Raw genomic sequence first — 144,179 nt, 5'->3', positions numbered from 1 at the left:
CAGCACCATAAACTACAATGGGAAGAAATATCGTCTTGTAGTACAATACCAGAGTTGTTTTGGATAAACCCCATTCCTTGCGGGATATTCTAAAAACTGCAGCTACGAAGTTTTTGATTTTTTCATTGATTTTAGTGACATGTACATGAAACCTAAAGCGATCATCTAAAGTGAAACCCAAATACTTGGTGTTCTGTACATATAGAATTTGAGTACCATATAGAGTTACCTTTGGCCGCCCTCTATAGTCGAAGTGGTGTTTAAACACCATGAAATTGGTCTTGGTGACAATCTTTAGTTTATTTAAACCTGCCCATGCCACTAAATTATTCAAAACAGACTGAATTCTTTGTTCGAGAATGTGATCTATTATTCCACAATCTCCCACACCTAGGTCTGACCACTGAACACCACAGCTTCCCCTCTGATCACTCTCCAATCACGTTTGAGTTCAACGTCACTGTAAACTCAAACGCTGATGAAGCTCTCAGGAACGAGAAGATTACCAAAACAGTATTCTCCATTAAATATTTAAACCCAGAGATCATCCTTGCACGTCTCACAGAAATAAACTGGAAGGATCTACAGCATGAATCAATAGACATTGCTATATCTAACCTGGCTAACCAGCTACTTGAAATTGCCTCCCAAGGAGCTTCCAAACAATTAAAACTCTCTAATGGATTCAATACATGGTTCATGCCGAAGTCCAAGTAGCATTCAAGAGGAAACAAAAAGCATTCAGAATATGGAAAAAGTGCCATAACTCAGCTGACTACCAGATGTACAAGAAAGAGCGCGCAAACTTCCTCAAATGTAAACGAAATGCAATCTGGCAGCTAGCACTCAACAGAATAAACCGCTCGAAACGTATTACATCCAAATGCATCAAAGATTTCCATATCGATGAGAAGGTATTTCAGGTATGGGTATCTTTGACTTTCAACGAGTTGCCATTAGTTCCAAAAACCCCAAACCTAAGTGATTTTATCATGCACTCCAGACAGCCCCTTTCAACTATAACGCTAACAAAACAACACCTTATAAATACCATCAATAGACTTCCTAATAAATCTACAATCGGTCCTGACGGCTTCTCTCTCTTCATGGTTAAAGTGTGTAGTGCCTTCGTTGTGGAGCCCCTTCTTGTAATCTTTAATCGCATATTGAAGTCCAGATAAATCCCGACAATGTGGAATCACTACAGGGTACAACCCATACCCAAAAGAAGAAACCAAAGGAACCTAAGGACTTGAGACCGATCTCAGTGGGTTGCTCTCTATTAAAAGTGTTTGAGAAAGCTATCTTATCAGAACTGATCGACCAATGCTTCTCTTATAGACCGACACATCTGCATACAGTGATCCCCAAAAGATCTACATATACAAACCTACTGGCTACCCTATTTAAAATTCAAACCGCTCTCAACAGTAAATCTCAGCTGGACGTCATCTTCCTGGATATTTCTTCTGCTTATGATAAGCTCTCAATTCCCGCTCTCATCTACATTCTGGAAAAGTAGTTTGGCATTACTGGAAGCCTGCTAAAAACTATCAACCGCATCCTTACACCAAGACAACTCATCATCAGCTATAAATCCTTCCAACAGGAGTGCATTATAACGAGAGGCGTACCACAGGGAGATGTCCTATCCTGTGTACTGTTCGCCGCTGCCCTTGAACCCTTCCTCGCAAGGTATACTGATATCTCATCGTATGCAGACGACCTCAAATTATACATAACGTCTAAAGAAGCTGAACAAACTCACCTGACTAATCAGCGAGTCTCCGACCTGATCGACAGCCTTGTAGCATATCTATATCAAATAGGCCTGGAAATAAATGCATCAAAATCAGCTCAACTTACCTTTACAAAAAAGAGAATAAAAATGACATCACAGCCTATCACAACGGAGTGCAGATAAGGAAAGTGAAGTCTCACACCGACCTCGGCTTGACTTGGGACGAGGGCCTCACTTTTCAAAACCATTTCTCGACCATGAAAACTAAGACTTTCTCGGCGATGTGGGCAATTAGACAAGAGCTGACGGGGTTACTCCACGTCGATGTAGTCGGTGGATACGTCCAGCCGTGCCTACAACCTATCGCACTGTATGCATCACCAATCTGATCTTCTGCCCCGACGTTGTATATAAATAGATTCCTCGCAGTCGAGTACTGGGTAATGCGATGGATGAACAGGGTCACGGGCAATGCTTTCACCATCTCCAGGGCTGTTTTATATACCAATTTAAATATTACTCCCTGGAGACTTCACATTGCATCCAGGAATATTCTTCTTCTTTCTCAGATGCTTACCGGTGTGATTGACGCCCCCAGTCTTCGAGGACTTATCTCTACTCCACGTGCTGGATACAGTAATGACAGTCCCTACCTACCGTTGCATTCTATACTGTGCAACCTGTGCTGTCTGAAGAATTTCTTCCTAAATAACACAGTGCAGCTTTTCAATTCATTGACAATAGACCCTGTGAAATACTCTGAAAGCAAGCAGTACAGAGTGAAGAGCATCTCAGAAGCGCACAGCTTGCTTCACCTATAATCTTGACAATGAGTGAATTTCTAAACAATATTGTAAATATACGCACTTGTGTAAATATTGTAAATAATTGTATTCATGCATTTTTGTACACTCTTCTTATATTGTAAATAATTGTATTCGTGCATTTTTGTACACTCTTCTTGTATTGTAAATAATTGTAATTTTGCTTTTGTACACCCTTCATATTGTATATAATTGCAATTGTTGCATTTTATACACCCTTCTAGCCGGTCGGCTGTGATTCAGGGGTGAAAGCAAACACTTGCTATTTTTAATAAACGGATTTAATAATAATAATAATAATAATAATAATAATGTCTTGATACTCCTGGAACTGGCACCACCAGGTCATCTGCATATGCAACTTTGATGAACTCATCGCTATCCTTCGTGAGCCACTGGTCTAGCACTGCAATCCAGAAGAGAGGTCCCAAGACTGAATCCTGAGGGCATCCTCTTAAACGGTAGTCGTGTATGATAAATGCTTTGCACATACTTTAATTTGTCGGTCCTTAAATTAAGATCTAAGCACTTTAAACAGGTAGTCATCACAATTTTCCAGTTGCAGTGACCTGAGAGCACTCTCCCACCAAAGGGAATTGAAAGCCCCCTCAAAAGCAAGAACATATTTGCTGTTTGCCTCCTGAATGTAAGTCAGCAAGATTGAGATTGCATCCTCAGTGGAAAAAATAGGAAGTACACCAGGAACTATATATATATATATTTTTTTTTTTTTTTGTTTTATTTATTAACACACAACTGATTATACATTCTCAAGGTACATATTAATCAATTTATATACAATATTTATATACAGATTTTATATACCTACTCTTATATATACTGTAGTCTTTCTGTACATTTGCTTGTGTGTGTCCTGATATGAAGGGTGGCTCCTAGACATATTATTATTATTATTATTATTATTATTATTATTATTATTATTATTATTATTATTATTATGTCTAAGGTGGCACCTAGACTTCCGTCTATCTCCACCTGATAAAGTTGACTTTGTGCAGAACCTCTGCAAAATAGACCTGTTATGGAAGGTCTCTTCGTCATCAGGGAGAAGCTGTCATCTGCACAGCCGCTCCCCGTTAGCGAATAGACCCTAATGGCCGCCCATATTCACTTGGTGCTGGGCCTGGTCTTCTATTTTAAATGCCTCATGCACAAAAATCCTGCACCCACCGGAAGTAGTACTATACCGGTGGGTGCCAGCAATCCCACCCCCAAGCCGCCCACACCTGAGAGCCAGCAAAAAAAAAAAAAAGAAAGAAAAATAAATAAATAAAATACATATATATACACACACATAATATAAACAAACTAAACGAAAAAAAAACACACATAAAATGTATATAACCAAATCTTAATTAGTAATCATTAGATTATTCCAATTCCTTCTCCGTTGAAAAACAGTTACAGAAAACTCTTGCAGTGCTTGAAATTTATCCTGATTCGCAACAAGGTCACTTTCACAGCCTCTAACTAAATTACCAATCTTCACTTTTAGCCTTTCTCTATATTCAACTTATATATACACTTAGAAACATTAACAAACTACAATCATATAATAAATGACTCCAAGTCTCAGGTTGACCGCAAGTGCATAAAGGAGAGCTGACTGACTAGACCAAAGTAATGTAGTTTAAAATTTAATGAGCCATGGCCAGTTAAAATAAACGATGTTACCATAGAATACCATGTTACCATGGCTCCTAGACATATTTATTATTTATTTATTTATTAACACACAACTGTATATTTGTACATTCTCAAGATATCTTAATCAATTTATATACAATATTAATCAATTTATATACAGTATGTATATACAGATTTATATACATGCTCTTATATATACTGTAGTCTTTCTGTACATTGATTGTGTGTGTCCTGATATGAAGGGTGGTTCCTAGACACAAGCCCATCTCCACCTTTTACTCCTGAGAAAGCTCAGAACGTCTGCAAAACAGGCCTGAAAAAAAGAGCATTATGTCAGGCATTTCGCCACCAGGGATTAACTAACACCTGGATCCACCATTCTCTATGTGTGCTGTAATGCACAAATCCTGCACCTACCGGAAGTAGTGCTATACTGGTAGGTGCCAGCAATCCCGCCCCCAAGGCTGCCCAAACTTGGAGGCCAGCGAAAAAAAAAAAAAAAAAAAAAAATTTCTAACTAAGAACAATGTACACTTGTTGAACAAAAGCAACATTATACGATTATTTACATGTAAATAGCAAATGCATACACTTAGAATGACATCAACTTAACACTTAGAAACATTAACATTAACATTATCTCCACTTTATAGTCCATCCACAAATGCAAGCCTGCAATTGGGTGTCCAGGAGTAGCAGATCATCTCGCTGTAGACAAGATACATCCTATAAAGATGACATTACACGAAGTGTTCTGTCGTCAAATGTGCAGCACTTCCCTTAATTGGTATCCTGCAATAGATTTCTTAGCTACTGTCTTCTTTTAAAAACTTTGGCCGAGAATTCCTGAAGCAAAGCAAAGATGTCCCACCTCTGAACCATGTGAGGTAAATTATTCTCCGTGAGGTTTGGCAACCTATTTAGTAATTCCTGCCTGTCTGAAGTATACAGTCCGCATTCAAGGATGACATGTCTCCAAGATTCAAACTCACCGCGCGAACAGTAGGGGTCAGGTTCTAATCCTCTTTCAAATATTTTGGCCCTTAAGCCATGTCCAGTGATTAAGTAACTCGTGGTCATGGTGGGAGCAAACCAAGACGACACCCTCCTGTCCATTGCAAAGCTTACGGCTGGAATGAAGCCTCTTGTAATGGTTCCATACTCACTCAAATCCCAACGTTGCTGCCAGCAATTCACAAGCTCGCCCTAAATTCTACGTTATTCCTCCTTTATGTTGTTATTTGGATTAGAGGTGATATTCAATATTTGTAACGCCCTTCCCTTCTTTAAGTTATATACAATACCTCGGCAAATAATGTGTAAATCCAAGGGGATGGTACCTGCAATAACCTGTAAGGCATTTGTCGACACTGTCCTTGGAGCGCGTATAACTGTAAGCAACATTGTACGTTGCAGGGACAGAAGCTTGGCTTTAGTTGTAACCTCGGTAGCAGCCGCAAACCAAATACCAGCACCATAATCTACAATGGGAAGAAATATCGTCTTGTAGTACAATACCAGAGTTTTTTTGGATAAACCCCATTCCTTGCGGGAAATTCTAACAACTGCAGCTACGAACTTTTTGATTTTTTCATTGATTTTAGTGACATGTACATGAAACCTGAGACGATCATCTAAAGTTAAACCCAAATACTTGGTGTTCTGTACATATGGAATTTGAGTAACATATAGTGTTACCTTTGGCGGCCTTCCATAATCGAAGTGGTGTTTAAACACCATTAAATTGGTCTTGGTGACAGAAACCTTTAGTTTATTCAAACCCGCCCATGCCACTAAATTATTCAAAACTGACTGAATTTTTTGTTCGAGAATTTGTCTTGATCCTCCCTGCACGGCCACCACCAAGTCATCTGCATATGCAACTTTGATGAACTCATCGCTATCCTTCGTGAGCCACTGGTCTAGCACTGCATTCCAAAAGAGAGGTCCCAAGACTGAACTCTGAGGGCATCCTCTTGAAACGGTAGTCGTGTATGATAAATGCTTTGCACATACTCTAATTTGTCGATCCTTAAAGTAAGATCTGAGGACTCTGAACAGGTAGTCATCACACTTTGCCAGTTGCAGTGAGCTGAGAACACTCTCCCACCAAAGGGAATCGAAAGCGCCCTCAAAGTCAATAAAAACAGCAAGAACATATTTGCTGTTTGCCTCCTGAATGTAAGTCAGCAGGGTTGAGATTGCATCCTCAGTGGAACGTCCTTTTGTGAATCCAAACTGGCAATCAGAGGAGAGTTTATGTTCTGTAAATAATTTAAAAATCCTTGGGGCAATCATCCTTTCAAATAATTTGCCAAGATTTGCCAATAAAGAGATTGGCCTGTATGCTCTGGGGTTTGTTTTTGGCTTTCCCGGTTTATGCAAGATTTTTGAGAGCGCAAGCTTCCATTCGAGAGGGAAAAGCCCTTCTAGCAGGCATTTATTAAATAAGTTTAATAAAATCTCAGGGAAGAATTCATAAAATTTTTCAATTACTTGATTCTCAATGAGGTCAATGCCAGGACATTTTTTATGGTTCAATTTAGCTACTGCAGCACCTAGCTCAAGCATATTACAAATGGCAGTTTCGGTTGTCCCCTTATATTCACGATTAATGCGTCTAATTTCCGCTTGATCAGGGCTGTCCATAAACGGCAAATCTTCCGGAAATAGGCTACTCACTATCCCTTCGACTGTAGATTCCCAGTCCGAAGTTTCTTGATTCTCTCTAATTATCGTGTTGTAAATTTCGCCACAGAAAAGTTTATTTCTTGAAAGCTTATAAATTATACCCCAAGGGTCAGCATCTCCTGTTTCCTTCACCAGACGTTGCCAACAATTTTGCCTGCTATCAGCAATTGCTTTATGGTACCTCTTCCCCAAGTCTCTGTAATCATTTTTCAAAGCCTGAGTGTCTGCATCCGATAGATGCTTATTCCTTTGGTATGCTTTTCGTGCTTGTTGAGTTTGTTGTCTCAATTCAGCTAGTGCCGAAGACCACCATGGGACAGAAGTTCTTCCTGTCTGTTTTCTTTTCGTCGAGTAGGCCATCGCTTGATATAAATGATATTGAACCAGAAAAACATATTCTTTTGCTGTTAAGGTGTTAATGATTACTTTGTCATCTCCATTAAAAATTGTATTCAGATATTCACGAAACTTGGTCCAGTTCACCCTGTCCATCCGAAAACGCCTTAAATCCCTTATTGTTATATTCACTTGCCTATCCTACGGTAAAATCGAGAAGGTGATTGCTCGATGGTCACTATTAATTAGATACGGATTGACGTCCCAATTTTGCACCCTATCCACCAGATTAATGGAGGTTAAAGTAGCATCTATATTAGATTCACCATTTGTCGTCGAGAATGTATATGGTTTATTTGGCAAGTTCTTTACACAGAGATTGTGATCCAAGATGAGATCAATCAACTGCTCGCCTCGAGCATCAGAAAAGCCGCTGTTCCAAAGTGTAGACTTAGCGTTGAAATCTGCTGTAATTAGTAAGTTTTTTGCTGAAAATCTGCTACATACCCTGTCAAGTCTGTGTAAGGCTGGCTGAATATCTTCTGAGGGAGGAAAATAATGGGAAACCAGATAAAACGACTGGTCCCTGGAGGAAACCAGGATACAAACTGTGGTAGCAGAACATTCACTTGAGATAGTTGTTATTACTAGTTCACTGTTAAAAATAATTATGGCGGCCTTGGGTCGATCGTCACTTGAGGCAATAATCCTTGCCGAAATTGGATATCCTCTAACTTTGTACGCTGAACCCCCTACCTGAGAAGAGTAATACGGTTCTTGCAAGCATACAATATCAAATCCCAGATCATCAGCAGCTTTCCTAATCTCGTCCGCCGCTGCACGAGATCTTTGCCCATTAATTTGAAGAATTTTTATTTCGCCGTATTGCAGGTTAACACTTGTTGAATCAATTACCGTTGTATTATTCATGTCTGGTTCTTCGGTCTGTCAATTCAACAGCTTTAAGATACTCAGGGCATTTATTATCCCTGACCGAGTGATTACAATCCCTACCTCTACGTTTACAATTAACACACTGAGGTGGTTCCTCCTTGTGAATACAGTCAGAAAAAACATGGCCTCCACCCCCGCAGTGGCCACAAGATACAGCTTTATGGGAACAGAACTGCGCACCGTGACCATATCCCAGACATCTGAAGCATTTGCTTACAAGTGTAAACTTACGAAATCTATGTGACGTGAAACCTAGATAGATTTTGTCACTCTGAATAACGTGTCCCATAAGGCGTGGGCTGAAACCAATAACCCAATTGGTCACTCTGGTTCCGGTGCCAGAGTTAAATCTGAATGTAATCTCCTTCTTAACTTCCCCCTGGCTAAAACCAAAGTCTTTTAAATTTTTATTAATTAAATCCTCCAAAATATCCTCCTTAGAATATTCCTTCGGGACACCGTAGATCAAAATTGTAGGATCGGACAATCTGGGTTTTTCTATTGATAATCCTGCTTTTTTTAATGCAGAAGCACTTGAGATCTTCTTGGCATCATCAGGATTTGTTGTCTCTAACAACACACCTTTATTTCTCAAAAGACGCACACCCTTGATTTTCATGTCCTTGTGATCTTTTTTAATCACTTCAGTAACTGCCTTCCTGATATCCTGGCTAGACGCCAGGGAAGGTTCTGCTGAGGGCCTAAGTATTAGTATGTTTTCGGAATCAGAGATCCCACTTCCGGAATCCATCCTATCTTCACCAGCAATTGGTCTGCCCGAAGAAACTGCCACCTCCACTGAAGACGTTAGCAGTGGAATCTCTGTTATTTCAGGAGTCTGTCTATTTCACTTTGTACTACCACGAACAACTTCCGTAAAAGTCTTATGAGGATGTAGATCACGTTGGATCTGTATCATCTTGTCCAAAAGACCTGCTCTGATTTCCAATTCAGTTGCTTTGGTCTTAAGTCGTTCATTGTCAATTAAGATTGCGGTGGTAACTGCCTCTAGATCCGCCCATAGACTATGAATGCGGTTAGAGGCAGACTTAGTTATCTTGCTAGAATCCTTTGATAGAAACTCTCCCAGAGCTCTCCTGATTTTGGCAACCGTCGCATATACAATTGAAGCATTCAAAGACCCACCCAGGTCCAATCCCTCTGTTAGAGAAAGATCAGAAGATTCTGTTGGAATCGAGTTACTATCGACAATGACCATCGGCGGCTCAGAAGCCAACGAAACAGAGGGACTCTCCTCCACCACAATGTTTTTATCTCCTCGAGCTTGAGTAATTCTAGGAGTTTTGGGAGTTTTCTTCCCCCTGCACCCCTTTTTTTCTTAGATGAATCCGTAGACTCTGATCCAGAAGAATTCTCAATGTCAATATCTTGTGTCAGTATCCTAACTTGGTCATGGTCCAAGTCAGTATCCATGTCAGATAAGTGTAGGCAAAAAAAAAAAAAAAAAAACCACACGACTATTGTCTATCCTCTTGTTCTAAACTTGTCTTCTCAATCCTAATAGGATACTCATTAGTACCCTAAAGACAGAGTTATATCAATATGTCTATGTTTAATATGTATTTCACTTATCCAGCTGGATGGAAAGTGGAAGGGAAGTTCTGAAATCTTCGAAAAGCAGTGTCTAGATCTCAGTCCCTAATAGCCTGAGGGCGCCAGAAAAATTCTTGAAATTAAGTATTTTTATAAGATCCTCACCTACCAATAACGGGGTCCCAAGGACCAATAGATGAGGAGAAATATCAACTTTAAGATTGAGAAATGATAGCCCAAACAAGCCCACAATGTTATCCAACAGAAGGCTTAAGTAAACTAATGAATAAACGATATTAAGTCAAAATACTGCGATGGCGCTATGCCTAATGACTAATTTCAAAAAATTAGTTTCAAATGACTAATTTCAAATTTCAAAATGCCATGACTAATTTCAAAAAATGGAATATTTCAAGTCGCCATTATCATCCATACAAAGTCTGTGGGATAATGGTATCTCTATGGGAGATTTCAGTGATATATGTATAAGCATTATGCAATGCAATGTACGACTATGAAATCAATTACTCAGTTTGTAATATAATCTCATGCAAATAATTCCACAACCCCACGGTCCCAACAACCAAAATATCACCTATGAACTCACCACAACTTTAACTTCTAGGAAAACATATTTACACATAAGGGGGTTGTTAATGAACGCATTAATTATCTCAAAAAGCAGGAGCACATTCACTACACATGAGCCACACTGAACGATACAGCGCCCTCCGCTCCTAGACATATATTTTTTTTTATTTATTAACACACAACTGTATATACATTCTCAAGATATCTTAATCAATTTATATACAATATTAATCAATTTATATACAATATTTATATACAGATTTAAATACATGCTCTTATAAATACTGTAGTCTTTCTGTACATTAATTGTGTGTGTCCTGATATGAAGGGTGGCTCCTAGACACAAGCCCATCTCCACCTATTACTCCTGAGAAAGCTCAGAACGTCTGCAAAACAGGCCTGAAAAAAAAAAGCATTATGTCAGGCCATTTCGCCACCAGGGATTAACTAACACCTGGATCCACCATTCTCTATGTGTGCTGTAATGCACAAATCCTGCACCTACCGGAAGTAGACATAAGCCCATCTCCACCTTTTACTCCTATGAAAGCTCAGAACGACTGCAAAACAGGCCTGAAAAAAGAATGTTATGTCAGGCAATTTCGCCACCAGGGATTAACTAACACCTGGATCCACCATTCTCTGTGTGTGCTGTAATGCACAAACCCGCACCTACCGGATGTAGTGCTATACTGGTAAGTGCCAGAAATCCCGCCCCCAAGGCTGCCCAAACTTGGAGGCCAGCTAAAAATAAAAAAAAAAATAATAAAAATATTTAAAAAAATAAATAAATAATAATAAGAAAAAAAAAATTCCAACTAGGAACAATGTATACTTGTTGAAACAAAAGCAACATTATACATTTATTTACATGTAAAAAGTAAATTCATACACTTAGAATGACATTAACTTAACAATAACACATAGAAACATTAACATTAACACTTAGATTAACATTCCATTGTGGACGAACTACATGATGGAATCCAAGTAACACATAAGCTGCATTTTGCCATTCATGATATGCAATAAAACACTTTTTTAGTAAATTGTGAATGTATTTTAATTCATATTTTAATCATTTTTCAGGTATTTATGGGACGAAGGGTGTTACACTCTAAGGGAATACGTCAAGGACCTTTTGTAAGAGGCTGAAAAAAGGGTTAATATATAAAATAAACAAAACTTAACCTTACTGTTGTTTCTTTTTAAATTGTTTTGGTGTTTGGAGAAAATTCTTTAATTTTTTTAACATATCCACTAATAAATTCTTGAATTCAAGAGTTGTTTGTTTGTTTATAGATTTTAACAACGCCAAAATACGCCAAACTATGGTAAGGTTAAATACAGTACATGGTTCAATTTGTATAAATGCTGTTCAAATTTACACTGCGCTGTAGCGATGTATCCGTTTCGTAAAAGTAAAAATTTTGGCCACGTGTGGCTTATCTGCTAGGAGGGCAGCAACATTAAAAGAAGTATTCGTCGTGAGAAACGAGGTATAGGTTGTGGGTCACCGTTGTATTTTGATCAATAAATGAGTACGTATTGGACAGTGAGCAGGGTGTTGCAGTTTGTGCCTTGTAGTGGATCAGTGTCTGCAAGCAGATAATGAATGATCTGTTAGGTTTGTCCGCCATATTCGTAGTCGGGCTAATACAATTTCTTCATGTCTGTTCTCGCATAACCTTCAATTCATTGGTTTGAGATCTTTTTTTGTACGGAGTAGCTAGTTAACACCCTGACTTTGCCAAAGTTAAAGACATCGCTTTTTTATAATTACCTTGTAATTTCAGACCCGTATATTAAAGGACTGATCTATACGCAATCCATAAACGTCATTCAGTAAAGTCCTATGAGGTTACGATATTTCTAGATAATTCTGTCAGGAACCGAGATAGATTCAGTTCTCCTAGCTCGTAGGGCTTGTGGATTTCTTATATTAAACACTGTTTTATCTGAAACACCTTAGACTTTCTCTTCACCGGGCACTTAAATTTACATCGTGATTTACAAATGAACAGTGGTTAATTGTTTATTTTAGTGTTTTCAGGTGACCTGAATTACTTTTCTGTAATGTGATTTAAGCTATTTATTTTTTGTATGTTTATATCATAACCATGATGGCGCATATTGAAAAAGCGTGTATATATATATATATATATATATATATTTGTAATAATTTCTAACTCCAAACTTCACACATTAATAATCGTGAAGCTTTTCTGTAGCTTGAAATTTCTGGTTCGTATGAATGCACTCTAGTATTTGTTCTTCAATTGCAACAAACATGGGCGCCGGCAGCAGGTTCAAGGTGGTACAAGTGCACGAACTTTGGATTTCGAAGTAATACACAATTTTTAACATTTTCATTAATTTATTGAAACATTAAAACAATACGAATTCTACATGAAACGGTTGTACATGTAAATCAGTCAAACTTGACTTAATTAAGATATTGCAGGTATCCGAAAATTTGGTGAACAAAAACTTGATTCCCACATGCAGCATCTTGCAGAATATCCTGCCAGTGTCCATGGCAACAAATACTGTGTTGTCCTCGCGAGTAGCATAAGAGATATAATCGCATTTTCCCAACATCCACTGCAAGATGTATGGATTGAAATAACGTAAATGATACTAAGAATTTTAATAGACTTCTTTTTTAACGTGGTTTTTTTAGTGGGTCTCAGAATAGGTTTATATATACTTTTATATTTTTTCTTCTTGGGTTCTTGGGTTTTGCGTCAGGCAAACACCGAAATTGACTAATTCGACTATAGAATACACCCAATCTACTGACACAACATACCGATTTGTAAGATGTAAAATCTTACATGGTTAATATTTAAAAAAAAAAAAGTGAGATTTATGTAAAATAAAGATTAGGATATGGCAATATGGGGGAGCGAACCTTACAAGTCAATGGATTAAATTAGACAACGTCTGTACAAGGGGAGCGGTAAGTGGAAAGCTATTAGCAACCTGGGTATACTCGATTCCCAGCTCACACAGACAAACCAAAACAATAGAAGCGCGTAACTACTGCTATTAGCAGAAGGTGGCAAATCTGGTAAACAATAGCGCCGTGGAACATGCTACTGTCAGGACATTTCTTTAATCGTGACACCTGGAGAAGAGAAGATAGTATATACGGAACGAAATGCTGGGAATTAGATTTAAGGCTGGCGGCTGGCTGTCGTGATGGCAAAGTTGTTAGATCGTCGGAAATTAGTCTACCACAGTGTAACTATAAGCGGCTGACTTCAAAGGTACTGACAGCCTGAGAAATTTTACAAAGTTCTCAAAATAAGAAGGGATAGGGCACTAAACGGACACCGTGAGAAAGATTAAAATTAGCTCTGAAGATACATACAGCTTGAGAAATTTTAAAGGACGAATAGAACATAGGGAAAGTTGATAAAATGAATAAGATTGGTTAACTGAAAATTAGAGCGGATTTGACATATGAAGGGCGTTACCGAATTGAGATGAACAAGAAGTGAGTGTAGAGGGGGAGAGAGAGGTCAGACCCCGTAGTTGAGCATTAGGTGGATGGTTGTGGAAATGAGTTAGGGGAAGACAAAGTGAGATTCTTGTGGGTGTTTGGGGAAACGAGTTAAGAATGACAAAGTCGAGATTCTTGTCAGAGTTGTAAAAATGAGTTAGAACAGACAGTTGGGTTTTTCGTCGATATAGGTAAAAATGTGTTAGTAACATGTACAGTTGAGAGTTCTGTTGTTGTTGAAAATATGTGTCAGTTAACATTTGAGCATTCGGTCGTGTTGGAAAAATGAGAAGGGTAGCGCCCTGGGAAGTTTTCTTCTGGAAAGAGTTTTAATAGGTGGAGCGGAAAAAGCGAGGGTAGCCCCTATGAGCTTTCTCCTTGTGAAAGGTTTTAATAAGGTGGAGAAAAAAGAGCGAAAACTGCAGAATTAGTAGCTCGATGGAGGAGCGAAACTGCAGAATTAGTAGCTCGATGGAGGAGCGAAATCCGCAGAATCAGTAGCTCGTGAAGGAGCGAAAACTCGGAATTAGTAGCTCAATGAGAAGGAAGGAAGCAGTGAATGGAAGGTAGCCGAATAAAGTGGAGGAAGGACGCCAGATCCATGCAGCAAAGAGTTCCTGATAATTATCTATAGCAGTTCCAGGTGAAAGCAGATGAAGGAGAACCTCAGTGAGCCAAAAGTGGAAGTTTGAAACCTCCCCGGAAAGGAAAGAAAAAGGATAATAGTAAGTAATGTAAGTTAACAAGGACTGTTAGCAAACAGTATAGTGATTAATTAAAATGAAATAGAGTGGTAGCACTAAAAGTAAATTGATAGATAAAGTATCTCTGAAGTAAATTATAGATATACAAACAGAGTTTAATTATTTAAAAAAAGGCTATTGTAGAATGCAAGATAAACGAAAGATAAGTAATAGATTAGATTGTTGTCAAATGATTATATAATGTGTTAGGAGGATAGTAAAGTTAATATGAGAAGGTTTTATATTGTTTCAAGGATAGATAATTGTATATAGTGATTGTATTAATGAAGAATTGTTGGTTCAAAGAGGTTCAAAGATAGATAATTGAATTATAATTGAATTGAATTCAATTAGATAATTGATTGTTTTAAGGATAGATAATTGAATATAGTGTTTGTATTGATGAAGAATTGTTGGTCCAACTGAAGACTAATAACAAATAGAGACTTTAGGAAAGTTATGATTGGTCTTCAGTTATTGTAACAGAATGGTGAGAACACAGAGTATAATGATGAAAATAGCATATTGATTGTTAATATAAGAATAATATATGCAAGGTATCCTATATTTAACTTTGTATGCATATTACATGTTTTTTATTCAATTGCATATTATGTTGTATATATATATATATATATATATATATATATATATATGTAAATAAACTTTGTTGCTTATTAAAATGTGTTGTTTGTTATTCCTGAACACTCAGCCCTTCCGAAGGGAATTATAATTAATTGAGAAGTTCCCTTGAATTTGGAATTCTCCTGTAAAGTAAAGTCAGATGTGTAAGTGGGGAAATTAAAATAAGGTGGACAAACTCACATAAGGGAACTAAATAAAATAAAAATAAACTAATAATAAAAGTAAATATAAAATATATATCATCATTTTCTTTTAAATTCCATCCCCCACAGATTGACACTTTAATTGCCTTCGTTGCTATTGTGCTTAATACACACAAACACAAGCAATGAATAATATTTCTTGATTAATTGTCATATCCGAAAAGTTTTAGACACGATTAACTGAGAACCAAGAGTTGGCACTACTTCTGAAAGATATTCTCAAGGTATTTTTAAATGGTATTTATAAGATAAACAAAACAGAAATATATAAATAATCCACAGTCACTTTAAACTATTTATCGAAATAATACCATGCATAATAACAGGATAAGAGCTTAGTAACGAGCATAGAAACAGGAACAGAACAATATGTACTGTGCTAGTACATATTTCAGAATATTGTGTTTGTTAGGAAGAATCCACTTATGTCCGAATTTTTTTTATCATGATCATCAGGAATTCACGTTCTTTGTGGATAAATAAATTTGAAAATAATTTGATAATAAATTTTATTTCCTATTCCGATATCCACGAAGTCGTGAGCTAACGCGGAACCCAAGGCAAAATGCATGATGGGCCCTTGACTTTGCATATTTGTTAAAATTAAAAAAAAAAAAAAAATCAACTCTAACATATAAGAATCATTGGAATAAAAATTATAATATATAAAAGCATTATTACTATTTTAAATTGGTAGATTTTATCCCAGCAAATCTGCATGCATCTACTACCTTGATTTTTACTATCTCCACTGGACGGGACATCTTGTTCCAAGAATGACAGTTACAGGATTTTATCTTTCACCGAGCTGGACCATAGCCCCCTGATGGATGAACTGCAGCTCGGCTGCCAACGTACACCAAATGGCGATGTATACCACGCTGCCTAGCGCGGTATCCTTTCTTTCCATTTTCCAAACCTTTCTTCACCTGATGGAGCCTTAACTCCATTGAACTTCTGGGTTGGCCTTCCTATCGACCACATTCTTCTACCTTCGCCCACCCATCTTCAATCTAATTTCCGAAACCACTACCTACGTTATGTTTTTTTCTTTTTTTTTTTAATCACCTGGCACTGAAATCTTAAGAAACTAGGTGACAGGCCCAGCCAGAGTGCGACGATCCCTCTCTACTACCTGGCCTGCCTCCTCGTGTCACTGGGTGAGCAACGGGGCGTAACACTAGGGAACCAATGGCTAAACGGCCAGAGAAACATCAGAACGACACACTACTACAACATTACAGCACACAAACACACATATTATACTTTTTAAAAATCCTCTGGCCTTCACAGAGTCCATGATTCCCAAACAGCGACATAAACGCAGAGATGTGGGTAAACTCTGGTGCTGCTAGACCCTGAACACTCTACAGTTTACTTTACACCGGGTGGAAAAGTTCTGAGTTCGACTCCCGTCGATGACGTAAAGAATTTTTATGGGATTTTTTCATAACCTGACTGTATTAATTAGTCTCAAATAAGGGAGCATGGTTTTTTCTCCCGGAAACACGGGTTTTTTTTTTTTCCAGAAAAAAACAAATCGACCACAGGACACATGCACTTTATAAACAGTATATAAGGAGCAATACAGGCATAGTCGCTGATTCTCCTGAAACCCTACTACTCCTACTGCTGTGTAAGGGGAACTCTGATTATGACCAATTATGCTACCGCACGGACACACAAATCTCAAATTTCCCTTCAGGTTAGACATACGAAGGGGTATCAAAAAAGTTCGTACCACTACCTAGAAAACCCCAGGGGCTCACAGCTGGTGAGTATGGGCTTGGCACACCTAGGATCCTGAGCTTGATGTCATCATTCTTCTCTTTCTTGGTGAATCCTCTCTCTCTCTCTCTCTCTCTCTCTCTCTCTCTCTCTCTCTCTCTCTCTCTCTCTCTCTCTCTCTCTCTCTCTCTCTCTCTCTCTCTCGCAGGGTGATTCAGAAATTTTTCTTTGGGTGGTGCAACATAAGCCTCAGGTTTCCTTGCACCATATGGTTGATGATAATAATAATAAGAAGAAATTCTTCTTCTTCAAAGAAACCTGTAAACACGATTCTTCTTCATTGAACTTTCTGAGACAAATCAAAGCGGCGTCCACGCAATGGTTTGTTCATTTCTCAAAAAAAAAAAAAAAGTCTGACGCTGCAAGGTAGCCGCGGTACCTTGCAGCCGCAGTAGGCAACAAAGTTGGTGGTGGCAAAGGCCATGTGAGGCAGTGCATTTCCTGACAGAAGACGTAAAGCTTTGATTAACATTCCACGCCTTTTCACCTACAAAGCATCGCGTAACATTTTAAAAAAGATTTCTGTATATTTTCTGGTAACTGTCACAACGTGCATAATCTGTAAGGACAACCCCTTTTCTCTCTCAAAACACGGACAACATTACCTTCTTCGCAGATGGAGTGGTTTTTGCCTTTTTTTGGACCTTAGACATGGGCAGATGGTGAAGTAAAATAAGTTTGCGCAGGTAGCACAGTGGTTTCGCCACGGTTCTTCCCACGCCGGGTGGAAAAGGCCCGGGTTCGAATCCCGTCGTTTACGAGAGGAATTTTAATGAGCTTTGTTTTCACTGCGTGGCTGAGTTAGTCGGTCTTAGGCGTAGATAGCAAGGTTTTTCCCCCAGAAACAGGGTTTTTTCGTCCAGCAAAATCGACCGTAGAAATTAACAGACAAGATACACAGCACGGCAGTTATTAGTCTTTCGTAATCTGTTGGAGAACTATGGTCCAAGAAAAATAAGTGTCATAGAGTGAAAAACAAAAATTTACAAAGTATTTGTTATCTTACTCTCACCTTTCAATTATAGCTCCTGCCAAGAAAAACGAATGTAAATGTTTTAACTGTTTTTGTCCTTCAAATATAGGGAGAATGGAGAATATTGTTTTAATATAAAGTATTAAGGATTAATTAGTTTGGACTGATTAATAATTGCTTTACAATTGTTGCGAGCTTTGGTGTAGGCAGAAAATTAAGCTGGAGATTTGGACACAAGCCAATTGAGATATGCAACGTTCTTACCTTGAACAGATTTAGCACGTTTATTGGAAAATCAAGGTTTAGATAAAGAAAGAGATTTAAAGGTGGAGTGTTGAATAAAGGTTTTCATTCCTAAAAGAATAATTTCACCTGCACGATCTGAGCGAATATTGACATCAGCCGATTTGAAACTATAATCCCACTAAAGAAAATAAGAAAATAAATTTCGCTCATAGTTTCATTTTACATTCTAGTAATATCAAAAAAAAAAAAAAAAAATACAATGCTGAGAATGGCCCCGAGCGAAAGGCTCCATTGCAGAATTGACCGAAAGCAAGTTGTTATCTGAGGTACCTACAACACCAGTCACCTCAACTGTGTGCTGAGATGTTTGTGAGAAAAAGATCAAGTGTGTTGGCTTCACGATTAGACTTGTTTGGTATTTTGGTAGATAAAGGACACGCTGTGTGAGTTCATTAGTAATTGTAAAAGCCTCAGCATCTAGACCAGCTGAGTCAGTGTGATTAGAAAATGGAAGCCAGCTGGAGTTGTGAATATTAAAATCAACAAGGAAAATTGCCGCACTGTTAGGAAATTTGGATTGGGAAAGGTAAAGTTTCAAAGAGAGGAAAACAAAGAAGATATTCCAAGTGATTAGTGTAATTGGGAGAATGATGAAGAGATTTTGTGGTGAAGAGATTTTGAGCGAGAGTAGATCAAAGAGGAGATTCCAAATGAGCAAATCTCTGACAGGGAATATCAGAGCGAACACACGCACAATTACCAATTACCATCTTTAAATCGAAAGGAATCAAACAGCGAATAATTTGGACAACTGAAATGAGCGGTGGTTGAATGAACTGATAATAAGGATTCTGTCAGAAAAAGTACATGTGTTTAGCAGACTGTAAGTGAAAATGGACATCATTGAGAGTATAACGGAGACCACGTATATCTTTGAAATGAACGAGGAAGTGCGTGGTAGATTTAGATCTTTTTGCAGATAAATTCGTTCTATTAGTTTGATAATTCATGATGTATTCATTATTAAAAAAGGTGTGGAGGACATATGCATGAAGTAAATAAATTCTTAGATATGGATTACACAGGGTTAGAATATATCCATCTCATTGACGTAACGCTGCTTCGACAATGCCCGCTGCTAGGACTCCCTCCAGTCACTATCTGGCAGAATAGAGGCAGCGAGATTGTGCCCTATCTGATCCAGAAGCTCCTAGAGAGTTTCCAATATGTTCTATCCGGTGGACTATCTAGATGCTGACCTGTGAACACCGTTTCAGAGCTGTACCCTCGAAAAATAAGGAAGATTTGATCTTGTCATGACGTTAAGCTCAAAAGTCTTAAGCTCAAAAGACACCAATTATACTGCTCGATGAAAAAAGTGGGATGGAGGTTGCCAGAACTTTGGAGACTAAACATGGCACTTCAATCCCCCAAAAAGCAACGTGGTGGTACTGCATCGGTTGATGAGAGTTATCTACCACTTAGTATTTAATGAAGTTACATTTTAACGCCATGCCAAAGTTTGAAATGCAAAACTGTCTAAGGATTACAGGGTCATTTCTGTCAGTCGTACCCTACAGAAGACCTTTAAAAAAGCAATATTTCCAAATATAAACCGTCAGTGCTGCACCAATATGCATTTGCTCTCAGTCCTTTCAAGCAGACCGACAAGAACAAATACATTTATTTTATATTTCAGGCTGTCCTGAAGTATAAAATATATTTATACTCCAGGACAGCCATGTGTCCAGAGAAGTCCACATTTCGCAATATCGGCGGATTTAACTACTGTAATTTCAAACTAGTGTTCCATCTGTTCTCGTGTTTGAACACTCCACTACGCCATTGAATGATACAAAACAAATAAGTATTATTTTATAGATATTTCTGTTGCATACGACATTCTTCTTCTAATTGATGTTTTTGAAGAACTATTTTAACATAGGTGGAAACTTCCTAAACATAATAAGCAGCATGATATCTCAACCCCATTTCACTATCTTACAATAAGCCTTACTACGAGTGTACTTTTGTCGCCGCTATCCTGCAGGCCTCTCTTACTCGGAAACGTAATTTTATAACGTATGCTGAAATATGAAGTTTTTCATGGCGTCTAAAAACCTCGAATCAGTAGACTATATTGCAAATACAGCCTACTGCTTAGCTAGTGAACAGTGAAATCAGAGAATTTAGTGACTATCTGTTATTGTGTTTTAGCTATAACTAATAAGCAGAGGGAAACAATAACGGAAACTATATGAGCAGAAACAAATTTCTTTTCATTAATAATTTATTGCGAACAGTGTCGCCGAAGGCGAATATTTGATATAATCGAAATTCTGTCATGCAAATTCCATGTAGCCAATAAAAATCGATCGGCAACCTTACAGAGCAGCACGTTATACCAATTATTCATGTTTATAAAAACAAGAGTTACGACCACCCACATCACTTAATTCTCGTTTTTTGGCTTGCTTAGACTGAGGGTCGCAGGCAGAGGTGGCACGTTGGCTTAATGTGTGACGCAGTGTCATCTCACCCTATGGAAGCAGTCTCGGGAAAGAGGAACCTGGCGAAGGGCACCCAATGGCTATGCCAACCAGAACCGACCGCTATCTGGCTCTAACAGCAAGACGGAATCCTACGATGTCCTATGTCATCCGTCTCTTCAGGTTGATGCGGTACCATCTCTCCAACATCAGAAAAAGAGGCACTTGCGATGGAAGTGGTGTTGTCACATGCCCCATTTGTCAGGTCTCCAAGTCATATGAACGTGTGACTTAGAGTCCTGAGAAATAGGGTACAGTTCTGTTCCCTGATGAGGCCCGTTTTAACTTACAGATTCTAACCGTTATTTCATCTAGAAAAACCAGGAATGCGGTACCATCCCTCAACCCGCAGAGAAAAAGACACACAGTGGAGGCGGTGTTCTCGTGTGGAGCGGAATAATGATCAACAGCCACACTATCTTCATGTTTTAGAGAGGGGTACCGTAACTGCGCTGAGGCACCGAGACCAGATTCTCGAACCTTATGTGCGACTTTTTATGTTTGCGGTGGCCCAGATTTCCTCCTCAGGTGTGTAATCTGACAAAAGGAAGATTACACACCTAGTGTAATTGGATTTCTCCAGTGTACTTTAACAAATTCCAATGGCATTTGAGTTGACAAATAAAAATTCTGTAGCAGATACATAATGTGTCTTGTCGCTGGGATATTTAACGTGTTTTACATTGAAGAGTCATCGGCAGGAGTTAAAACCGTTTTAATTTTCCGATATTAATAAAATAATTCAAGGATAATAATTCATGATACCTCTGTAACGAAAATTTGGTTATTCTGAACAAAATTAATGTCCTAATTATGAAAATATCAATATTTTACTTCTGTCACGTCTACATCAAAAGATATACGCATTTTTTAAATTCCTTGTTTTTATACAGTATCAGCATACATGGTTATAATTATTACACACATCATAGGAAACAACAGTATTCATTAAAACACAGGAAACAATAGTATTTAGTGAAATCACCTTGCAACCCAACAAGCAGTCCAATCACTTTGAGATCTCCACAAATATTCCAACCATAGCCATTGTAAGGTATAGCAGAAAGAATCTGGGACATACTATCGTAAGTTTCTTTCAGGCCAACAGCATGAACAACAGGAATTGACGGTAAAGTATTTCCATTATGAAGCAATACTGCTTTCAAACTTAGCTTTGACGCATCAATGAACAAACGCCATTCAGAGGTATTGTGATCAATGTCAGTTCGTGGATAAGATCAACGACCTCTTTGCAGACACACATGTTGTTTTCCATTGCAAAATATCTTGAAAACTCTTCATTTCGCTTACTGTGTATTGTAATGTTTGTACCTTTGGTGAGTAAGTTCCACTGTTGTAGTCTCGATCCGAATAATTCAGCCTTCTCTTTGGGTAAAGCCAAGTCTCTGATCAAGTCGCTTAATTCTTCTTGTTCAATGTAGTGTGGAGCCTTTACTTTTTCTGGCTCGTAGTCCAAATCACGTGAAGTACATGGTTCCGCGACACCTTGTAAAACGATTTTTTCTATACCTTCATCACTACTTCCAATACCTCAAGATTTTGGTGGCACAGGTACTGGCAGCTTTACCGTGTGGCGTTGGCCTAATTGCTGATGGGATATTTGGATATTTGAGCAGTGCTTGCTCTTTTTGGAAATACCTTTTATTTTTATCATGCAATTGAAATAGCAGTCGTCGAAATGATTCTTGGGCTCGCGCCACACCATAGGGACGGCAAAAGGTAATGCTCTCAACTTTCCATATAACCACAGCATTAAGCTCGTTGTACAAGTAATACAACAGATATGTGGAGCCCAATTTTTTTCTTGATCACCGATCTTGCAGCCGAAGTACAATAGACATGCAACTTTTGTGACATTGTATATTTTCTTCCTCTGAATTTTTGGGGTTAAGTGTTCACAAACATAGCAGACGTTGTCTCAATGATTGACGAAGGTTCTGTGCTTTGTCTTCTCCATTTTAACTGTTCAAATTTACCAATTGTAAAAGCAATCGATAAATATGAACAGAAGGGGAATTCTTGTAGCGTAGTTTATCATACACTATGTATGGAACAGTTGAATGGTGTAATAAAATTAATAAAAATACTGACTTGTCTGGAAAAGTGCATCAAAATCAAAATATACTATATTGCAATACAGTAATGATGTACTTGCTTAACTTTTATACCAATAAACAAAAACAACCAAAATTAATAAGTTTAAAAAATTGTATTTCAAACAGTAATAATATCTTTGCACAAAATCCAGTTATCTATCCATATCTTAAAACTGAGAAATGATAGGAAATTTTTATGATTGATTTTAAATTATGTACATAAAACTTGACCACAAACAACCATTGATTTGCTGGAGGTTTTGGTTTGGTTTGGTTTTTTAATGGCGCATTGGCAGCTAAGGCCATAATGCTCCAAGTCAAATTTGCTGGAGGTAAAAATGATGTTGGGCAGTGTAATATAACAATGTTTTTATTTTATTAATAATAATTACATATCGGTTACTGAAAGTATTGTTCTGTGGTGACTAAAGTAGGATATTTAATTTTTACATTGAAGAGTTCACAACTAAATACACCATCTACAGTTGTTTCATTACGTGTAGCATTTAACGAAAGATCTGATAACATAAGAAAAATGTTTTCATAAATGTGCAGAACTTTTTCCCAGGCTCACAGTTTAATTGTAAAGAGAAAAAAAAGTTACATTCAATCTGAAAACACCAGGTGACTTGAAACAAGATGCGTCTTCGAATTAACGCATTTCTCAGTTTCTGAAAGGTTTTTTTTTTTTTTTTTTTTTTTTGTATCTTAAAACCTTAATATTTCAGTTTCTGAATTCCATAGCTTTCCAACGACGTGATATACGTCCACATTATCCTGATTATTACTTGAGAAAATTTCTTTGATCACATGTTCATATTTTACACTACCCGGGAAAAACTACTGTACTGCAATTTTCAGAGGTTTAAAAGTTTTTTTTTTTTCCTCTAGTATACAGTTAATACAATGCTCCATGCAAAATTTCATTAAATTTGGTCCAGTAGAACAGAGCCGTGCCGTGGGTGAGGCGAACGAGGCTCTTGCCTCAGGTTAAAAGCTGAAAGCGGTGCCAAAAGAAAGATAAACTAATTGCCAACGTTTTCGACTTTATGTTTTGATTATTCCAAACCGTTTGTCATCTCGGTTTTGCAAAACGAAAATCTTTTTGCGCCACAGTACCGAGCTCTGCGCGCCAGCGCTATCTGGGGTTGGCATCATCATGGTTGTCGCCCCACTGGTTATCATTTTTATAACCTTAATTTTAATTTTTTATATTAAACGTGTACTAGAAATGTTTTTTTAATAAGTCCTATTTTTTTATTATTATATTTTTTAAATATTTTAGGGGATGGCGCAATTTTTGATCCTTGCCTCCACCTCCAGTCCTAAAGTGGTTCGGCATAGCCATGCAGTAGAAGATAAATTATTGTTGCCATCACACAAGTATGATTCGAACAATACAAGTTACAATAATTCGCTTCTGGCGGAAGCTGAAGATGACGTCACTTCCGTAATGCTTTTCTCATGACGGTTTTTCGTTACAAAATTTTTGGAATCATGCCAGTAAAAACATTTTTAACGTCAAAACTAAACGTATTTATTACAATTATTTCTTAAGAAGAATAGTTTTTTTTTTTCTAATTCTCCGATTCCAAGGTATTATTTTATTCTTTTCATTGCTGTTCTTTCTTAGACTGTAACAGGAATACAATTAAAATTGACATTGCAGTATATAACAATATTGGCTGTGACTGTAATGACACAGCCGAGTGATTGAACAATGTTTACTTTTTAGAGCTTAATATTCATTAAATTGTGCTTTATCAACACTGTTCAATCACTAGATGTGCTTCTCAATCCACAAAATTCGCCGGATTTTAAAGCGATTATGTATTTATAGTCTTACTATCTTCTTTAAATTCAGCATGTCCTTGTGGATCTTATTGACAAAAATCATGTGCTTGGAGGGAAGAATTCGCGCCTCGTACATTGAAATTAAATATATAAATGGTTTATCTACAATTTTAATTTTTACAATTCAAATTTATACCTTTCATATTTATTTAAATATATTCACAGAAATGCGGATTTGACTTTAACCCAACTGAATGTGCATTGGAAGACGCTTATCAGGAATAAACAGATGTAAGTGTTGACATTTTAAAGAAGTATATTGTGGTGATAATTCTCACTTTAAATCTTATTTGCTGCTGAGCAAACGTCTTTCAAACCCCTTTCAAAGAAATTCGTGAAATTACAGCTAATAAGAAATGCCTGTATGATTACAGTTTTAATTATGCTAATGATATTAATGACAAATGTTACGCAGCTGCCAAAATACTGTACATTACTTTGAATTTTCATATTCCGAAAGTATTCTTATCTCAATGTTTTTATCTTTAGCATTCAATGTTGTACCTGTAATTATGGCTCAAATACCCTATACAAATACCAAAATTCGACTTGAAAAATTACCAATTAAATGCAGTATAATAAAGTAAAAATAATTGTGTCATTTTTATTTGCCGATTGTACTTTAAAACTGTTTGTTTTTTGTAACAGAAAACATGATCTTCAAATTGAGAGGGGTATCTGTCGTTAATATTTTTGTTACTTTTTATATTCTTTCTATACAAGATTAATCTAATAAAGTAAGTATTACTTAATAAAATCTAATAAATATATACAATTATATTCATATATTTTTACAATATAGTGGATACTGTCGGGATTTTGGCATGTCGGGTTTTGGCCGTGGGGATTCTGGCTGTCGGGAATTTGGGACAGAGCCGCCAATGCAGCTGCATTTCGGCCCGAGCTTGAAAGGGGCCTGTGAAATTTGGAAGACAGATTCATTTCTCAAGACAATTAACGAATTTCATTAATAAACGGGCATTTTTTAATTAAATGCAACACATTCTTATCAGCACAGCGACTGGCCGTCCTAGTATTGTTTTGACTGTGCCGTGCTTATAGAAATGGGCGTGGCCCAAAACCCCGACACTGAACAAAATTGGTTTTTCTGGAAATTTTGTCTTTCAGTTAGCTCTTCGTACACTGAACACAGCTTGAGAGAATAGGTAAGAAGCGAAACGCCTCCTGCGTTCGTTTTCTTTAATTTCGAATTTTTAGTTAAGGGAGGGCATATTCCCCCTCTGCCCCCCCCTGAATACTCCCCTGATGTGATCAAAAGCCTAAATCCCGTCTGACGGACTGGATTTAGGCTTTTATTTTGCGTCAAGAATAGGGTGAAAGGGCGTGAAACCATTCATGCAGACTGTCTCTTGTTCACCACTCATTCTGCTGGAGCTATTTTGGTATTATGGTATGAGATATGTTCTGTTGGCATGATCTGGGTCTGATCATACTGTTATAAGGCCATGTTACCTCCAATGATTATCTTTCCACCAAACAATATTCATTCCACACGGAAAGGCTTCATTTTTACCCGGGTTGCAATGGATTCCTTCAAGACTGTAACCAAACTGCCCGCCTGCAAATTTTTTTCTGAATGGTTCGAGCAACATTGCCAAGATTTCCGAGAGCTACTCTCGCCACCTAATTCTCCAGAACTGAATCCAACTGAGAATGCCTCAGATATATTGGAAAAGAGAATTCGGTTTCTCACTTCTCTACTGATCATCATACAACAACTGACAAATATCCTGATGAAAGAATGGTTAAATCTGAAGCTAGACTCCTTCCGACTCCCAGTGGAAACCATGACCTTGAAAACACAAATATTTTAATAATATTTGGTTTTTCAAGTCTTTCAAAAACGTCAAGGTATTCACCTCAAAAAAATCCGGAGGATATACGGCGTATACCTGCGTATATCCTCCCTTACAGCCCTGGAAAATTCTGCTATTATGCTGCATGTAATTTTTAAACATTTACATTCTTTTTGTGAATCCCCACTGTTGACTCCATAGTCATTATGCAAAAGAACAAATAAAAAAAAAAGGGGTAAATCATCCTCGTATTTTATTTTGTAGGGAAATTCCCGTGTAAATAGGCTCTATGCCTTTGAGCTTGTGCTTGTTTAAGACCATAAAATTTTGTGATTTCGAAGAGTACAGTTCGTGACTTTTAAGGTTTTTGTAAAATTATTTTGGTTTTTATTTGATAGCTTATAATTTTACCGGGTATGTATTTACTAAACGTTGTTCTTAAGAACCGTATTAGAATAATTTATTTTTTTGTGAATTAAATTCCACACCTAAACTATGCCTAAGGAAAATAAAAAAGCACCGCTCAAAAGAAACTTCATTTCTCTAGAATCAAAGATACCAATTTTGGAACGTTTAAAAAAGGGGAAAGGAATCAAACATTGCAAAACGCTTAAATTTAAATGAAGCAACAATCCAGACCATAAAGAAAAATGAACAGAAAATTAGAACTGCTGTTGCTGTAGGATCTTTCATTTCCTCAAATATTACAGTTGGTTCCCGAGCACTAATAATTGAGAAAAGGGAAAAAGCACTCTACAGTACTTAATATTTTTTGAAAGGTACACGGGATAGTGGAAAACAAGTAACTGTGCTCGTGTCGAGGAAATTGTATGAACAATGGTTTACCAGTTTTTGCCCTTCAAATATAGTGAGATAACTTTAACATAAAGTATATGGAAATAAATATATACTCGTACCATTTTGTATTATTTTAAGCGAGAGAATTAAATAAATGAAATTATGGATTTATTTAATTAATAAATAAAGAAATGAAATTATTGTATCATATTAGTCAATAATTTTAATAAACTAATTCATATTAATCGTAATTAAATGATAAAAATGAAATAAATCAATAAAATAAACAGATCATAAAATTTTAAAATTTTCTTAAATCATGAAGTTATGAAGAATATCCTGTCCTCTTGTTTATTTTATTTTATTATAATTTGGGTGTGGGGTGGGGGTTAATTAAGATTTTAAACTGCTTAGTTAAAGCAATAGTGTTAATGTTGACAAAAAACAAACTCTGCTTCCACAACGTGTTGTATTGGTATTGAATAAATGATGCCGACCCGGCTAGCCAGGTGGGTAAAGTGCTTGCCTGGCAACCCAAAGTTCGCGGTTTCGAATCCCGACTTGGATCAGAGTAAAATGCAAAAACTTCGGGAGGTGCATTATGGCCACAGAAGCCGACGCGCCAACAACTAACAAAAAATGAGTTTTCTTCTTGCTACTACGTTTTAATTTTACTTTCGTTTATTTCTTTGCTTACGAGCTATTTTAAACTAACCCATTTGATTGCAGCAAATTTCAGAATAAGTAGTAATTCTTTAAGAGTTCCCCAGTTTTCTTTGTTGTCTTTATTTTAATTTATCCATTTCGTATGAATTTAATAATAATTCATTTTATAAAAATACAGAAAATGAAACGATTACTTATTCAATCTGTATATATATATTTTTATTTTTTTAGTATTGAATTTATTTCGGAGTTGGTCAGTGATTGTAAGAGCTTATTCAAGTTGTAACGGGACGGTGCCAATCATTTGAATAACTGATCCAGTTTTCTATGGCTAATCAAAAGACAAACATTTCACCGAAATGAAATTTAATTAAAGTTCCTTATAGGCACAGTTAATTTGCTTTGGATGGAACTGTAAACGGAAAATGTTATTGAGGACACTCGCTCACACGTTGTGCTCTCATAAACCCAAGTTGGGTTCGGAAAGTAGGCTAACAAAAATGCTACGGCAGATGTGTACAAGTTGTGCAAATAAAGGCTAGATCTCATGGCTATTATACTTCGAGCTGGCATAGCTACAAGAGTAGGAATGTGCGCTTTATTTATTTTAAGAGGCAAGGGTCGTACAACTGCTGTAGACCTGTTTTTAACATGAAATATTTGTCCCATTTACTGTGAGCAGATGTGACAATATACAGTATATTACCATATAATACAGATAATCTTTATAAAGAGTTCTTCTTCTAAATAGCTGAAAGAACATAAATAATTAATAACAATACACATATGAAGCTATTGCTTGTATAAAATTTTACTTTTATGGCTTATGGGTAAATATGCAATGAAGTAAGTACTTTCTCCAAAATAACAGCATCTTATTTGTGGTTCATATAATAAAATTCTACGAAAGCAGTGATTTTTTTTTTCAATACTTTGCTCCTACTACGACAAAAAAGCAGCTATATGACCAAAAACGCAACAAAATGAACACTAATATTTCGTTGGCTCACCCCTTGCTTTGATGACATTTACATATCGTTATGGCATCGACTGAATAAGGTTCTGAATGTATTCCTGGGAAATCTTATGGTGCCTGTTCTCAAATGGCACCCATTAACATCTTCGGTAGCTCTGTAAGTGTTTCGGTTTCTTTTGCATTACTGAAACATCCATTTTGTTCCGACAATTTCAACTGCATTTTCAACTGCATTCGCACAATACCATGGACTGTTCCTAGTCCATGGTATTGTGCGAATTGATTTATCCTTTAACCATTATTTCATCTGTGGGCAGTAAAGATTGCGAAATAAATTACATTTGTTTAAGCAAAGAGTGCGACGTTTCAATTTGAACCTTTTGCTCATTTTATGAAGTAGTACTTATGATTTTGGCTCAATAACATAGAGCAAATCCGTCTTAAAATTGCAACTGCATAAGTATCATATTGAACTTCGATTGAAGGAAGAAATTTTGCCTCAAGAATATCCTTGTACAGTGTATGCACTGTAACTAACAAAAATTCAAAACGGCCAACTCCTCTATATGAAATATAGCCCCATGTCATTAGAGATGCAGAATGTTTCATTGTGGATATGATACAGTGTAAGACATAGATCTTACAAATATAATGGTAATTATTAAGGTTGAATTTGTTTAGTTTGAATATGATAAATGTTAACCTTTGAAAATTCTGGATTTAGAAATAAGAGGTTATAGATGTTTAAATTGAATAGCAGTCAAATGGAAGAGAAGTAACAAGTACTGTAAATGCAGATGTGTGGAAAAGGGGTGAACTGAGAGTAAACAAAGACAATGGCCCTCCTAGGGAAGGAGTGGTCATTTGCGAATAAATGAGAAAAGTTCTAGAAGCAGAACAATGGAACAGTGAAATGTGGGCGATTAAGAAACTTTTGATGTATGCAGCATCTGTACATAAGTCTCCATGGGCTGGCATTTGTGTCGGAAAGAACCGAGCCATTGTGGCAGACATTTTGGTAAGTTGACGACATTTCGCAAATGTGAAATCGCGAAATAGCTATATTTGGAGGCGATTGGCAGACATAAAAATTTATGCTGCCCTGCGAAATAAACAAGAAAATTACAGGAAAAAGGCTTGAGTTGCACAGGAGTGAAAAGGGTTATGGTATTATGAAAGAGGGGAAGGTTAGGAGAATTCTTATGATTGCTAGAGAGTCCTGTGGGAGGAGCTTCAAAAGGACAGAGAAAACGTTGAGGGTGGTCGTCATTGTGGAATGGGACGGAGATGTGGCTGAAAAAGGGATCGTGGACAGAGAGTGGAAAAAAAGTAAGTCAGAAAGGGGAGAAAAGTAGGGAGTGCAAAAGGGCCGGGGATAGTAAGGGGGAAAATAGTTAAAAGTAGCAAAGGAAAGGGGAAGGCAAAGTATGAGAAGTAAAAAGTTATAAAAGAAGGCTAAGTGAACTAGGAAAGGTAACTACGTCTTTGAGAAAAATACATCTGAGGGAAACGTAGTAAAGGAGGAATTGAGTCAAAGCAGGTGGTCCAGGAGATCAAGGATGCCAGACCTAAGCAGCCAAGAGTTCCGGAAAATTATCTGAAGCAGAGTCGGGAGAAATCAAATGAAGGAAAGCCTTAGACGACAGCCTGAAGATATTCGTGGTCGTCCACTTTCTTTTCTTTTTTTCTATTTAGATTGCCAGTAACTGATAATTTTCGTATTGAACAATCTACTATCCTGGCAAACCAGGAGAGCGACAATAAAATAAACAATACATAACAAAATGAAACAAGAGGGGAGGGGAGGATCAAGTAAAGGGTATTGAAGATAGAAATGTTCCTAAAATAATTTTGAAAGAGCCAAAATACACAACATTATATAACGAGAAATATTTTAGAAATTGCCAATTAAATGAAATTTAGCGGCACCCCTTGACTAGCACCAGGTCCAAATTATGCGAAATATCACTTAGGACGGAAACGAAAACCAACTACGATTCTGGATCAACAAAATTATAAATAAAGTAAAACCGCATCCGGGGATCAAATCAGTGTTTTGGTTCGTGTATGCATGGATTTGTCTAATGTTCGAAATGCAGTCATTCCTTGACCATTATTGGCCTTGTGGTCCTCTGTTGAGATGGGGCATAATGGTCAGTCTCTTGTACTTTATTGATTCAGCATTGTAGTTGTCAGTATTGTAAAGATTAATGTGAGAAGAAAGAACACGAAAAAGGAATTATGGACATAGACAACTGCTAGTCAGAAAGGACTTAACAACGGTAGTAATATAATAAGTAAGTAAATAAAGTTGTAAAGATAAGAGAAATAAGTAAATAAGGGTTATGGAGATAAGAGAACTGAAGTAAGTAAAAACTGAGAAAGAAGATAGAAAAGAAGGGGAAAATAATAATAAAACATATATAAGGAAATAATTGAATATTATATTACACAAAAAATATATATAATTATATAGTGATATATCACCCAATTCTGAAGTTGTTTTCAAGTGTCAACCACCAGAATTGACCAAAAAGACGACAATATCGTGTCCTCTGTTTCTAACATTAAGCACATGCGAGGGCGATATATAATAATATCAAAATTAGTATTCAAATGTGAAATAAAGTATAATTAAAGTTATAAGGAGGGGAAGATTATAATTTCACTTTCCTGTGATCATGACTCTAGTCGAAAAGCCCCATCCTCTTCAGAAAGTAACAAAATTCTTTTAATTCCTTAACGTTTCAGAGGATTCTTAATGTTTTTTTTTTTAATGTTTTAATGTTTGTTTTTAAAGTGCTTAAATAATGGACTCATTGTTTAAACGTTTCAAGGCATTTAAATTGTTTTAAAAGTATAGACTTATTGTCTTCTCTTACTCAAAGATTTGGATTGGTGATTCGAAGTGTTTTCGGGTCCGCGGGCCGCCAATTCCGTAGTGAATTGGATCAATGATTTTGTCTACTAGTGTGAGGAATCCTTTTAAATTATTTGCATAGTTAATTCAACAAAGGAGAGTATCAGCACAGAAGTGTTCTACAAGGCATAAAGGTAATCCTCCTTTTCTTAACTAATAGACAGTTGGAATGCTATAATGAACAAAAATCTAAAACTACAGAGCGATTCAAAAGTCTCCATACATAGGGAATATATAGTATGCACTCATGAGCCAAAACATTATGACCACCTACCTAATATGATGTTGGACCTCCTCGTGCAGCCTCAACAGCTCATACCCGGCAAGGCATGGACGCTACAAGGTTTCTAAATGTGTTTTGTGGTATCTGGAACCAACTCGTAACCAGTAGATCCTTTAACTTCTGTAAGGTCCATGGTTGAGACGCCGCAGATTGGAGTTGCTGTTCCAACCCAAACCACAGATGCTCGATCGGATTGATGTCTGAGGAATTTGGAGGCCAGGGCAATACCTGGAAATCTTTCTCATGTTCTGCGAACCAGTCTGTTTAGAGTTTCTTTGCGAATTGCTCTCACCATCCATTAGAACTAGGAACATGCTCGTGTTTGGAAGGGGGGGAGTGTATATACTGTTATCGCGTTACCCTCTGTCTTTTATTGGAATACGCCAGTTCCAACAGTTCAGTTTGGGTGTTCTACTCTTTCCTCTTTCTGCTATTTCGCGAATCTATAAGCACGCTAAGGGACAACCTATTATTGTGTTTCATCTAGTATCATACATCTTGTAAAAGGACCTAAGTATTTTTCTCCTCCCATTCTGTTCTTCCATTTACCTCACTGAGTGCACACGTTTATAAGCTACTTTAACTGATACCAGTGGCGTATCCAGGTATTATCGTAAGGGGGAGGGAGCATGGCGACCAGAGTTTTGAGTTGTTTTTTTTTTTTTTTTTTAGAACGCCTCCTGCGTGCTTTTTCCTTAATTTAGAATGTTTGGTTAAGGGAGGCGTATGCTCCCTCTGCTCACCCCTGAATACGCTCCTAACTGATATTGCCATTTTTATCAACAAATCCAGGAGAGAAATTTAATGTGACACAATTGATTCCAATCTGCTCGACTCTTTCAAATACTCTACGCGTTTTAACCTTACAACAACGACAAAATATAAATCATCATTCCAGGTAGGTATGTATGCACATAAAGTAAATTCGATTGCCTGTTTAAAAAAGGCACATTAACTTCAAATCATTAATGTTACTTATATTATCCTACCTGTTGCAATTAGATCTACATTTGTTGAATTATAAGAATACATCGCTCCATTAAAGTACTGAAAATACAGATGTATTCTAGTTTTTCAATTAATACGAATATCAGAGGAAAATGTAAAAGACCAGGTGGGCAATTAAAAATAGATTTTAATTTAATTGAGAATCGCGAAATTTAAATGGAGAGTTTGTTAAGAAATCTAAAATTTAGAACAGTTTAGAGAGCTGGTTGGCCGGTTGTTATGAGCTGTGTGCAGCATCGATAATTACACTCATATATCCTTCATATGATCTCACTTTTTGTCGTGAATTATGTTTGTACAAATATACATTCAAGTCTGATTTGTATATTGTATGGAATCGAAAACCTTGGCATAATTTAGAAAAAAGCCTATTCTGTCCTCTTGAAGTCGGCTAACGACAGTCTCGAATGAAGACAATACTAATCAACCAACATTCCCTTCATTCGATCTTGAATCTTGGCGTTATTCCTATTTTCGGTTACAGAATAGATTTTTCAGACCGAAATGAGAATTTCCATCTCGTATGACTCACGAAACACCAAATAATGCAATCAATCTGTGGAAAACACGAAGCAATTCTGGACAATCGAAAAAAATTCAAAATGCTTACACCATTCTGAATATGACTGAAAAGAAATCTTAGATTAAATGAAAACAAAGAACTCTCAGAAAACTGGCCAGAACTTGTAACAATTTAATGAGATATTACAAATGAGAGAGAGAGAGAGAATAACTTTAAAAAAGTTTATTTTAAAAAAGAAACTTTTTAAAATTTATTATTATAAAAATAACACTACAGCCATGAACAAACAGAGCAAGTTTGGAATTTCGTTGTTAAGGCAGCTTATAGAAAAGCATTAATTTTTTATGGCGAGGTACGAATTCAAATACGCAAAGTACACACGATTGAGTACGTATACACTACTTCAGATCAAAACCCATACAGTAATCAGAGCAAACAGACACAAGACAAGACGCAGAAATATTGGTGATTATGGCACAGAACAAGTTTATCACACCCTACTAACGAGCTTTGTTTCCTAAGACAAGTCTAGTGCTTTGTACCAGACCCATCCAGCAAACGGTATACAAAATAATGGTGTGGTTTCTTGTTGCTTCTGGGTTTACGTACATGTTTCTTCTATAGCTGCATATATTCTACGCTGGTTTGGCTATTTAAGGGAAAGAAAAATTGCACATCCCATATAAGATTAGCAGCTCAAACCCAAGTCAAAAAGACTTTAGAAATTCTTTCGGTCAACGACGGGACTCGAATTCAATATTTTCCAAAAAGGTGATGGTACTGTGCTGTTAAGCAGGTCAGATAAAGCATAGAGCAACAACAGGTTTTACAACGCTGATAAGATACCAAAAATGAATACCCTTGACTTATTCTATATTTACATATGTTTCTACTTTAATACACCTGATGCATAAATTAGAGAACGCACACACAAAACAAAAACATTTCTAAATGTAGGTTATTAAGAAAGAGTGTTTCAAAAGTGTCTCCTTCAGCAGCATCCATCTGGTATATAAACATGAACAGTAGGCACTGGTGAAAATCACATTATTCCCAAAAATCCTCAAGCTTAAATGAATTCGAAGATGACTTCGTTATCTTTTCTCTTTTTGTCTGTCATGGGTGGCCTTCGTTTATTCGTGCTGGGCGACGTGTTCGAATTTACTCGTCAGATTTGGTGTACGGAGTGTCGTAAGTATAGTTTAAAATTGCCTTGTTTTAAAATGATAATTTCATTAAATTACAGGAAGAAATACTTCTGATGGTAATTTCAACCACATATCTAGGCATCGTCATTAATGATCGACTTTTTTTTTTCAACCTTCTTATTCAACAATCAGCCCAAAAAGTGAAGAAATTTACACACATATTTATTTGTATTACTCGACAGGACAGGACAGGACGGGACTGCGACCTGAACATAAGATCTTTACTTCTGTTTTACATATCTGAAATATCTTCCAGTCGTCACTTTTATAGTCACCTTTTGGTTTTAAACTTCTCACCATTCAAGCAAAACTTGCATTCACATAGAGTTTTTTTGCTTTCCCTCCTGCACATCTCAAGAACAGTTTCTACCCCTCACACTTTCTTTCTCTACAGATATTGGTAGGAACTCTTCCCTTAGATATCTTATTTGTTTTCCGCGGACTCTTCTATATCTTTAGACACGGCAATGCCATTAAATTTTATAATTTTGAGACTGATACTTCTGCTGACCCTGAGAAGAAAAGGAAGAGGTGTTATAATTATCTCTTTGATTTGCGCCGAAAGAGATGGACTGCCTCTTCGGAAGGAGTAATTACCAAAAATCGTGTTCCTACCGTAAATGATGTTACTAGACAACTAACGGTAGGAACAATACACCAAATCTTTACACTTCCTTTCTACTCTCTGGTCATGGACTCTAAGTTAAACTCAAAACTATTTTACTTCAACCTCTTCGATACTGCCTTAAGTGCATGTTGCGCTGAAGTGGATTACAGTCATCTGTTGTTTAGTTGTCTACTTTACAAAGACTTCAGAAAACCACTCAACACTATGAACCCAAATTTTGCTCCTGTAATCTAAAGGTAACTGTATTCTTCTAAAGAGACTTTTGTTACCTTGCAAAATTTTCCTAAACTCGCTTTAGTAAGAGGCAGCAATTTGCAAACCCAAGCTGGTCTGCAGCGAAATCTTTCTTAGGACTAGATTCAATGGGTGAAAACGAAAACATTCTACAATCTACAATGTCTACTGTCTCTGATTCTGATGCCTCAAGTTCCACTATCTTGTATGATCATGTCATATTCATCTCAGGGATTTCTTGATTTCGGATTTTTTTTCTTAGTTCCTATTACCCTGGTCCAGTTCTTTGACAATTGATTCCTAATGTTGCTCTGAGCTATTGTCTTCCGGATGTCAAGTGCAGTCTCTGCCGAGACAGTGTTTGATCAAAGAGGGATTCGCTGCACCCGGATCTCCCAATGCAGTATAAAATTGTTATTTTTATGTAAATTATTTTATTTTTTTATTATTAATTTTTTAAATAAAATTTCTGGTACTGAGTTTAGCTCAGTGCAGAATATTTCATCGTCCTGTATCAAGAGTTCATGATTTTGATTTGTTTTATCTTAAATCTCTTCACTCTTCCTTTTATAATGATCTAGATTGCGGTGCGTGTTTGATGCTGACCTCGATTGATTAGAGTCTGTTGGTGGCAGCGCAAAGCTGGGAAATTCTTCGCCCTTCTTGGTGTTTCAGTTTTATTTTATTATCATTTGTGTTAATTTTTTATTCTGCTCACTCTATTTTTGAGGTGTAATTATGCAAGTAATGTTGGAACTCCAGATGCAAGATAATAGTTGGCATGAAAATTTAATATCATTTCGATATCCTACGAGCCACCAATAAAACCCATGTTTCAACTTACCAATGCAACTAAAAAACTTTTCGAATTACTCTTGCAAATTAAATTAGATTAATCCTTTCTTTCTTCTGGTGTATTTTTCCTTTTAAGGCAGTTTGTAATGTGGTAAATAACATAAGCTCACCCTATATATTTTTTATCATATCTTTATTTTTAACAGTAATTTCATATTCTGTTTTGCATGCAGTTCACGTAATAATCTTCGATATGATGGGCAACGTTACTTTGCAAAAAAAGATTTGTTTAAAATTTTCATTGAAATTCATATTTTATTGGAATTCTACAGGTACAGGTATTTCATTGCCGAGAACAGAAATTCATTTATTTGTTCTTAGTTCAATAATAAAAAAAAAGAATGAAAGAAATTAAATTTTATTTGAATTTATTCAAAGTGGTTATTATCAATTTTTCTGAACCGCTCTGAAAAATAGTTTTAATAATGATATTGTAATTACGTTATTAAATTTTCATAACGCAATAAAATAAGTAATGAGATTTCAGTATTTTTTTTTTTTTCTGATTTGTGTTCTAGTATTGACTGAAGAACGTTTCAAAGAATTTTTGTTGTGTATAGACAAGGAGGATTACCATGTAAGTATATTGTTAACAACAATTTATTCAAATGTTTTTATGGCTAAAATAATATTCCTTGTTATTTTGGAAGCAGTCTGAAATACTATTTATTACTATTTGTTTTTTTTTTTTCAAAATCAGATACGAAATGTCGTGATTATAGATACTATTTAATACGTGTGCGATAGCGGCTGTAAACAGGATGAATAAAAGATTAATAGTTTTCAAGTAATTGGAAGTGAGAAGAAGGAAGGAAGGAAAGAGCTTGACTGGTCATAGTCTCAGAAGAAGAAGAAGAAGAAGAAGAAGAAGCTACTTAAACCTTTATACTGTATATTGTTAAAGCTTAAAATGCAGTGAAGTAGGGTAGAGAGAAGAGCCATCTCCATTTCCAGCCTGTAGATTAAACTCCAAAAAGAACGCTTATTAAAAAGAAACGGACGATCCTTTAGATAACCGGTTGGTTGGTTGGTTGGGACATTGCTAATGCGTAAGACTCGTGGACTTAATTCAACTGATTGTCGTTGTGCAACTAAGTCATATAGTAATTGGAATGTCATTTGTTTAAATGGGAAAGTCACGTAACTACTGGAAGAAACAAAAATAAAAAGAGAAATTCAGTGGGATATTTAGCGGGTTTAGAGACTAATAAACCAAGAGACTAAAAACCCGAATTTGTTGAAAAAATTGCTTAGAATACTCTCAGGAGACCGATTAACTCAGCGAAAATGCAAAAAGGTCCATAAAGGCTCCTCTCAACGTATGTGCTGGTCCGCTCTACTTTACTGGATAGGCAAATTCTAATTGGAAAAAAAAGCAAAAAAAAGCGAATCTTTGTAATAATAAAGGGATTACTTGTTTTATCTCCTGAAAACAGATTCTTTTGGAGAACCATTGAGTAGAGCATAAAGTAAACATGTAATTCGAAAGTTTAGTTTCCAAATTCACTCCTGAAACAATCTAGCCAATATATCGTGGAATCACATTTGGATATAACAGAGGGGAAATTATTTCAATCGTCATTGTCCGTAGACAAAATGAGGATTACAATGCACAAAACTAAGAATACTAATTATTACGAATTATTAAAGAAAATAAGTAGAGAAAGTAATTGGAAGTTATTGAGAAATGATCGGAGCAGGAAAGCTGAATGTGATTTTTATAAATAATTCACGACATCGAGAGAATAGAATCTTCCCCTCCCAACAGTGCTCCAAGTTTTATAATCAGCACAACTTAGAAATGTGCTATAAACAACATTTCTAAGAGGCAAATAAAATAAAATAGACGTAAAACGCAGTAAGTCACATGGTATGGAAAACGCAAAAATTTGGCATACTTGTACAAATATGTACAAATCAGTATATCATAAAGAGAATATTGTACAAATTTACACCTATAAAAAAAATAATAATCACTAGTCGTTTATTCGTCATTGCAGCATTCCCTGCGTTATTTTTTTTCCCAGTCACGAAAATTTCAGAAATAGAAAAGCAGTGAGAACTGCCACTAATAGATCTAACACAGAAAATGTTAAGTACACAACTTTTCTCTCTTTTTTTTTTTTTGCTATAATAGCTGATTGAAATTAATTTTTTTTTTTTATATTTTTATACTTCTTTTATATTTATATCATACGAAATTAGATTTAGGAAGACGTTACTCGTTTTCATAATAACTAATTTAGGACAAACGTTATTTTCTATGTTTTCTGATGTTAATGATTTTACATTTAAAGACAGACTTCAGAATGTGCTTGCAAGAGATTGTAACTGGCGATTTCCCGACCACAGATGAAGCAATAGAATTCATATGTAATGAAAGATGGGAAGGCTGCGAATGCAATGCGCTCTCTGAGGTAATGTTATGAATTTCACCTTAAAGCAAAACGTACTTTATACTATTTTAGAAAGCGAAAATAATGTGTACTATTCTAAAATTACTGTGGAGAATAATCTGAACGTTTCAGCCTCACACTAAGGAAGAATATGCATTGTTAGCTTTGCGAGTTATCCATTATTCTCGGCCATAAATTTAGAATAAACTAAGTTATTTCATTACACTATGGTATTTCGTAACGGTTTTTATTTATCCGTTTTATTATTATTGTTTTAAGTGATCGTCCACATTTGAAGTTTTAACGGAAGTTTCCTAAGAAATACAGAGTATTTCATAAATAATCACTCTGTAATTGTAAGAAAGTACAATTAAAACAGGCAAAAAAAAAACTTACAAATTCTTTGAGAATGTAATATTTCCCTAATGGGATTTTTTTGAAATTGAATTCTTGTATAAATACTTGTCTAGCTGCGGAACGTTCGCCTTCAATTAAAAGAGTCGCATGCAGATCATGTACTATACAACTGATTGCAGTGCTGCTGGGTGAATACTTGCAAGTAGCGCAGTAGTTGCAATCACCGTGTGAAAGGTTGGATTCGTATCTAGACAATACGAGATAAATTTTCGTCTGGGTTTTTCATCAACGAAAACTGACAAACGTAGCATAGAAGCACATGCATTATAAATACTGCATAATGCAATGCCATCAAAATCTTAGGTATCTTGAGAAAAACGAATAAATTATATGCCATTTCGATTCGAATTTTAATACGTTAATATTAGCCTATATGAAGATAACTATTAAGAATTCATAAAACGAGAAGGCATATATATTTTTAATCCCAACAAGTTGCACAATTATAATAGTTGTGTCCAGGACGCCGGAAAAAGGCCTGAATTTGAATGTCAGTGATGAAGCTTTCATGGGCTTTTTCACGTGGTTGGTAAGTTAATTGGTCTGGTAGAGAAGGCTTGCCCTGCTTTTCTTCCGGAAGATCTGCTTTTTTTTCAATCAGCAAAACTGGAAAACTCATCACAGGGAAAATGGAATTGATACATAGAATACATTCATGTCACATAGCCTTGCAGTGGGAAAACAAAAATTAAATTAACAAACAAAAGAAAGGTTTTTCGCATATACGACTGTCGAACCATTCATTACGCTACTTAGAAATGTGGGAAAGGAATTTATTTACAGTTGAATAATTTTTGTGCCTGTCCAGTGGCATTAAAATGAATAACCAACAAGATGCCTTTGTTAATTCAAATTTCTTTATTTAATAGACACAGAAGGAAGTGTGGAATTGCTTATGGATGAAACGAGGATTAGATGATCCCGAAAACCGGGAGCAGTTAGCTGCAGTACAGAGGGTAATTTTTTTCAATATTTATTTTAAATAAAATTACGAATTAATTTTCATCTTAACTGTATTTTAACATCATCTTCGTGAAACCGTATTAACTGTGTTATTTTTCTTGACTACAACAAAATATTTTATAACAATATATTTAAATATGTTTAACGTGACTGATTTTCAAGAATTAACTTAGAAAATTGGTGCCATTAATATTTAAAAAAAATTCATAATTTTAATATTTCCAATGCATTCTTCTATCAGCCACCATTTCGATTATGACAATTAGTTAGCCTTTATGAGAGCCTCTAACCTCCCTCTTTTTAATAAATATACTCTGATATTATTCGCCCCTCGGCCTTTAAAGCGGCGACCAGTTCAGCACAGCTTTTTGGGTAGTCTCTCTTCACGCTCCCAAAGATTCACTTCCTCCATGAGTTTCTGCCAATAGGATTGAATTCAAAGCTCTGAGCCGGCCAGTCCAATTTTTGACACTCATTTCATCAAATTAGTTCGCCACAGCGCGAGCAGTGTGTCATGTCGCACTGTTCTGCTGATATAGATTTTGATCTTCCCCGACGTGTCACTGTGTAATGAACTACAATGTGTAGTTCATTATCGTCCATGAAATCTGGATAGACCTCAGAATTGAGTTTTGTCCAAAATAACCTTTAGTCTCAGATTAAATCCTGGAAAACAACCCCAGAGCATCACCCTGCATTCACCACATTTCATTGTCAGGACGACAGAGTCCGGTAGATAGCTTTCTCGACGCATCCATTACATTTATGCAAGACCGTCAGACTGGGTTATCATGTTCTCTGACTCGTCATTCCAATGGGGAGTTTTCCATTTCTCCACTGTCCAAAAACGGTTGGTCTTAAACGGTTAGACGGCGTCTGGCATTAGCTGAAGTGATTAGTGCCATGTGAACAGCTGTACGACCATGGCAACTCTTAGATTGCAGTATCTTGCGCATTGAACTGTATTGGCGTTGACACGTGTAACAATCGTCTCACTGAGGGCTTGTGTGCGCTGCCAAAACGTCGATCTGCGTTCCCGCTAGCAGGGCTCTCCTGTTATGTTCCTTAAGCTTCTAACTGCGAGCAAATGCGGTATTCTGCATTCATAATGGTTCAGTTCCTTGGGTTACTAGGCTTACGGATGACTATCTATTCGGGCAACTCTAGTATAAGTGGCAACACGGTTATTAGAAAAAAATGAGGACTCTGTTCCATGATTGTTTTGTATTTATCACTTGCAATGAACTAAACAAATGTAACCATGGAAGAATTCTCAAGTAAAAAAGTAGAACTTGTATCTGTGACTGAGAGCATGAAAATGATTTCAGGTTTCTATATGCAAGGCCTATGACACTGACATCGATTTCAACGCATTATGACGTAAGCTGTTAGGTCCTCAAAATATTCACTTTAGTCCATAACTCCTCTTGCATCCATTATTTATTATCTCCTTTTTCGTTATCCGTTCCCACACATTTTATGCCAAAATATTTACAACCTGTTCGTCACATTCTCACTTTCCAGCTTAAACTCCTAAATTTAACTTGGTTACTGATATCCATAGACCTAATGTAAATTTTTCTCTACTAGCGACACAATTTAAGCTTTCTAATTAAAATTCGTTACTTCGTAATGCAGCCATTTTAAAAATACTTCCGTTTCTGCTGCGTGCTTTTTCTATAGATAATTCAATGTACTCTTTTCTTCTGAATTAGTATTTCTGTTTCCAACCCTCTCTTTCAAACCAGTTCACACACGTGCCTCAACTAGTCAACATCCATTCTCTCTCTCTAGCTCCATACTCGAAGAATTTCATTTCTGGAGCATCCTTCTTTCACTTGTATCTCAGGAAAATTAAATTACAATATCTAAAAATTCAAGTATTAATATCAATAAGTATACACTGTCTTCTCAGCCACGCACGGTAACCATGAGACCATAAAACATTAATCAACCCATATTGGTTGACTAATACTAATTTAGGCCATATGCCTTTTGTATGGTCAATGTGGTCGTTTATATCTAAATTAGCGTGTTATGAGTGCGCAAAACCTAGAAACAATTTAGGGTCAAAAGCCTAAAACTCCGATCGAAGATCTCAAATACAGTAATTCCTCCAGTCACAGAAGATAATCTAACGGAGATCTCTCCATACGGTGATTTAACAGCAGTGATTTAACGTGCAGAAAAGATTGCAACAGAAAGCATTTGTTTAATTAAAGAAGAAATTTCTGCATCATTATTTTATTAACGAAAACTATTAATTTCCTAGATTAGCTGAAAAATATTGTGGTAATCTCGGTTTCTTTTTTTTTTCTTTTGCTGTATTTCTTATAGGAAAGTTAAAGTCCTCCTTTATAAAACAATTTGATTTACTGGCCCAATCTATATTATATCTGTGAAATTCTCGTAAAGTTATGGCCCATTAATCCTAGAAACTCTGGTATCGCAAAGTCTTTAGACATGTCAACAACTTTCCCTTATTTAAAACCTCTATCAGCCTTTCGATACAGGACATTAGAACTTCTCATCTGTCGAAGGGATCACATAAATATATTTTTAGGATAATTTAAATATCGCTGATTAAAATCAATGAAAAGTCAGTTAGTTTCAACTTTTGGATGTCAAATCACAATTTCGTATTTCTTTCTGTATATTCACAGGAATGTGGACTTGACTTCAGTCCCATAACATGTTTCCTTGAAGGGACTTGCAAGTAAGAGGAGTTCACTTCAGGAATTAACTGAAGTAAGTGTACTTATGAAGTAGCGATGATTTACTGAAACTCATTTTATGTTAACTCTGTTTATTTCCTATTCATTAATAAATGAAAGACGGCATGCTGACTTTTTGAATAAAAGATATTACACCTAAGATTAAAATAGATGAAAGTTTGAGAGAAAGCAGTTCATCTTCTTGATAGCATTAAAGTCCTGCTTAAATCCGTTTTGGAAGAATTAAATGATATAAGGCAATGGTCAGGCCACACCTAGAGAACTGTATATAGGCCAGGAGGCCTCTTTTAAGAAGGATGTAGAGCTGCTGAAACGAGTACAAGAGGAGCAACGAGATTGGTGAGGAAAACAAATGGGTGCTCTTACCAAGAAGGCGTAAATTCTGCCAACTATAGGGTCTGGAGAACTACGAGGTGATCTCATTGTGGTACATAATATTTTTAAATGGTTTGAGCAAGATCAACGTTGATGGAATTCTTCTTTATGCTGAGATTACGCACTTCAGGAGGCTTAAGGCATCCTCAAGACTTAAGCCAAAAAAAAGGCACCTTGCTTCTTTCATCATATGCCACTACTAATGCTAATGATGAAATTCAAGTAAAACGTAAGCTGCCTTTCTACAATTTTACTTCATAACATGCATTAAAATACTTTTTTTTAATAAATAATGAACGTACTTTAAGTAATATATTTTTTTGTTGTTGTTTTCAGGTATTTATTAGAAGACGAGTGCGCCGATAATGAAATATTTCATGATTTTTTTGGGAGATGACGGAAAAGGTTTAATGTATAAAATAATAATGAAATAAACAGATATTATTCACTGAATCTTGTTGTTGTTTTCTTTGTTCATTTTCCAGATGTTTGGAGAAAAATTCTTAACGGTTTTTTAACATATTGAGTAAAAATAATCCTTTAGCTGGTTCCAGGATAATATTAGTGTTATCATATTAGTAAGGCCAAATGATTAAAAATATATTTTTTTGACATTAGCCAAAATTAAATAAATAAATAGCATATAAAAATCTTTCAAGTTATATTTTAATACTTAAAACAGCTTAAAATTATTACGTTCATTACATCTCTCCAGAAATGGAATATGCGTACATAACCAATAGGGGAAGACAGCACGAAATAATTGGTATTATAGTATATGGTTATTACCTGTCTTTGATTTTCCCACTGTCAATTTTTTGACCAAGTAAGGCGCCCTTATTGAGACACAGATCTGGAATTTTAGCCACTCTTCCTTGTATAATCTCGAACAGGCGGAATGAGTAGCTATCATACACTTTGTTCACAAACCTCTCCATATAGCTTATTTCAATCATTGCAGTCTGTAAGAAGTTGGTTGAATTCGCCTTGTCAGTCAATTACGCCCTGGAGAGAATGTGCAAGGCTCAAGGGGTAGAATTATTCCCAGCGTGGTCTGTGCTTGTTACCAGGAAAAACTGTTTTTACAGGGGTGGAATACACTTAAATAGAGGGGGTGCAAGAATATTTGCTGATGCTATCCAGGCAGTGGCAGGTGGGTCAGAATACTGCTAGCTTGGGGGGGGGGGGCGTATGCTCAGAATAATACTTCAAAATAGAGCCACAACTAAAACTGAAAGTGATCCTTACATTGCTACTCAAACTATTATATTAAGACTACCCGTAATTTCATACATATACCCATCTATGCATTAAGACTGTAAATTGCTTGTGTTCTCCGGTCGATTTGCCTGTTTTGCTGGAAGAAAAACCACGGGTTCTGGTGAAAAAAAACTTTCTATATACGCCATAGATCAACGTGTCAGGAGGTCGGTGACGATACCACTGTGCTACAAATGCAGACCTTGCATTGCTACAATTCGTACATGCAGCAGCCGGGAAAGCAAGGTGTCCAGGAATTCAGGCCCTTCCGTGGATCATTATGGAAAACAATTAATACGTGGACAGTGTTAAGATAACTAAGAGTAAGAGTAAGAACTTTGCATGTACACTAAGGCTAGGTGCATTTTAAATAAATTTGATAAATTTGAAGTACTGATTAAGTCATCGAATGCAGAGATTGTAAGAATAGCAGAGACGTGGTGTCACTCAGACATAAGTGATGCTGAATTTGAATATGGGGAGCACAATGTATAGAGGAAGTACAAGCAGGACAGGAGAAGTGGAAAGGTTATGCATATTTTTTAAGAAGAATATTAAATCTAAGGCAGTCCATGCAGTTTACTTGGGTGACCAGTGCAATGTTGAGTCAAATTACTGCGATATAAAAAGAAAACAAAATTGAGAGTAGGAGTGTGTGATAGGCCTAATGACTGAGATGAGTATATTAAACAGATATACAGGGAAATAGAGTGAGCCAGTAAATCAAAATGTCTTATAATGGGGGATTTTAGTTTTCCAGATGGTGACCGGGATTTATGGGTTATGCCCTCTCACACTAGCAAGAATTCTGGATTCCTTGGGTTTACTGTTTTCTACATCATCATCATGGTAGAGAGGCAACAAGAGGAAGCAATAATCAGGATCTGGTTATCAGCAGTTACTATACAGTACATGAATTACGAATCTGCAGGTAAAGGCCCACTAGTCGGCATCAATCTCAGTGTAATGATGTGAATTTAATAAAATATTATTATTGCCAATATTAAAGGGAAAGAATTTCGTAAGGGTGACCACAGAGGTCTCAGGCAGTGTTTAAATTGTGTGCAGTGGGACCAACTGATGTTATCAACAGCAAATTCTAAATGGAAAGTATTCTGTGAAGTAATCAAAGAAGCTTCTAGGCTTTTCATACCAATAAAGAAATACTGTTCAAAGCTTAGAACTAAATGACTGTCAGATGATATCTTGAGACACAAGGCAGATAAGAAAAGTGCATGAAACGCATATAAATTATCAGGTGATACAGAACCTATTGTAGCTATAAACAGTCTGTAATTCAGTCACAAGGGAGGTAAGGCAAGCTAAGGCAGATTATGAGAAGTTTCTGGGAAAGGATGCAACGAAAAACAGCAAATACACTATGCTTAACTTAACAGGAGAAAGAAGGCGATTGGGCCACTTGATCATTGAGACCCTGCTCAGGTAGCGAACGAATTGAATAGGTATTTTTCCACTACATTCTACATGAGGAATTCTTTAGGATAGGGAATGGCAAAAATTTATCAAACTCTAACGAGGACTTAAGTGACTTTGTAATAACTGAAAGGTGGAGGAGAAATTGTTGAGGACTGGCATAAAAAAGGCACCTGGGGGAGAATGGAATCGATATAATTATATCAAGAGAGGCAGCAAAGGAAGTAACCATACCCTTAGCCATAATTATGAGAGAATCATTGGATTCAGGATAGGTGCCGATTGACTGGAGGAGTGCGAATATTTCCCTTATTCAAAAAGGAGAAACAAAAGAAGACGAGTAATTACAGAAATGCTAGCTTAACGTCTGTTCCAGAAAAAATATGGAATCACTGTTTGAACAAGTAATACAGGACCGATTGGACAAGCATACAATTATACTGCAATCACAGTGTAGTTTTTCCAAGGGGCAGTGTTGTCTACTATCTAATCTATAGGTTTCTATGATGCAGTGTCCGAGCAACTGGAAGCAAAAAAGTATTTTGATATCGTGTACTTAGATTTCAAGAACACTTTTGATACTGTTCCACATAAAAAAACTGCTGTACAAACTGAAGCTATGTGGTATTAAGGGCAAGTTACTGCTATGGATAAAGGGATGGTTAAGTGCAAAAAAACAGAGTGATTATCAATGGGTACTCCTCTTTAAGGACTAATATTATTAATCGAGTTCCTCAGGGTTCAGTTCTCGGTCCATTGTTCTTTTCAATAATTATCAGTGATATTAATGAAGGTATATGGGGCTTAATGTCAACGTTTGTAGGCGATACAAAGGTTAGCAGTGCGGTTAACGACAGTGCAAAAAAATAGAGAGTGATTATCAATGGGTACTCCTCTTTAAGGACTAATATTATTAATCGAGTTCCTCAGGGTTCAGTTCTCGGTCCATTGTTGTTTTCAATATTTATCAGTGATATTAATGAAGGTATATCGGGCTTAATGTCGTTTGTAGGCGATACAAAGGTTAGCAGTGCGATTAACGACAATCAACAGGACGAGCGACTGAAATAAGAGCTAGGAAAATTTGGTCGAATCGGCTGAGAAATGGCTATTGAAGTTTAACATTGACACATGCAAGGTATTGCACATGGGTAGCAGTAACCCCAGAATAACTTATAAACCGTGGGGTACTACACTCAGGGTGGTAGCAAATTAAAAAGAGCTGGGGAGAGCGCGGGGGTAATTTAGCAGTGAAACATAAAATTCTCTGAGCATTGCATATATGCTACCAGAACAGCAAAACAGGCAAATCGACCAGAAAACATACGCAATTTACAGACACAAATACCGGTATATGTAAGAAATTACCGGGTGACCCTTATATAATAGTTTCTCAATGATATACAGAAACTTTGCTAGCAGAGAGGAGATGATTATCCCTTTGTATAAGGCCATGGTTAGGCAGCATCTTGAGTTCTGTATACAGGTTTGGAATATGGAAGGAAGCCTCACTTTAGGAAGGATGTAGATCTACTGGAATGAGCGCAGAGAAGGGCAACCAGACTAGACTAGTAAAAGAAACAACATGGTGCTCTTAATTAGAAAGGCATGATTTCTGGCAATTGCAGCGTCTTGAGATGTTTAAACCCTTGACAGGATTGAGTAAATCATGCGTTAATGATATTCTTCCACGTACTGTGACTACACACATGAGGGAGCATAAATTCCAGTTAAGGAAATATGATTTCCTGATAGATGTGCGGAAGTTTGCCTTCAGCCATCGGATGGTTGATTGTTTGAACAGGCTTCCATCTGTTGTTGTGGAAGTGGATGTATTAAATAAATTCAAAGGAGACCTAGACAAATTCTGGAGGATACAGATGGGTGAACTGTTTTTTTTTTTTTTTTTTTTGGATCATTTGTCATTACGACTACAAACACTGTGATTTAATTGCAACTGAATAGAAATAATTGTTCTTTTTATATATTTTACCGAAAATAATGGTTTAAACTTTAATTTTATTTTAAATTTAACCTTGATAAATACACCATTCTTTCTGCTTTTTTATTAAAAAAATAAAAGTTTTCTCCTTTTTTTTTCGTGACGAATACTGGTTCCTAGTGCATGGGGTTGTTGGTTGTGTCCGTATAATATTATTATTGTTATTATTACTCTCTTACTACCCTACAAGTGTTCCAGTTCTCGGCTTTCTGGAGCTCCACGTAAATTTTCTCTGGTAGGCCAATTGCTGCTACGTTCATATGGAGATCTTCTGGTACCATGCCAGTGGTTGACACGGTGACTGTGATGATAATTTCTTGTTCTTTAATTCATATGTCTTTGACTTGCCGTCTTAGGTTTGAGTACTTCCTGATCTTCTCTTCGTATGTTATATGGAGGTTGCTGGTGTTGGGCAGCGTTGTGTCGATCAGGTATGTAGCCATTTCAGGGAAACTTGAATTCAAGAAAATTGTCAGGTGTTATTTTATTTTATTATTTTAATTTGATGTATTATTGTTATTGTATTTTATTTAAACTAAATTCCATCTGCTGTATGTTGTTATTTATTTATCCTATTATTTATTTATTACATTTCCGGCGAGATGATATCTCTGCCGCTTGTTAACCCCTGGCTTAGTGCCGTGAAGGGTTTGTAAAGGTAGGGTACCTGCGTGTATCTAGGAACCTTACAAAAAAGATCATATTTATTTATTTCCTTGTAGTCGATGAGAGTTATGTACGGTGTTTTTTGTGCGGGATCGTGTTGTTCGTCATTATCGCACGGTCCCATTACAGTCTGTAAGTAGAGGTCTCTAGTATGGCCTGAGGTTCGTACTAGTCATATGATAAACTTTCTTTGATGAGCAGATATTTTTGCGTTAGCTTCTGACGTATTAGCATGGCCGCTTGGACGTGTCGGTGAGTATACTCCGTCTGTGTGATCACCCTGCATCCTGTGGTGATGTGCGGGATCGTTTCTGGGGTCAGGTATCATCCATAACATCTGTTACTACTGGTTCCTTTCCGAAGTATTTACTATAGTTCCTGATGTTTATTAATGGATCTTGGGTAGCGAACAGGAATCCTTCGGTCTCCGAGAAGAGCTTTGCTTTCGTTGGAAACACTTTATTATTATTATTATTAATATTATTATTTTTTTTTTTTTTTGCTGACTCCTTATATGCACAAACCCATAAGGAATATGGTCAGTCTTACGATGGCGGAATTTGGGTGGTGCTGACGGCTATTGGTAATCATAATTTTACTGGTTTATCTCATAATCTCCTTCAAATCAGTGTTCATCCGATCTCATATCCCGAGGTATGTTAGTACGCGCACTGTAAGTGTTTATAGCTCTGTCCATGCTCCCGCCTTTCAGGTGGTAGTTTTGTGCGACTAGATGTCTTTGATGTAATCTATTGGTCTTGCATTTTCCTTTGCCAAATTACTTGCTGATATCAGTGCTGAACTCTTCGGTGATCCGGAATAGCTGTTGAAGTTGATTCTCAGTTGAGGTATAGGTTTTGAGTTCATCCATGTACAACAGATGAGCGATAGGGCGTACAGGTTCTTCATCCCCTCTTTTCGGGCATATCCCTACTTTCTGTATATTGAGCATTGTAGACAGTGGGTTGATGCTGGGTAGATCCATAGGGGGCTGAGGCATCTCCCTGGAAGAGTCCTCATCTGACGAATATCAGTCTGGTCGTGATGTTCTCAATCTTGATCGTAGTCCTCCATTTTGCCACGGTTACTTCTAAAACGTTGTCAGTATTTGGTTGATTTTGTAAATCTTCACTGCCTCTATCAGCCAGCTATGAGGCAGGGTGTCGAAGGCCTTGCGGTAGTCCATGCAGGTCGTGTACAGGTTACGGCCTTTGGAAGGCTTGCTCCATAAATGCAGCTTCAATAGTCAATTGTACCTTGCATTCTTGCTTATTTGCTTACATCCCTATCGCTGCTCAGCCATGAAGTTCTGTCTTTCCAATTGGTCTGATACCCTCTTAGTTATGCAACTGGTCAGGATCTTGTACATTGTTTGGACAGAGGTTAGGACAGAGTAGACAAAAGCTAATGGCGAAAATGTATAAAAGCCTATTTATATTAAAGTATTTATATGCAACGGTATCGACTTTAGCTAACCGGAGACGAAAAATAACTGCCATATTAATTTATATCATCTTACAATATACTATAATAATTATCCTCTCTTGGATACTGATTCAGCTTCACCACCTTGTTTTTGTTTTTTTTCTTTATTTTCAAGTTGTGATGTACAACAATAAATATATATATATATATATATATATATATATATATATATATGTGTGTGTGTGTGTGTGTGTGTGTGTTTGACATATGGTTTTACTTTTATTAATTAATTTATCCAATTAATAATTAATTTATTAAATTAATTTGTCACTCTCTTATTTTAAAGATTTTATGAAACTGTAAATATTACTGCCTTTGACTTATTTTCATAGACTTGGCCAATATCACTGACACAATTTTTTTCCGATTATAATAACCATGTGAATATTGTTTTATTTGTGCTTTATTCTGTAGATAAGTACGCATTATTAATCAGTTATCATGTATTTATTGCATGATAATTCTGCAATCTACTGACTGCATAATTCTGTAAATCTGCAACGTTGGCTGTTCTATGCATAGTAACAATAAAGATAATTCTTTTATTAGCATTACTGTGAGTTATTTTTGGTTTACGAGGGGATCTGGGACTATAGTTACGCATCTGTTAAGTGTTTTCCTTATGGATGACCTTTCACTGGTTCTAGTTCTATCGATCTCTTGAATTCGCCTATTTAGAGTGTCATTGTAAATTTCTATTTCATCTATTTGTACTAGGGACATGCTCGTGTTGGGTAGGGGTGTATATATTGTAATCGCGTCACCCTCTGTCTTTAATTAGACTTTTCCAGATGTTCAGTTTTGGTGTCCTACCCTTTCTGCTATTTTACCGCAAGTATTAACACCTATAGAACAACCTATTATCATGGTTCGTTTAGTATTATACCTCTGGCAAAGGGACCTAAGTATTTTTCTCGTCCCATTCTGTTCTTCCACCTAACTCACTGAGGGTGCATACATTTATAAGCTACTTTAACTGATACTGACATTTTTATCAACAAATGCAGAAAATAAATTTAATGTGACACAGTTGATTCCAATCTGCTGTACTCTTTCAAATACGTGTTTTACCTTACAACAAAGACAAAATATAAACCATCATTTCAGGTAGTTATATATGCACAAAGAGGAAGTTCCGTTGCATGTTTAAAAAGGCACATTGACTTAAAATCATTTATATTACTTATATTATCCTACCTATTGCAATTAGATTTGTATTCGTTGAATTATAAGAATACAACGCTCCATTAAAATACTGAGAATTCTAGTTTTTCAATTAATACAGATATCAGAGAAAATGTAAACCACCAGATGGGAAATTAAAAAATAAATTAATTTAATTGAGAATCGAGAAATATAATTGGGTAGTTTGTTAAGAAATCTAAAATCTTTTAGCAGTTGCCTGTATTCAGAGAGCCGGTTGGGTGATTGTTCTGTCCTATTTAGTGCATCAATAAGTACAGTTTTTATCGTGAATTTGTAGAAATGTGCATTAAAGTCTAATAACTCAGTGAGTGAAAGAAATTGTTTTCTACTGGAAAGGCTGCAAAATCGAAAGTTTTCCCTCCCAGCCTTCACTATACAGTAACCAGAGCAGATGCACACGAGACTAGATGTAGAAATATTGGTGATTATGACACAGAACAAGTTTATCATACCCTACAACGAGCTTGTTTCCTAAGACAAGTCTGTTGCTTTGTACCAGATCCATCTAGCAAACGGTATATTTTGTATACCGTTTGCTGGAAGCAACAAGAAACGATTCCAAAATGGAATCGTTTCTTGTTGCTTCTGAGTTAACATACATGTTTCTTTTGTAACTAAATGTGTTCTATGCTGGTTTGGCTATTTGCGGGAAAGAAAATTCTGCATCCCAAGTCAAAAAGACTTTAGAAATTGTTTCGGTCAACGACCGGACTCGAATTCAATATTTTCCAAAACGGTGATGATACTGTGCTGTTAAGCAGGTCAGTGCTGTTAAGTAGGTTTTACAACAGATGTTTCTACTATAATACACCTAATGCATAAATTAGAGAACACAAAACATACAAATGTAGGTCGTTAAGAACAACATTTAAAGTGTCGCTTTCAGCAGCATGCATTTGGTATATAAATAAAGAAGAGTAGGCACTTGAGAAAAAAAGTAATTACGTAAAACATCAAGTTAAGATGAATTCGAAGATGATTCGTTATCTTTTCTCTTTCTGTCTCTCATGGGTGACCCTCGTTTATTCCTACTCTGCGACGTGTACGAATATACTCGTCAGATTTATTGTACAGGGTGTCGTAAGTATACCTTAAAATTGTCTTGTTTTAATTTGATAATTTCATTAAATTTCAGGAAGAAATCCTTCTGATCGTAATCTCAACTACATACCTAAGCGTGGTCATTGATGATCAGCTTTTTTTAATCGTTGATATTCAACAATCAGCTCAAAAACTGAAGACATTTACACACATTTGTAGCCGTATTACTCGGCAGGACAGGACTGCAACCTGATTATAAAAGGTTCTAGGTATTTTCGCTGTAAGGCGATTTTGCCGTAAATATAAAATAACGGAAAATAAAAGAGGGACATTAAAAAGGACATAACGAAACATGAAAAATTGATAACAAAATTAAATATAATTTATTGCGAAAAATGAAAATACAAATATTTGAATACATTTAAAATACGTGCAGATTTCTGGCAATACTGCGCAAAAAAACTGATTTCATAGTATTACTACGTTGTCTATTTGAGTCTTTCCAGTAGTTGTGAATGACAAGGATGGGAGGAGCGACTCCGACTTCTTCCTGGAGAAGCGATTATAGTCTTGGAGGGCGAAGCGACTGGCAGCTGAGGGCCGTGCAAGACTCCGCGCAGGCGCCTCCCCACTACCGCCATCTCAATACTGTCTCTCCGAGTACCTCCTTGCCGGGATAACTTTAGCTTTGAAAATTGTTAAAAAATACTTCTCTTCGCAAAATTTATAAATGACCTTTATAGAATTATTAACTAAGTATTTAGCAACCTTTTTGTCACCAAAAGGAGAGTTACTTGGTACAAAGAAGCGGGCTATCGAAGTGCAATAAATTTTTTTTTATTATTATTTTAACACAAAAAGTAAATGATAGATTTCAATCGGAATAATTTTCCCTTGATAAGTATCGAATAACGCATACCTAATGTGATTTTTAAATTTTTAGCTCAATTAGAGACGAAAATAGAGGGGGGGAAACGAAAGTTACTCAAATTTTCTGGCGCCGCCATTTTTAATTTTAAAAATATTCTAAAATTATGTTTTAAACCTACTCGTTGAGCTCCTTCCAACGGCGTATAATAAGCTATAGGTTGTGGACAAAATTTTGTCCTTCCACATTTTACCCCCGATTTCTCAGACAAATATTTGTCAACAACCGTCAATAGGGCGTTATGTTGGCCCACATGATGCACAAACCCATGCAAAATTTCAAGTCAGTTGGTTGGGTGGTTCCAGAGGTACAATGCTGTGACGGACGGACAGACAACCGAGTGAAATTATAAGAGTTCTTTCGTTACTTTCTACGGACCCTAAAAAGAATGAAAACCAGTTTTAACAATTATATATTATATAATTTCATTATAAAATTTGCATAATAGAATAAAATAAGTAGTGAGATTTCAGTAATTTTTTCCTACTTCTTTCTAGTGTTCACTAAAGAACGTCTCAAAGAATATTTTTTGTGTATAGACAAGGACGGTTACCATGTAAGTGCATTGGTAATAACAATTTATAAAAATGTTTTTATCGCTAAAATAATATTCCTTGCTATTTTGTAGGCAGTATGAAACACTATTTATTAATGTTTTTTTTTTTTTTCAAAAGCAGATACGAAGTGACGTGATTATAGATACTCTTTTAATGTGTACGATAGTGGCTGTAAGCAGTAGCAATAAAAGATTAATAGTTTTCAAGTAAAATTGTAGCTCAAATCGTGAATGGAAGAGGAAGTTGAGAAGGGTGGAGAAGGGAGAAGGAAGGAAAGAACCTGTCTGGTCAAACCCTCAGAAGTGAGTGAACTACTTAAACCTTGGTATTATATGTTGTTAGAGGTTAGAATGCAGAGAACCTGGGTACAGAGAAGAGCCATCTTTTTGCAGCCTATAGTTCAGGAGGTAAATAGCCTTAAACTCAAAACTAACCTTATTAAAAAGAAATAAACGATCCTTTAGATAACCGATTGGTTGGTTGAATGTTCGGTTTCTTTGATTTTCTGATAAAAATAAATGAAAATCAACAACATCAACAAAAAGTAGTTTCTGGAAGAGAAAAAGGTTGCAATCCTCGTCCAGACAAACTTACTCTGCCACAATGAGAAAAGACCCGTAAAACCTAGCCTCCTTAAAGGACCAAGACATTTTTGACATAGCTTGAAGGACAGCGGCATAGCGAATGCGCTAGAGTCGAGGACTTGATCCAACTGATTTTCATGGTGCAATTAAGTCATATAATAAATGTAATGCCATTTGTTTAAACGGTAAAGACATGTACTACAAGAAAAAAAAATTAAAAACAGAAATTCAGTGACATATTTGGCGGGTTTAGAGACTAAATACCCAACTTTGCTAAAAAAACAAATGCGTACAATCCTCTCTAGAGATCAATTAACTCAGCCAAAATGCAAAACTATTCTCTAGAGCATAAAGTAAATATGTAATTCGAAAGTTCAGTTTCCAAACACGTTCTTGAAACTACCTAGCCAATACTTCGTAGAAACACATTTGGATATAACAAAGGGGAAGTTATTTCAATCATAATTGCCTGTAAACAAAATGTGGGTTACAATGCACAAAAAAAATGTTAATTATTACGAATTATTAAACAAAAAAGTAAAGAAAGTTTTTGAAAAATTATCACAGCTGGAAAGCTGACTGCGATTTTTATAAATAATTCACAACATTGAGAGAATAGAATCTTCCTCTCCCTACAGTGCTCAAAGTTTTATAATCAGCACAACTTAGAAATGTGCTATTAACAACATTTGTATAGACATAAAACGCAGTAAGTCACATAGGCCGACCGGGCTAGCCGAGTGGGTAAAGTACCTGCCCGGCAACCCAAAGGTCGCGGGTTCGATTCTCGCCTCGGGCTTGGATCAAAGTATTGCAAAAACCTTGGGAGGTGCAATATGGCCATGGCCACAGAAGCCGATGCGCCAACAACTGCCAAATCAAAAAAAAAAAAAAAAAAAAAAAAGTCACATAGGATAGAAAACTACGAAAATGGTAGTCTTTGTTCAAAGCACCGTGCCAACGAACTATTAAAAAATGTCTAAAAAGATAAATCCTCCCCAAAAAGAAAATTCTGCCACAACAGCTGCATTAAAACTATAATATTGTCTTTTGGACACCATCAGGGCCTAAAAGACAATTGCAAAGCAGAAGTTAGAGCATATTAAATAACAAAATAGTAAAATAAAATCAGTCAATATACTGATGGAAACGGAACTGCACCTTCTTTTAAACTTAATACAGAGAATTCTATTCTACTTTATGTTATTTTATTACTACCATTTTTTTTTATTTATTGTACTAGGTTTTCTATGTTTTCTGATGTTGATAATTTTCTATTTAAAGACCGACTACAGAACGTGCTTGCAAGAGATTGTAACCGGCTATTTCCCCACCATAGATGAAGCAATAGAATTCATATGTAATGAAAGATGGGAAGGCTGCGAATGCAATTATCTCTCTGAGGTAATGTTATGAATTTTACCTTAAAGCAAAACGTACGTTATACTATTTTAGAAAGCGAAAATAATTTTTACTATTCTAAAATTACTGCGAAGAATAATCTGAACGTTTCAGCCTCACACTAAGGAAGAATATGCATTGTTAGCTTTGCGAGTTATCCGTTGTTCTGAACCATAAATTTAGACTAAACTAAGTTATTTCATTACACTATGGTATTTCGTAACAGTTTTCATTTATCAGTTTTATTATTATTATTATTTTTTTTTGTTTTAAGTGATCGTCCACATTTGAAGTTTCAGCGGAAGTTTCCAAGAAACAGAATATTTGATGATGAACTGTTTATGATCCTGTTCAGGTAGCTAACAAACTGAGTATTTTACATCTACATTCACACACGAGAAGTTATTCAGGGAGGCGAATGCCTAAGGTGAATTAAACTCTGCCAATGAGCTAGATATCTTCATTGTCAACAAATATCTTCTTTCGTCTTTTTAAGCTCCAACCTAAGCACGGTACTAAGTACTATAGGTTCTAATACCTCTCGTGTTTGGGGTTCACATAAAAAAAAAAAAAAAAAAAAAGATGATTTTGTAATAACAGAGGAAAGTCGAGGAGAAATTGACACTAATGACAGTACGCTGTTACAACAGGATCTAGAAAAGTTTAGCAGATGGGCTGAGATATGGCAACTAAAGTTTAACATTGACAAATGTAAAGTACTGCATATGGGAAGTACTTTACATTTGTCAATGTAAAGTACTTCCCATTTGTAAATGTAAAGTACTTCCCATATGCAGTACTTTACATTTGTCAATGTAAAGTACTTTACATTGACAAGTGGCGTTGGAAAGTAAATCTTGGAAACTCTGTAGTGTGGTAGAGGAATCTGAAGGTGAACTGGATGAGAATCTGAAGGTGAACTGGATGAGAATCTGAAGGTGAACTGGATGAGAATCTGAAAAAATATAGTACTGGCCACCTTCAATTCCTTGAAAAGGAATTTCAGCGGTACTTCCCTGAGTTTACAGAAGAAGAAGCTGTACGTACGAAACCCATTCTCTGCCTCCCTGAATGTAGCCAGCATTCCCGATGAAGTACAGGATGAATTCTTGGATCTGCGGAACGATTCCTCGGCACGTAATTTGTTTTATGAAAAATTGCTGACTGAGTTCTGATGTGCTATGTATCAGTCAAATTCAAATGTCACCATGCTTGCCTTTCGATTTTTACTTCGGTTTGCCGCTACATATCTCTGTGAGAGGGGATTTTCAACGGTTCTTCATATCAAAACAAAGGCAAGAAACAAACTGAATGTTGAGGATGATATGAGGTTGACTTTAACAAACGCTCAGCTACGAATTTTGAAGCTGGTTGCCCAGATGCAAGTACAACCATCGCATTAAATATTAGGTTAGAATTACATTCTGAAAAAATCTATTTTAATGTGTTTAAAAATGTTATTAAAATGCTTTTAAAATGTCCTATTAAAAATGCCTTTTTATGCAAATGTGGCGTTGGTCGCAGGTTATTTGGCTGTTATAAAATGGGGTCGCGACTCGAAAAAGGTTGGGGTATACTGCTTTAGAATAAAAAAAAAAAAAAGAAAAGGTTTGTCTCATATTCGGCTGTCGAACATTATGCTACTTGGAAATTATTATTACTGTATTATTATCTCTCTATACATTAAAATGTTTTCCTCCTAGTGATTTTAGTCGAGCCAATGGGAGAAGAGAGCGAGGGAATTACGTCACGACAACTGCCTCCATAACCTTCACCAACCTCGTGCTTCACTGTGTAACTTTGATGTTCCATTGTAACGTTTTTATATATTAATAAATATTTTATAATTGTAAAACAGTAGTTTAGTATTTTGTAAATATTTTAAAATTTTGTATGGTTTGTAAATCTTTCAGTTAAATATTTTAGTCCTACTCTTTGGGATGCAACAACATTCCTCATGCATTATGAAACCCGAAGCAAAAGGCCTTTTCCTAAGTGACCTACGTAAATCAGGTAAATAATTACATAGTGATATTTATTCGGACTTGAGAATGCCGCGCAATAGAAATGTACAGGTAACTGATTACATAGATCATTTCCTGATTAGATATCTATCATAGTGATACTGTATAGTGTTTTTGTCTGGCGGCACCGGGGACCCTCCCCCTCAACCCTGCGTTTTTACTCTGGTTAAGGCCAGGGTCTGTGTTAGTGTGTGTTTTGTGAAGTATTAGTGTGGTTTGTGTTGTTGTTCTTCTGGCCACTTAGCTTGGAGGCCTGTGAAGACCCACTAACACCCCCAGTTCAATTACCGCTCTGGGGGTTGGGCCAGAACACATTAGGAGAGAAGAAAGCTCTGGCGGGATGAACCCTAGTGTATCCTAGGAATCCAAGAAGAGCCCAAAAAAATATATATATTGGAAAGGTGATAATGAGGATATAAGAAGAGGGCGGGATAAAAGGGGCAGAGAACAGAGAAGAGGCAGTAATTGAGGCACTCCTCTGATTTGGAAGGGGGGGACCCCAGGTACAGTACGTCCATCCTGGTCCAGAGGGTTGGAGTTGAAAGTGGGTGGTGGGGTGAGCCACAATGCAAAAGGGGATAGGGGCCACTCAGGGTTTGGGGCAAGGGCACTCAACCACTCCAAATGGTAGGAATAAAAGAACACAAAGAAAGATTCCGATGGTGTAGCTCTTTTTGCAGCTCTGTTCCACAGTGGCCTGGGGGGTTATCCTAATGGCCAGTGTCAGCATCCCACACCATGCAAGCTAGGAAAAGCTACAGCATGGTGCCAGCTTGGATAACCATGAGGCCCCTGAAGGCCCGCATAGCCACCAGTCTATCCAATGAAGAGGCTAAGTGAAGAGGATAAAACATGCAATTAATAATAACTTTCATTCATTCAATTTTACTTTTTATAGATTTTCTTACGCTTTCTGTTTTCTTTTATATATTAGATTAGATATCGGTCAGTGCGTTTCGACAGGTGTCTTTTACATAGAAAAGATATGACTTACTCCGTCATACCTCTACATATTACGTAGTATCTAATATATTATTCTGGTAGAACAGTTTTACTAAAAGAGCATGTTCCTTTTTGTAAGAGCCATAATGGTTATTGACGGTGGCGTGGCCTTTCTGCTTTTATCTAACAGGGTGTCATTTGTGTAAGCAGCGTGTCTTGAAGTAAATGCCAACTTTAACATATGTGCAGCGCCGTTTCCCCCCTGGTGGCTGAAATTTGAACGAATTTTCTTTTTTTCTTCTAAAAATCGCTTGCTCATACCCTAAATGACATAGCCACCAATTTTCACAGCGCTAACTCTAACCGTTTTGACATCGGAGCGGTAGCACAGTGGTATTGTTACCGTCCCCCCAACACAGGATGGAAAAGGCCCGGGTTCGAATCCCGTCGATGACGCGAAGAACTTTAACTGGCTTTTTTCACTCAGTGGCTGAGTTGGCCGATCTCAGGAGTAGATAGCAATGTGTTTTTCGTCCAGTAAAACAGGCAAATCGACCAAAAAATACACGCAACATACAGACACAAATACGGGTTTATGTAGTCAATTATGGGAAGCGCTAATATAATAATTTGATTTTTTTAACAGTTTTGACAATAGGGTCTCCTGAATAGGGAAACTTATTTTATAACCACCCAGTACATTATACAATTCATATATTTATAAATCAGCAATTCAATATACACAATTATTAATTTTTTATTTACACAATTGTTTGTTAAAGTGGACATATTTTTCCAGTCAATAGTTTACCAAATATCACTGTTTTAAAAATAGAAAGTTCACTTTTGTTAGAAATGTGGGAAAGGAATTTATTCACAGTTGAATAATTTTTGCGCTTGTCCAGTGGCTGTAAAATGAATAAGTCAACTAGATGTCTCTGTTAATTCAAATTTATTTTTTTTCAATAGGTACAGAAGGAAGCGTGGAATTGCTTTTGGATGAAACGAAACTTAGACGATCCGGAAAACCAGAAGAAGTTAGCTGAAGCACAGAGGGTAAATTTTTTATAATAGTGTTATTTTTTTCTTGACTGTAACAAAACATTGTATTACAACATTATATAATGCAGAACGTACCTGATTTTCAAGAGTTAACTTAGAGAAGTGGTCATTAATATTTTAAAATAATTCAGAACTTTAATATTTCCAATGCATTGTTCTATCAGTCACCATTTCAATTGGGACAATTAGTTAACCTTTATGAGAGCCTCTAACCACCCAGCAAAACGCTATTCTCCAATTTTTTTAATAAATATACTCTGATATTTTCCGCCTCTCGGCCTTCAGAGCGGTGATCAGTTCAGCGTTGCTTTTTTGGGTAGTCTTTCCACACGCTCACAATGATTCACTTCCTGCCTAAGGTTCTCCCAATATGGTTTATTCAAAGCTCTGAGCCGGCCAGTCCAATTTTTGATACTCATGTCTTCGCACCAGTTTGCCACAACGCGATTAGTGTGACATGTTGCACTGTTCTACTGATATAGGTTTTGGTCTTCCCGACGAGTTGACACAATAGGTAGTTCATTATAACCCAGGTCATTAGAGTTTTGTCCAAAATAACCAATGGTCCCAGAGTAAACAATGGAAAACAATTCAGAGCATCACCCTGCCTCCACCAAATTTCATTGTCGGACGACTGAGTCCGGCAAGTAGCTTAATGGACGCATTCATTACCTCTAGGCACGAAATCTAGGCAGACTGGATTATCATGCTCTTTGACTTGTTATTCCAATGCGTAGTTTTCCATTGGTCTAGCGGTTGGCCATAAGAGTTAGATGCGTTTGGCGTTAGCTGGAGTGATTAGTGCATTTGGACAGTTGCACTTGATGTCCAAATGCCACTAAAGTGGCAACGCTTACCATGCCATGCTGCATCTTGTGCACTGTACTGTACTGTACTGGCATTCACATGTGTACCAATCATCTCACTAAGGGCCTGTGCGCGCTGCAAAAACTTCGATTACGTTCCTGAGAAAATGATGTCTTGCAAAAAGGAAAGTAAAAGTTATAGTATGTCTAATGCTCCAAAAGGCGCAGTGCAGCAGTAGAGGAAGCAAAAGTATATAAATTATGTGTGGTTTGTAGAATAAATAAAGTGTCTGTGGAAATGAAAAGTACATGTTATTCTGGCTTCTTGTGTACTTTTCATTTTCATTTTCACAGACATTTTATTTATTCTATATGAATACTCATATATATATATATATATATATATATATATATGAACTTGTGAAATTCTATATATAATATATAACAAAAATTCCAATAAAGAATAAAGAAATACCTGTAATAAATTAATAATAGAATTTTTTTTGAATTTTGTGTTTAGAATAAAATAAAATATTATTTTAGCAATGTTTTTACAGAATGAAGGTAATGTTCATGTTCCATTGGTTCTATTTGCTCCGCTATTTCAGTTAGGTTGAATTATCATTTTATTATTTCAGAAAATCTAATTTTGATTTGCTATTTTGGTAAATTTCAATATTATGCTTACTATCGTCTATCCTTTTAATCTAAACACTTCTTTTATTCCAAAAAAATTCTATTATTAATTTACTACAGGTATTTCTCTAGCGATTTCGTCTGCGCGATTTATCGTGCAGACTGGATTGCCACAGAAGTCATTTGTTTAATAAAACAAGAAATTTCTGTGTCGTTAATTTTATTAAGGACACGAAAACTATTTTCTAGATTAGTTAAAAAATATTATGGTAATCTCTGCTTTTGTTGTTCTGTATTTATTATAGAAAAGTTGAAGTCCTACATTACACAACATTGTGATTTACTGGCCCACTCTATATATCTGTGCAGTTCTCGTAAAAGTATGGCTCATTAATCCTAGAAACTCAGGTATCTCTAAGTCTTTATACATGTCAACAACTTTCACTTATTTCAAACCTCTCTCTCTCTCAGCTTTTCGATACAGGACTTTAGAACTTCTCATCTGTTGATGGGAACACATACATATAATTTTTTTAGGATATTTTCAGTATCGTAGATTGAAAATCAATGAATAGTCAGTTTCAACTCTGGATGGCAATTCAAATTTTTAATTTCGTATTTCTTTCTGTATATTCACAAGAATGTGGATTTGACTTCAGTCCAATATCGTGCTCCCTTGACAGGCCTTGAATGTAAGAGGCGTTCACTTCAGGAATTAACTGAAATAAGTATATTTCTGAAATAGCAATTGTTCACTGAAACTCATTTCAATGTTAATCCAGTTTAGTGCCTATTCATTAGTATTAGTATTAGTATTAGTGATGGCCGCATGGTGCAAGAATGATGGCCGCATGGTGCAAGAAGCCTATGTCTTATGCTGCACCAGCCAAAAAAAAAAAAAAAAAAAAAAAACCGAATAAAACAATGATAAAAAAAATAAATAATAATAATTAATAAAAGAAAAGGAAATTAAACCTATCATCCTATGCGCTTCCCTCACCCGAAGGTACTATCCAAATGATCTTTGAATTTCTCCAAACTGTCAGCCCCTACCGCCCATGTAGGCAACTTATTCCAGTAATTTATAACTCGCTGGCTAAAAGAAAACTTCCTGCAGTCCAATCGAAACATTTCCCCCCCCGTAACTTGAGTTTATGTCCCCTAGTTCTAGCATCATTTATAATCTTGAAAATTTCGTCCTCATTCATTTTACTGATGCCTCTCAGAGCCTTGAACACCTCAATCAAATCTTCTCGAAGGTGTCTAGTTTCCAAACTCTGCAACCCACATATTCGAAGTCTTTCTTCATAAGGACGCCTTTTGCCGATCTCACTAGGCGAGTTACCCGTCTTTGCACCTTTTGAAGAAGCTTTATGAATTTCTTTATGTTTGGACTCCATACTTGAACACAGTTTCCAAGTGTGGTCTAACAAAAGCCTTATATAATGGGATTAACACGTCCCTATCTCTACTTGCAAAAGTTCGATAGATCATCGATAGGACACCATGGGCCTTCCTTGCAACCTGTTTATAATGCTCAGAGAATTTCATGTCTGACCGTATTGTAACACCCAAGTCCCTTTCCTCCAGTACTGGGTTTAGTTGAACTCCGCCAAGTGAATAAGTTATTTTGGGATTACTGTTTCCCAGGTGTAATACCTTACACTTTGTTGGATTAAAGCATAGCTGCCATTTTTCTGACCATTCCTGAAGTCTATCAAGGTTTCTCTGAAGAAACTCAGCTTGATAGTGATCATTAACTACTCTACCAATTTTAACATCATCTGCAAATTTAGACATCACGCCCTCTATCCCTTCATCGATGTCGTTTATGAAAATTAAAAACAACAGTGGTCCTAATAGTGATCCTTGGGGAACCCCACTTCTTACATCAACCCAATCCGAGGAATAGCCATTTATCACAACCCCTTCTGCCTCCTGCCCTGAAGCCATCCTGCTATCCATCTAAGGATTTTCCCAGTGATTCCAACCTGTTCCAGCTTATAAAGCAACCGATCATGTGGGACTGAGTCAAAAGCTTTGCTGAAATCTAAATAAACAATGTCGAAATTATCCCCTGAATTCAGCTCGTGAGTGACCCTTTCAAAATTAGTAAATGATGAAAGACATGCTGACTTTTTGAATAAAAGATATTACACCTAAGATTAAAATAGATGAAAGTTTGAGAGAAAAGATTCGTCCTCTTGGTATCATTTAAGTCCTGCTTAATTCCATTGTGGAAAACTCACATGATATAAGGCAAGGGTCAGGGAACTGTATATAATAGGGCTGGAGGCATCATTTTAGGAAGAATGTAGAAATGCTGGAACGGGTACAGAGAAGGGCAACGAGATTGGTGAGGGGAACAAAAGGGTGCTCTTACCAAGAAAGACAAATTCTGCAAATTGTAGCGTCTGGAGACTAGGCACCTGCGAGATGATCTGATTTTGGTCCATAAGATTTTGAATCGTTTGAGCAAGATCAATGCTGTTGGGATTCTTCTTCATGCTTAAATTACGCACTTGAGAAGGCATAAAAATTCAAATTGAAGAAAACCAATTCCAGGACAGATGTGCGGAAATTTGTTTTTAGCCGACGAGTGGTTGATTTTCGGTTGTAACAAACTTAAATCTGTCAGAAGTTAACAGCGTAAATAAATTTAAGGAAGAACTGCAACAATATTTGGAGCGAATGGATGAATGATGTGCGAATATTTTTTTTTTTTTTTTTTTTGGCTGATACTGTATAATATTGCTTTCTTACATCATATGTCACTACTAATGCTAATATTAATGATGCAGTCCTGTCATCTGTTTAAGGTAAGCTGCCTTTCTACAATTTTATTTCATGACATGCATTAAAACACTTTTTTTAGTAAATAATGAATGTACTTTAATTAATCTTTTTTTTACAGATACTTATGAAAGCAGTGATAGGTGGGATGAAGAGCGTTGCACTGATAAGGGAAGATTTCATGTTTTTTTGAGAGGTGACGAGAAAAGGTTCAATGTATAAAACAATGAAATAAACAAATATTATTAAATGAATCTTGCTGTTGTTTTCTTTGTTCATTTTTCAGAGGTTTGGAGAAAAATTCTCAATTATTTTTCAACATTTTGAGTAAAAAAAAAAATTCTGAATTGAAAAAAAAATTCCTTTGCCTAATTCCAATGTGATATAAGTGTAATCATAATTGTAAGGCCAAATGATTCAAAAAAAGAAATCCATTTTTTTGACAATAGCCATAAATAAATAATATAAAAAAATACAATAAAATTCTTTCAAGTTTTCTTTTTATGCTTAAAACATACTTAAAATTACTAAATTCATAATATCTCTCCAGAAATAGAATATGTTTACAACTACCAAACAAACGCCAGGATAACCAGTAGGGAAGAGACAGCACAAAATAATTCATAATATAGTATTCGGTTATTAAATGCCTTTGGTTTTCCCATTGTCAATTTTTTGACCCAGTACGGCTCCCTTATTAGGACACAGATGTGGAATTTTATCCGAGCCTTGTATGCTCTCAGAAAGGCAGAATAAGTAGCTATCATACACTTTGTTCACAAACCTGTCCATATGGCTTATTTCAATCATGCAGTCTGTAAGAAGTTGATTGAATTCGCCTTGTCAATCAATTGAGCCCTAAAGAGAACGTGAAAAAAAAAGAAAGCCCATGGGGTAGAATTGTTCCCAGAGTGGTCTGTGCTTGTTAAGGGGAGAATAGGAATATTTGCTGATGCTATCGAGACAGTGATATAGGTAGGTCAGAAAACTGCTAGCTTGTGGAGGTAAACTCGGAATAATACTTTAAAATAGAGCCATATCTAGAACTGAAAGTGAATCTTGCATTGCTACTCAAGCTATTATATTAGGTTCACTCGTAATTTCATACTTATACCCATTTATGTATTAAGTCTTTAACTTTCTTTTGTTCTCTGGTCGATTTCCTTGTTTTGCTGGACGAAAATCTCAGGATTCTGAGAAAAAAACCTTGCTATCTACTCCTTAGATCGACTAATTCAGCCACCGTGTGAAAAAAGCACATTAATGTTCCTCGCGTCATCGACAGGATTCGAACCTGGTCCTTTTCCATCCGGTGCGGGGAGGACGTTGACAATATCACTGTGCTACCCATGCAGACCTTGCACTGCTACTAATCGTATATTCAGCAGCCTGGAAAGCAAGGTGTCCAGGAATTCAGGGCGTGCTGTGGATCATCATTGAACAAATGAATGCATGGACAGTGTTAGGATAACTAAGAATAAGAACACGGGCATGCATACTTGCATGTACACTAAGGCTAGGAGCATTTTAAATGAATTTAATAAATTTGAAGTACTGATTAAGTGATCGAATTGTAGGAATAGTGGAGACTTGGTGTCCACTGTTCCTACAGGCAGAACAGGAGAAGTGGAGGGGTTGTGCACTTATTTAAGAAGAATATTAAATCTAAGGCAGTCCGTGTAGTTGACTTGGGTAATCAGTGCAATGTTGAGTGTGATATAAAAACAAAACAAAATTGAGAGTAGGAGTGTGTTATAGGCACAATGACTGATGAGTATACCAAACAGCTATGCAGGGAAATAGAGGAGCCAAGAAATCAAAATATCTTATAATGGGGGATTTTAACTTTCCAGATGTTGACTGGAATGTGTGGTTTGGTCACTCACATACTAGAAAGAATTGTGGATTTTTGGATGACTGTTTTCTACAGCAGAATTTTAGAGAGGAAACAAGACGAAGCAATATTCTTGATCTAGGTGTCAGCAGTGATTCTTCATGCATTAAGAACCTGCAGAAAAAAGAACCCTCTGGGGGGGGCAGCGATCTCAGTGTACTAATGTGGAATTCAATAAAACACATAATTACTGGTAATGATAAAGGGAAAGGCTTTTGCTTTCGTAAGAGTGATTATGCTTTTCATACCAATAAAGAAATACTGTTCAAGTCTTAGACCTAAATGGTTGTCAAATGAACTCTTGAGACAAGGTACAGAAGAAAAGTTCATGGAACGCATATAAATTATCAGATGATACAGAACGTATGGTATGTAAATAGTCTCTAATCAAGTCACACGGGAGGATAGGCAAGCTAAGGCAGATTATGAGAAATCTCTGGAAAAGATGCAACGTAAAACGGAAAATATTTCTATGTTTACATTAACAGGAGAAGGAAGGAGTTAAATCACATTGGGCCACTTGATATTTATACGTTAACTGTTGACGACCCTGCTCAGGTAGCGGACGATTTGAATAGATATTTTGCATATACATTCGGATATGAAGAATTCTTTAGGGAAGAGAATGGCAGAAATTTATCAAACTCTAACGAGCACTTGAATGACTTTGTAATAACTGAAAGGAAAGAAGAGGAGGAGAAATTGCTGAGGACCGGCATAAAAACGTCACCTGGGGAGGATGGAATCGATCCAATTAAATAAAGGGAGGCAGCAAAGGAAGTAACCAAACCCTTAACCATAATTATGACAGCATCATTGTATTCAAGGGAGGTCCATATTGTCTGCAGGAGTGCGAATATTTTCCCAATTCAAAAAGGGGAACAAAAGGAGAAATGAGTAATTGCAGACCTGTTAGCTTAATGTCAGTTACACAAAAAACATAGAATCACTGTTTAAAGATGTATTGCAGGACCAATTGGACAAGCATGCAGTTATACTGCAATCACAGTATGGTAAGATGCGATCTTGTCTACGAACTAATCTATAGGTTACTATGACGTGTCCAAGGAAGTATAAACAAATAACTATATTGATATCGTATACTTCGATTTCAGAAAAGCTTTTGATACTATTGCACAGATTGCGAGTTCTTCAGGGTTCAGTGTTAGGTCCATTGTTGTTTTCAATATTTATCCGTATCACTGATAAATATTGAAAACAACAATATTTATCAGTGATACTGATGAAGATATATCGGGGTTAATTTCTACGTTTACAGGTGATACAAAGGTTAGCAGTGTGGTTAACGACAATTAACAGGCTGAGCGGCGGCAATAAGGGCTAGGAAAATTGGGTCAAGGCGGCTGAGAAATGGCTGTTGAAATTTAACATTGACTGATTACTGCTGCCCATGTGCAGGGTATTGCACATGGGCAACAGTAATCCCAGAATGACTTATCAACCGTGGGGTACTACACTCATGGTACGCTGGTGTACAAAATTTAAGGACTAACCAGGTTTTCACTTGTAGCTTCTCATAGGAGTGGCCTGGATATGGGAAAAGCATACGAAAGGAATCTCGTGAGGTACTGAAATGATGAAGGAAATAAAACAGTACAGACGGACTTTATTCAAAAATGGCAGCATAGCACTGGCTGCTATGATACAGATCCATCACTGCCAAAGCTGGAACAAAGAGAAGAGGTGGTCCTCAGTAGGAGATATGGACACCCCTAATGTCGATGCAGGCTTTGCACTGCCTGTCCATACTTAGAACAATGTTGTTAAGTTCTTGCTGGAACATCGTCCATTCCTCTGTCAGCGCCATCTTCAGCTGGTGAACATTTTCTGGTGGGTGTTGACATGCCGCTAGGCGTCTCTCTTGAGCTTTCCATATGTGTTCGATGGGATTTAGTTCTGCGGCGAAACGGGCAGGCTAATCCATATGAACAATGTCCTCGCTTTCCAAAAGCATATCAACAGCTGTAGTGCGATGGGATGTAGCGTTATCATCTATCAACACCAACGCGGGGCCACTGGCACCTCGGAACAGACGCACTTGGGGAAGGATTAGTTCAGTGCAGTAGCGTGCACCGGTTACAGTACCGCCTTCCAGTATCTGGAGCTGTGTACGTCTATCCAAGATAACGCCTCCCAAGACGAGAGCACCTGGACCGCCATATTGATCCCTTTCCGTGATGTTTGCAGGGTGATACCGTGTTCCCACCTCTCGCCAAATTAGCTGACCTCCAGAATCGCTGCTGAGACTGAATCTACTCTCATCAATAACGAGTACCTTAAGTAAAGATTTTGTGGTTGTAACCTTTAGAAACAGTGTTGGTCCTTAGGTTTTGCACACACCAGTATAGTAGCGAATGAAAAAAGAGCTGTGGAGGCAGGGGATAATTGAGCAGTCATTCTTGAAATTCTCTGAGCAGTGCATGCATGTACCATAACAGCAAAACAGGAAAATTGATCATCGAACACACGCAATTTACTGACACAAATACGGGTATATGTAAGAAATTACCGGGTGACCGTTTGGTTTGGGTTTTTGTTTTTTTGTGGCTTCGTCAATGATGTTAAGAAACTTTGCTAGCAGAGAGAAGGAGGTGATTATCCCTTCCTATAAAACCACGGTTAGGCCGCATCTTGAGTATTGTATACAGGTTTAGAGACCTCAATTTAGGAAGGATGTAGATCTACGGGAATGGGTGCAGAGAAGAAAAACCAGACTGGTAAAGGGGGAAAAAAATAGTGCTCTTACGCTGTAAGTGCTCTACGCTAAATATTAATGGTATTCTTCCACGTGCTAAGACTACACACGTTGAGGGGGCATAAATTCCAGTTAAGGAAATATGATTTCCTAATAGATGTGCGGAAGTTTGCCTTCAGCCAGTGGATGATTGATTGTTTGAATAGGCTTCCATCTGTTGTTGTGGAAGTGGATGTGTAAATAAATTCAAGCGAGAACTAGACAAAGTCGTGGAGGTCACAAATTGGTGAACTATTTTATTTTTTTCATTGCATTTTTATTTTTATTTTTCGTTTTTCATTAACAGTTCGATTTAATTGCAACTGAACAGAAATTAATTTTATATTTTACAAAAATAAAATTTTATATTTAACTTTGATAAATATATTTATTTTTTTTTGCTTTTATATTATAAAAAAACGATTTCTCCTTTGTGCTTTTGTTTTTTTCGTGACGAATACTGGTACCAAGTGCATGGGGTTGTTAGTTGTGTCCGGATAATATTATTATTACTCTCTTACTACCCTACAAGTGTTCCAGTTCTCGGCTTTCTGGAGCTACACGTAAATGTTCTCTGGTAGGCCAATTGCTGCTAAGTTCATATGGAGACCCTTTGGTACCATGCCGGTAGTTGACACGGTGATTGTGAAAGTAATTTCTTGGTCGATAATCCATATTTGTATTGTTGTAGGTCTGAACACTTTCAGATCTTCCCTTCATATGTTTTATGGAGGTTGCTGGTGTTGAGCAGCATTATGTCGATCAGGTATGTAGTCGTTTCCTTCTAGTTGATGAGTTATGTAAGTTTTTTTTGTGCGGGATCGTATTGTTCGTCATTATGGCACGGCCCAATTATAGTCTGTGAACAGAGGTCGCTAGTGTGGCCTGACGCTCGTACTACTCATGCGATAAACTTTCTTTGATGAGCGGGTATTTTTGAGCTAGCTTCTGACGTATTAGCCTGGCCACATGAACGTATCTGCGAGTACAATACGTCTGGGTGTTCACCTTGCATCCTGTGGTGATATACGGGATTGTTTCTGGGGTCAGGGGTCATCCATAACATGTGTCATCTCTTACTACTGGCTCCTTGCCGAAGCATTTCCTGTAATTTCTGATGTTGATTAATGGATCTTGGGTGGCGAGCAGGAATCCTTCGGTCTCAGGGAAAAGCTTTCTTACCTGAGACCGAAGTGTTTATAGGCAACAGTATAGATTTCAGCTAACTGGAGGCGTAAATACTGGTACTCCTGCGACTTTGTATTACAGACACTTCTGTAATTCCCAAAAAATAACAGAACTGCTGAGACCTGCAGAAGATGACTACCAATAACAAATACGGTTGTATTCTGTTAGAGTGGATCGTATTATTACAAGTGAAACAATTCGCGACAGTTTTAAATTATAAACTGTGCCAAATTATCTGGTGAAGAAATCAATCATAGACATCGCCTTTTCGGGTCACGCTGTAATTTGATAACTGCCTGCCATGTCAATTGTTTATCATCTGATGATAAACTCATGCGATAAACTTTCTCTGTCTGCAATTCTGCCTAGACACGATAGGAGGGATACATAATAGGAGGATACATGATGAGAGGCTTGTCAATCAATTCGGCCCTGGAGGGAATGTGCAAGGCTCAAGGAGTAGAATTTTTTTCAGCGTGGTCTGCGCTTGTTAATAGGCGAGATTGCTTCTACAGGGATGGGATACACTTAAATAGAAAGGGTGCAAGAATATTTGCTGATGCTATCGAGGCAGTGTTAGGTGGGTCGGAAAACTGCTAGCGTGGGGAAATTCACAGACTAAAAGGTTAAAAGTAGCCGCAGCCAGAGGTGAAGGTGATTCTTGCACTACTTCTATAAGAATAAGTAGCGACCTGGAGCGAGGGGTGCTGGGGGTTTCAGGGACTGATGGCAGTCATCGTGAAACAGGTGGGTACATCGGATGTGTTAGGGTAACTAATAATAAGGATAGGTACGTGTATACTTGCATGTATACCAATGCTAGAAGTATAGTAAACAAATTTGATGAATTTGAAATGTTGGTCAACACATCCAAGGCGGATATTGTTGGGATAGCAGAGACGTGGTGTCACAAAGATATAAGGAATGCAGAACTGGAATTTGGGGAGTAAATGTGTACAGAAAGGATAGACAGGATAGAAAGGGAGGAGGTATTATGCTGTTAATTAAGAAAAACATAAAATCAAAAGAAATGCATCCAGTTGATATAGATGAACAGTGCATCGTTGAGTCAGTTTGGTGTGACATAAGTACTGCAAAAGCAAAAATAAGAGTAGGAGTGTGTTATAGGCCTAATGAGTCGAATGAGTACAATGAACAATTGTACAGAGAAATAGACTGGGCTAGTAAATCAGAATGTCTTATAATGGAGTATTTTAACTTCCCAGATATTGACTGGAACTTGTGGGTTGGTCACTCACACAAGCGAGACTTTTGTGAATTTATTGGATGATTGTTTTCTGCAGCAGCATGTTCAAGAGGCAACCAGAGAGGGTAATACTCTTGATCTGGTTATCAGCAGTGATCATTCGTGTATTAAGAATTTTCAGATAAAGGAACCACTAAGCGGCAGTGACACAGTGTACTGATGTGCTGTTTACTTAAAGATATAATTACCATCAGGGGTAAAGGAAAGGTGTTTTGCTTCCGTAAAGGTGACTACAGTGGTCTCAGACAGTTTTTAAATTCTATACAGTGGGATCAATTGACGATGTTACCAACAGCAAATTCTAAGTGTAAAGCATTCAAGGAATTAATCGTGGATGTTACTAAAAGTTTCATACCTATTAAGAAATATTGTTCAAGGTTTAGGCCTAAATGGTTATCAAATGAACTAATGAGACTCGCGAGATGAAAATGCATGGGATGCATATTAATTATCAAGCGACTCAGAAGCCTATGGCAGACATAAGCTAGTCCGTAATCAAGTCACAAAGGAGGTTAGGCAGGCGAAGGCTGATTACGAGAAATCTTTGGCAAAAGATGCTAAGAAAACCAGCAAGGATTTCTTTACTTATATAAACTGTAAAAGGAAGGGGATGAATTTGATTGGTTCACTTGATATCGATGGTTCGACTGTTGATGATCCTGCTCAGATAGAAAACAAAGTGAATGAGTATTTTGCATCTACATTCACGCATGAGAAGTTAGTAAGGTTTGAAAATGGCAGAAGGTTATCAAATTGTAGCAGGGTGCTTAATGATTTTGTAATAACTGAGAACAAAGTGGAGGAGAAATTGTTGAAGTTAAACATAAGAAAAGCACCTGGGATGGATGGGATCTATCCAGTTATATTAAAGGAGGCGGCAAAGCAACTAAACAAACCGTTAGCCATAATGATGAGAGCATCCTTGGACTCAGGGGAGGTCCCCACAGACTGGAGGTGTGTAAATGTATCCCCAATTCACAAAGGGGGGGGATCGAAGGTTGACACGAGTAATTACAGACCAGTTAGTTTAACTTCTGTTCCGGGTAAAATAATGGAGTCACTGGTTAAAGATGCATTGCAGGATCATCTAGACAAGACTGCAGCAATAATTCAGACACAGCATGGGTTTGTTAAGGGAAAGTCTTGTCTGACAAATTTGATAGGATATTATGATATGGCTACAAAGGAACTGGATGCAAAAAATAATTGATATCATATATTTGGATTTCAGGAAAATTTTTGACACTGTTGCGCATGGAAGACTATTGTACAAATTGGAGCAGAATGGTATTAAGGATAAGTTGCTACAATGGATAAAAAGATGGTTGAGAAAACAGAGGGTGGTAATAAATGGGTGCTGCTCTTCGTGGACTAATGTTATTAGTGAAAAAACTGAGAAACTTACCAACTGTGTGGTACTATAGTTAAGGTGGTAGAAAATGAAAAAGACCTGGAAGTAATTGTGCAGTCAGATATGAAGTTTTCTGAGAAATGCAGACAGGCTTCCAGGGCAGGTCATGGGGTTTTGTCAATGATATATAGGAATCTTGCTAGCAGGAAAAAGGAGGTGATTGTCTCTCTTGTATAAGGCAATGGTCAGGCCACGTCTTGAATACTGCGTACAGGTCTGGAGGCCTCATTTTTGGAAGGATGTAGATTTGCTTGAGCGTGTACAGAGAAGGGCAACAAGACTGGTGAGGGGAATGAAGGGATCCTCTTACCAAGAGAGGCTTAAGTTCTGCAAATTGCAGTGGCTGGAGACTAGGCACCTGCCCGGTGATCTGATTGAGGTGTATAAGGCCTTGAATGGGTTGAGTACGCTAAGAATTACGAACCTAAGGGGGCATAAATTTAAATTAAGAAAGGACAGATGTAGAATAGATGTGCGGAAATTTGCCTTTAGCCAGTGGGTGGTTAATTGCTGGAACAAACTTCCATCTGTCGTTGTGGAAGTTGATAGGTTGAATAAATTTAAGGAGGAACTGGACAGGCATTTGGAGGGAATGGTGTGATTTTTTTTTTTTTTTTTTTAGCTGATTCTGCATAAGCTCATACACTTGCTTTCATGCATCACATGCCACTACTCTTACTACTACTACTACTACTCCGATCAATATCCTTTTTTGGATATTGATTCAACTTCACGAAGCATATATATATATATATATATATATATATATATATTATGTGTGTTTGAATATGATTTTACTTTTATCAATTGATTTAATTAATTAATAATTAATTTATTAAATTAATTTAGTTATTAATAAAAAATAATATGCGATTGTAAATATTACTCGCTTTGTCTTATTTTTATAGTCTTGCTGCAATCTCTCAAAATCACATTGCCACAAATATTTTTCCGATTATAATTACCATGTGAATATTGTTTTTTTTTCTGCCTTTTTTTTGTGTAGATGAATACGTTTTTTTTTTTTTTTTTTTTGTTAGCCCATCGGCTTCTGTGGCCATAATGCACTTCCCGAAGTTTTTCGCATTTTACTGATCCAATCCTGAGGCGGGATTCGAACCTGCGACCTTTGGGTTGCCAGGCAGGCACTTTACCCACCTGGCTAGCCCGGTCGGCAGATGTACACCTATTATAAATCAGTTATCATGTATTTATTGCATGATAATTGTGTATCTACCGATAAGATCATAATTCTGTAAATCTGCAATGTTGGTTGTTCTCTAAATAGTAAAATAAAGATAATTCTTTTATTAGCATTACTGTCAGGCATTTTTGGCTTAGGAGAGGATCTGAGACTATAGTTACGCATCTGTTAAGTGTTTTTCTTATGGAATTTCACCTTTCAATTGTTCTTCTTCTATCGATCTCTTGACTTCGCCTATTTAGAGTTTCATTGCGAATTGCTCTCACCATCCATTTAACTCGGGGCATGTTCGTGTGGGTGGGGGTGTATATATCGCATTACCTTCTCGCATTACCAGCAGCGACAAAATATAAATCATCATTCCAGGTAGTTATATATGCACAAAGAGGAAGTTCGGTTGCATGTTTAAAAAGGGCACATTAATTTAAAATCATTAATATTACTTACCTATTAATAATAGGTAATAATCCTACCCATTGCAATTATATTTGTATTCGTTGAATTATAGGAATACACCGCTCCATTTAAGCACTGAAAATACAGTTGAATTCAGTTTTTCAATTAATACAAGTGTCAGAGCAATTAAAATTAATTTTAATTAAACTGGGAATCTATAATTGGGAAGTTTGTTAAGAAATCTAAAAGCTATTGAAAGTTTCCGCCATTCAGAGAGCCGATTGGTTGATTGTTCTGTGCTGTTTGGAGCATCAATTAATACAGTCGCACTATATAACCTTCATAAGATCTAATTTTTGTCGTGAATTGCGTTTGTACAAATGTGCATTCAACTCTAATTTGTATGTTGTATAGAACTGAAGAGCTGGGCATAACTTAGCAAAAACCCTGTTCCCTCCTCTTGAAATCGGCTAACAGCAGCATATGCAAAATACACACAATTGATTACGTATACACTACTTCAGATCTAAAGCCACACGGTTACCAGAGCAGACAGACACAAAACTAAATGCAGAAAAATTGGTATTTATGGCAAAGAACAAGTTTGTGACACCTTATTGATATGCTTTTTTTTCCTAAGACCAGCCTGGTGCTTTGTACCAGACCCGTCCAGCAAACGGTGTACAAAATAATCGTGTGGTTTCTTGTTGCTTCTGTGCTCACGAACGTGTTTCTTCTGTAGCTGCATGTATTCTATACTGGTTTGGCTTTTTGCGGGAAAGAAACGTAGTGCATCCCACATAAGACTAGCAGTTCAAACCCAAGTCAAAAAGACTTTAGAAATCCTTCGGTCAACGACGGGACTCGAATTTATATTTTGCGAAAAAGGTGATGGTACTGTGCTGTTAAGCAGGTCAGATAAAGCATAGAACAACAACAGGTTTTACAACGTTGATAAGATACCAAAATGAATATCCTTGACTTATTCTATTTTTACATATGTTTCTACTATAATACACCTGATGCATAAATTAGAGAACACAAAACATTTCCAAATGTAGGTTATTAAGAAACATTTCAAAAGTGTCTCCTTCAGCTGCATCCATCTGGTATATAAACACGGAAGATTAGGCACTTGTGAAAATCACGTTACTGCCCAAAACACTCAAGCTAAAATGAATTCGAAGATGGCTTCCTTATCTTTTCTCTTTCTGTCTCTCATGGGTGGCCTTCGTTTATTCGTGCTCGGCGATGTGTTCGAATTCGCTCGTCATCTTTATTGTTCAGAGTGTTGTAAGTATAGTTTAAAATTGTCTTGTTTTTATATGATAATTTCATAAAACTATACGGCAAAATCCTTCTTAACCAGACATCTAATCGTCCTAATTGATGACAGCTTTTTGTTTTCAACATTCAGTCCAAAAAGTGAAGAAATTACACACATATTTATAAGTATTCCTCGACAGGACTGCGACCTGAACATCAACATAAGATCTTTACTTGTGTCTTACATATCTGCAATTGCTTCCGTTGTCACTTTTGTAGCCGCCTTTTGGTTTTAAACATCTCACTATTCAAACAAAAGTGTCATACATAGAGAAAATATTTTGCTTGCCCTCCTGCACATCTGAAGAACAGTTTCTATTCCTCAGCCTTTCTTTCTCTACAGGTATTGGTAATAACTCTCCCCTTAGATCTCTTAATTGTTTTTCGCAGTGTGGGGGTTGCCTTTTAGTGTTATTATTTTATATCCTTTTGTACGTTTTATGTACTGTTCTGTATACCTTTATTATTATTTGACCCTTCCTAATACCCCACTTTCGCATCCGACTTGTGAACCTCACAGAAGAGGATTCAGGCTCTATGGAGTTTCTATATTGAGTGTATTCCTCTTACCGGATTTGGCTGGATATTCAGAATGACACGACAAATTTCAATCTAACTTTATGTACAATTTATTTATACATATATTTACAGAAAGGAACTGGATCACTATTCATGCGCATGTTTTAACTTGATATTACTCCTATTTGGTACGTAGAATAACCAATTTCAGTTATGTTAATTTGCATTTAAGTATATTACTTATCTCTTTACTACCAGAATACTATATTTCAAGAATTTTCATTATTATAACAACTTCTCTAATATAAATCAGTTTTCTTCTTAGTGATCACAGTCAATATCCATATTAATATCTCTTATACACTTCTTCAGTTTTATACAGCAATAACAATGACCTACACTCTCTATCTAGATTTACCGCGATACAACAGAAACCCTTCTTTAAACTGACATTTGTTTGCTTATTTGGTTCACACTAGCACTAGGCAAAACACTTCTGATTTGAACCCCGTTTTAGATCTAAGTCATCAGGTAGGATAGCCTTCATATCTATTACCCCTTTATTTAATCCCGTCCAAAATTTTTATATTCAATTCATTCATTTATTGAATTTCAATTTATTCAATAGTAAAATAATCATGTCCATATTTCTCCGCTTGTTACCGTTCAATAAAAAAACATTAATTTACTTGTCCCCATTTACATACATTTACCTAATATTATAATACCCATATGACTTCCCCTAAAAGTTCTCGTACCACTTTCCTACAGTCTTTTATATTAGTTATGGAGTGCTTATTCTATTGTGACACTTACTTCAATTGACTGCCGGAGCGTCTCCTTCAGATCCTTCCGTCTTTCTTTATTCGGGACTGCGGGTCCAGCATCTCACGGCTTCTGTAGAATTAGCGTGTGAACTGCAGAACTGCTATACTGCTTTCGGGAAATGTTATTCTGCCTTCCGGATACACCCCTTTTGTTCCAGGGCTGCTACTTCTATGCCTGTCCTGCTACGTTTCCTCGGGACCGGTAATTTGCTTTCCAAGACTTTCCTGATATCAGGATCTTCAGAAGTTGACTTGGTCCTCTGTGGGAAAGTTTCTCTCCCTCTCTTCACTAACCCTTCCAAACTCCTTGACATTCCGATAAACTAACATTGGTTTATTTTTCCTTCGCAGTCAGCCTCCCCATCGTGAACACTTTTACTAAAAAAAAAGGACTGTCTCACCCTTCAGTTTTTTCCGCTCTCCCTTTTTTGTTCCCCGAACTCTATCCCGTCCCTCAAAACTGGCACGTCGATGATCGGGACTCCAACCAATCTTCTCATTACTATTAAATTTTCGCTCCATTTCATTTTCTAATACTTTTCTCCCAGACTGTACCTTAGCACGTAATCCAGTCTTCTTTTTGACTATTCTTAATGTTTCTTCTCAGGCCGACGACCCTTTGATGTTGACCGAACACCTTCACAAACACCCTTTTTCATCTCGCACTGTGCCTTCCGAAAACACACATATCGGTCAGTCTGACGCCGCTTTTAATTTCAAACTGATTACTGGAAGTGCTCCCACTTCCTGTTTTATTCTGACGGTGTAACCGATCAAAGGAAAAAGCCTCGACTAATCCGGTCTCCCGTCCCTTTGTTTTTTCCAGAGCAACCGTTCTCACGCCTATCTACAAATGACCCCCTCTACGTAGTCCTGCTGTCCATGTTTGTTCTCGCGTATGTTGGGGGTTGATAGTTCATCCCTTGCTACTGTTTATTCTCACGTTATACCCAATCACTCATTAAATTTAACCTTCCTCTGATTTAATCTTACCGTGCTAAAAAAACCACTATCTTTTACTTTATTTAATTTGTAACATTTTTCATCTTATACCATCACCATATCTAACGTGTTGTTTTTTATTAATATCTTATTTTTTCACAAAAACAACCCTGATATCTTTATTTTAACTAACTTGTAAGATCTTATATCTTAAAGCAGATTCTTCTACCGTATTAGACATGGCAATGCCGTTGAATTTTATAATTTTGAGATTGATACTTCTGCTGACCCAGCTAAGAAAAGGAAGAAGTGTTAGGCCTATCTGTTTGATTCGTGCTAAAAGAGATGAACTGCCTCTTTCGAAGGAGCAATTCCCAAAAATCTTGTCCCTACTGTCAATTATGATACTACACAATTTACAGTAGGAACAAGATTTTTCTCTAGTAAACTGTACACCACATCTTTACATTTCGTTTCTATTCTCTGGCCAGAGACTTTAAGTTTAACTCAAAACTGTTTTCCTTCAACCTTCTCGATACTGTCTTAAGTGCATGTCCCGCTGAAGAGCATTCCAGTCATCTCTTGTGCTGTCTACTTTACTAAGACTTCAGAAAACTACTCAGCACTATGATCGCAAATTTTGCTCCAGTAACTGAAATGTAACTATTTTCTTCCAAAGAGTCCTTTCTTACATTCCAAAAATTTGCTAAACTCGCTTTAGTAAGAAGGAGCAATATGAAAACCCAAGCTATACGGTCTACAGTGGACTGTTTCTTAGGTCTAGATTCAATCGGTGAAAACGAAGATATTCTACCATCAACAATGTCTACTTCCACTGATTCTGAAGCCTCCAGTTTCGCTATATCGTATGATCCTGCCATATTCATCTCAGGGATTTCCTGATTTTGGATTCCTTTTCTCAGTTCCTATTACCCTGGTCCAATTCTTTGGCAACTGATTCCTAATATTGCTCTGAGCTTTTGTCTTCCGGATGCCAATTGAAGTCTCTCTGACGATACAGTATTTGATCTAAGAGGGATTCGCTGCAGCTGGATCTCCCAATGTGGGATAAAATTGTTAATTTTATGTATTTTTGTAAATTATTTTTTAAATTTTTTTGCTGGTACTGAGTTTAGTTCATTGCAGGATATTTCATCGTTCCGTGTCAAGAGTTCTTGTTTTTGTCTTCTTTTATCTTGAATCTCTAAACTCTTCCTTTTATAATGATCTAGATTTAAGTGCTTGTGTGATGCTCACCTCGATAGAGGTAGGATCTGTTATGGCAGCGCCAAGCTGGGTAACTTCGTTCTTCTTGGTGTTTCAGTTTTATTTTATTATCATATCTTTATTTTTAACAATAATTTCATATTCTGTTTTGCATGCAGTTCACGTAATATTCTTAGATATGTCCATTATGACGGGCAACGTTATTTTGCAAAAAAAGATTTCTTTAAAATTTTCCTTGACTCATTGAAATTCGTATTGCAATGGAATTTACACGTAGGTATTTCGATGTTGTGAATAGAAATTTATTTCTTTGTTCTTAGTTCATATTAAAAAGGAAGGAAAGAAAATCAAAATTTTATTTGAATTTAGAGAAAGTGGTTATTGCCAAAGTTGCTGAACCACTGCGAAAAACAGTTTTAACCATGATATATATAATGCAATAAAATAAATATTGCATTATATATGCAATAAAATGCAATAAATATATGTGCAATATATGTGCAATATATATGCAAATATATATGCAATATGCAATAAAATCTGCATAATGCAATAAAATAAATAGTGAGATTTCAGTAATTTTTTTCCTGCTTTGTTTTCTAGTGTTGACTAAAGAACGTTTCAAAGAATATTTTTTGTGCATTGACAAGGACGATTACCATGCAAGTATATTGTTAATAACAATTTTTTCAAACATTTGTTTATGGCTAAAATAATATTCTTTGCTGTTTTGGAGGCAGTATGAAACTCTATTACTTTTTTATTTTTTTCAAAAGCTGATAAGTAAAGCGAAGTAAAGTGATTATAGATACTCTTTTAATATGTGTTCTATAGTGGCTGTAAGCAATGGCAATAAGAGATTAATAATTTTCAACTAAAATTGTAGATAAAATCGTGAATTGAAGAGGAAGTTGAGGAGGGTGGAGGAGGGGAAGTCTGAGAAGGAGGGAAGGAAAAAGCTTGACTGGTCACACTCTCAGAAATGAAGAAGGTACGTAAACCTTCATACTAGACACTGAGTGATCACTGAATTATGACCACCCCTATGAAAACTGAATGTGATCCGTTCACCACATGAGGTACGAGAATGCGGAGTTAGTCGGCCTACGTAGCATAGATAAGGTGTCAGTGGTTCAGTAGGTAGTAAAATTCCGAGCGTGATGGGAAAAAGGAAGGATTTATCGGATTTTGATAAAGGACAAATTGTGAGTGCTCGACGATATGGTGCCTCGATTTCCCAACGGCTGAACTGCTGGGGTTTTCGAGAGCTGGCGTAGTTAAAGTGTACCAGGACTGGCGTTAAAATTGTCAAACAACGACCCGAGGCAAAACTGCAAAGGTCAGCGAAAGGTTGATGTTAGAGGTGAACGCCAGGTCCGAAGATACAGGCGAACAGGCGCAGAATTGTTGAAGAGTTGACTAACCCATGCCACATGGGCCAACCCAGAACAATATCTGGCATGACCATGCGTCGCACTCTCACACGTATGGGCTATACCAGCAGACCACCCCTACGTCATCCTCTCCTAACCAAGGTTCATCGGCGTAAAAAAGACATGCTTAGTGCAAAGAGCACACACGTTTTCCGTTAGAAGACTGGAAGAAGGTGTGCTAGTCGGATGAGTCACGTTATTTACTCCACACCGTGGATAGTCGTGTACAGATTTGACGTCAACAACACGAGGCTCTTGATCCATCATGCATGGTATCAAAAGTGCAGGTCGATGGAGGCGGTTGTATGGTGTGGGGTATGTTTCACTGGCAGGAACTTGGACCCGTGGTGCATGTGGAACAACGTATCAGTGGTCTCCGTTATCATCAACTGGTTGCTGACTGTGTACACCCCGCAATGTTACACGTTTTTCCCGAATGGCGATGGTGTCTTCCAAGATGACAATGCGCCGAGCCATCGGGCACTTGTTGTGCAGGAATGGTTTGAGGAATACAGTTCTGATTTCCTGCATATCGATTGGTCTCCAAACTCCGCCAATATCAATCCCATAGAGCACTTGTGGGACACTATGGAAAGTTATATCAGGTATCTTGATGCACCAATCACCTCCATACCTGCACTGCTGACCGCATTACACAAAGGTTGGCCATACCTCCCGAACGCTTCTGACATCTTGTTGAATCAATGCCACTTCGGATAGCTGCCTTACTGGAGACAAAAGGAAGACCTACGAAGTATTAGGTAGGTGGTTATAATTCAGTGATCACTCAGTGTATATTGTTAGAGTTTAAAATGCAGTGAAGCAGGATACAGAGAAGAGCCATCTCCTTTTCCACCCTATAGTTCAGCAGCCTTAAACCGAAAACTAGCCATATTAAAATGAAATCGACGTTCTTTTAGATAACCAGTTGGTTGGTTCAATGGTCAGTTTCTCTGATTTTCTGATTTAAAAAAAAAGCAGTTTATGGAAGAGAAAAGTCTTGCAATCGTGTCCAGACCAACTCCCTCTGCCACGATGAGAAAAGGCCCACAAAAGTTACTCCCATTAAAGGACCCAGACATTTTTGACATAGCTTGAAGGATAGTCACATATATAATGCGCTAGACTCGAGGACTTTATCCAAATGATTTTCACAGTGCAATTAAATCATATAATAAATGAAATGCCACATCTTTAAATCGGAAAGACACGTAAGTACTAGAAGGAACAAAAGTTAAAAACAGAAATTCAGACAGATATTTGGCGGTTTAGAGACTAATAAACCAAGAGAATAAAAACCCGAATTTGCTGAAAAAACTGCTTAGAATCCTCTCTGGAGACCAATTACCTCGGTCAGAATGCAAAACTATTCTCTAGAGAATAAAGTAAATATGTAATTCGAAAGTTCAGTTTATCTGGTCTTTTCCTAGCCAATAGAAACAAATAGAAACCTTTCGCAGAAAGAAATTTGGATATAACAAAGAGGGAAAATTATTTCAATCGTAATTGTCCGTAGACAAAATGGGGGTTGCAGTGCACGAAACTAAGAATATTAATTATTCCGAATTATTAAAGAAAATATATAGGGAAAGTTATTGGAAGTTATTGAGAAATGATCATTGCAGGAAAGCTGAATATGATTTTTATAAATAGTTCACAACATTGAGAGTGAGAGAATAAAATTTCCCCCTCCCTACAGTGCTCCAAGTTTTATAATCAGCACAACTTAGAAATGTGCTATGAACAATATTTGTATAGACATAAAACGCAGTAAGTCACATGGGATAAAAAACTACGAAAATTGTAGTCATTGTTCAAAGCACGGGGCCAACAAACCATCAAAAAATGTCTAAAAAGAGAAATACTCCCGGAAAAGATATTTCTGCCATGAAAACAGCTTTTTACTATAAAGTCTTGTAGACGCCATTAGGGCCTAAAAGACAATTGCAAAGCAGAAGTTAGAGCATGTTCAATAACAAAATAGTAAAATAAAATCAGTGAATATACTGAGAGAAACGGAACTGCACCTTCTTTTAAACTTAATACAGAGAATTCTATTCTACTTTACGTTATTTTATTACTACCATATATTTTTTTATTTATTGTACTAGGTCTCTATGTTTTCTGATGTTCATAATTTTCTATTTAAAGACCGACTACAGAAAGTGCTTGCAAGAGATTGTAACGGGCTATTTCCCCACCATAGATGAAGCAATAGAATTCATATGTAATGAAAGATGGGAAGGCTGCGAATGCAATGCGCTCTCTGAGGTAATGTTATGAATTTCACCTTAAAGCAAAACGTACTTTATACTATTTTAGAAAGCGAGAATAATGTGTACTATTCTAAAATTACTGTGGAGAATAATCTGAACGTTTCAGCTTCACACTAAGGAAGAATATGCATTGTTAGCTTTGCGAGTTATCCATTATTCTGGACCATAAATTTAGAATAAACTAAGTTATTTCATTACACTATGGTATTTCATAACAGCATTCATTTATCAGTTTTATTATTATTATTATTTATTTATTTATTTTTTGTTTTAAGTGATCGTCCACATTTGAAGTTTCAGCGGAAATTTCCAAGAAACAGAATATTTCATAAATAATCAATTTTTAATGTAACGAAGAATAATGAAAGCGGGCAAAAAAGATTTTACGCATCCTTCGAGAATGTAAGGTCTCCCTTGAGGAATTTATTAAAATTGAATTCTTGTATGTATACTTGTCTAGCTGAGTGATGTTTGTCTCCGATTAAAAGAGTCGCATGAAAATGCATGTGCCGGGTCGAAGTCGAGAGTTGTCGTTTGGGTTTTTCATCCAACAAAACTGGCAAAATTAGCATAGAAGCACACGCGTTATAAATACTGCATAATGAAATGACATCGAAGTCTTAGGTGTCTTCTGCAAAACGAATAAATGATATATCTTTCGATTTGAATTTTAATACGTTGATATGAGCCTATATATATATATATATATATATAATCTTTATTGTATACAAACGTGGTATATACAATAGACCCTTCACAGCAGCAATGCCAGGGGTTTTACATTGGATGGTGGACAATAATAGCCTTGGGGAGACGGGGCCCACATCGAAGTTCGGGCTTATCCCCCAGAGCCAACAATAAAATAGAATCAGTGTCAGATTATTTACAGGATATTATGCTTTTCACAATATTTACAATGAAATAATAAAGATATTCAGATTTACATCATGTTATATTGATATTTATATTCATAAAGATATTCTTGACTTTATTTACAACATATTCATAAAGACATCGTGCTTTGAACATTATTTACAATGTATTGGGCATTATTATGCTGCCCTTATCAATGTGCACTTTGCCTGGCCAAGGTCAGGCTCTTAAGGATCTCTCTTCGGTACCTCCGATCCTTCACAAACCTACAGAGGTCGCCGTCAATTGAAAGGATTGTGGGGAGCATCTCCCTGGGGAGAAAGCGGTCACTTTCCGCTAGTCTGTTATAGTGAGCTGTGAGCGTGGGAGATAATTTGATAATTTGATAATTTATTTATCCCTATTTTGTGTTACAATTGTTGGGAGATAACAGCAAGAAGGGAGGGAGAACACATAAGCCAGAGGCTTTTTAGGGGGTGTTCCCTTTGAAAAAGATAACAATAAAAACAGATACATCATGAATCGGACATGTTTCTACATTCCATTACCGAGACTACGTAAACCAACCACACATGTCGCGTGGTTAACAACAGTACATACTTATAATTACATTGTGAGTACTTTTACAATAGCAAGTATGAAAGAAAAATTATGAAATAATTGCATAGAATGTTACAATTTATGACAGCTATTCCTTCAACTTGTTTACACAATTTCCAAACTGGTATGCATTGTGGAAAGTTCAGGAGTTGAGTGGAAGGTGATTTAGATCAGACCCCCCTGGTGATGTGTTCAGTCAGGAGCTTCTTGAACTTGTTTAGTGAAATGGCATTTTTGATGTTTTCAGGAAGATTATTCCAGGTTTTTGCGCCTCTGTATTTTATATTTTTCTGGCCTATGGCTTTTCTGAAAAGCGGAACCTTCAGGTTCGCTTCATTTCTTAAATTATATCTTATTCCTTCTTCTTCTATTGTTATAAAAAAGGATCTGAAGAGAGGAGGAAAGTTTGGTGTTTTCAAAGCATTGTAGACAAAGACCGCTTCAGCTTTTTGTATCAGTTGGTAGATGCTTAAGAGTCTCGCTTCCTTATATCTCGAAGTCACCGATGCATTCCAGGGAAGGCCCAAAATTGAACGAACACATCGATTGACAATTGAATTGATTCTCGTAAGGTTATATTGACTGGTCGTACCCCATGAGATGATTCCATATGTGAAGTGAGGCTGTATTAAGGAAAGGAATACTAGTCTGAGAAGGGAAGGAGGTACCCAGGCAGAGGCTCGGGCGAGTATTCCTGCTAGTGACGAAGTTTTCTTTCGTAAGGTGATCATTTGTTTATCCCAACTCAGCTTGTCATCTAGCCAGATTCCTAGAAACTTGGTATCATTCACCCTTTCCAGTTGTTTTCCTTTGTATGTTATTTCGAAATCAATATTCAATGGTTTATTTTTCGTCCTAAACACCATATATTTGGATTTTTCTGGGTTTAGTATCAGCTGATTCTTTTGAAGCCAACTATGCATTTCAGAGAGCAGGGCAGAGATCTTGCATTGAAGTTGGTTAGGGTCTTTATCAGTGATTAGAATGGAAGTGTCATCGGCATGCGCTACTAGGTGGGAAGATGGAAGATGAGAGAGAAATTCATTAATGTAAAGAACAAATAGGATCGGTCCGAGAAGTGAGCCTTGAGGTACTCCCCTAGAGAAATAAGAAATGTCTGAAAAAGACTGGTTTGTTTTAACGACAAATGGCCTATCACTAAGGTAGTCTTCGAGGAGAAGGTTAATTTTTCCTCTCAAGCCAAGATTGTTGAGCTTGTTGAGTAGGATATTATGATTTATGCAGTCAAAAGCTTTTGATAGGTCTAGAAACAGTGCTATTGCATAGTGACCCTTTTCAAGACAGTCCGTGATCCTGGAGCAGAAGTCAACAATTGCCAGGTCAGTGGATCTTTTTGAACGATAAGCGTACTGTTGTTGATGGATAAGCTGATTGACTTCCAGGAAGCTCATGAGTCTGCCGTGAAGAATTTTTTCGAATAATTTAGCAAAAACTGAGAGTAGAGCTATTGGACGAAAATTGTTGATAGAGTTACAATTTTTCCCCTTAGGAACAGGAACAATGACTGCTTTTTTGAATTGAGACGGGAATTTACCAGATTGAACGGAAAGATTGTAAATATACTTCAGTGGTGTTAGAATTGAGTTAAGGACCTTTTTCAGCAGAGCAGGAGATATTTCATCAAAGCCAGGGGCTCCCTTTTCTTTTAATTGATGTCCTGCTTCTAAAATCTCTTGATCTGAGAGCGGAGCGAGGAAAAAAGAGCTCCTCAGTCCGGGAGCTGACCTCAATCCGGGTAGAGAGATCCTCCAGCCACACAGTTCCCAGATGCTTGGCTCCGAGACCATTCCGGTTGTCATTTTGACAGTGAGAACAAGGCGTTTTTCAAATACAAGTTCTGGAAGTCGGGCAAAGTGAAGTGACGTCGCCATCGCAGTTGTCCTTTGCTGGGGTGGACGACGATGTTTTTGCGTGATCCAACGAAGGAGCCAGTATTCGGCGGAGTACACGCGCTTGATGTTGGTAGGGGCCGCGAACCCCCAAATTTCCGAGGCATACAGTACGACGGAGTATACTGAGGTGTATATGTACCCTCGAGTCACATCCAGATCCCTAACGTGGAGCAGTTGTTGTTTTGTGATCCAGCGCATTTGATAGAATTTTGCTATGAGCTTGTCAATGTGGGGGTTGAAGCTCAGTTTATAGTCGAAGACGACTCCCAAGTCTGTATGCATCTTGACCACTGGGAAGGGAATGCCGTCTAGAGAAGCTTGGATTTCAGTGGGTTGGCGCTTCAGAGAAAAGACAATTTGGGCTGATTTGGCAGGGTTAATGAGGAGGCCAAATTGATGGAGATAGGATCCTAAGTAGTGTAACTTTTCACAGATCTTTTTATTGATGTTTGAGAGATGTTCGCCAGGGTTAATCTGAGTATATATTTTAATATCATCGGCATAGCAGAGTATGTCTTCTCGCTGTTGCACATACGGAATAATAACAGCGGTGAATAATGCTCCAGAGAGAACTCCGCCTTGGGGAACTCCCGCAGTGATCTTTCTCCGGATTGTGTGTTGATCCGCTTTCAGAAGAATGGTTCTGTCAGAGAGCAGGGCTGTGATAAACCACAACATGTCACCTTTTATGTAGAAGTAGTTTTCTAGGAGGTGAACAAGTGAGGGGATACTGATGGAGTCGAAAGCAGCTTTCAGGTCGATGTAGGTGACAGAAAGCTTTGCTTTAGCTTCTAGTGCACTGAGTATGGTGTTGGTTATCGATGTTAAATTGGTGACTGTGGATCTACCTGGAATGCCATAGTGAATCTGTGGGGGTTTGTGAGGCATGATTTGGTTGATGATGGTGGAAAGTAATGTCTTCTCCATGAGCTTCAGGAGGCTGGAAGAATGAGAAATTGGTCTGAACTCTTTAATTAGGGTTGCAGATTGGCATTTAGGGTGTGGCCACACAGTATATCTGTTCCAGAGAGGGAGAAAGTGTTGCTGCGTTAAGACACGGTTAAAAATTGATAGTAGAGGACCGATTATAAACGAGCTAAGACATTTAATCATGAATTGTGGCACAAGATCGGGGCCTGCAGTTGCAGTGGGTGGCAATCCATTTATAGCAGTTATAAGCTGCTTCCTGGTGATGCGGTGGCGAGCATATCAGTAGGGACGTTGTTGATGGGTAAGTTGCCTAGGTGCATCGGGGCCACAGTGTTTGAGAACCGTGTAGTGTGGTCCATCCACAGTTCAAGGTCCAGTGCTTTAGGTAATCCTGTGTGCTGAGAGTCATAAAACGATTTGCCTTTTCGTAGGGTTGCCTTTAAATGCTTTTTAATTGCAAATATTTTCTAACGGTTCAAAACTGCCCGGGTTCTGGAGAAGGCAATACGATCTTGTATAGCGCCTGATTCTTTCCATCTCTTATGCAGATTTTGTTTTTGTTGAAAGCTGTTGTTCAGTGCTGGTGTCCACCAAGCTCTCGAACGGGGAGTGATGCAGACAGTCTTTGTAGCACCATAACTTGCAATGGTTCGAATCCATCTGGTCATGAGGTCCACAGCTAGCTCGAGATCACAATTATTGAGAGCCTCCCAAGGTATCGAGGATGCAGCTTCGAGACATCGTAATGGATCAATGGATTTGGGTGCTGTGATGTCTTTTTTTCTTTTTTGGGCCTTGGATATCAAAGTTAGGTGCGGCTAAGTGCAGGAGTATGGCAATGGGTTCGTGATCGGATTGAAATAGGTTTTGAGGACTGTCTTCGAGGTCGCATGGTGCTGAAGAGAACATCAGATCCAAGAGGTTAGATCCTCTCGTGGGGTGGCAATTAAGTAGGCCGATACCCAATGAATCCATACTGCTAATGAGTTTCCTACTAAGGTGTGTGAGAGTAGGTGGAAGATTGAAATCTCCACAAACAGTGTGCTTAGCAGAGGCATGGAGGTGATTTACCAGCCAGTGGATCACATGAATGATGTCACTGTTTGGGCCTGGTGGAATGTATACTGTTGCTATGTCTATCAGGTTGGCATTGAGCTTGATGGATACCATAGCAGCTTCAAATGCAAGGGATTGGGTTACTACAGAATGTGCCAATGAGAAGATAGTGGTATTAGAGAATATGAAGATAAAAAAAAAATATATATATATATATATATATATATAATAATAATAATATTTGGAGTTCCGTAAGCCGAAACTCTTACACACACTGTGTATATATATCAGTTAATGGTAGATTTGCATGTTTGCTGAAACGAAAAAACCAAATTTCCTTGAAAAGAAAAAAATACTAACTTTGCACGAGAATGGAGCCAAGGTTCTAGTCATTCGAACCAAGCTCTGTCCACACGGTGTGAAATCAGGATGATTTTAACCACTGTGCTACCGTGACAGCCCTTTGGAATATTGTATTCAGTCTCCTTCTCAATTGTAATGTACTCATTGAAGAAATCTGCCCAGAAATCGCACTTTTTGGTGGGAGCTTGGAAAAATCTTGAAATTAAGCCTTATTCAGTGAACCAATGAGACATATCAAGAGTGACCAATGCGTAAAGATGTCTGAAAGGAACTGCCTTTCTGAAGGTCTACTAGTAGTTGGTCTTAAGAAACGTACAGATGACTTAATGTTATGTTTATGCTTGCAGGGAAAAAATAATTACACCCACTTATAGAGATGACTTCCTGGATTTCTTCATATGAAGCATTATAAATAAAGTTTAAAATACGTGACCACATCTATCCTGGCAAGTGTACTCTTATCCCGATATGATTTCCATGTCCACATCGCGATGATCAGCAACTTATATGTTGTAACAGCTATGTTTTTGTTAGAGAACACCGCGGTTTGCTTATTTATTGTATTCTCCCTAATTTATATATATATATCTATGTTTCTAATCTCAGTTTACCGAAGAGAGTTTTTAAGCTCGTTGTGTTATATACAGTATACATAATGAGCCTATTGTCTGCATCATGTCCGTCCAGCTATCTGTCCTCCGTCCGCTTCTAATAACTTGCTACTAGCACTTGGATTTTCATGAAATTTTATACTTGGGCTTTTTGAAAGATTTATCGAGTCATCACAAATTTAACCAAATTTTGTTAAAATCGAAATAATAAAAATTTGGCAATTATTATTATTATTATTTTATTTTATTTATTATTTATTTTTACTTAATTTTTATTATTATGAATAACGAGACTCCCAGTAAATGGATTTAACGAATATTATATTTCTCTCCTCTAGGACGATTTGCGGAGCCTTCCCAAATTTCAACAAAATTGGATCAAATTAAATTCAGCAGTAATTATTCGTATTTTATGCATAACATATAAGCTATCCATATACAATATATTGTAGAAAAAACACTCGTTTCTACACTATCGATTCAAACATTTTAGCCCACCGAATCATCAGCTGCCGTTTTCATCTGCAGCCCATTACTCTTACCACCGGCGCTCGTCATCTCTCACCGTCTTTCCTTGTCTTGCTGCTTTTTTTTTTTTTCCTAGTTTCGTGCGTCTCCTATGCCTGGACACGTTGTTGCTTTGGTTGGGCGGAGCTCATGCCTTACACTTCTGCTATTCTGGCCTCCTTCTTGCTGAGGATATATTGCTCTCTGCGGGTTCGTCCGCTTCGTTCGGGTCCCCTGGGCCCTTTCTGTTTGAGTGTTCGATGATCGCACCGCATACACTGTCTCTCATTGCCTGTCGTCCTTTTACTTTTCTTTGCAACCTATCACACCCTTCTTCGCGTCTCTCACCTACTTTAGTTTCACCCTTCGTAATTACCTTCGTTGTCATCAACCCCCCAAACCTTACCTGTGTTTCTCTGTTCTGTTTTATTCCTTTCTTTAGGCCGCCTCTGTTCTTGTCCTGTCCAGAGCAGAGCCAGCCTCGTAATTGTTCCTCTTCTGCCCTGACCCGGCTCCTCATGCCTTGGACGGATGCCAGAAGGTGCCTTCCTTGGTGATTGCTCCTTCCAGTAACAAAGTGGGCAGATGAACAACGCAAAACAACATACCAACACAACTGACACTCATCTTCAGGATGCCAATAAGTGCGGTTTTGTGGGAAATCACTGGCACCGCATTACAAAAACAATATGTCCACTGTGTCCTCATGAATGATATCATTAACGGTATTTAGTTGAGAGCCGCTAGAACCACGTAAACTGACACGCATGCACTGTTGAATTTGAGTTAACCGCTTGGTTACGTAAGGCCAATACACTGCAGACCGGAAAGTATAAGGATAATCTTGAGGAACACTTCTTGAAATGGCTAGCTAGGATTGTGGGTCATTGCGCCTTGTTTTATTATTACTTTATTGTTAGCTTTCATGGCTTTTGGATCTGTGGGAGCAGAAAGCAATCTGGTGGTGAGAAATCAGGAAAACAAAGGAAAGGCTTGTCGCATACACGAGTGTCGAACAATTCATTACACTACTTGGAAATGTGGGAAAGGGATTTATTTACAGTTGAATATGTTTTCCAACTGTCCAATGGCTGTAAAATGAATAAGCCAACTAGATGTCTCTGTGAATTCAAATTTCTTTATTTAATAGGAACAGAAGAAGGTATGGAATTGCTTATGGATGAAACGAGAATTAGATGATCCGGAAAACCTGGAGAAGTTAGCTGAAATACAGAGGGTACTTTTTTCGATATTTATTTAAAATCAAATTATGAAATAATTAAATATCTTAATTGTATTTTGAACTCAACTGTGTTAAACTGTATTAACTGTGTTATTTTTTCTTGCCTGTAACAAAATATTGTATTACAACATATTTAAATATAATGTAGAAGGTGCCTGATTTTCAAGAGTTAAATTAGAAAATTGGTGCCGTTAATAATTAAAAATAATTCAGAATTTTAATATTTCCAATGCATTCTTCTATCAGCCACCATTTCGATTAGGATAATTAGTTAGCCTTTAAGAGAGCCTCTATCCCCCCATCTAACCTCCCTGTAACGCTATTTACCAAGTTTTCTAATAAATGTACTCTGACATTTTCCGCCACTCGGCCTTCAAAGCGGCGACTAATTCAGCATTATTTTTTGGGTAGTCTCGCTTCACACGTTTCCAACGATTCACTTCCTCCCTAAGGTTCTCTTAATATGGTTGAATTCAAAGCTCTGAGCTGACCAGTCCAATTTTTGACACATATCACCAAACCAGTTCGCCATAACGCGAACAGTGTGACATATCGCACTGTTCTGCCGATATAGGTTTTGGTCTTCCCGGACGTGCTAACACAATATGTTGTTCATTGTCGTCCAGGACATCTGGATAGACCTGCTCAGAATTTAGAGTTTTGTCAAAATAACCAGTGGCCCCAGATTAAACCCAGGAAATCAATCGCAGAGCATCACCCTACCTCCACCAAATTTCGTTGTCGGAATGGCATAGTCTGGAAGGTAGCTTTTCGACGCATCCATTACATCTAGGCACGACCATCAGACTGGATTATCATGCTCTTTGACTCGTCATTCTAATGCCTAGTTTTCCATTGGTCTACGGTCAAAAAACGGTCGGTCATAAAAGTTAAGATGGCGTCTAGCATTAGCTGGAGTGATTAGTGGCATGTGGACAGCTGCACAACTGTGGCAACCCTTACCACACAGTGTCTTGCGCACTGTACTGTACTGGCGTTGACATGTGTAGTAATCGTCTCACTGAGGGCTTGTGTACACTGCAAAAACCTCGATCTAGGTCCCCGAGAAAATAATGTTTTGCAGGGCTCTCCTATCATGTTCCGTACGCTTCTAGCTGCGAGCATTGATGCATCTTGCATTGACAATCGTACTACTGTCTGACATGTTGCACTTGAGTAGGATGTGACATCATATATATATCACATATATAAATAAATAAATAAGATCTTTATTGTACAGTTCACCGGTACACGCAGGTACCACGACCATACAATACCCTTCACGGCACCATGCCAGGGGTTATATTTTTCTTGCACAAACGATAGTCAACAAAACCTCCACGTTGTTATCGGCACTATATTCAAGTAGAAATGGTTCTAAAAATATATGGTATATATGTGATATATATGATGAAATAAAAAGAAAATTAATATCGAAAACACCAGTGGCAGCATTTAACATGCATTATCTACCACATTTTGCACACAATAAATAAAACAAACGATTTTCGCCCTACGGGTTCGGCATGCTGCAGGTGATTGTTTCATTTATTTTCCTATTAATTAATTTATATAATTAATAGGAAAAGAGGATATATATATATATCCTCAAATGAGTTATGAAGGAACTTGCTCTATTCATTGGGATAATACGATTATTCGGGTAAGCCTAGTAGAAGTGGCATGAAGGTAGTTAGAAAGAATTGAGGAAGTTGTTCCATGTGGTTTCTGAACTTATCACTTGCAGTGAACTAAACACATGTATCATGGAAGAATTCGGTAGTTGAAGCGTGGGACTTCTAGCTGTGACTAAAGGCGTTAAAATGATTCAGGCTCTCTATCTGCAAGGCCTATGAAACTGGTATGTCACTGACATCACATTCAAAGCATTACAACTTAAGCTGTATGGTTCTAAAAATATTCACTTTAGTCCAGAACTCCTCTTGCATCTATGATTTATTATCTCCTTATTTCGCTGTTTATCCAGACACATTTTATGCAAAATATATACAACGTATTCGTAACATGCTAATTTTCCATCTCACCTCGTAAATTTAACTTGGTTACTGATATCCATAGACCTAATGTAAACTTTTATCTACTAGGGACACAATTTAAACTTTCTAATTAAAATTCGTGAATTCCCAAGGCAGCCATTTTAAAAATACTTCCGTTTCTACTGCGTGCTTTTTATATAAATAATTCAATGTGCTATTTTCTTCTGAATTAGCATGTCTATTTCCACCGCTCTCTTTCAAACCAGTTCAAACGCTTGCCTCAACTAGTAAACTCCAATCTCTGTCTAATCCCATACTCGTGGAACTAAATTTTTCCTCTTCTTCATTTATCCCTTTTACTTCTGAACATCCCTCCTGGACTTGTACTTCCGGAAAATTAAATTTCAATATATAGAAATTCAATTGTTAATGTCAATAAGTTGCGCTGTCTTCTCAGTCTTTAACCCACGCAAGGTAACCATAAGACCATAAAATATTTTTCAACCTATATTGGTTGATTAATACTAATACAGGCCATATGTCTTTTGTTTGTTTGGTCAATGTGTTCGTTCATAGCTAGATTTGCGTGTTGTGAGGGCGGCAAACCCGGAAACAATTTAGGGCCAAAACCCTGAAGCTCCGCTCGAGGACCTCAAATAATTCCTCCAGTCGCAGGCGAGAATTGAATAGAGATCTCTCTATCGATGTCAGACAGCAATCTATCGTGCAGACTAGATTGCCACAGAAGGCATTTGTTTAATAAAACAAGAAATTTCTGTGTGGTTAATTTTATTAAAGACACGAAAACTATTTGTTTCCTGGATTTGTTCAAAAATACTGTGGCAATCTCTGCTTTTGTTGTGCTGTTTTTCTTATAGGAAAGTTAAAGTTCTACATTATAAAACACGGTGATTTAAGGGCCCCTTAATCCTAGAAACTCAGGTTCGCAAAGCCTTTAGACATGTCAACAACTTTCCCTTATTTCAAACCTTTCTCTCGTCTTTTCGATAGAGGACATTAGAACTTGTCATTTGCCGAAGGGATCACATGCATATAATTTTTTTAGAATATTTTTAGTATCGTGGATTGAAAATCAATAAATAGACAGTTTAAACTTTGAATGTCAATTCATTTTAATTTTGTATTTCTTTCTGTATATTCATAGGAATGTGGACTTGACGTCAGTCCACTATCCACTTGTATTGACAGGACTTGCATGTAAGAGGGGTGCACTTCAGGAATTAAATGAAGTAAGTGTGCTTATGAGGTAGCAATGGTTCACTGAAACTCATTTTAACGTTAACCCAGTTTAGTTCCTATTCATTAGTAAAGGAAAGAAGACATGCTGGCTTTTTGAATAAAAGATATTACACCTAAGATTAAAAAAAATTATGAAAGTTTGAGAGAAAGAAGTTCCTCGTCTTGATAGCATTTTAAGTCCTGCTTAATTCCATTGTGGAACTTCTGTGATAGAAGGCAATGGTCAGGCCACACTTAGAAAACAGTATATAGTTCTGGAGGCCTCATTTTAGAAAGGATGAAAAGCTGCAGGAACGAGTACAGAGAAGGGCAACAGGGTTGTTGAGGGGAACAAAGTGGTACTCTTACTAAGAAAGGCTTAAATTCTGAAAATTGTAGTGTCTGGAGAGTAGGCACTTGCGAGGTGATCTGATTGTGGTACATAAAATTTTGAATGGGTTGAACAAGATCGTTGCTGTTGGGATTCATTCTCATGCTTATATCACGCACTTGAGGAGGCATAAATTCAAATTGAGGTAAAACAGTTGTAGAACAGATGTGCGGAAATTTGCCTTTACCCAGCGAGTAGTTGATTGTTGGAACAAACTTCCATCTGTCGTTGGGAAGTTAATAGCAGAAATAAATTAAAGTAATAACGGGACAAACTTTTGGTGCGAATGGATGGGTGAAATGAGGAGGGTTTTTTTTTTTTTTTTTTTGGCTCATGCTGTGTAATCTTGCTTTCTTGTATCATATGCCACTACTGATGCTAATGCTAATGATGAAATACAAGTAAAAGTAAGCTGCCTATCTACAATTTTGCTTCATGATATGCATTAAAACACTTTTTTTAGTAAATGATGGATGTGCTTTAATTGATGTTTTTTTTTTTTTTTTGCAGGTATTTATGAGATGAAGTGTGTTGCACTAATAAGGGAATATTCCATGGTTTTCTTGAGAGGTGACGGGAAAAGGTTTAATGTACACAATAATGAAATAAACATATATTATTATCTGAATCTTGCTGTTGTTTTCTTTGTTCAATTTTCGGATTTGTGGAGGAAAAATTGAAATTTTTAAAGGCAGCTTATTAAGTTCAAATGATTTTTAAAAAAAACGATTTTTTTGATATCAGCCAAAAATAAATAAAAAAATAGCATATAAAAATACAATAAAATCTTTGAAGCTATCTTTTGATTCTTAAAACAGACTTAAAAAAATTATTAAGTTCATTACATCTTTCCAGAAATACAATGTGTTTACAACCACTAAACGCCAGGATAATCGGTAGAGGAGAGACAGCACAAAATAATTGGTATTATGGTATTTGGTTATTACCTGCCTTTAGTTTTCCCAGTGTAAATTTTTTGACACAGTACGGCTCCCTTAGTGGGAACCAGATCTTTAATATTAGCTCCCACCCCCTTATACACTCTTGGACAGGTGGAATAAGTATCTCTCATGCGTTTTGTTCAAAAACCTATCCATATAGCTTATTTCAATCGTTGCAATCTGTAAGAAGTCGTTTGAATTCGCCTTGTCAAACAATTCCAATTCAGCTCTGGAAAAAATGTGCAAGGCTCATGGGGTACAATTTTTCCCAGGGTGGTCTGTGCTTGTTACCAAGAGAAACTGTTTTTATAAAGATGGGATACACTTGAATAGATTGGGTGGAAGTATATTTGCTGATGCTATCGAGACAGTGATAGGTGGGTCAGAAAACTGCTACCTTGGAGGTTATACAAGAATAATACTTTCATTAGAGCCAGAGGTAGAACTGAAAGTGTTTTATTGCTACGATTGGCACACGCAGCAGCAGCCTAGAAAGCAAGTTGTCCGGGTATTCAGGACCTGTTGTGGGTCATCATAAAACAAATGAATGCATGGGCTGTGTTAGAGTAACTAAGAGTAAGAACACGTGCATATATATTTGCATGTACACTAATTCCAGAAGCGCTGTAAATAAATTAGATAAATTTGAAGTACTGATCAAGTCCTTGAATGCAGGCATTGTAAGAATAGCAGCGACGTGGTGTCACTCAGACATAAGTGATGCTGAATTTGAATATGGGGAGCACAATGTGTAGAGGAAGGACAGGCGCGGTAGGAGAGAAGTGGAGGGGTTATGCTCTTAGTTAAGAAAAATATTAAATCTAAAGCAGTCCATCCAATTTACTTGGGTGACCAGTGCAATCTTGAGTCTAATTGTGTGATATAAAAAGAAAACAAAATTGAGAGTAGAAGTGTGTTGTAGCCCTACCTGGAAATAGAACGAGCCAGTAAATTAAGATGTTTTATAATGGGAGAGTTTAACTTTCCAGATGTTGACCGGAATTTGTGGGTTGGTCACTCACACACTAGCAAGAACTGTGGATTTGTTGGATGACTGGTTTCTACAGCGTCATGTTAGAAAGGAAGAAGGGAAAGCAATACCCTTGATCTGATTATTAGTAGTGATTCTTCATGCATTAAGAATCTGCAGGTAAAAGACCAACTGGGTGGCAGCCATCACAGTACTAATGTGGAATTTAATTAAAGACATAATTACTGTCAATGGTAAACGGAAAGACTTTTGCTTTAGTAAAGGTGACTACTCTGGTGGGGGCCTGCGACGGTGACGATACCACTGCACAGTGGTATCGTCACCGTCCTCCCCACACCAGGTGGAAAAGACCCTGGTTCGAATCCTGTTGATGACGCGAGGAACTATAGTGGGCTTTTTTCATTCTGTGGCTGAGTTAGTCAGTCTCAAGTGTAGATAGCAAGGTTTTCCTACCAGAAACGGTTTTTTTTTTTTCGTCCAGCAAAACAAGCAATTCGACCTGAGAACACACACAATTTACAGACACAAATAAGGGTTTATGTAATCAATTACGGGAAACCCTAATATAATAATTTGATTTTTTACTCCGGTGGGGCATGGGCGTTCCCCCCTGACTACTGAGGTTGTCTTCTCTATTAGCCCATACTTCTGTCTTTCCTCCGCAGCCTTCAGTGTCTCCTCCCTTTCTAGCTTTACATCTAGAATCCAACCCATGTCAAAATTTACTCAGCCCAACACCCAACGTTTTAAACTTAAATCACATAACTTAGGTATCTATATTCCTTTCGGTCAAACTCAATCCTAGTATTTCATTTTTTTTTTTTTTTTTTGTTTTTCAGGTCCCTGCCTCCATAGTGTGGCAAACGGTTGGCCCAACGAGGGGCCCAATGGCTAAAAGGTCAGATGAACAAGGGTACGCAACACTACACTCTACAATATCCACACCCTTTTAAATCTCAGACCCCTGGAGTGTTCTGTATCACACAACAATGTATAATATGCAGAGATGGAGTTAACCCCTGGTGCTGTTACACCCTAAACACACTATACACTATACAGAGGTTTCAGGCAGTTTTCAAATTGTGTGCACTGATGATGTTACCAACAGCAAATTCTAAATGGGCGGAATCAGCACCCGTCAATCACTGCCGTGTCGGCGAGTCTAGAGAGGGTGCACCATAAACTAAATCTCAGCCGTTTATTTGTTTTGAACACATACAACTCTAATTCCTTCAACTTTGAGGGAATTTCCCTATTAATACAAGTTAAGGATTCTCTGCTTCAAATTTATAATATTTATATTCCGCCTGGACCTACTGATGACATCATTAATGAAGTAATAACCTGGATCACTACTGTTGCTAAGCCTCAAACTAACATCATTATAATGGGCGACTTTAACCTTCCCCTGCCCAAATATAATTTACAAATGAAGCTGCTGTCCAACTCATTTTTCGTCCTGAGAGCTAAAAAAAAATCAACGTCCCTGTTACAAGAGGTAATCAAGCACTTGATCTTGTATACTCTTAACTTTCCACTGCATGAAAATCTTAGCAGGAACATTACATTTAAATCTGACCACAACGGTATAGAACTGCAAGCAACAATTTGCTGCAGGACTCCTCGCCTCCCTCTGGAAATCACTAAAAGAATATCATCAATTAAATTCTTTCAGAAAGAAAAGTTTTGCAGCTCTTAAAATACTACCCATGGGATTCTTTTAAAAATATTCCTGTACAGGACGCCACCTTTCTTCTTATAAAATGGCTGAATCAATTGAAAACAGAGTCGGCATCCAAACTTGTTAGAATATCTTCTCACTCCAAACCTTGGTTCAAATCCAACCTGAAACCATACTTTAAACGTAAGCAAAAATGCCACAGACAGTGGAAGAAATACGGCTCTTCATCAGCACACATAAAATATAAAAAGAGCAGAGCATTGTTTCAACTCAAAAAAATTCAGTCATACAAAAATTATGTTATGTCCACGCTAAAGCACAACAAAAGAGCACTTTCTACAAAAACAACAGCTACCTTACAGCATGATCTAGTTTTTGAATGGATAAGATGCAATATGGAAACAAGCAATTCTGGCATTTGCATTGAACGTATACAAAACAGGTTTATAGCATTTAATTCCTAAGAACAAGCAGACAAAGTGCAACATGATGTGTCTCCGGATCAAGCCCTGCTAATTAACCAACTTGTGAACAAGAATACAGTTAAGCGTGCAGTTAACAAAATACGCCCTGATAGTAGTGAAGGTCCTGACAGCATCCCTGGTTTTATTATTAGATTATCCAGCGTATACATCATTGATTCGTTAGTGTATATCATTTCCAGGTGCATCTCCCAGCCATTCCTTCCAAGACAGTGGAAAACTTTCAGGATTACGCTGATTCCTAAAAAAAGCTAGCAGAAATAACCATCCCGGCCATCGACCAATTGCTATTTCGTCAATAATTACTAAAATTATTGAAAAAATTATGCTCCCATATCTTCAACATGCAATATTCGCTAATGCACCTGTCAATATGCATTTTGGTCCTAGAGGGCGCTCCAAACAAGCCTAGCTGACACCATTGAACGCATCCAAACTGCATTTCAAGATAAGGCACAATGCAATGTATTTTATTTTGACATCAAAGGTGCTATCAACAACATAGATCTCAAAAAAGCTTTTGAAATACTAAAAAATCATTTTCTCGTTGACACAATGATTATTTCCTATCTTCAATTCAGCCTAAATCGCAGATTTCTCCTCTTCCCCACTAGTACTAACAATATTCTCGTCACAACCTCAACAGGCATTCCTCAAGTCTCTCCAGTACGATATTTTCAGCATCTCTTCAACCACTTCTACAAGAAAATCCAAATCTACTGGCATATGCCGATGATTTAAAGTTATTTATAATCTCCAAAGCCAGTGATGATATTCGCAAAGTTAACAATGATGCGAATTCACAGATTTGTGAAATCATCAAATACCTGAAAGATCTCAATTTGAATATAAATGCAAGCAAATCAGCTCAAATTACTTATTCCCTTCAGAAACAACCCAACCACATAAATAAAAATTGCAGATCTCCCAATCCCAAATGTATATGCTCACAAAGACCTTGGAGTTGTTTTTTATAAAAATCTCTCCTTTAATGCCCACTATTTATATGTTGCTCAAAAAATTCAAAAAGCAAAATGGTTAATCAAACAAGAAGCAGCAGCGATTCAAGACAGAAAAACAGTCATTAAGCATGTTCAAAGATGCATCTTTCCCATTCTGTCATATGCTTCCGAAATCTGGTCTGGTGCTCCTCAAGTAACCGTCAAGAAATTCCTTGCCCTAAAATATTGGGCTCTTAGATGGCTCAATAGTAAGCTTCGTTTTCCCCATACAATATCCAGGCAACAGCTTTATGAAAATCTAAAAACAAAGCCTCTGCAACAGATGATCAGCGAGACTGGAGTCATGCTTCTTGCAAAGTTAATCACTTCTGCATGCGACTCACCAAACTTAGCCAATATAATAGCTGCCCCCAACAGAGAAAATTCAAGAAACCAGCGATTCAAATCCAACCTCTCCAGGCTCAAATAAATGGGCAAAATGTTCCCCTAATGCATCCCTTCACCTCATAAATCATCACAACATTGATTGCAACAGGTTAAGCAACTCTGAAGCCTACAGGAGTCAGATCTCCGATAAAATGAAGAAAAATAACCCAAACTAGTAATTGCAACTGAAAGCCAAATGTGCTGTTCTGCAAATTCTTTTTTAACTCATAACTATAATTCCTAGTCATTGTTAATGTCTGTATGAAATCTGCTATGTACATATATTCGATTATTTTATATCATTCCCTTTGTATTATTACCTGCCCCTAGCCATGTGCTGTGATGGGCCTGCTGTATTTGCAATAAATGAATATTTATTTATTTATTTATTATTTATTAAATGGGAAGTATTCAGGGAAGTAATAAAAGAAGCTACTGAACTTTTGATACCCAAAAAGAAATACTGTTTAAGACCTAAATGGCTGTCAGATGAAATCTTGAGCCAGGGGACAGAGAAGAAAAGTGTATGGTAGATATAAATGTCTATTAGAAGATTATGAGAAGTCTCTAGCAAAGAATGCAAATCAAAACAGCAAATACTTCTATGCTCATATTAACAGAAGAAGGAATGTATTAAATCACATTGGACTACTTGATATTTCTAGGTTAACTGTTGATGACCCTGCTCAGGTAGAGGACAAAATTGAACAGGGTTTTGCATCTACATTCCACATGAGGAATTTCTTAGGTTAGGGGATTTCTTTACTAACAAAAACAACAAGCGGCCCCTAGCCAGAAACTGGCAAATCAGCTATGTACATGCATATATATATGCATGTACATAGAAACTTAGGTATCTATATTCTGGTGCATTAAATGATCTTTATACCAAACTTCGCAATAATGACATTCCTATTAATTTCTTAAATTTTATTATAAAAATTCTCTCTGATTACATTAAAGAAAAATTCGGTTTCACCATGTTCCACCTTGATTAGGGTTAATTCGATACTTGTATAGTTGTATAGTTGTACATTTGAATGGTGGTATTTCCACCACTTGGAAAGTGATCACGCATAATGACTTCTATTATAACTTCTATTAGAACGATGTTCGTGTTCTTTCACTTCCTAAGTTTTCTTTTCATTTTCGTAATTTAATATCAATAATTATTTATGTCCAATCTTTTATTTTCTCTATTTTATTTTGACCACAGAGGGCTCCCATAGTTCTTCTCTTCTGAGCAACTCCACCATCGTCGTCATAGTTTTCCCTCTGTTTGCATTCCATTCTTATTAATCATATTCACATAATTGTACCTTATTAATCATGATTGCATATTTTATTGTCATTTCTTAATTATATTTCACTCAACTTGTTTCTGCCAGTTATCGTATGTATTTAATTTTCCTCCTGTTCATATTTTTATTTTATTTTATTTCGTAAAATATACAATACAAGCTAGCGGTATTAATTTCCACTTCTACTAACACTCTCACAGCCAAGGCCCTCTCTATGAGGTTGGGTACTTACACCCCCAGCTTGCCTAGTATCCTTTAAACTCTTTTCCTTCTCTTTACATCTTTCTACTTTCTACTCTTCGTTTTTCCGTCCGTTGAACTATTAGTGTAATACGAGGGTGATTCGGACATTCTCACTTTCCTCTTTCTCACTATCTTCGCCTCTGTATTTTTAACTTCTTTTCCCTCCCCTACCTTGCATTGCTTCCTTTTTCTATACCGCTACCTTGTTATTTATTTATTTATTACATACTTTCGATTTAAACTGGCGTTCTTACATACTATCGACTCAATTTATTTCCAAATACACTGCGTTACTCAATTTTCTTAATTTATTAATCTAAATACACTGCGGTTGCGTTATTCAATTTATTTCCAAATACACTACGTTACTTAATTTATTAATCTAAATACACTGCGTTGGGGCTACCTCACTCATGTTTCTGGAGCTATAAAAAATTTTTATAAAAAATAAATTTTATATTTTTTATTTCCTTTTTATTTCCTTTTCATTTCTTCAGCTTCTCCATCAACATGAGTTTGCATAGAAACACAGTGTTTGGTACATGATCAGGTGTAGCCCCCTGATGAAATACCTGATCTATGTACCAATTTTTAATTTTTAATTTTTATTTTATAATTTTTATTTTATAATTTTTATCTCTATCACCCTCCCCTCTTTTTCTTTCAGCTTTTGTACATATAATTGGCCTGTTAATTCGGCATTAATTCGGATTTAATTCTACTTAATAATTATTTTTTTTTTTTTTTATAGGATCTTAACATTCTTTTTCTCTTTTTTCTTCAACTAGGCTCGGCATTTTGTGTTTAATAACTTCTCCATCTATATTTTTATTTTATTTTTATATATTTTTATTTTATATTATTTATATACATGTATCCTGTTTTGCTGCTTTGCGCATTCAGGTACACGTACTGTTTTTCCTTATTTTTCCTGTTTTTCCACATCTTTGTTTTCATATTTCATGTATTTCATTTAATTTTAGCTATCTGCAGCTTTGCGCGTGGCTACTTTTAAATGCAACCCCCACTCCTTCCCTTTAGATGGATTCGTTGCTAACACAATTTGCCCTATTTAATTTTTACCCCACTTGTCATGCACTACGTCTCTTTAAACAATACGGCGAGTCAGCACTGTGTTGCCCCTAGTTCAGCTAGAAAACGTGTTGCGCTACATCCCACTCCTGAGGATGTAGTGTTAAATATTAAACAGGAGAATCGTTCCCTTAACCCTAACCAACCTGAGTACATTACACATATTTTAAACCAAAATTTATTTTTTCAAAAATGTTTAGATAAACGATGTCTCACTTGTCCCATGATGGATAACTCCGAATCCAAATCTAACTCTACTTATCCTCCTTTTTGTAAAACTAAAAATGTCATATATTTGCTCACATGCAATATTTGCAATGTTAAATACGTAGGCCAAACCACAAATTCTCTTAATATCAGAATCAATGGGCACAGATCCAAAAGTAAAAATCTTTTACTTGATAACATTTTAGATACTGAAATAGAACTTTTCCATTTTCACCACCATGGCTTCAACAACGTTAAAATTAAAATACTTGCCATTATCAATGACAACGTTCTTCGTGATTATTATGAGAATCTATTTATGTGCACTTATAAATCTTTATATCCCTACGGCCTAAACAATAGATTTTTTAACAAAACTCTTTTAAGCAATGGTTGTTTAAACACCAGCCACTGCATTTACAATTTATTCCATCTTAGTCATTTCTTCAATAACAATAAGCGTAGATACAAACGTGAAAATAAATCAAATCGTCATCATAGGCATATTTGGCACAATTTTCGTAATATTATTAGCTCCTGGGACAATACCATTCTTGATGTACACAACATTTCTCTTTTTCTCTTTAATATCAAAAACTCTATACTTAAAGCCTTAACTTTATTTATTAGCAATTTTAAATGTAAAAATATTCAACTTAAGCATATTATTTTAGACATCTCTCTCTTTAGACTAGGTCGCATTACTACATACAGTAATGAATACTGTACTATTAAATTTACTCATAGTTGGTTCGATAAAATTCCTTGGCATTATTTACTTAATAATCGTAATAATATTCTCCCATTTTATAATCATTTCAAGTTCAAGATCCATCACTGCTTCAACTATGAATCTCCTATTGGACTCAAAATCTGTAATTATAAAACTCTAGCTACTAATTTAGGCAACTTACAAGCTTTAGATCTTCCATGTCACTGTGATGATCCCATATATGCTCCTTACGTTGATCAACATCATAAACATATTATTACTGGTAACCTGGACATTATTAACAACATTCCACTAAAGTCCGCTATGGAAAAAGGTTTTAAATTCAGACCAGTCCATAAGGCCAACCTCAATAATATATATAAAGATATTTATCTGAATATCTTGAATTTTTGCAACAAGTTAGCATATAAATATACAATACCCCACGAAGCTTTCTATAATTGGATAAATGTCACATTTCAAGACATTAAAAAAATTATTTCTAAAACTTACTACCTTTATAATAATTCGCATACCAAATATTTTAACCTGAAAAAAGCCATCTCAGATTTACAACAAAAATTTATCATCACTCCGGTAGATAAGGCTTCTAATAACTTTGCTATCTTCTGCAAGCAATTTTATTACACCACCCTCAAAAAGGAAGTAGAAAGTAGTTCCACCTTTTTACGCTGTAATCTCGGCATTAATACCATCATCAAAAAAATTATAGCTTTGCATAAAAAATTGCATACCAAAATTCGCAATTCTACTTTGCCTTTCTTGTATATGATAGCCAAATTCCATAAACATCCAGTTAGCTTCAGATTCATCACTAGTGCCAAAAAAAGTGGCTGTTATCATCCAGGTAAACAATTTTTCAAATTGTTAACTACTATCCTTATTAATATCCCTACCACCTGGATCATTAACAACAACCACAGTATCATTAAAATTTTTAATTCCAATGCATATTCCAGCATATTTAGTATTGAAACATATGACTTCACCAACTTATTTACCTCCTTACCGCATCACCTGATTGTTAATGTACTTCATCAATTGTTCCTCAAATACAAAAACGTTATATCAACAGATGAGGTCACTTGGAATAACTACATCAACCTCTGTATCCTAAACAATTATATCTATGATGGTAGATATGCTTATAAACAATCCATAGGAGTTCCCATGGGTTCACAAATTTCTAGCATAGTATCTAATCTATTTCTCCATTATTACGAACATCTATTTATTGATAACAACCCGAACCTTAATTTTTATGCATTCCGCTATGTTGATGACATTCTTATTCTCAACATTCATTTTGAAAATATTGCTAAATTTATATATCCAACTGAACTCACTCTCAATAAAGAAAACTTTGGCAACCAACATGCAAATTTTTTGGATTTAAGTATTACTTTAAATAGTCCTCCTCTTCGTCATAATTTGGAACTATTTGACAAAAGAAGCGAATTTAATTTTAATATTATCTATTTAACAAATTGGAACTCGAACATTTCGATTAAGGTTCATAAAAATATTATCTGCACACAGATTATCCGTTTAGCTAATATTAGTAGCAATCAATCACTTTTCGCTGGTGCATTAAATGATCTTTATACCAAACTTCGCAATAATGACATTCCTATTAATTTCTTAAATTTTATTATAAAAATTCTCTCTGATTACATTAAAGAAAAATTCGGTTTCACCATGTTCCACCTTGATTAGGGTTAATTCGATACTTGTATAGTTGTATAGTTGTACATTTGAATGGTGGTATTTCCACTGCTTGGAAAGTGATCACACATAATGACTTCTATTATAACTTCTATTAGAACGATGTTCGTGTTCTTTCACTTCCTAAGTTTTCTTTTCATTTTCGTAATTTAATATCAATAATTATTTATGTCCAATCTTTTATTTTCTCTATTTTATTTTGACCACAGAGGGCTCCCATAGTTCTTCTCTTCTGAGCAACTCCACCATCGTTGTCATAGTTTTCCCTCTGTTTCCATTCCATTCTTATTAATCATATTCACATAATTGTACCTTATTAATCATGATTGCATATTTTATTGTCATTTCTTAATTATATTTCACTCAACTTGTTTCTGCCAGTTATCGTATGTATTTAATTTTCCTCCTGTTCATATTTTTATTTTATTTTATTTCGTAAAATATACAATACAAGCTAGCGGTATTAATTTCCACTTCTACTAACACTCTCACAGCCAAGGCCCTCTCTATGAGGTTGGGTACTTACACCCCCAGCTTGCCTAGTATCCTTTAAACTCTTTTCCTTCTCTTTACATCTTTCTACTTTCTACTCTTCGTTTTTCCGTCCGTTGAACTATTAGTGTAATACGAGGGTGATTCGGACATTCTCACTTTCCTCTTTCTCACTATCTTCGCCTCTGTATTTTTAACTTCTTTTCCCTCCCCTACCTTGCATTGCTTCCTTTTTCTATACCGCTACCTTGTTATTTATTTATTTATTACATACTTTCGATTTAAACTGGCGTTCTTACATACTATCGACTCAATTTATTTCCAAATACACTGCGTTACTCAATTTTCTTAATTTATTAATCTAAATACACTGCGGTTGCGTTATTCAATTTATTTCCAAATACACTACGTTACTTAATTTATTAATCTAAATACACTGCGTTGGGGCTACCTCACTCATGTTTCTGGAGCTATAAAAATTTTTTATAAAAAATAAATTTTATTTTTATTTCCTTTTTATTTCCTTTTCATTTCTTCAGCTTCTCCATCAACATGAGTTTGCATAGAAACACAGTGTTTGGTACATGATCAGGTGTAGCCCCCTGATGAAATACCTGATCTATGTACCAATTTTTAATTTTTATTTTATAATTTTTATTTTATAATTTTTATCTCTATCACCCTCCCCTCTTTTTCTTTCAGCTTTTGTACATATAATTGGCCTGTTAATTCGGCATTAATTCGGATTTAATTCTACTTAATAATTAATTTTTTTTTTATAGGATCTTAACATTCTTTTTCTCTTTTTTCTTCAACTAGGCTCGGCATTTTGTGTTTAATAACTTCTCCATCTATATTTTTATTTTATTTTTATATATTTTTATTTTATATTATATATATATGATACATATATATAACGATACAATATATAACGATACATACAATGATATATACACATACTCGTGTTAATTACAATGTTATAAGTGTAATGAACATGTAACATGTTCACACAGCAAATCACATCACGAAACTATTCAGAAGTATTAATTGTGGCACAGGAACCACAAGACAGCAATCATTTTCTGTCCTAGGAAGAAGGAAAAACCGCACCCACTAGAGGTAGTGCTATACCAAGGGGTGTTAGCTAATCCTGTATCCACAGCTGCCCAAACTGGGGTACCAGCTTAAATAAAAACAAAAGTAGATGGCAGGCAATATCAGTTTTAAGAAATATCGATAGACATTGCAGGTGTTGGGCTGGTTCCTTGTTATGGATATGTTGATAAACTTGAGAAGAGTTGCTTTCTTTTGGTGAAAACAACAGAGCAGAACTGTTGTAGAGCTGAGAACGATTGAGAATTTTCAGTCAGCCCCACTTCATTTCCTTCAGAGAAGTTCCTGACAGCAGCTTGTAGTGTAGATCTGTCATCGTGGTACAGGCTGCAGCGATACAGAATGTGCGTCCAAGTTTCCTCAGCACCACACAAGTAGAGATTTGTGTCAGACAAGCCAAATTGAAATAGTTTGGAGTTGATGGAGCCGTGCCCAGTAAGTATATACGATGTTGTCAGGCTGGGAGAAAACCATTGGCGGACGTTCTTGTTGAGAGGGAAGGTAACTGCAGGAACAAAAGAGCGGGTGACTTGACCAGTAATACTAGAATCCCATCGTGATTGCCACATTCTGATAAGTTCATTCCAGATTCTCCGTTTCTCGTCTTTGATGTTAGCAGTTAAGTTGTATAAGATGCCGAGAATCTCGTCGGGAACTCCGTGCTTCAGACGATAGCATAGTCCTTTGAAGATGACATGCAGGTCTAGTGGTAAGACTCCAGCAAGGACCTGCAGAGCAGCAGAGGACACTGTTCTACAGGCCCGAAGCGTGGCAAGCAGCATAATCCGTTGAATGGAAATGAGCTTGGAACGGAGTTTAACATTAACGGCTGTATGGAACCAGACTCCCGGAGCATATGTTGTTATTGGTACGAACAGTGCTGTATAATATAGTAACAGAGTCTTCCTATTTAGTCCCCAGTCCAATTTGGAAATTCGGCTAACTGCTGCAGTGAACTTCTTAATCTTCGAGACGAGGTGATTAATATGAGAGGAGAAGGTTAACCTGTCATCTAAAATTACGCCAAGATGTTTTAATTCAGGAACAAAAGGGATTTGCTTTCCGTCTATCTTTATATTTGGAGGTGTTCTGTAATCTAACTTGCTCTTAAAAACCATCAGTTTCGTTTTTGTGGCAGATATTCGCATTTTATGTATACTTCACCACTTGATTAGCTCAGAAAGAGTTATATTGGCCGATTGTTCTAGTTGAAGACGCGATCGACCTGGAATTAGAAGAACCAAATCATCGGCCTAGCCGAAGGCAGAGATATTTTCAGGTTTTTGCGTGAGCCAGCTGTCCAAAACTATGTTCCAGAAGAGGGGTCCCAGAATTGATCCCTGGGGATATCCTCTTGAGATGGTCCATGAGAGAGAGAGACTGCTGTTTCGAGATTACTTGGATGAGTCTACTTTGGAAGTAGCTTCTAATAATTTGGAACAGCTGAGTCGCTGAGAGCACTTGGCTTTGGTAAGACGATTGAGAGCGCTCTCCCACCAGATGGAATCGAAAGCTCCCTCGAAGTCAACGAATATGGCCATTTCATATTTAGCCCTCGAAGCTGATATGTAGTTAACTAAAGAGACCAAGGCGTCTTCACAGGATTTTCCCTTCTTGACGCCAAATTGGGATGGAGACATTGAGTTTTGACCTTCAATTAAATCTGCTACTCTGGGTGCTAACAATCTTTCAAATAGTTCGCCAAGGTTTGCCAAAAGAGAGATGTGTCTGTATGCTTTTGGATCAGATTTATTTTTGTCCGGCTTGTGAATAATTTTGATCAAAGCTACCTTCCAGAGATTAGGAAATATCCCTTCAGTAAGATATTTGTTGTACATAGTGAGAAGTATTTCTGGAAAGATTTCGGCAAATTTGATAATTACAGCATTTTCCACAAGATCTAAACCCGGACATTTATGGATATTTATTTTGTTTAGGGCTAGCTTTAGCTCGTTAAGAGTGAAGAGATCCGTTTCATATAAGGAGTGGTAGGTTGAGTTGCTTATCCTGATAGATATTTCTTCTGGAGTTTCTGTGGTGAGATCGTCCAGGGGAAGCAAGCGATCCAGGATGGCGTTAACTGAGTCATTCCAGTTAGTCGTTTCTGTGTCGTTGTTCACTACAGTGTTGTACACTTCATGAGAGTGATACTTGTTCATGGGAGTGATACTTGTTTTTGCTAATTTTATATAATAGACCCCAGGGATCAGAATTTTCTGTGGAGTGAACTAAGTGTTGTCAGAAAACAAGTTTTTGTTTTGCAATTGTATTTACGTATTCGTTCCGCTGGCCTTTATAAATATTTTTTAGTCTGGTGACTTCTGGTTCAGGCCAAGACCCTCTCCGTTGAAAGTCTCTGCGTGCTTTGTATACTTTTTTTCGCAGAGTAGAAAGTTCAGCTGGCCACCATGGAACTGTAGTATGCTTGCTAATTTTCTCCTTAGCAGAGCGTTCTGTAGCACAAAGTAAGGCAGCCTGTACATCGAATGCATATTCTGAGTCATTTAACTGGTTCAATGCCTCAGAATATGCATTCTGAGATCGTCCAAGTTAAAATCAACGTTAAAATCCTGGTGAATTGAAGACATAAATAAAGGCCATTTGATGGTTTTGATAGAAAATCTTCTAAGATCTTTTGGAGGGGAAGAAGGAGGGGGATTGTAGTATTTGGAACGAGAGATACCTTAAAAGTGATTGCTCGGTGTCACTGTTTGTGTAGTCAGTATGTATGGTCCAATCAGAGATCCTCGAGGACATGGCGGACGTTGAAATGGTTAAATCAATGTTTGATTCTCCGTGGACGTTTGAGAAGGTGTGCGGTTGGTTGGGTAAGTTGTATAGATTTAAATTGTAGGTGAATAAAAATTCCTCGAAAATCCTACCTCTGTTGCCCAAGACACTGCTGAACCATAAGAAGGATTTTGAGTTTGAATCAGTTGTAATTATTAAATATGTGGGATTTAAAATAGCAAACACCTGTTTTAGATATCTCTGTGATAAATTAATATCTGCTGATGGTGTACAATATAGTGACAGTAAGTAGAACGAGAAAAAAGTTGATGTAGACACTAAAATACAGGTGGAATTTTGATTACACAAGTCAGAGATAACAGTGATATCCAGCTTGTTGTTGAATATGATGATGGCAGATTTAGGATCTGTTGCAGAGGACAGGATGATTTTTGTAGTCATGGGATATCCCATAACTTTGGAAGATTGCCCATAAATGTGCTTAGAGACATAAGGTTCCGGAATGCATATAATATCATAAACATTTTCCGTTGCAATGAGCCTGACCTCATCAGCAATGCATCTAGAGTGTTGTGCATTGACCTGCATGATTGTAAGTTGGAAGGGATGGTCTGGTTGGCTGTCTAACTATTCAGAGAGAGGCACACTGCCCGTTTCTGTTCTCGAGATCGCTTGTTCCGCTGGTTGTTCATTATGATTGCCAAACGATGGCATTACCAAGAGACCTGCGGGCCAGATATCTGTGTTTAGATATCTTTCTATATTGGGACTTTTGATCTTAATTCGGAGAGAGGAATAGGATGGATGCTTGGTGTGGACCTTTTATGGGGGTACCGGGTATGTTGAGCTGTTTCAGAAGGGTTTCAATTTGTTCTGCTATTGTTTCTGGGCATAGTCGACTTATAAAAATGCTGGAGGACCTTGCTCTCCTTCCTCTACGCTGCACCGTTTTAATACCCAGTGTGTTGGGGTTAGAGCCAATAAATGCATCACGATTCTGAGCTGCTTGGGTGAAGAAGGGCTCCTTGTCTTGCTTGGAAGTAACGTTACTGCTGATAGGTGCGGATTTCATCCTCCATGCTCTTGGTTCAACTGTCTTCTTGGAGCTACTTTCAAACGGCATGTTGTGACCATCAGTTGTATTTGTTGCATTACCGTTCGTTGTTGGTCGGAAGTAATGCTGTTGTATGTTCACTGCAGCTGTGTTTTGCTGCAGATAGCTCGATTTGGGCTGTTTTAAGTTAGGGGGATGCCAGAAATTGTTGAGAACCGACAAAAAAGGCACTTGAAGGTCGGAATCGATCCAATCATATCAAGGGAGGCAGCAAAAGAGGTAACCAATAACCAAAGCCTTTGCCATAATCATAAGGGCATCATTGGATTCAGGGAAGGTCGGTATTGACTAGAGAAGTGAGAATATATTCCCAGTTCATAAAGGAGGAACATAAGGCGACATGAGTAATTAAGGACAAGTTAGTTTAACGTCTGTTACCGGAAAAATAATGGAATCATAGTTTAAAGAATTAATGCAGGACCGATTATACAAGCATCAATTATACCGCAATCACGGTATGGTTTTGCCAAGGGTCGGTCTTGTCTAGCCAATCTGAATGTTACTATGATGCAGTGTCCAAGAAACTGGATGAAAAATATATTTTGACATCGTATACTGATCTTTCAAGAAGGCTTTTGATACTGTTGTACATAAAAAAATGCTGCACAAACTGGAGCAATGTGGCATTAAGAGCAAGTTACTGCTATGGATAAAAGGGATGGTTAAGCGGAAGCAGACAGAGTGATTATCAATATGAACTGCCCTTCACAGACTAATATTATTAATCGAGTTCCTCAGGGTTCACTGCTGGGTTCATTGTTGTTTTAAAATATTTAACAGTTATATTGATGAAGGTATATCGGGATTAATGTAAACAGGGTTAATGTCAAATAAAAATTAAATTTGTAGTTTACAATGTCTAGAGAGTTAAGATGAATAATAAAATGAAAAGCGAGCAAATTGAAGCTAAAGCAAGTTTTAAATAAGTTATACACTTAGAAAGGGTTATGGTAAAATTCGAAATCACTATGAAAATATATAAGAAAAAAGAAAGGCTGTCAAGGCTAAAAACGTTATTTTGATCGTAGTAAAGATCGGAGAATATTTAAAATAGATCCAGAGAAAAGAAAATGACGTATGTAGATGAAAAAAGTGTAACTTTTTTGAAGCAAAATGCATAATTATATGTTTCAATTGTAAAAGTGATGCGAAATAAAAAAAATTGAAAATAAACTTATGAAGTAAAGAAGCATTTACATCATTCAAATAGAAGTCGTGTAAGGATAAGACAAAATAAGATAAGGTAAGACATATAAGACATGGAACTACCACCATAAAATTACCATTGTACGATACAAATACCAAGTTAGAATTAATCAAAATGAAACATTAAATGCAAATTTATGCTTAGTAAATACAGAAACATTTTTGATGTTATAATTAATAAAGTTAGTGCCAATACAATATAGTCAATACTGTTATTGATCAATTTGATACAAAGGTGGTGTACAGCATTTGTAAATAATGCTTCATTACTACTTAAGTTTGAAAATCGAATAATAATATTTTTGCGCATTTTAATGGAAATATTAGAACTCCAGTTAGTTATTAGGTAAATAATGTTAAAGTTGGATTTGCTTCTTTTGTAAAATGATTCTAGATTATGAGAAAGATATATTAGGTTTCTAGCTGTGCTTCAGGGCATGAAAATGGTTCAAGCTCTCTATATGCAAGGCCCATGACATTCCTATTGCATTTATGTCGCCTTCTACCTATTATAACTTAAGCTGTATGGTCATCAGGATATTCACTTTAGTCCAGAACTCTTCTTGCATCCATTATGTATTATCTCCTTATCTCGCTATCCATTCCCACACATTTTATGTGAAAATATATAAAACTTATTCGTAACATGCCCACTTTCCATCTTAACTCGTAAATTTAACTTGGTTACTGATATCCATGGACCTAATTCTTACTATTATTCAGTTTAATAAGTTTGTTTTCATCCTCTGTACAGCTGGTTGGCTAGAAGGGTGTACACAGAATTTTAAAAACATATTTAGATTTATAAAAACATAATTAGAAAAACATATACATTAAAAGGACGATTGACAGTGATTACAAATGCACTTGACTGGAATTGGCATAGTAGAGGTACACATATTTACAAGAGGGAGATAACTTAGGTTTGAACATTTATAGACGGAAAAATTAACTTTGCAATATGAAATCACTCTATTAAAAAGACAGCCAAAGTCTTCAAGTACAGGAGTTCCTAAAGGTATGCGCCCATAGATGACATGTGATGGACTGGCAGATGGAGTGGTAGTGATACGATCGTGTCAGGATTCACTGTAGGCAAAAGCTTCGATGCAAGTCTTCCAGGATATTCACCCGGTATTTCTTGTCATCCAAAAGTTTGTTGCGGTCAATTTGTAGCTGGTTGAAATGTTCAGTAATATTTGCTGGGAACATGTCTCTAAGGCAGACGAGGTTGTTAAGAGTCGACCTATAACGTCGATTATGTTGCTCTCTAGGATGGATACAAGATGCTGAGATGATTTCTTGGACGTTGGGAGAATCCACCTTCTTAGTCATTACTTTGTCAACGGTTTCCCGAATTTTGATTTTCCATGGTGTCATATTCATATTTGCATGTAGTATAGATCTAGCGATGTTAAATGGGTTACCACTGACCCTGTTCAACCACCTTAGAACCCAATATTCAATTGCCAGGAATTTCTTTGCAATACTTGATGGGGCCAAGGATGGGCTCAGATGCATATAAAGCTATAGGCGTGAGACACCTTTCAAGGTATTTGCAAAAGAGGGATGTATTCTGACAACCAACAAGCTCTTGGCGGATCGCCAGAATGCTGCATATGCTTTCTTCTTTGCTTATATGAACTGGTCATGGAAAGTAAATTTTTCATCCCATGTGAGACCAAGATAAAAAAAAATAAATAAATAAATTTTCTGTTTATACCCCGGGACGACCAAACGGTCAGAGGAGTTTACAAGATACACAGAATACAATAAACAGCACCGTATTCGGCAGTCACAGGCTTGAACCCTCGTCACACAAGGCACGTGTACATATGCACCCGCGCGCCTGACCACTAGGCTACGGCCCGTGTGGGATGGTACCTTGATGACTTTATTGCCATTTATTATAGCTTGTATATCATTCTTTCTACACCTCTTGGTGATAGGTATTTGGTTGGAGCCCTGCCATATGTAAGTAGTCAACAAGTTGATTAATTTGTGCAGCATTTGATTATTTCTTGAACGCTTTTAATGTCATCAGAGATTACGAACAGCTTCAAGTCGTCAGCATAAGGACTGAAGTTTGTAAACTTCACTATAAATGGTTCTAAGATTAGTGCAAAGAGCATGGTAGACAAGACCTCACCTTGTGGCACACCTCTTCTTACAGTTGTCATAGTCTGGTAGTGACTATGGGTTATAACGAGTATTCTTTCGTTAAGGAAGTTGCGGAGGATGTAGATTAATGAGTCGGTTGCCTTGAAATAATTCTGTAATATATGCAGCAGTGTTTGAATTGACACATTGTCGAAAGCTGATTTTATGCCAAAAAGATTGTCTATTTGAGATCTCTTACTGATGGCACGTTGAAAGCGAAACAGTGTGTCAAGCAGGTTTGTTATAGTAGATCGGTGGTGCAGTGATATAAAACCGTTCTTTACTAGTGGCACAATTTAAGCTTTCTAATTAAAATTGGTAAATTCGTGATGCAGCCATTTTATAATTACTCCCGTTTCTGCTGCATGCCTTTCCTATAGATACTTCCATGGGCTCTGTTCTTCAGAATTAGCATTTCTATTTTTACCGCTCTCTTTAAAACCAGTTCAAACACGTGCCTCAACTAGTCAACATCCATTCTCTGAGTAACTCCAAACTCGCAGAACTGAGGTCTTTCCTTTTCTTCATTTATTCCTTTTACTTCTGGAACATCTTTCCTTCACTTGTATTTCCGAAAAAATAAATTTCAATGTATAAATATTCAGTGTCTAAATGTCAGTAAGTATGCGCAGTCTTCCCAATCTTTAATCCTTTCACGGTAATCATAAAACATTACTCAACCCAAATCGGTGGACTATACTAACACTGGTCATATGCATTCTGTTTGTTCATTTGCCAATTTGCATGTTGTGAGGGAGGAAAAACCGAGGAATTTATCGTGCCGGCTAAGTTGCCACAGAAGGCATATGTTTAATAAAACGAAACAATTGTTGTGTTGCTAATTTTATTAACGACACAAAAATTATTCATTTTCTGGTTTAGTTCACAAATATTGTGGTAAACTCTGCTTTTGTTGTGTTACTTTTCTTATAGGAAAGTTAAGGTCCTCCATTATCAAATATTCTAATTTAACGGCAGACAGCAGTAAACATAAAATGATGGCCGATTATTATTAGAAACTTAAACATCGAAAAGTTTTTATTTGTATGTGATCTCATCTGTCGATGAGATCACATACAAATCTAAATATTTTTTAGGATATTTTCTGTATTTGAGATTGAAAGTCAATGAACAGTCAGCAAATTTCAACTTTGAATAACAATTTAAATTTTTAATTTCGTAATTATTTCTGTATATTCACAGACATGTGGATTTAATTTCAGTCCAATATCGTGTTTTCTTGAAAGGTCTTCCACGTAAGAGGAGTTGACTTCAGGAATTAACTGAAGTAAGTATACTTCTGAAGTAGAAATCGTTCACTGAAACTGGTTTTCATGTTAACTCACAGTTTAGTTCCTATTCGTTAGTAACTGATAGAAGACATTAAATCCAAATAACTCATAAGTTGCCTTTCCCAAATCTTGCCTCATGACATATATTAAAACACTTTTTTTTAGTAAATAGTGAAAGTACTTTAATTAATGTTTTGTTTTTATTGTTTTACAGGTATTTATGGGATGAAGAATGTTGCACTGAAAAGGAAATATTTCGATGTTTTGTAGGAGGTGATGGAAATGGTTTACTATATAAAATAATGAAATAAACAAATATTATTAAATGAATTGTGCTGTTGTTTTCTTTGTTCATTTATCCGGTGTCTGGAGAAAAATTCTGAGCAAAAATTATTGAATAAAAAATTCTAAATTGAAAAATTTCCTTTATACCTAGTTTTAATATGACATTGGTATTATTATAGTAAGGTCAAATGATTCAAGAAAGAGAATATTTTCTACATTACACAAAAAAAATAAATAAATAATATATTAAAATATAATAAATACGTGCCTAAAAAGTACACAGCTGTGACTATGAATGATGCATAGGTCGGGTGTTTTGTTTTCAACGCACTTATGCCAAGAGCTATCCCGTACTGCTTTCCAAAACGGGCCTTGACACTATCCGCTCGTGCGTAGGACTAACTCTTGATGCAAAAATCTTCACAATTTTGCTGTATCCATCTTCTTGTTTCGTAACTTGCGCAGTATTAGATATACTCGTATATGACAAAAACAACAGGTTTTACACCACTGATAAGATAATAAAAATAAATACCAATGAGGTATTCTATTTTAGCAAATGTTTTAACTGTAACACACCTGATGCATGAATTAGGGAAGAGAAAAGCGTTTCCAAATATAGGTCAATATCTCCTTCAGCAGTATCCAGCGGTGTATAAATATAGAACGATAGACACCCGCAAATAAAGTTATTCCTCAAGCCAGAATGAATTCAAAGCTGACTTGTTTATCCGTTTTCTTGTTGGCCCTCATGGGTGGCATGCTCTGCGATCAGTACGATTATACTAGTCAAGTCTGGTGTGGACAATGCTGTAAGTATAGCTTAAAATCGTTTTACTATAATAATAATAATATAAAGAGTAGCAACTCCCTTTTGATTCGGCCAAAGCTTACTTTGTGTTGAGAGTGGTTGAGCCTTTTCCATTAATATATATTTGAGTAAGTTCTATAAGTTTCAATATATACAGTATTCAATCCGTATTAGAATTTGCTTTATAATTAAAAATTAAAGTAATACATTTGAACAGTGATTCGTTCAGATTTAAAGAATTTATTTTAAGAAAAACACTTACGAAAGTACATCATAATTTAGTTAGATAATCTTGTTTTCTCTGCAGATAGCGAGCTCGATCTTCGCTTTTTTTTAACTAAAATGCAAAAAATAGAAAAAAAATCCAGTTAAATAGAAGGATAAAGTATTTCACTTTCAGGTGCCTCATTCTGTTAGGAACTGCAAGTAGTAGTAAGACATCAGCATCAGAAAATTGCAAGAAGCTTTAAATTTCAAAACCTTTGACTGTACCATCCAACGATCCTCATAATTCAGAGGACCGTTGGATAGCACGGTCGTCTATGCTTGTTCCTAGTTTTGTTTGTGTTATAGCTATTTTCATTTGCGATTGTCTTTTTTGTATAATTTTAGTGATATCATTCTTTTTGGCCTCGATGATATCTCAAGTGGGCGCCAGTCTAAATTCATTATTTATTGGCTTATAATTTTGGCTATATTTGCTCTATATTTAATATTTTCGAAAAATTAAATTGACACATGTTCCTACCATGTATCTTCCATTTCCACTTCTGTTTTTGTTATTTATTTATTTTTTTTGTTTGCTCATTTTCCGCTGTTTTTTTTATTTATATATTGCTTCAGCACGACTATATTACGGAAATGGCAATAGTATGATATTCTGTTTTGTTTTATTATTTTTTACTTCATTATTATTTCTTTTAATTTTGTTTTAGCTGAGGCGGAAAATGTCTCTTCCTCGCATCATTTGGCCTTACTATACTAATATACTTTCTATAGCATAAAGGAATATCAGACAAAAACTATCGGGATCAGTTTCAAGAAAATTAAAACATTGCAGCACACTGTTTTGGGAATAATATTTTTAAATATCAAAAGTTTGAAAGTCTACTACTAAAGCGATATTACCTTTTCTTGTTCGGTCATTAATTCTTATCTGGGACTCTAATATATAGAATGAAATTTGTTTTTACGATCATAGGATGAAATATAAGGTTATGTATATCATCATCTTATCCCAAGATTCTCATACTATTTATTTTCTTTACTTCGATGAAGATACGAACATCATTTTCGAAACCTTTCTTCAAAAAAGTGATATACACTAACCTATCTTTAGAGTCTGTTTGAAAGAAGATAATTATTTAGATGAACAATGACATTTTGGACCTGAAGGTAGACCTCTCTCTAGAGTCAACAGCGTTTCTGTGAACGAGCGAACTTAATTACGTTATCTTCCTTCCAAGGATGTCACTTGGGAGCTGATGATTGCTAACAGATGAAGACTTCTAATGCACTTATATCTTTGTGGGAAAATAAAGCTAAACTGGCTTTCAGGCGACACGATAAAAGGATCGTTAGTTTTTTCCTGTTTACTGAATAAATACAGAAAACCAGTTGCGATAGTTTACCCTCTGGGAATGAGAAATAGAGAAAAGCAGTTTTGAAACTCAAATAAGAAGTAGTGGATTTCCAGCGTAGGATTCAATCGTCCTGCAGCTACATTAAATGAAAAGGTTTCCTTCTCCAAAGCTGAGATTACTCAACGAGTGTTACCGAGTTAAAGATTAAATTAAAGAAAACATACAGAAAACAGAACACGATACTCTTGCGCAAATGAATAAATAAATTTTTTATGCAGTACACAACATGACAGACTGAGAGAAGTACATGCCGTTTATACTCGCACTTCTATAATCGTTCATGCAGGTTAAATTATATGGATGGAACGATTATGCATGAAATTTTCAAAAGGCTGTAAATAAACATGGTATGCAACATGTCTGGAATGCATTTTTAACTAAATCAATATAAACATCCAGTGATAACTTTCCACTTTCCAATTAAATTGAAAGATAAGGAAGATGTAAATATATTGCGGTATTCCCCGAGAAAGAGGTGGAATATCATGACGCCAAAGTGTTGTGGCTGAAAATGAGTGTGTTCTCTGGTCTATTTGTCTGCTGTACGAAAAACCCCGGGTTCCAGGGGGGAAAACCTTGCTATCTACGCCTGAGACCGACTAATTCAGCCACTGAATGAGAAAGCCCATAAATGTTCCTCGCGTCATCGACGGGATTAACCCGTGCGTTTCCAACCCGGTGTGGGAAGGATGCATTTACCTTTAGTGGACAGTGTATTTGATAGGCGGTTCCTGTCGTTTCCCACCAATCCGCTTTAAGTACTCTTTGATGCACAACTTTGCAGAACCAGTAAGTGTGGGTAATGTGTGTTATGGGAGTAGTGTGTTGTTCGACTGGTCTCTTAGTTATGAGGCACGATCACATGGAAAGGACCTCCCAGAATCCGTCCACGGCCCGGGTAGCCGGACCAGCGCCAGTAGAAAAACACCTATTTGACTCTATGCACTCCTGCAATAGTCAGAGTGAAGGGAGACAGCAGAAAATAGCATTTTACAGAAAAGACGAAGGCGGCAGATAAGAAATATGGAAGCAGTAGAGTGGAAGGCACCTCCAAGGTGAAAACAGAGGCGAGGAAAATGCTTAATGCAAGCTGGGGAGGTCTCTAGAGAAGGGCGTGGGATGGGGAAGACAAGAGAAAGTGCAAAAGTGTGAGTAGAAGTTCTACCTGCTGCTAGGAATCATCTGGGAAGTTGCTTTATCGGTTGAATTTGCCTATTGAAGAGTTGGTTCACTGATGCTGAAGATTTGTCTAGTGGAATGATCAGGATAGTGCAAGAGAGCAGAGCAGACGTTGACCATCAGAAGAGGCTTCAAATCCCACCAGGGTATTCCCTGGACAGTTGGAAGAAGTGCGTATGACGGTGATTTCCGTGTCGCCATTGCTATGAAGATGGTGTAGATGATGTCCAATTGAGTGTTCAATAAGTTCTGGTTGTGGCCGATGATGATGGAAGAACATGTATCAGGAGTGGCACATCGGTTTCAGGAACGTCTGGTCTGGACGTCTCATTTATAGTAACAAACGTGGAGAGTGATACCAGCGCCTCTTGAAGACTACAGAGGCATACATTCTAAAAGCTAAAAACGCTTCTTTTGATTCTAATATTTTGCTTTCCGGAATGAGTGTGGTTACATTTAGATCAAGTAAGAGTTGATTACGTATATCCATATATATGTTATACGAGTACATTGCGCGGTGGCAGTCCTCCGGTTCTACGCATTCACAATGGGAATCATTTATAAGCGGTTTATAGAAAAAAAAAAAAAAAAAATTATACCTTAACTTCTGGACAGTGTATATAAATGGATATGAGTAATACTCTCTGCGGAACGCTAGCGATAGTCCGCCAACTTTTTAAAAAGATGAAGATTATTAATGCAGTGGTGAGCTAAGTGATCCATAAAAGTACGCAGTGACAAATTGCTGTTGTGGAGATCTAGGGCAATTGGAATTCTTTGATTAAGCACCTTGAACCTCAGACAGTGCCTTTTTTCGGCTGATTCTGCTTGTATGAGATACTCATTGTAGTTGGCCACTCTCAAGCAAGAGTTCACTCTCTCTCTCTCAAGAGAATGAAGACTCTCAAGCAAGTCTTATAGCTGGAGTAACATATAAACCCGTCCATGAATACACTTCTACTACAGACACGCGCATGCGGGACACGCTGTACTGCCGTTAAATTCAAATTATTTTTTGTAGTACAATGAAAACACTCTCCTCCTCAGATAGGCACGAAAACAGCAACTTGCTGTCCTCCTGCAATATTTTATCTATTTGTACGCTTACTGCCAGCCAACAAAAGTCTCCCCCCCTGTTTCTTAGCAGGGTTTGATTATGGCTGATATGACGGTTAGGTCGTTACTGGGAATTCGCTGGCTGTTGATCTCTGGAAGATTGCCTTAAGAAACATTATTTACAAACAAAATAAATCCGTGGTTGAGTTCGTTTCTCTAGAAAACTGAAACAAAGCACCTAATTGTACTGTATTTCGCCTCAGCAGTACAGATAAAGGCAATTATATGTCCTTTGAGAAAAAGGTGTTCTAGGGTGCATTTCTGTGCAATTAGTAATGCAACACCCTGTCAGGTTCCGAAAAGTATATGCTTTTAGTGGTTTCCGTTCTCGAAGTTTCTCATCAAAATTAATAATAATTTCCAAAACTGTTTAGGACATTTACGAGACAAGTTAATGAAATTAGATTCACTGAACAGTTTGGAAATCATGTAAGAGTATAATTCAAAAATGCCCAGGTGACGCATGACAAGTCCTGAAAAAACTGGTTGCCTCTGACCCCCATCTTTCCATTAATTACATGACAATCCACAAATGGCTGGCATGCGCAGTGCTCACTGTTTCATATATTCTTTTTTCCGATGCTGCATGCGGCATTTAAATCATTGTCGATGATCTTAGATATGACTTGAGATGCATGGTTGATACGTAAACTGTGTTGTTTGAAGATAAACCATGTGTTCATAATGGAGTCAAACGTTTCGTGGTATTTTCAGTAACTTCAGTGACAGCTGTCTTTGCAATATCACGGCTTGTTTCATGCTCTTGATAAAAAAAAACTTCTTGTGACCTAGGTGACATAGTGTGCATAGTATTAGGGTCAGGCGCCACCTGTGGTTTCCCACATCTGCACCATATGTTCGCTGTGAAGGAATACAGTACTACTGTAAATGCCAGAAAAGTGTTGTGTGTTGTATATGACATATTGCGTTAGGTTCTGTTGTGTGTCCTGGCATTTGGCCGCAGGGCCCCTAGTGGGACTCCACGTTGCCCGCACACAACACTAGGAGGTAGCCAGTCTGCCCATTATTCTCTGGCTTGTCTCCGCCAGGGTCGCCAGAGCTTCCTGGACGGAGACAAAAAAAAAAAAAAAAAAAAAAAAAAGGTAGAGTCGGGGAAGTACAGAGTGTACGCAAGAAAGGAGGGTATAGCTAGAAATATGGAGGATGTAGGCGAAGGTATCCTCCAGGTTATCAATGGAGCAATAAGCGCCATCAGTTGAAAGGGGAACCCGGGAAGGACGATAAATAAGACAGCAAGAGAGCCGTGTGCAAGTTGCCACTGAGGAATGAGGTGGTCCATACGCCAGTTGATCCTATCCAGGTTAAGATCGGTTGGCCAGTTAGGTTAGGATCAGATGTTTGGGTTGTTCCTATTTTGTGTTGGCAATAGGATGCTTCGTCTTGTGAAGCGGGCTTGTGCAAACTTGGTAAACTCATAGTAGTAGTTTTCTTCTGTGATGAATAAGTGTTCATTTCCTTGAGGGTTATCTTGTATACGAGTAAACAGGATGCTGCGGAGGTCCTCGTAGTGTTGACAGGTATATACTAGATGGTTCCAGTCTTCTATTTCACCACATGCACAGTAGGGGTTGTCAATGATTCCCATGGATGTTAATTTATGGTTTATTGATCCTTGTCCAGTGATGAGGTCGGTGGTATAAAGACCAGGAGAAAACCAAGTTGGAGATTTAGGAAATACGGCATTCACATACGGTATAAATTTCTTGGTGACTGGACCCTTATCGGTAGCAGTCCATCTGTCCTGCCAGGTCTGAAGTAGTAGGATGGCAATTTTTTTCTTTTCCTGCCTGATTTCATTCAGGTTATTGATGGAGTGTCCAAGGATAGTTGCTGGTATACCCCTGGATAGACAGTAGTGGAGGCACCTTCGAAAATGACCTAGGTGACAGTGATATTGCAAAGTTATTGAAGAAGCGGTAATCAGTTACGACGAGACGTTTGACTCATTTATATACATACCTTAGTCGAACTGAGCCATCTATAGTTAGGTATAAATAAATTAGAAATTGTTCAGCCACCAGATTCAGTGAAATATTTTAGTAAGATTAGATCGCAGTCACAAGGTAAAGAGCTATAGAAAGTCAAAGAAAAGGCTCATGGAGTAAAATAGACTTTGCTTTTAATTTCAGCTTTCGTATACATAACCAAATTAATTGGGAAATAATTGACAAAAATTGCTTAAATGCAAATAGTATAGCATCTGTTGAGGCTTCTTTAAATCCACTCCTGAATCCTCCAGCGGTGATAGGCGGGTTCATCAACAACGTCGCATTAAAATCCAGCGTTGGCACAGAGGCGCATGGGTCCATTAGATCCGCTATGTAATGTTTCCTGAATTTCGATTTCTTTTTGGCTGACAAGTATCCCCTTTCCTTGCAAGTTCTGACACATCATCAAGAGAGCTAACCTAAACGTTCTTCGAAAGACATTTTTCATTAAAAAACACAAATATGTATATATTATTTAGATCAAACGGTTACCTTCTTTTTTTCCGAGGTGTACTTGCATGTTATATGCATAAGCGTTTACAGAATCCCATAAATTCTAAATCTTGATTCCGTATTTGACTGGCTTGTTGGCTATATCCTGCCTAAATGGGCAACGGCCTCTAAAAGGTACCAGTTGCTCATCTACTGTTACATTTTCGTTAGCGTTATAGGCCGTAGGTAGAATTGCAACCCGTTCATCCCACAACTCCCGTATGGCAGCTAATTTATCAGTCTGGCGCCGTTGAGATTGAGTTCCTTTATTGTCAAAGCGAATTATTTGCGAAATTACATGGAATCGTTGTAGGGACATCGTTGCCCTGAATATAGCGCTGACTACATTTCCTTCCCATAGGCTGGAGGTTGCCACCCCATGAGATCTATACACTCCAGCTAAAAGCAGTAGACAGAAATATGCTTATAATTCAACTACTGTTAGTTCTTGCAACTGGTCACCATAAATTCTTTTTCCTTCTAAATTTTACATCTTCAAAATTAAGTTTACAATTTTTGGCATAAAAAATAAGCAGTAGGAGGATTTTATATAATATATTCTAGACGTACTATACTTGTTGGTCCAGGATTCAACGTAATAATATTTTTTGATGAAAATATTCCTTGTTGATTAGGTGTGTTGTAGTTCCACACTATATTGCCATTTTTGAGGTTACGTAATTAGCCACAACAGCTTCGTCTGAAAGCGTAGGTTCCACTTCATCATCCGATTCACTATGCACCTCTGCTTCAGAATGATCCTCTGCTTCAGAAGTACTATCATTACCATCAGAAGCATACAAAAGATTCTCAATTTCTTTGTCTGTCAACGATCTCTTAGTACACTTCTTCAACAATTTCTTCCTACTGTTGTTTCTTAGAGTAGCACCAAGCTTGATGTTTACCAAGAAACTGACACACAAGTGCACACTGGCAGATATATGCAAGAAGGCACCAACAAGCCCCCACAAGCATCAACGGGCATCAACTTGTCGTTTACATCGCGAACATAATGCACACGTTGAAATTTGTTCAAGAAACATGGTAATGTAAATTATTTCTTTGAAAATAAAACAAAACCAATAAAATACGATCATTTATGATAATTCGCTTCTCGTTCCTTAAATTTTAACAAAACCGATCGTCGGGTCATATTGACCCGAACACAATAAGTGTAACGATTACATTTATAAAAAAAAAAACTAACTGTAAAATTTTTTGTCAGTCTAGGTACACCGTTATTAGGGTAAATTAGTAAAAGTCATAGAGCGGCAACAAAATATTTAAATAAATATAGGATTTATGGGCATTAAAATAACGCGACCGGGTCATATTGACCCGCACACAATAGGAGGATTAAAAGAAAATGAGGCATTCCAATATTTATTTCCAATATTTATACCACAGCCACGCAACAGTTGCTAATATTTAAATTCCAGAAAGCATGTCATAAAAACGGTTGGAAACGAATAAGTTGTTTTTGGGCTTAAAATTTAAAATACAGTTTTGTAACATAAATTTAAATATCAAGTTTACTACTAAAAATCTTTAAAAAAATGACTAGAAACTAATATTTACTTACCCCACCATAATGGATCCTGTATATATCCTGTCTTTCTGAAAAATTATGTTATGAAGCTTAGACTATGTATATAAAGTGCTTAGCATCATAATACACAGCCATTTCTGAATAAACAGAAAATTTTTAAGGTGGCATCGTTTTGGGTTATATCTCATATTGTGAATGCCTTCACAACGAGTTGCCATGATATTGCACTACTTCGAATAAGTAACGCTTCACCTAAGGAGAAGACTAGTGTTACTTATTCTCAGATAGGTACCACCACCCAGACAGCACTGTTTCAGGGCTCTTTGATGTATGTATGTGAATATCTACTCGAATATCCACTTGTCCCTATTAGACTTAGAAAAGCAAAAAAGGTAGAGGGAACGTTATAGTAGGAGTGGAAGAGGAAAAGAAACAGTGTAGAAGAATGAAAGGGACAGTAACTCCTTCAACTCACACCACTCAAAAACTCCTCGAATAGGCAACGCTTCCCCAGTGGAGAAGGCTGTTGTTACCTATTCTCGGAAACTCCGGACATCATCAAGCTCCCCCTAGCAGCACTGTTTCAGGGCTATTTGATGTATGTATGTGAATATCTACTCGAATATCCACTTGTCCCTATTAGACTTAGAAAAGCAAAAAAGGTAGAGGGAAAGTTATAGTAGGAGTGGAAGAGGAAAAGAAACAGTGTAGAAGAATGAAAGGGACAGTAACTCCTTCAACTCACACCACTCAAAAACTCATAAACTCCTCGAATAGGCAACGCTTCCCCAGTGGAGAAGGCTGTTGTCACCTATTCTTGGAAACTCCGGACATCATCAAGCTCCCCCTAACAGCACTGTTTCAGGGCTATTTGGCCCTTCGTCAGTGAGTGGGTAGGTACCCAAGTGATGCAATGATGGCAAAAACAGTTATGAAGTATAACTCCACAATATGAGAGATGCCTGATGGCGTATGATGTATTTAGACTAAGGCGCATTTAGGGCTAGAGCCTCAAGCTGCGAACAAATTTAGACTATGTATATAAAGTGCTTAGCATCATAATACACAGCCATTTCTGAATAAACAGAAAATTTTTTTTTCTGTTTATTCAGAAATCTGAGCCTATTGAAACGTAACTACTGAAACTGAAGATGAAAAACCTTAAAGTTAAAAGTTTGATCTTATCATTGCTGGGCTATTTTGATAAACATGTTTAATGAAATGTCTTAACATATCTTTTGAGTGAAGTGTGTAAAATTCTCTCTTGTAAGTTCTTTCTTGTATTAAACTCTGTTATGTTTGTGTGTTATTCAGGTTTCTTTTTTTGCTGCCAAAACCTCACATCCGACCACTAAAGTAATAGAGCTAAATGTTAAAGCATGATTAAAGCATGATTAGAAGTTAACTGCGGCGTCGAGTAATTAATTACATAATTACCCGATGATGATCACAGCGCGAAAGCCCAAATTGCGGGATGAAGAGGGGAAGTAGCCTTCTCCCTCTTTATTTCTGAGGGTATACAAGGCTTTGTTCTATAGAAACCCACTAGACGAAAGCAGAACTAGATACCAGACAGGCGAATATGTTGAGGTAAAAAAAAAAAAAAAAATAACCAACCAAGAGAAAAAGGTAAAAAAAACGAACTAACTACACTTAGAACAAAAAAGTATGAGTTACGCCTAGTCTGACTATTTCTGTTACAGCCATACCTCTGGAGCTCACGAAGGCGAAAAGAGTGCGAATAAATGGGGAAGCCTAAGTAAACAAGCAAGCAACCACAGATTGAGAGGTAACACTACTCTATATTTCCTTTTTGGTTTCATGACTCTCTTTGCACACATTAATTAATAGAGGCATCCCTCACATTTTTATCGAATGATAAAAATGTTAGTTCGAATACGAACGGTTGCCGGTTTGTTTCCTTTTCTGCTATCCATTTCAACAGATCGTGGTTCATTCAGCAAAGGATTTTCTAGCTGCATTGTAGTTCTTTCATCAGAAAATCGAAAGAAACCGAGCGGTAGTAATTTCATAACGTTTAAAATGATCTTGCAAGATGGACTTGCATTTATTCATTAAGATAATTTGCAGCTGGTGACGTAAGATGACTGGAAACAGGAGAAAGCCTTACTCGTATATATAACTCTTTGTTAAACAGACGCATGTGTTTCAGCCTGAAGACGCGGACAAAAATTCATTGATCCCTGATCATTAGTTATTGTATTATAACAAACGCGTATTTTTTTTTTTTTTTTTACTGTTACTTTCAAGATAAGTAATTATAGACACAAAATATGATGAACTTAGTTTCGTCCATTTTTGTTATCAGAAAACAGTTAAATGAGCAATATTTTATAAATGGGCAGGCAATAAATTTCTGCCTGTTAGATAATAATCGCAAAAGTTTAAAGATAGTTTTAAATAATTTTAATAAATAGTCTTAAAATGTAAAAACTATATAAATTTTAAGAAAGTGTTATTTAACCAACAATTTTTATAATTTACTATAAATTTGGCAAGGGATAAATGTGTAAATTGAATTTTTAATTTAAAAAAAAATATATTTGGCGTTACAAAACAAATAAAAACTGCTGTTACAAAAAAAAAAAATCGGAAAGCTCCAAAAAAAAGATTAAAAAAACTGCTTTAAAGATATACGCAGTAAAACTTTAAATATATCTAAGAAAGTTTAAAAAAATAATAAATTAGATTTTTTTTTTTGCCAAAGCGCCTCATTGTTTTCTAAAAGAATCCCACATGTGTAGAACACCACTACATGGTTATTATGTAGAAAAAAATGTTTTTTTTTTTTTTTTTTAATTTTCTTGGGAGTATAACAATATTTCACAATTTATTAAAGGTTCCTATAATTATTATGTTTTTTTTTTAAGTTTGTAATTATAAATAAATAAATATTTTTTAAAAAGCTTCTTTCTAATACCATTTATTAAAATATATTCTGCTGAAAATTAAAAAAAAATACAGTCTGAAGAATTAAATGAAAAACTGTTAATTTTCGAGTGATTAAAACCGTTAAAAGGCGAGATTTTTAAAAGGACTGCAGCATAAATATTTGCTTATTCTCATTTTTAAAATGCTTTTAAATTTATTTCAAATTTGGCAACAAAAATTTTGCAAACTATTATCCGAGGTAATTGTCACCTTCAGGAGTTTTCTTCTTGATTATTCAAAATAATAAGGAAATTTTATATTAAAACAATATTTTCACAATTTTACTCTTCCCCAACTTTCTTCTAAGTTCTTAAACAAATAGCTGGAGCAGTGTGTGAAATAAAGGAAAGAATGAACCAGTCTAATGAAAAGCCACTTAAAAGAAAATGAGGAATTCCAATATTTATACCACAGCGACATAACAGTTGATAATGTTAAAGTTCCAGTAAGTGTCAACGAACCAGTTGGAAGCAAATAAGTTGTTTTTGTACAAAAAATTAAAAATAATACTATATAACATAAATGAAAATATAATTATTAAGAAACTTATTAAAAATTATAAAATATTTATAAAATTACTATAAAATAACTTTTATTTAATATACCATTTTTTATCCTAGTTATTCAATTAATTCCTTGAATGCGTCCCACTTAAAATTAGCTGTTGGTCACCCTGAACAGTGAGAGGCCACTGTAGTCACCTTTTCGGAAACAAAAACCCTTTTCTCTACCTTATAATTATATTTTTTTTGTATTATATTTTTTTTGTAAATACCACATCAGTACACGATGACCACTACCACCTAGTGGTTCCTTTATCTGTAATTTCTTTATACCAAATAGTAATCAAGACTATCACCCTATCTGGTCGCCTGTGGAACATACTGCCTCAGAAAACTATCCTCCAATAAATCCACAAACATCTTGCTAGTGTGGAAGTGACCAGTCACAAGTTCCAGTCAATATCTAGGCAGTTAAAATCCCCCATTATAACATAATGCGATTTTCTGGCCCACTCTATTTCTCATTTAATTAAAATTAAATTATCATTTAAAAACTGAAAAAGAAAATTATGTAATATTTTAAAAATATATAGAGTATATTAGGAATAAGCTTTTACTTACTGTAAATTATCCAGTACACGACCATATTTATATCACTCTTTACATAACCTTTTCACCTGAGATTCTAAGAAGAAACAGGCTCTAAATAAATACAAAAGTTTTAGGTATTTATTTAAGTTTCACAATTTCGGATTCATTGAAATTATCTGAATTGGAAATATCACAACGATTTATAGTGAAATTTGTTCAGAATTTTAACGAATTAAGAATTCCAATGAAATTCTGAACGAATGTCACTGTAAATCGAGTTGGAACAAACATCCTAAACGAATATTTTCCCATCTGTTATTACTTGCAGAAATTTATATTTCTCATATCTAAGGATGTGTCCCAGGTAGGCAGTTTTTCTTCTCTTCACTAAGCTCAACAATTGACGTTTATGTCCTTCTCTTTTCAGGTATTCAATGCTGGTGATTCTGTCTAACCAAGATATTTTTGTCATAAATCTGTAGATCCACATTTCGAAGGCCTCTATTTTTTTCATTCTCGAGGTTTTCACTGTCCAAGTTTCAGTTACGTATAACAGTATGGACCACGCATAGCAACTAACGAATTTCAGTCCGATTGACAGATGCAGAGCTTTGCGACACAGAACTGTTCTGTATTTTGTAAAGGCATTTCTCGCAACCTTTATCCTTGCTTTCATTTCTGCTTGCAGATCTAGATCAGTATTTAGTCAACTACCGGGTATTTTCTTCATCTACAAGTTTCTCTATTTCGATTGGGATTTTATCTGAGCCGACAGCTTGCTAGTCTTTGCCATTCCCTAGAATATTTTACTACCGATTGTAGAATTTCAAGACATTCCCCCATAAGTATTTCAACAGATATATTCTGACTGCCATAATCAAAAAGAGTCTTGATGTAAGTTTCCCATATCTTCTTTCTGTCATCACCTCTTAGAAATAATTGATTCTGGGTATTCTTTATTGTATATGGCATCCTACTGTTCGTATTTCCTGCTAATTATTTTCTTAACGGATAGGTTATTGCATTTGCATCATAATAGTAAATTGTAATCCCTGAAGTAGGTGAATTGGCATCGTTTTAGTTATAAAGTTATATCTCATATTGAAAAACCTTAACAACGAGTTGCCCTAATATTGAACTACTTCGAATAACAATGCTTTACAATGGTGAAGAATTTTGTTACTTATTTTCGGTGGCTACCGCCACCCAGACAAACCTTCGAAGGATTTTTGGCCTCTCCTTGTTGGGCGGGTATGTACCTCTACGCTGCAATGATGGATAAATTCAATGGAAAAGTTTTGTGAAACTGAAGCAGTTTCTCTCGAAATTTCAGAAAGGTTTAGATCGTGTTTTTTGCAATGATTTTCTAAATAATCTTCCATCTAATGGTTTGTCAACTGTTTTTTGTAATTGGTATCACTTTTCTCTCTAACCGATCACTGTGGGTGATGGTTGAGGGCTCGGTCTTCTAATTTTTTTTCCAGTAATGCCAGCGTTCTCCAAGATTCAGTACTTTGTCTCTCTCTTTTATTCATCGTTGTAGTAGTTAGTAGTAATGGAGGCATGAGATGCATGAAAGCAAGCGTGTGAGCTTATTTAGCATCAGCCAAAAAAAAAAAAAAAAAAAAATCACACATCCATTCCTTGTAATATTTTGTGAAGTTCCTGCTCAACTTGCACACTGACAGATAGAAGTTCGTTTCAGCAATTAACTGGCTAAAGGCAAATTTCCGAACATGTATTCTACAACTTTCTTTCCTGAATTTTAATTTATGATCCCTGAGGTTCGTAATCTGGGCAAGAGGAAGAATCCCATTAGCATTCAGCTTGCTCAATCCATTCAAGGCCTTATTACACCTCAATCAGATTACTTCGCAGGTGCCTAGTCACTAGACACTCTGTACAATCAACTCTACATCCTTCCTAAAATGAGGCCTTCAGACCTGTACGCAATACTCAAGGCGTTCAAGTCTAATGACATCAATATCTTTTTTCATCTTCACAAACTCCACCCATTAACGGTAATAAGTACTATACATTCTAATACATAGTCCTGGAACTATTCATTTCCCTTCTCAATCAGGTTAAGTCTAATAAAAATTAACTGAATTTTTTGTCTGTCTTCTATTTTCAAGTTCTTTCTGTCTGTCTTCTATTTTCAAGTTCTTAACAATTTTTCCTGCTACCCCATATTTCCTTTTTTTGGTTTCATGACTCTCTTTGCCCACATTAATTAATAGAGGTATCCTCACATTTTGATCGAATGATGAATACGAACGGTTTCCGGTTTGTTTCTTTTTCTGTTATCCATTTCAACAGATCCTGGTTCATTCATCAGAGGATTTTCTAGCTGCAGTGTAGTTCTTTCATCAGTAAATCGAAAGAAACCCAGCGGGAGTAATTTCATAACGTTTAAAATGGTCTTGCATTTATTCATTAAGATAATTTGCATCTAGTGACGTAAGATGACTAGAAACAGGAGAAAGCCTTACTCGCATGTATAACTCTTTGTTAAACAGACGCATGTGTTTCAGCCTGAAGACGCAGACAGTCTTTTGCATTTATTCCATTGTTTATTAGCCTTTGTGTTGTGATTTTGTAAATACTCTTCAACTTTTCATTTATTATTTAAATTCATTGATTCCTTGATACCTGATCGCGTAAACCCCTCTCCTGTGTCCGTAAAGGCAGATTACAAAAAAAAAAAAAAAAAAAAAATGGAAATCTTATCATAATTACTTTTGCAATAAAGATTCTTTCTCAGTCTCTCTAATATTGTTCCAATATCTGGGGCGGTGTCCATATAATCTCTGTCACCCTTCTAGGCTCCATTCAAAAGAGAACAGTTAGGTTAATCAAGAAGCCATCCCTCACAAATTTTTCCACTCTCTCTTTCTCTGATAGACATACTGGTTTTATTGTATGCCTTTTCATAGATACTACCATTGGCACTTTTCTTCTCAGTTGGCTTCTATAATTACCCATCTCTCTTCGAAACCGTGCTAGACACAATTAACTTCCTTTTACTGACAATTTTCAAATTTACTGAACCAACTTCTCTTCTTTCTCATTTGTTTCTTCAACTTCCGTTTTCTGCCTCTTTCATAGAATAGAATGAATTTTCTGTATTGTCTTCAAACGACCATCCCAATCTTAATTTCTTAACGGATTTCCAAATCCTGCGAGTGATCTTCAATCGAAGCAACTCTACACCCTACACTCCTGGCTCTCTTAGCTATTACAAAAATTTCTATGCTACAACATACAAGTGTAAATTTTCTTCGTAATATTTGGAAAACTTTTCGGACATTTTTAAAGTTTACCCATAATATCATGTGCTCTTAATGGATTACAATAGTTATTGTATCGTAACAAAGGTGTATCTTTTTTTTTTTTTACTGTTACTTTCGAGAAAAGTAATTATAGACATAGAATATGAAGAACTTAGTTCCATCCATTTTTTTTATCAGAAAACAGTTAAATGAGCAAAATTGTACACATAGCAGGCCATAAATTTCTGCCTGTTAAATAATAGTTGCAAAAGTTTAAAGATAATTTTAAATACTTTTAATAAATAGTCTTAAAAATGTACAATCTATATATATTTTAAGAAAGTTTTATTTACATTATATTCCAACATTTTTTATATTTTACTTTAAATTTGTCAAGGAATAAATGAGTAAATTGAATTTTGATTAATAAAATATAAAACAAAAAAAAACCGCTGTTAAAAAAAACACCAAAAACTCTGAGAAAAAGATTAAAAAACTGCTTTAAAAGCATACGCAGTGAAACTTTAACTATATTTAAGAAAGTTTAAAAAAAATTAAATCAGATTTTTTTTTTTTTTTTACCAAAGTGCGCTCATTGTTTTCGAAGAGAATCCCACATGTTTAGAGCACCGCTATATGGTTAATATGTAGAAACAAATTTATTATTTTTTATTATTTTTTTATTTTCTTGGGAGTATAACAATATTTCACCCTTTAATAAAGGTTGCTATATTGTGTTTCTTTTTTAAGTTTGTAATTATAAATAAATAAATATTTTTAACAAGCCTCTTTCTATTATCGTTTTTTTTTATAATATTCTGCTGAAAATTAAAAAAAAAAAAATACAGTCTGAAGAATTAAATGATTAAAACGGTTAAAAGGCGAGATTTTTAAAAGGATTGCAGCATAAATATTTGCTTATTATATGTATAAGTTGATACAAACCATTTCAGAAATATATAACTATTTATAAACTATTATCTATTCCCATTTTTAAAACGCTTTTAAATTTATTTCAAATTTGGCAACAAAAATTTTGCAAACTACTATCCGAGGTAATTGTCACCTTAAGGAGTTTTCGTCTTGATAATTCAAAATAAAACAATATTTTCGCAATTTTACTCTTCACCAACTTTCTTCTAAGTTCTTAAAAGAAAATGAGGGATTCCAATATTTATACAACAGCGACCTAACAGTTACTAATATTCAAGTTTCAATAAGTGTCAACGAACCGTTTGGAAGCGAATAAGTTGTTTTTGTACAAATAATTAAAAATAATACTATATAACATAAATGTAAATATAATTATTAAGAAACTTGTTAAAAGTAATTAGAAAATACTTATAAAATTACTATAAATTAACTTTTATTTAATATACCGTTTTTTATCCTGCAATTCTGAAAACTTCTGAAAAATTGTGAGGAAAATTATGTTTTGTTGCTTATTGGAAATTTATAAGTCATGGAAGATTGTAATCGCATTAAGAAAATTGAAAGAATATATTGAATCCAATGTGGTGTTGTCTTCTTCTTCTGTTGCCAAGGCCACAACATCCTTTTTAAAATGATGAGGAATATTTTTTAACATTACTTCACTCTTCAAATTTCATTCAAAAATGTGTCTGATAATCTATTTTCTTAAAAAGATAGCAGCGAAAACTACTTAAAATAAAAACCTGGTTGCGTTTTAAAAATTAAATTTAAAAGTTAATAATTTAATGAAAATTAAGTTCACTTTAAAATTGAAAAATAAAATTATGTAACATTAAATAAATATATATATATATATTTTATATTAGGAATTAGCTTTTACTTACTGTAAATTATCCAGTACATGATCATATTTACATCACTCTTTACTTACCCAGTTAACCTGAGATTCTAAGAAGAAACAGACTCTAAATAAATACAAAGGTCTTAAGTATTCAGTTAGGTTTCACAGTTTCCGACTTACTGAAATTATGTGAATTGGAAAGAACACTTTTGTACCTTCATGCATTGCTGCAGTCACCAAGATTTAATCTACATGTGTAATACTCGTTTCTCAGGTGCAACAATTTTTCCTTCATGGTATTTTCCGGATTTAGCACCACTTTCGAACAAATCGTATCAACAGAAGGTGCAGTCGCATTTTTGAAAGGCTAATCTTTTAAACAAGGTGGTAACTTTCAGCTAAGTTTTTTTTTTTTTTTTATGACGACCCCAAACACGACCCATATGCAGAGTACTGCATATGGGTAGAAGTAACCCGAGAAAAAAGTACCAACCGTGTGGTACTACACTTAAGGTGGTAGAAAACGAAAAAGACCTGAGAGTAATTCTGCAGTCAGATATGAAGTTTTCTGAGCAATGCAGTCAGACTGCCAGTGCAGGTCATGGGGTTTTGTCAATGATATATAGGATATATGGTAGAAAACGAAAAAGACCTGAGAGTAATTCTGCAGTCAGATATGAAGTTTTCTGAGCAATGCAGTCAGACTGCCAGTGCAGGTCATGGGGTTTTGTCAATGATATATAGGAATTTTGCTAGCAGGGAAAAGGAGGTGATTGTCCCTCTGTATAAGGCAATGGTCAGGCCATGCCTTGAGTACTGCGTACAGGTCTGGAGGCCTCATTTTAGGAAGGATGTAGATTTACTTGAGCGTGTATAGAAGAAGGGCAACAAGATTGGTGAGGGGAATGAAGGGATCCTCTTACGAAGAGAGACTTAAGTTCTGCAAATTGCAGCGGCTGGAGACTAGGCACCTGCGAGGTGATCTGATTGAGGTGTATTAGGCCTTGGATGGGTTGAGCACGCTGAATTCTGAAGGGATCCTTCCACTTGTTCAAATTACGAACCTAAGGGGGCATAAATTCAAATTAAGAAAGGACAGAGGTAGAATAGATATGCGAAAATTTGCCCTGTTGGCGTCACGTGTTCGGACTGCTTTGAAAGAGAGAGCGGTAATTAGAAAAGCCAATTCCGAAGAACAGTGCCCATGGAAGTATCTGTAGAAAGGCATGCAGCAGAAAAAGAACGTCTACGAGACAGAAGGTGGAGCGACTCCGGTAGAGATGAGTCATTAATTAACCTAACTGCCGTCTTCTGAATGAAATCTAGAAGCCTGAGAGAGGTTTTACCTCTCTCAGGCTTCTAAACTGTAAGACCCCGGGGTTCTTTACTTCCATTTTTTTTTAATTAATTTCAAATTTGGCCCACAAAATTCGTGCCTACTATCATAAGTGAATGTCACATTCGGCGTTTTCGTTTTGTTTGTTTATTCAAAATTATAACGAAAAACATTAAGACAATATTTACACAGGACAACAATTTTAGTCTTACACAGCTTGATCCCGAGTTCTGAGACAAATGAATGAAGCAGAGTGTGTGATAAAAAGGGAGGAATGACCCAGTCTGAAGAAAAGCCACTTGAAATAAAATGAGAGATTCTAATATTTATACCACAGTGATGTAACAGTTGTTATGCATAATTTCATAATTTCCAGTAAGTGTCAAAAGCACGTTTGGAAACGAATAAGTTGTTTTTTACTTATAATTTAAAATACAGATTTTATAATATAAAGGAAAACTAAATATAATTTTTTGTTATAAAAAAACTTTAATAAAAAATTAATAGAAATTAACTCTTAGTTACCATACCATAACGAATCCTATATACATACCATACTTCAGAAAAATTAGGTTTTGAAAATTAGCATTTTGTTTTCTCATATTGGAAACTTGTATAAGTTATCTGAGTTTCTGGTCTAAAAAAAATTGAACATCACTTCATTCTTCAAATTTCATTCTATCGCTCATCAAAAACGCGTCTGATTATCTATTTTCTTAAAAGGATAGGAGCGAAAACTAGTTACATTAAAAACAGTTTTTTTGTTAATATAAAATGTTTAAACAATTACTGGAAATAAACTTTTACTTACCATACCATATTGTATCCTATACTTCTGAAAAATTTTATGTTTTGAAAATTAGCCTCTTTTTACTCTTATCGGAAATTTGTAAACTTCATGGGAGTTTCCAGTCTCATTAAGAAAATTGAAAGAGTAGATCGAATCCAATGTGATGTCTTCTTCTCTTGCCAAGGCCACAACATCCTTTTTAAAATTATGAGGGAGAATTTTTGAACATCACTTCACTCTTAGGCGCCTCCGTAGCCAGGTGGGAAGGAGCAGCAGTGCGTAGCACACGCTTCTTGATTAGACCGGGGTTCGAGCCCGTCACCACCAAATACGGAGGATGCGGAAAGGTCAGGGAAGGACCACCGCATATCCTGGAGCAATATGGCCTTAGTTGCTAATGCTCTAAAATAACAAATAACTTCACTCTTAAAATTTGATTCCATGGCTCATCAAAAATGCGTCTGATTATCCATTTTCTTTAAAAAATAGCAGCAGTGAAATTCATATTTTGTTTTGTTAATATAAAATATTTAAAAAATTAGTAAAAATCAACTTTTTCTTACTATACCATACCGCATCCTATATACGTACTATACTAATTTCTGGCATGTCTGCCAGGAAGCAGATTGTATACAGCAATGTTCTCTGTACATAATAACAAATACTGTTTTAAGTTCTGGCCAAGAAAATTGAAAGAATAGATCGAATCCAACGGGATGTTGTCTTCTTCTCTTCAAAATGATGGAGAAAAATTTTGAACATCACTTCATTCTTCAAATTTGATTCCCTCCCTCATCAAAAACGCGTTTGATTATCTATTTTCTTAAAAGGATAGGAACGAAAACTAGTTACATTTAAAAACAGTTTAACTATATAGTAAAAGTATAATATGTACTATTATAGATACTGAATATGTGTGTTAACAACGGTATACTGCGGGCGATTAGGCCAAAATAACTTATAAAGGCTATGATAGCCCTAGTAGGTCTACAGTGCCATACCCTGAAAATAAACATAATTAGTAATAATATATAATACAATAATGATTATATACTAATTATTGATAAACGGATACATCGAGGTAGCAATCAGAAACAGATAGCTCTGTTAATTATTGGTGTAATATATTGAAAGGGTTAACCCTTGAAAAAGTCCCTAGGTTGATGATAATTCTGGCTACGAGATCAGGCAGCGATTTATTGATCGACAAAGGCTTATCAATAACTGTAGCTTTACTCTACATACCTTTCCGTATTCTCATTTATCATTCTCTTTAAATACTATTTGAGGTCTGTTTAAGGCTTTGTCAATGTCCAGTTTAAATCTTGTAGATATTTAATGGCTCTCGGACTGAAGTTATTATTAGACTTAACATTTTTTTTTTTTTCTGACACCGCTTTACTGAAGAAATTCTTACATTTTTGGCTGATACTCAATCTCTCAGTTTTTCATCTCATAGATGGATGAACTGTTTCTATGTCGTGTCGTTTCCTTTCTTTTTTATCCTTTTCAACAGGTTTCAGTCATTGTGAAGATAATTTCTTTAGCTGTAGTATTTCATGTGAAGTATTGCATAGTAGTACTATTAGTAGCTGTAGTATTGCATCTTTCTTTTTACTTCACAGATAAGCATGCAAATGAATCTAATTTCCAGTGCTCTACTACAGTGAAATCCTGAACAAAAACTGCTTATATTATTATTATTATTATTATTAATATCAATTTATTTTCCGAAGAAATGTCCCTTTACAGCTAAGCAACTAGAGGACATGAGTTACATACAGAGATAAAACATAAAATACAGACAAATACATTGTATACAGAGCCAGATACAATATACGGCCTTAAACAGCCACTGGTGAAGATACAAAAACATACAAAGTTACAACAAATACAAAAACATAAAGTTATAACAAATACAAAAACATAAAGTTATAACAAATACAAAAACATAAAGTTATAACAAATAAAAGTGCATACGGATACATCGGAGCGTGGATAGTGCGGCATCACAAAGAGTCCACCTAGAACATGACTAAGGAATACATGTCTGCAAGAATGGAATTTAAAAAGCTCTGTATGTTCTGTCCTTGCAAAGTTTCTCAACGTCTATGGCTAATCTACTAAATATCTGGAAGGAGTTATGTGGAAACATGTTGTCCAGGGAGGGCATGCTACTCAGCTTCGATCTGTATGGGGAGGTGTTGGACTGGCATCTTCTCCTGTCGGACGGTCTGGTGATGATATCCCAAATATCGGGAGACTTCAGTTTTCCGGATAGAAGCTGAGAGAGAGGGTAAGAAGGTTCCTAGAGATTATGAGATACCTCCAAGGAAGCGTATTAAGATTGGTGACCAGAACAGATTTTGAGATTGTAGGTGTTAGTCGGCCAACCCTATTTAGCCATTTCAAAATCCAGAATTCCAAGGAGAGGAACCTGGCTTGGTATGATGAGGGTGCTGAGGACCATATAGTCGAGGCATATAATGGAATTGGGAAAATGCAACGAAGAATGTATTTGATGATAAGGTCCGGATTATGGAACTTGTAGATCTCTTGTTTTACTGCCCATAAAGCCGAATATGTTTTCGTTCGAGTGGCATTAAAGTGAGGCAAGAAGGTGAGGTCTTTGTCCCAGATGATACCCAAATCTTTATGTTGGGTGACTTATTTAACTGGAGAGTTCGCTATAATGATGTTCACATCGTTGGTATTTTTCTTCTTGGTGATAGAGAGTTGTGCAGTTTTCTCATTATTAATGGAGAGTCCAATGGCATGAAGGTAGTTTTCCAGTTCATGTAGCCGTCGGTTGGAGCTCTCGCTAATAGACTGGAGAGACTGGGGGCATTTTGTGATGATGAAGAACTTAATATCATCTGCGTAGGTGGTAAAATTAGTACGCTTTGATAGGAAGGGTTCTAAAGATGCGGCGAAGAGGGCGGCAGAGAGAACGCCCCCTTGTGGGAGCCCTCTGGAGCAGAGAATGTGGTGATTATGGTTTTGATTTCTGATCCATAGGGTCCTGGACAGAAGGAGTTTCCTAAGGAGAACTAGGATGTTACCAGAGATTTTGAAGTAGTTGCACAGTATGGTACATAATGCATGGGTGGAGAGATTGTCAAAGACCGCCTTAATGTCGAGGAATACAATATCCAGTTGCTCTTTGTTGCTTAAGGTACTTTCAATTCTGAACAGTGTGTCCAAGAGGTTGGTGATCGTGGAACGTCCAGGTATGGAGGTATGGAGATATGGAGGTTTGTGGAGGTATGGAGGTTTGTGGTTGAACATGTGATGGGTGAGAGCAGGAAGTATGGCTTTTTCCAAGATTTTGAGGAAAGTGCATCCTACGGAAATTGGTCTGTAGTCATTAGGCGACTTTGGGTTAGACTTTTTTGTAACGGGAGAAACATAATATGTATTCCAGATAGCAGGGTACACTCCTGTTACGAGGACGGAATTGAATGCATCAAGCAAGAGGTCAATGATATATACACTACATATTTTAATCATGAAAATAGGGAATCCATCCGGGCCAGTGGTAGACTTGTTGGGAAGACTGTTGATGACCTCACTAAGGCGTTCCTTTGTGATGGCAATTTTATCCAGTGATGCCTGGTTAGCTGGTGGATTAACTCGAATAAAGGGGTTTAGAGCAGATAGGGGCTTAGTTGCGAGCGAGTTAGCCCATGCGTGGAAGATGTCAGTGGTCATGGGGGATTGTTGGTTCTTGTTGGTGAAGATTCGTTTCCTAAGTTTCATTCTGTGCGCAATCCAGTCGTTCTGCGCCTTCCTCCGAATGCGTAGGAAGCGTGCCCGATGTTTTTTATAGAGTTGGTAGTCGTTATAGCGGAAAAAGCGGGAGCAGAATTAAAAATTCTTACGAATAGTTTGAAAGTAGTTTTTCTGCTGTTTCGAAAAGGCAAAAGGAATTCGAATAACATTTTCCGATGAACTAAGCACAGAATTAAATCCATTATAGCCATATTTGTTGATATTTTACGAGAATGTTTTAAAATGAGTTTCCAAGACTTCTTTCATGTGTTTTTGCTCCCAGCATAATTTAATGTGATTGTTAATGCGATACTTTTAGCTTCTCAGAAACAAACTTTGCATTTTAAGCGATTTGCCTCTATTAACATTATATTCAAGTAGATCGATAATTAACATATTGCGAGTTTTTATGTGTTTGGAAGTAATCTATTCCCAGTGAAACTCATTTAACGGCATAGTTTATGTTACTACCAGCATTAAACCTATTGTATTATCTAATTAGTTTAGCTTCTTGTCCTCAAAAACCAGTGGACTGACATGGAATTCCTGCTAGCCGTAGGCGGGTGTCTCTTAGGAGAAAATAATAATAATAATATTTAACTGTCTCCAATAAGCAACGCTTCACCAATGCAAAACACTAATGCTACTTATTCATTGCTGATACTACCACACAGACGGCACCATTTTAAGGCTTGTTAGCCTTTCCTCGGTGGACGAGTAGGTACATTCGTGTTCCAGTAAGTGACAACCCAGTTACGAAGCATAACTCCATAATTATAACTGTGTTGTCACGTATTGCGACTCCAGGTTACCAACTCGCCCACCCAGGAGAGGACAACAAGCCATGAAACGGTGAGGTCTGGGTGGTGGTATCCGCCAAGAATAATTAACATTAGTCTTCTCCATTGTGAAGCGTTGCTTATTCTAGGTAGTGAATATCACGGAAACTCGTTGTGAATATTTTTACAATATTAGATATAACTAAAACAACGCCAATTTACTTATTTCAAGGTTCACTACACATTTCACAATTGTGCTAACGTGTCCATTTAGTGAATCTTATTGTAGTTTGAGGCTGTAGTTCAAAACCTCTTTTAGTATAACACGTGGGTTAATATTAAACTTAACTGCCACATTTTTTACAGTTATTATATAAGCAGCAAATTATTGCACATGTTTCTTTTATGACTTCTTTATCATGTTGAATTTTTTTTTACAATTTTGGAAGGTATAGTGTATTTCTTAAAGAAATATAAAGTTCGAAAGTAATATAGATAAATTAGCATTAGCAAGCGCACATGATGCAAGAAAGCAAGCTCATATAGCATCAGCCAAAAAAAAAAAAAAAAAAAAAACACCCTTATTTCACCCATCCCCTCACGCCAAACGTTTGTCAAGTTATTCCTTGAATCTATTTAAGCTATCAACTTCTACAACAACAGATGGAAGTTTGTTCCAGCAATCAACCACCCGCCGGCTAAAGGCAAACTTCCGCACATCTATCTTACAACAGCCTTCCCTCAATTTGAATTTATGCCCTCTCAGGTGATTATTCTGAGCAAGAGGAAGAATCCCATCAGCATTGAGCTTGCTCAAACCATTCAAGGCATACACCGCAATCAGATCACCTCGCGGGTGCCTAGTCTCCAGACACTGTAATTTGAAAAACTTAAACCTTTCTTCGTAAGAGCAACCCTTTGTTCCATTCACTAATCTTGTTGCCCTTCTCTGTACTCGTTCCAACATCTCTACATCGTTCTTAAAATGAGGCCTCCAGACCTGTATACAGTACTCAAGGTGTGGCCTAACCATTGCCTTATACAATTGGATAATCAACTCCTTATCCCTGCTAGAAAAATTCCTGTATATCATTGACAAGACACCAGACACCATGTGCTACTCTTGCAGACCGTCTGAACTGCTCAGAAAACTTCAAACTTCATATCTGCGTGCACAATTACTCCCAGGTCCTTTTCATTCTCTACCACAGTGGGTGTGGTACCACAGAGATGATACGGTACTCTGGGATTAATGCTTCCCATATGCAGCACTTTACATTTGTCAATGTTAAACTTCATTTGCCACCTCTCAGCCCATCTGCTCAACTTTTCTAGATCCTGTTGCAGCAGTGTACTGTCATTAGTGTCATTAACAACCCTGCCAACCTTCGTATCGTCTGGAAACTTGGACATTAAGCTTGATATACCATCATCAATATTATTTATAAATACAGAAAACAATAATGGACCCAACACTGAACCCTGAGAGACTCCACTAACATTAGTCCACGAAGAGAAGTGTCCATTTATAACCACTCTCTGTGTTTTCTCCCACTCAACCATCCCTTTATCCATAGCAGCAATTTGCCTCCAATGCCACACTGCTCTAATTTGTGCAGCAGTCTTCCATGTGCAACAGTATCAAAGGCCTTTCTAAGATCCAAATATATGATATCAAAGTTATTCTTTGCATCCAGTTCCTTTGTGACCACATCATAGTACCCAATCAAATTCGTCAGACAAGACTTCCCCTTAACAAACCCCTGCTGTCTCCGAGCTATAACTGAAGTCTTGTCTAGATGATCGTGCAATGCTTCTTTATCCAGTGCCTCCATTAATTTCCCTGGAAGAGAAGTTAAACTAACAGGTCTATAATTACCTGTGTCTTCCTTTGATCCTCCTCTCTGGATTGGGATCACATTTTCACATCTCCAGTCCATGGGTGATATCATAATTATGGCTAAGAATTTGCTTCCTTTCTTTGCCACTTCCTTTAATATAACTGGATAGATTCCATCCACTCCGGGTGCCTTTCTTATGTTTATCTTCAACAATTTCTCCTCCACTTTACTCTACTCTCAGTTATTACAAGATTATCTAGTTTACTGCTCGTGTTGAATACACCTCTGGCATTCTCCTCCCTGAATAACTCCTCATGTGTGAATGCCGATGCAAAATATTCATTTTGTTTGTTAGCTACCTGAGCAGGATCATCAACAGTCGAACCATCGATGTCAAGTGGACCAATCAGATTCATCCCCTTCCTTTTAGAGTTTATATAAGTAAAGAAATCCTTGCTGTTTTTCTTAACATCCCTTGCCAGCGATTTCTCGTAATCTGCCTTCGCCTGCCCAACCTCCTTTGTGACTTGGTTACAGACCAGCTTATATCTACCAAAGGCTTCTGTGTTACATGTTAATTTTTATGTATCCCATGCATTTTTCTTCTCTGTCCACATGTATAATTAGTTCATTTGACATCCATTTAGGCCCAAATCTTGAACAATATTTTTTTGTTGGTATGAAAAGCCTAGTAGCTTCCAAGATTAATTCTTTGAATGCTTCCCATTTTGAATTTGCCGTTGGTTCCACCGTAAAGAATTTAAATACTGTCTCAGACCACCGTAGTCACCTTTACGAAAGCAAAAACCCTTCCCTTTAGCCTTGATGGTAGTTACCTCTTTGAGTAAATCCCACTTCAGGACATTGTGATCACTGCCACCTAGTGGTTCCTTTATCTGCAGATCCTTGATGCACGAAGAATCACTACTGATAATCAGATCAAGAGTATTACTCCTTCTAGTTGCCTCCCGAATCCCGAACATGCTGCTGTAGAAAACAATCCTCTAATAAATTCACAAAAGCCTTGTTATTGTGTGAGTGACCAACCCACAAATTCTAGTCAATCTCTGGGAAATTAAAATCCCCCATTATAAGACACTCCGATTTACTGGCCCACTCTATTTCTCTGTACAATTGCTCATTATGCTCATCAGATTCATTTGGCCTATAACACACACCCACTCTCATTTTTTTTCCTTTCCCAGTGCTTATGTCACGCTAAACAGACTCAACATTGCATTGTCCACCACCATCAATTGGATGCACTTCCTTAGATTTTATGTTTTTCTTAACTAACAGCATAACCCCTCTTTCCTTCCTGTGCACATTGTACTCCCCAAATTCCAGTTCTGCACTACTTATGTCTGTGTGACACTAGCACTTCAAGCTCATCGAATTTATTAACTATACTCCTAGAATTGGTGTAAATGCAAGAATACATGCACCTGTTCCTACTCTTAGTTCCCCTAACACAGCCCATGTATTTACCTGTTCCACTATGACTCCCACCAGTCCTGGAAATCCTCATCACCTTGCTTTCCAGGCTGCTGCTCAATTGCATTTCAATAGGAG

This window comes from Mastigoproctus giganteus, chromosome 2, assembly GCF_048544385.1.
Source record: "Mastigoproctus giganteus isolate SK-2022 chromosome 2, ASM4854438v1, whole genome shotgun sequence".
In the NCBI taxonomy this organism is placed as follows: domain Eukaryota; kingdom Metazoa; phylum Arthropoda; class Arachnida; order Uropygi; family Thelyphonidae; genus Mastigoproctus; species Mastigoproctus giganteus.
This window is presented reverse-complemented; position numbering follows the sequence as displayed.